The 109,801-nt window shown below is 35.0% G+C and overlaps 11 protein-coding genes, 2 non-coding genes and 1 pseudogene across 34 annotated transcripts; 8 read left to right on the top strand and 6 right to left on the bottom strand.

The window, feature by feature from the left end:
* Positions 1–7,367: 7,367 nt before the first annotated feature.
* Positions 7,368–9,087, bottom strand: LOC130981309 (uncharacterized; annotated as a pseudogene).
* A 297-nt stretch (positions 9,088–9,384) lies between these two features.
* LOC130981308 (glutathione S-transferase T3-like) lies at positions 9,385–10,362 on the bottom strand. The gene has a single exon (XM_057904906.1). It carries the CDS (start codon positions 10,360–10,362, stop codon positions 9,385–9,387), a length of 978 nt encoding a protein of 325 aa, XP_057760889.1.
* A 5,054-nt stretch (positions 10,363–15,416) lies between these two features.
* Positions 15,417–15,612, top strand: LOC130932253 (U2 spliceosomal RNA). The gene has a single exon (XR_009067411.1). It is a non-coding gene; the product is annotated as a U2 spliceosomal RNA (small nuclear RNA).
* A 15,130-nt stretch (positions 15,613–30,742) lies between these two features.
* On the top strand, positions 30,743–33,707 carry LOC130981307 (probable phosphopantothenoylcysteine decarboxylase). Its single transcript, XM_057904905.1, has 3 exons — positions 30,743–30,884; positions 32,545–32,918; positions 33,456–33,707. The coding sequence occupies exons 1-3, from the start codon at positions 30,743–30,745 to the stop codon at positions 33,705–33,707; spliced, it is 768 nt and encodes a 255-aa protein (XP_057760888.1).
* A 6,373-nt stretch (positions 33,708–40,080) lies between these two features.
* On the top strand, positions 40,081–44,150 carry LOC130979144 (probable protein phosphatase 2C 8). Of its 3 annotated transcripts, none has more exons than XR_009086525.1 (10): positions 40,081–40,432; positions 40,648–40,756; positions 41,547–41,583; positions 41,732–41,776; positions 42,108–42,160; positions 42,297–42,483; positions 43,005–43,088; positions 43,211–43,300; positions 43,398–43,445; positions 43,748–43,845. XR_009086525.1 is itself a non-coding variant. In XM_057902509.1 (10 exons), exons 1-10 carry the CDS (start codon positions 40,185–40,187, stop codon positions 43,856–43,858), a joined length of 987 nt encoding a protein of 328 aa, XP_057758492.1. In that variant the 5' UTR covers positions 40,081–40,184; the 3' UTR covers positions 43,859–44,150. The 3 variants fall into 3 exon arrangements, 2 of the variants coding, with proteins under 2 accessions (XP_057758492.1, XP_057758493.1); XM_057902509.1 differs by having other exon boundaries at positions 42,297–42,458; positions 43,748–44,150; XM_057902510.1 differs by having other exon boundaries at positions 40,299–40,432; positions 40,648–40,748; positions 42,297–42,458; positions 43,748–44,150.
* Positions 44,151–46,053: 1,903 nt separating this feature from the next.
* LOC130982882 (WAT1-related protein At3g18200-like) lies at positions 46,054–47,999 on the top strand. The gene is made up of 7 exons (XM_057907012.1): positions 46,054–46,244; positions 46,328–46,390; positions 46,503–46,619; positions 46,741–46,975; positions 47,059–47,217; positions 47,308–47,459; positions 47,702–47,999. The coding sequence occupies exons 1-7, from the start codon at positions 46,054–46,056 to the stop codon at positions 47,865–47,867; spliced, it is 1,083 nt and encodes a 360-aa protein (XP_057762995.1). The 3' UTR covers positions 47,868–47,999.
* Positions 48,000–48,161: 162 nt separating this feature from the next.
* LOC130932218 (U2 spliceosomal RNA) lies at positions 48,162–48,357 on the bottom strand. The gene has a single exon (XR_009067378.1). It is a non-coding gene; the product is annotated as a U2 spliceosomal RNA (small nuclear RNA).
* Positions 48,358–48,551: 194 nt separating this feature from the next.
* Positions 48,552–53,935, bottom strand: LOC130981306 (phosphopantothenoylcysteine decarboxylase-like). Its single transcript, XM_057904903.1, has 3 exons — positions 53,860–53,935; positions 49,264–49,634; positions 48,552–48,803 (listed from the first exon to the last, which is right to left on the bottom strand). The coding sequence occupies exons 1-3, from the start codon at positions 53,933–53,935 to the stop codon at positions 48,552–48,554; spliced, it is 699 nt and encodes a 232-aa protein (XP_057760886.1).
* A 5,160-nt stretch (positions 53,936–59,095) lies between these two features.
* Positions 59,096–62,520, top strand: LOC130982883 (pentatricopeptide repeat-containing protein At1g62910-like). 3 transcript variants are annotated; one of them, XR_009087209.1, is made up of 3 exons: positions 59,096–60,434; positions 61,851–61,911; positions 62,280–62,520. XR_009087209.1 is itself a non-coding variant. In XM_057907013.1 (2 exons), exon 1 carries the CDS (start codon positions 59,322–59,324, stop codon positions 60,426–60,428), a length of 1,107 nt encoding a protein of 368 aa, XP_057762996.1. In that variant the 5' UTR covers positions 59,096–59,321; the 3' UTR covers positions 60,429–60,434; positions 62,280–62,520. The 3 variants fall into 3 exon arrangements, 1 of the variants encoding a protein (XP_057762996.1); XR_009087210.1 differs by having other exon boundaries at positions 61,809–61,911; XM_057907013.1 differs by lacking the exon at positions 61,851–61,911.
* Positions 62,521–62,892: 372 nt separating this feature from the next.
* LOC130982784 (peptidyl-prolyl cis-trans isomerase FKBP62-like) lies at positions 62,893–66,047 on the bottom strand. Of its 3 annotated transcripts, none has more exons than XM_057906868.1 (6): positions 65,509–66,047; positions 65,301–65,448; positions 63,905–63,979; positions 63,733–63,813; positions 63,455–63,649; positions 62,893–63,363 (listed from the first exon to the last, which is right to left on the bottom strand). In XM_057906868.1, the coding sequence occupies exons 2-6, from the start codon at positions 65,335–65,337 to the stop codon at positions 63,131–63,133; spliced, it is 621 nt and encodes a 206-aa protein (XP_057762851.1). In that variant the 5' UTR covers positions 65,338–65,448; positions 65,509–66,047; the 3' UTR covers positions 62,893–63,130. The 3 variants fall into 3 exon arrangements, with proteins under 3 accessions (XP_057762851.1, XP_057762852.1, XP_057762850.1); XM_057906869.1 differs by having other exon boundaries at positions 65,301–65,437; XM_057906867.1 differs by having other exon boundaries at positions 65,301–65,437; positions 65,556–66,047.
* Positions 66,048–69,893: 3,846 nt separating this feature from the next.
* Positions 69,894–77,750, top strand: LOC130981384 (pentatricopeptide repeat-containing protein At1g62680, mitochondrial-like). 16 transcript variants are annotated; one of them, XM_057904980.1, is made up of 9 exons: positions 69,894–70,302; positions 70,890–72,939; positions 73,044–73,066; positions 76,082–76,230; positions 76,337–76,431; positions 76,547–76,658; positions 76,870–76,956; positions 77,062–77,301; positions 77,426–77,750. In XM_057904980.1, exons 2-4 carry the CDS (start codon positions 71,604–71,606, stop codon positions 76,118–76,120), a joined length of 1,398 nt encoding a protein of 465 aa, XP_057760963.1. In that variant the 5' UTR covers positions 69,894–70,302; positions 70,890–71,603; the 3' UTR covers positions 76,121–76,230; positions 76,337–76,431; positions 76,547–76,658; positions 76,870–76,956; positions 77,062–77,301; positions 77,426–77,750. The 16 variants fall into 16 exon arrangements, 15 of the variants coding, with proteins under 15 accessions (XP_057760963.1, XP_057760964.1, XP_057760969.1 ...); XM_057904981.1 differs by having other exon boundaries at positions 76,337–76,435; XM_057904986.1 differs by lacking the exons at positions 73,044–73,066; positions 76,082–76,230 and having other exon boundaries at positions 70,890–71,647; positions 71,727–72,939.
* Positions 77,751–85,847: 8,097 nt separating this feature from the next.
* On the top strand, positions 85,848–87,298 carry LOC130979231 (F-box/kelch-repeat protein At3g23880-like). Its single transcript, XM_057902615.1, has one exon. It carries the CDS (start codon positions 85,912–85,914, stop codon positions 87,100–87,102), a length of 1,191 nt encoding a protein of 396 aa, XP_057758598.1. The 5' UTR covers positions 85,848–85,911; the 3' UTR covers positions 87,103–87,298.
* A 12,223-nt stretch (positions 87,299–99,521) lies between these two features.
* LOC130981305 (uncharacterized) lies at positions 99,522–101,069 on the top strand. The gene is made up of 4 exons (XM_057904902.1): positions 99,522–99,710; positions 99,791–99,948; positions 100,662–100,843; positions 100,987–101,069. Exons 1-4 carry the CDS (start codon positions 99,561–99,563, stop codon positions 101,067–101,069), a joined length of 573 nt encoding a protein of 190 aa, XP_057760885.1. The 5' UTR covers positions 99,522–99,560.
* Positions 101,070–101,077: 8 nt separating this feature from the next.
* LOC130981304 (uncharacterized) lies at positions 101,078–103,752 on the bottom strand. Its single transcript, XM_057904901.1, has 4 exons — positions 103,398–103,752; positions 102,319–103,322; positions 101,160–102,086; positions 101,078–101,083 (listed from the first exon to the last, which is right to left on the bottom strand). The coding sequence occupies exons 1-4, from the start codon at positions 103,750–103,752 to the stop codon at positions 101,078–101,080; spliced, it is 2,292 nt and encodes a 763-aa protein (XP_057760884.1).
* Positions 103,753–109,801: the final 6,049 nt, after the last annotated feature.

Raw genomic sequence — 109,801 nt, 5'->3', positions numbered from 1 at the left:
CAATTGCTATTCGTTTACTTGAGTGTCCTGATTCATGATTATGTATACCGTGGTAAGTAACCACGTTTTACAATTTAGACATAAACCGTGAAAGGTTGGCACGGTTTATGAGTGAGAAACAATGAGCGTAAACCGCGGTAGGTAACCACGGATTATGCATAAAAAACGTGGGTTGAAACAATGCTAGGTTACCACGGTTTATGAATAAACTGTGTGATCATAAAACCCTGTTGGTTACCACGGTTTATGCTTAGAGTAATATAAATACATAATCCGCGTTAAGCCATGATGGATTTCATATGTGTTAAACCAAAATTTTTGAATCTGGGAGGTTGAGAGAGAATATGGAAAAGGCTTTGGTGTTTTGAAGCATTTGGATAGTGGAGTCATGGAAGACGAAATTAGCATGTACCAATTAAATGGCGTTGCGCACGTGGCTGAAAACATCGACGAACATGTTAGTTATACTACCTTATTATTGTTGTTGTTGTTGTTGTTGTTGTTGTTGTTGTTATTGTCGTCGTTGTTATTATTATTATTATTATTATTATTATTATTATTATTATTATTAGAGATAATAGAAAACCAGTATGAGAAATAAAGAGGAATGCTAGGGGGCCAGCATTTTTTGTGTTTTTTAACCATCAAGTAGCCATCAAGAGTGTTTTTAATAGTGTGAGATTAAATCCAATGGTGTAGGATCATTCAATTTTCTCTTGATGGTTAAATGCTGGCCAAGTTTTCAAAAAACTGCTGGCCCCAAGACTTTCCCATAAAAAATGTCGTGTTTCAGTTATGGATAAAGAGTATAAATGCTCAAGTTGTGATTGTATATTAATTTTTTTAAATTATATTTACTGTTATTAATATTGCAAGTATGCTGAGAATTTTCTTATCCACATGTTGTAGTTTATTAGGGTTATTACTTGTGTCAGGAGATAACAGAATATGCCTTTACACGAATGGATTATACCGTATTATTGTGTATGTGGATTGGCACCTGTGTCATCATCGCTGTCCCCAATGATATCTACAAGCTCCTGGTAAGAGTCATCGTCCCGCATTACATTCTCTACTCAATCAGGTTCCCCGAACTCTTGAACATCGTGAATCATGCCACCACCTGCTGCCAGACCCCACGATTCTCGACTCGATCTAAATTAGCCGCAAAAGAAGGGGATGCAACCTGCGGAACAGTTGGTCTGGTCGCAAGCATCGAACTAGACGCTCCACCCACGGCAGTCGAGCTATGAACTGGAGCTGATGCCCCATAACTATCGACACCAACCTCCAACTTCGCATACAGCTCGTGTATTCTGACCTCTGGAAAACTCCTAACACAATGAAACAGAACCCAAATATCTTCATCGGCCGCTGTCACGAATGTATCATACGTAACACCGGTCGACACAACTGCGATGGGAATCTTGTAAAATAGCTTCTTCACCCACTTGCTCCCAAATACCCCAAACTTCTGCAAGATGCTATTCTTTACATCTGACAAAGTGCTTGATGAACTGATAAATACACTCAACAGTTCTCTGTCAGTGAATTTCACACCATATTTTTTGCTTCTTAGAATTTTTCCAGAGCAATGCACTAAGACAAGAAAACTCTCTTCTTCACTTGGCATTATGATAATGCTCCTCTTCAACCGCTTGAATCTTACTCATATATATAGAATTCTTCTCTTCATAAACCGTGGCAGATAATAAGAGTTTTTGCATTTACCTATCCCTTCATAAATCGTGGCAGATTACAGGGTTTTATGATCAAATTTGTCCCTTCATAAACCGTGGTTACCTACTGCGGTTTATGCTCATTGTTCTCAGTCATAAACCGTTCCAACCTCCCACGGTTTATGTCTAAATTGTAAACCGTGGTTACCTACCACAGTTTACATAATAATGAATTAGGACACGCTGGTAAGGAAATTGCAATTGTTGCATTTCAGTAAACGTTTCTCTCTTTTATTTTATTTAAGTAAATTGCCCGCAAAACAATTTTAAAAAAATGACTTAAGAGATGTTAGTAGTATAAAAGACTTAGGTAAGTACACTTTTTTGGACAAAGTAAATAAAATATTTAATTGCGAGACTTTTTTTAAATTAATATTTATTTATTAAATTAAAAATAACATATAAAATAACATATTTTAGTATTTTTTTTTAAGTACTCTTAATAATAAGATTATTATATATGAATTGTTGACTATTTTTGGACAAAATAAATAAAAAATTAATCACATAATAATAATAATAATAATAATAATAATAATAATAATAATAATAATAAGAGTATTTAAAAAGAGTACTAAAAGAATATGTTGAGTGACTACGTCGTTAATAAATATATAATTTGTTTAAAATTTTTTTTTTAAAACAAAAAGTTCAACACAACAAGGTGGAGTATCAACGAAAATGTACTAAAAAGATAAAATAAACTAATTTCTAATTATTATTGACAAAAGCCATTAACAACTCAAAAGATCAAATATCACTCCACTCGTTGTAACTCCTAATAAACTACTCCTGCCACACCTATTTCTTGATTATTCTTGAAGATTCTGACATTTCTTTTCAACCAAATACTCCAGATGATAACAATAAAACCGAACTCACCAACATTCTATCAATTCGACTGCACGACCCATGAACCACGTAAACTTACGGTAATTCAGCTCTATATCCACCAGTTTCATATTGCTGTTAACACACTAGTGCCTTTCCTTTCTTCTAACTGCACGACCGCATTGAAGACATCCATGTAGAAAAGAAGAACTTGACATATTTTCGATAAAAAAACTCAACTATTCCCACCAGCAAGTTTTTCTTCCCTTGTATGCACACCGTACACCAAGCAAACCGCACAAATGAAAATTATCATTTGTCAATTCTCCTTGTATACACAACCATCTCTACTCTTTATAACAATTACTCAACTTAAACATCATATCATCCCACATTATTAATAAACCTTCAAAAATTCCTTCCGATCCCACAAATTTCAAACCCACCGCATCATTATCCCAAAATTACACTACATCAAACTTAGTAATCACTTTCTTCTTTGTCTCTATCAATCTTAACATATTTACATTATTTTAAGCTTAAATTTTTTACCATTTTCATTTTTCAACACCCTCTAAATCCCTCATATTCCACTAACTAAAATCATTTAAAAACTTTATTATGCACCAAAGGATTCCGATTGTTTAAGATCCCATAGATTCCGCACTCACCATAACTGTCGGATACACCAAAGGATTATCCATTCGCGTTTTCAAAAAATCCTCATGCCACTCATCCAAATCTTCAACGACAAATAGCTTTCTATCCATGTCATGCTCTCCCTCCAGTAGCCCTTGTGGCAACATTACCACCGCATCCCATCCCAACTTTAAAGGTTCCCTCTGAGCTTCTAATTCTTCACTTATATGGTGTTTCAAGACAATTATCCCTTTCTCGTCAATATCTTTTTCTTTAATTTTTTTTTGTTTTGCATCAGGAGACACTCTGGCATGTGATTTTTTTTCGGACATCAATCCTCCTATACTTAGCCTCACCCACAAATAATTTTTTCCTAGACATCAATCCTCCTATACTTAGTTTCACCCATAAAGATATCTTTATTCCTTAATCGCATTCCATTCATCTTCTTGATGGCCTTTAATGCCCCTCCTTTTATAGTATATCTGATAAAAACAAACAGATGGATCCGACTATACTTCTCCTTACGTGCCAAATAGATCTCATTTATCCTTCTGTCCACTTGAACATACGAAACAATTCATTCTTTGAAACATTGCCTGCAAAAATCGCGAATGATTCACTCTCCAATCGGAGATACGCTTTTCAATTCCAAATCCGTAAATCTTTCTCAACATGGTACTGTCTGACTTTATCCCACCTTACATTAATCATAATTTGTTCTAATTAAAATAAAAAAAATTTAATATAACTTTATATATTAATAACATATAAATTTATTTAAAAGTTATATTTATATTTATTATAATATTTTAAAATCAAAAAATTATTTATTAAATATAATTATTATTAGTTATGCTTATTGAAAATAGGGCTGGCAATGGGTAGGGTAGGGTAGGGTTTTGGATCCTACCTTAACCCTACTCGCGAGTTAAAAATTTTATTAAAATTCTACCTTATCCTACGTGCGGGTTGAAAATCTCTCAACCCTAACTCTACCCGCACCCTAAAGTTTTAAATCCTATCCTACCCTACTTTACCCGCAGAAATATCAAAATTTGTTAAAGTAAATATAAAATTCAATCATTTTGAATTTTATACATATTAATAAAATAAAAAATAAAAAGCTAATGCTCTAAATTACTAAATTAACTAATTAGTTTAGTTGTTGTTTATTTATTGTAAGTCGTTACATGAGATATTCAAGTAGTCTTTTTTGTTTTGGAAAATTTGGGTAATTTAGGAAGCCAATTGGTTTATTATAATAATTTACCGTTAATTTTTTGTTTTGTATAATAATAATAATAATAATAATAATAGTTTTTTATATTTATAATCTTAATTAATCAATTAATTTTTATACGTCTAATTAGTGGATTTATAGTAACAATATTTTCTTTAAAATAACTTTATCCTCAAAATTAATAAAAAATAAAAATAAATAATTAAAATTTTAATTATATTTATAAAAAAATAATTATTCAAATCGATCATTAAAATTTTTAAAATCGAATGCTATAATTTCTTAGTTTTAAAATACACAAAAAATTTTAAATATTTATTTCTATTGGACAATATAGTCTTTATCTATTAATCATTAACGATAATTACTAACATAAAACATTAATTCATATACATAATTGATAAATATTCATGTGTGTGAGTTGGACAAATCAATTCCAAGTAAAATATAAAACTGTACTAAAAAAATTTATAAAATTTCAAAACAGTTTCTTAAAAATTTAAAATATATTCAAAAAGGTCCATTATAATATGTTTAATTTTTTTCAAATGTCAAACGCTTATAATATTTTTATTAATCAAATTAATAAAATATTATTAAAAAATATATAATAAATAAAAAATATAAAAAAATAAAATATATACTACAAAATAATTTTATTTATTAACACTAAAATATCATAAGAAATAATATTATTTAATCATTAATCTATAATACCTACATTGAAATGATGTAGAAACCATAATAATAACAACTAAATTTAAGAGGTCATTGCATTATAAAGGACATTATATACCTAAACTCCTAAGATATTGACACCAAATAAATTTAAAAAAAATATTTCTAAAATAAAAAAAAATCTTTTTTTTTTACATAATTGTTGATTATGGTACCACTATCACAAACAACTTAACTACAAGACTATTTTGTGCAATATTACAACCAGTGAATCCAAAATTTTTTTAAAATATATTAATAGAACACTTAAATTTGTTAAGACATTTATTCTTTATGTGTTACGAAATATTAGGAGTTTCGTATTAAAATTTTGTAAATGATCTACATTGACTTTGTGGTTGACTAAAATTTACAAATTTAATTTTATAGATGACTTGTTTTACATTGTATGCAAGTTTTAAAGTGTTGTCTTTATAAGTATTTATAAAAATATTCTCAATTATTTATGTAAAAAATTTTATGTTAACTGAGAGCTTTTTTATCTCTTGAAATAACATTAACTTATTCTCTTCTTCATTATTAAAGAATGACAATATCAGACAATAGAATATGATACCTACAAATTAAATTAAATTAAACTAGTATCTTGCATAGTCAAAAATAAATACAGGTTCATTTGTTTTAATTTTTTTTTTGAAAAATAGTGCCTTTTCAAAATTAATTTATAATTTATTTTGAAATTACATAAAAAAAATTTGTATATATAAATAATCAAATTTGAGATAAATAGAACAAAAGTTTTGAGAAATTAAAATTTATTATTTTAAAAATAATTATATATAAAATTCTAAAAAGATTATTTTAGAATTTTAAAAAATTTTTAGAGACTGTTTTGTACTTCATCATAGATACTGATTTGTCTAACTCGTATATATGGACACTTAACTACACGTGTGCGAGTTAACATTCCATATCAATAGTCATTACTAGTGACTAACGGAAAGAAATATATTGTCTACCAGAAGTAAATGTTAAAAATTATTTTATATATTTTTAAATTTAAAGGACATAATGTCCAATTTTAAAAATTTTAAAAACTAATTTAAATAATTACCTTTATTAAATTTTTAGAATATAAATGAGACTACTAAGTAATCTATTTTAAAACATTTTTTTACTAAAATCTCATTAATAAGGTTTTTTTGTGATAGGCAGGGCCTGGAGACTCGACTCGACCCGACCCGGGAATAGACTCAGGATCACCCACAAAATTCAAACAAAAAAGCCAAAACCAACTCCCTCCCAAAAATCCCAACCACGCCTAATCATATTCATCGCGCACGAAGAACTTCTACCCATACCACTTGCTGTAGCTGCCATTCTGGCGAGGACAGAGACGCTAAGGGTTGCCGGAGTTGATGCTAGCCTTCATGACCACTTCGATGGTGACTTGTCTCATATGATTCTCCTCGAACGATTTTCTACCGGGAAAGGGGAGTGGCTGACTGACGCTTCTGAGCACTCCTTTCCATTGTCGGCGACCAATCCTGGCCTTCCCTAGGTGCTGACCAATCCTTCTGAATTTTGACTATATTAAAAATAATTTATAAATAAGTTTTGAAATAACGACAATACGAAATCTACCATTAAAAAAATTTTTTGAAATCAATGACAATACCGAATCTTAAGGTAACTCTTGCATATGCAAAATGTAATTCTTTCATATACGAAATGTAATTCTATATCATAATTTGAGTGCAAATGTGCAGCTTTATTATTTAGGGTCCTTAGACCATCTCCAATAGGGAACTCATCCCAGTTCTTGTTTATGGCCCACCTGTCATAAAAAGTAACTCCACATCAGCTTTGCGTCATAAACAGTAAATAGGAACTCAAAACATCTCTTTCTTCTCCATTAGGAGGAACTAACTTTAGTCCCTATTGTGGTCACACTTAATTAATTAATTAAAATACTTGAAATTAATGTAATTAATTTTTTTCAATAATGTAATTTAAATTTATAAATTTAAAAATAATTCACTATTAAAAGATATTAATATTAAATAAATTCATATATAATAATAATACACAATATATAATTCGGGGTTACACTAATTTGTAAAATTACTTAATACAAAGAAAAACATAATTAAGCTTTATAGTTGACGACAAGCATTGTGAAATTGCCATATGTGTTCAATCAAGTCATCTTTCAATTGTCTATGCTGCTGCCTATTTCAAAGTTGGGCATTTCTTTGGAGAAATTGATGGTATGGTGCGAAATCTTCTTCTCGCAGCTGAGGTTGTGATAAGCCATTTTCGACATCATCATACTCTAAGCCCTGAGCAAAATTTCCTGCATAAGTGTCTCTTTCATCCTCAACAATCATATTATGCAATATAATACAAGCTCTCATTATGTTGGCAAGCTTCTTCTTTTCCCAAAAACGAGCTGGACCACGTATAATTGCAAAGCGTGCTTGCAACACTCCGAATGCTCGCTCCACATCTTTTCTTTGCCCTTCTTAGTATTGTGCAAATAACTTGCGTTTCTCCCCTTGTGGCTTTGAGATTGATTTGACAAATGTGGCACATTCAGGATAAATACCATCTGTTAAATAGTATCCCATAGTATAATTATTACCATCAATAGTGTAATTTACCTCCGGAGCACGGTCGTTTAGAATATCATCGAACACTGGAGAACGATCTAACACGTTGATATCGTTATTTGAACCAGAAACTCTAAAGAACGTATGCCATATCCAAAGGTCTGAAGATGCTACAACCTCAAGTACTATGGTTGTAACCCCACGATAACCACTCATGTACATACCTTTCCACGCCTTTGGACAAATTTTCCATTGCCAATGCATGCAGTCAATGCTACCCAACATGCCAGGGAAGCCACGACCCTCCGCCATTTGTAGCAGGCGTTGTACGTCATTTGGTTTGGATTTTCGCAAGTATTCATCCTCGAACACCGAAATGACACCTTCAACAAATTTTTCCAAGCATTCAATTGTAGTGCTCTCCTATGCGCACATAATCATCAACAGCATCAGCTCCTACGCCATATGCTAACATGCATATCGCAGCGGTACATTTCTGGAGTGATGACAAGCCTCTTCTTCCAGTTGCATCAACCCTCTGTTGGAAATACGGATAGACATTTGAGAGAGTGTCTACTATCCGAAGGAACACATGTCTTCTCATTCGAAATCTCCGTCGGAAAATGTCAGCATTATACACCGGTTCATCTGCAAAGTAATCTTGAAAAAGGCGATCATGTCCTGCTTCTCGATCTCTGTTGATCCATCTACGAGTAATTGTGATAGAGCTTCTATCATCTTCTTCATCTGAATCTTGGAGTAAACACTCATCGATCTAATTATCTATGACTGTGTTATCTTGCCGTCTTCTTTTGCCATACAAAGCCTCATTAAACATATCATCAAAATTTCTAGCCATATTTAGAAATGTAATTTTTAGTTCTCTTTCGAGGTGAGAAACAAGAATTGAAGTGGAGTTGCAGAGTCCTGGATAGTTGATATTTATAAGTGTGTCTGCAATAAGTACCTTAACGGCTAGTTTTGCAACTGCTAGTTTTGCAACGGCTAGTTTTGCAATGGCTAATTTTGCAACGGTCACTTTTATGAACAATAAGGGCACAATAATATTGACTAATTTAAAAACTTACATCAAAAATAAATAAAACAAACTACATCATAAACCAGTAATACGCAATAAAAATAAGAACATACTACATAACTCTACGAATACAAGGAACCATTAAGTAAATCACTTGGCGATTATTTTCTCACATACAATCTCATGAAGAGCTCGTCGTTTTTCACTCATTGTAGACGTGTCAGCATTAAGTATTTGCATATCCATTTCCCTTTTCCTTTCCTTGGCTATCCTTTCCATTTCCCTTTCTTTTGCTTTTATCTCCATTTCTTTAATATACCTCTGAGTTTGTAATACTTTTTATTTCATTGCTGCTTGAGCTTGTAATTCTTGTTCTTTCATTACCGCTTGAATTTGTAACTCCTTCTCTTTGATTGTCATAATCTTTGCTCTATGTTCCTTCTCCTCTTCTCTTTCTTTTTCCCTATCCATTAGTTCCTTTTCTCTAACATTCTTAATATCTTCCATGAGAGATAATTTTTTGACAACCGATTATTTTCTTTCGCTAAAATCTTCAGACATCTGTGCTTTTCCCTTACCTTTTTGCTTGCTCTTCTTTGATCCTTATGGGCGAACGGGAGAGTCCACATCGGGTTCGTCAGCCAACGGTGTTTCTGGGTTTGATGAGGATGAGTATGCTCCAGTTGCACTAACCTTGATTCTCTTTGAGCCGCCACTCTGTGTAGGTAGTTGGCTTCTCCATTTTTGCTCCAACCGAAGCATGTTCCAATGCCTCTCAAAAGTGAACTTTTGACCATAATTTGTGGAATAAAGTTTATAAGCCAACTCCTTTATATCATCAGCGTTTGAACCACTCCTTATGTTTCGACTAGCTTGATCGTAGCAACCAGCAAATTGTGCAACAGCCTTGTTGATCTTATACCATCGCTTCTTACATGCAACTACCCCCCTTGTCATGTCGGAGCAAAATTCTACACAGTAGCTATGAATTTGACTCCAAAATGTTTCCTCCTTTTGATCGGTACCAACTACAGGGTCAGTTGAAACATTTAACCATCCACTGATCAGCATCTCATCGTCTTTCCAATGCCAATGTTGAATACTATCTTGCCTCCGATCTTCAATATCATCATCATTAAGGTCGATAGCATCTAATCCATGAGGGTTGGCAAAATCTGCATATTGCAAATTTAGACTACATTGTATAGGAGTCTGAGAGGATGGGTTAGAAGAGCCACCAACACCAGATGAGTTATGTCTTGATGCACTGAATTGAGTTGGAAACGGCAAGGAATTAGTTGGAGTAACATTTCCGATAGAGGAGTTAAATATGGACGAAAATGAAAAATGGGGTGTTTGTGAATTTTGATTTTGCGGTTGGAATATAGGAAACTGATTATTATAAGGAGCTTGAAAATTGAAATTAGAAAGATTTTGTGGATTTGGATTTTGAAATGAATTTGGTAGTGTGAAGTTTTGATTTGGAACTTGAGAGTTTGAGGTTTGAGATTGTTGGGTATTTGGAATTTGAGGAAAATTTTGTAAGTAATTGAAGAAAGAGTTGAGTTGATTTGGATCCATTTTTTCGAACAAAAAATAATAGTAGCAGAACTTTGATTTTGTAAACTTGGAAGAAGATAAAGAAGAGTAGTAGATAGTGTGAGAATAGAAATGTATCTAAGTGGTATATATAAAGTAACAAAATATTAATTTATTAATAATAACGGTAACATAATAACGGCTAGTTTCTAACGGCTAATTTTACAACGGCTAGTTTTACAACGGCTAATTTAATATAATAATATAAATATAAATAATATTTAATATTAATTATGATATAAATAATTAATATAAATTATTAATTAAATAAAATTTTAATTATTTAATCTAATTAATTATTATAATTATTAATAAATTAATTATAATTTAATTATTTAATTAATTATTATTTAAATAATTAATAAAATTATAATTATATAAAATTATAATTATTTAATTTAATTAATTATTATAATTATTATTAAATTGAATATTATTTAATTATTTAATATAATTATTTATTATAATTTAATTATTTAATATAATTATTTATTTAATTATAATTTCATATATATTTATTTAAAAGGTAACTTGCCATGTGACAAGTCACCATTGGTTGTTCTTGAGTCCTTCTGAGCAGGAACTCTTCTACCTTGAACTCGGTGAGAGAATTTGTTTCTCTGCTTCTCCAACGGTAAGTTTTTCAAAGTGTCAGAAAAAAAATTAAATGGAAATCAGCCATTGAAAGTGGTCTTATATTGTACAGATGTAAATTTATACATATTTACAAAAATTTTATTTTAACCATATTTTTTATATATGTCCATCTTTTGTCTTGTAAATGAAAAGTTGGCTCATGGCTTAGCTTTGAAGTCTGAAAATGAAACAATCCTATTTATTTAAAAATTTGTGTATGGTTCACCTACAAATGCATTGAATTTTATACAAGTGTCTCAATAATTAATAGCATTATTTATTTTATTTTGTTAATCCAAATAATCCAATAAATTTTTTCTTAGTATTATATAATAATTTTGATCTCACATTTAAATATACATTTGACATTTTTTTACAGGCATATTAATAAATTCAAAATTTATAATGTTAGAATAAATAAAATTATGATATAACATAATATTTATTATTATAAATACTGATTTGGTAAAAATTATTTTAAATTATAATTTATATTATAGAAAGTATTGGAATACACTAAACTATAGATTTTACATTTATAAATCTAAATGAATATAGTAAAAAAAATTAAAAAATATTAGGTGAATAAATTACTTTTATAATCAAATTCAACAAGGTTTTTTTTTCCACTTTTTTATGTGTCTCCTCCTTATTAAATTTCATATGATAAATTGATAGAAGGAGATAATGTGTCCATTGTTTATTATCATAGAGAATCAAATTGGTACTTTATTTTTTAAGGGCTAATTAATTCGAAGTTGAAAACCTCAAGGACCTAATTGTCACTTTATTCAACCTTTTACTATTTTTTATTTATGTAAGACCGGTTTTACTAATTCAATCAGTAATTTATCGGTTAAACCAATAAATTAATGAACCAATAATTTGACCGGTTCAGTTCTGACAACTATGGCTTCAGCAACTCGTAAGGTGTTGTATTTTCCTATTTTTGACGGCTTCGCTCAAACCACAAAGAAGAAATAGAGTGAAACAGTGAAGGTCAGGTGACACATGTAACACCCTAATATTCAAATCCTTATACTCGAGTCATAAGTCAAAGATATTCGGTGGTACGACTCTGAGATGGATTATAATACATAATTATAATTAAAATTGAAAGGAAGTATTAAATGAGAAACCTGAAATTGATATGTATCATAAATAATTAGCCATTAGTCGCGATCCGCGAAGTTTAGGCCGGTTAGGATGTAGTATAAAAGTAGATGACAACAGTACCTCCTAATCTCTCCCAAAAGAAACATAAGAGCCTCTATAGGTAAGTTCAAAAGAGTTCAATACATAATATAAGCTTTTCAAAATAAAGATGGAGAGATTCTAAGCAAAATATAAAGTAGAAAATATAAAGATCTTCGCCGTCTCTCAAATGAACTACAGCTCACTTCTGAGCACCTGAACCTGTATCTGAAAAACAAAAGATATATACGGAATGAGAACCCTGACCCATGGGTTACCAGTACGGTAAAAGTGCCAAATAAATACAATGCATTGTAATAAAAACTCACTAAGCATCCTAGACTTCCTTTCACTAAACATTCACCCTATGTTCTCACTAATCCATAAATAGGCAACTGTCACAAGGGAATGCTAAAGCTAATTCATCTTCCTCATGCTTCTCAACTTCCCAACTCTCCCACGAATCATAATTAGAATCATAAACAAAACCATCACCAGTTATTCTGTTTCAACCATTCTATATCATTACTTCATATCCTCATCTGAAGCAAGTGAAATCACTTCATTGCGTCTACTTAGGGAGTTCAAATTATCTCATTCAATAATATTAACAAAAATATGATATTAAATTATAATATTATCGTTAAATTTGTTATAATTTTTTTTTATATTTTTTTTTAGTATATTTTTTTATATTATATAATATTTTTTTAGTATTCTATTTTAATATGCTATAATTTTTTACTATTATAATAAAAATTAATATTTATTTATTTATTAACTTAAAAATAACATATAAAAATTGATAAGTTAAGTACTCTTTTTTATAATAAAAATTAATATTTATATAAGTTAATTTCACATTAAATTTAATAGTCAAAATTCGATTTATAGATAGAATTCAATTTGCTAGTAAATCGAATTGGACTTTATCGATTTATCATGGACGATCAAATTCAATAATTCGAAGCAACCTAATTCGAATTACTAGTTGCCACAAACCATGTATAAGACATCATGCATGTATAAATCGAATGAGGCCAATTCGATTTATACAAAAAAATAATATTTTCATGTAATTCGAAATTTACCAATTTGATTTATTACTATATTGCGTAAATAGAATTTAACCAATTCGATTTATATAGAAATATGATTTTGAGATCAACCTAACATTTTTTTATTTAGGTAAATCACCTAATATTAGAATAGCTTTGGTTTATTTATATGTTTTGCCCTAATTTATATCATACTATTTTTTATTCAAAATTATGTTTTTGACTAATATTTTATAAAGTAGTGTTAACAGTTTACTAACTTAAAATATAAATAAAAATAATTCACTTTTTTGTAACTATTAGAATGTATATATATTTTATTAATTTTTTTATCTAAATTATTTAATTTTGTTATTAATAAAGTAAATCATCTTATTCTTATTTTTATGCTCGAGATTTTATGAATTAACAAATTTAAGATAGAACATCGATAAATAATGACAATAAAATTTTTTTTTTCCAAAAATATATTTTACTATGAGGAGCGGAAAGTAATATATGCACAAATCCAAAGTAGTAATGCACACTAATGCTAGCATCATTAGTGATTTATTATATCCAGTTCGAAATTCTTCAAAAAAAAAAAAATATCAAACGGAGCCTTCCACCGTTCCAGCTTCAGCAGTTCGGCTCCGTGATGGCTTCCGTACACACCCTTCTGCACAGACCTCCAAACTGCTCCTAGCCGCATCTCTTAGGTAGCGTTTGGTGGAGAGACAGATACTGAAAGATTAAGACTGAGAGACAGAGACTGAAATAAGTTTTAGTATTCTGTTTAGTGCCAAGTGAGAGACAAAAATTGAAATAAGAATAAAACTCTAATTTAATTTGCACAAAAGATAAAATTGGAATTAATTAATTAAAATGAAAGTATTTTAGGTATAAAATGTTATTAAAGTTTCAGTCTCTATTTCTAAAATTATCAGTCCCCTGTGTCCCTACATTTTAGAGGCACTGAAATATTGAAATTTTGAGGACAGAGATAGAAATTTTAGTACCAGTCTTTAAGCCAACAAACATGATACTGTGTCTCAGTCTCTTAGTTAGTGTTTGATGGAGAGACAGATACTGAAAGACTGAGACTAAGAGACAGAGACTGAAATAAGTTTTAGTATTCTATTTGGTGCCAAGTGAGAGACAAAAATTGAAACAAGAATAAAACTCTAATTTAATTTGCACAAAGGATAAAATTAGAATTAATTAATTTAAATGAGAGTATTTTAGGTATAAAATGTTATTAAAGTTTCAGTCTCTGTTTCTAAAAATATCAGTCCCCTGTGTCTCTACATTTTGGAGGCACTGAAATACTGAAATTTTGGAGACAGAAATAGAAATTTTAGAATCAGTCTCTGAGCCAACAAACATGATACTGTGTCTCAGTCTCTCAGTCTCTGTCCTAGCAAAACAAACGCTACCTTAGTCTCTGTCACAGTACTGCAAAACAAACGCTACCTTATGGACACATGTCACTTTTGGCTTCTTCCAATCCAAACATCTATAGATCTTTATAGAATGGAATCTGTACATTATAATTTTCCTATTATTTAACTTTGTAAGCATAATTTAATTTGTTTTAGTGACCAATTTATTTTTGAAAATGAATATATATTTATGTTGTCCATGAAAGTACACTTCTTGTTATAATTTTGTTTGCTCAATCCATATATAGGGAGTTTATTCGTGAAACTTTACTCACATTTCATTTCGGTAAACATGAAGGAAAAGTTTGGTTTAGTTTAGTTTACCCTTTCGCCTCCCATTATGACCAAAACATAAGAAAAAAGTAACTGCATCACGTTTAAGAGCCACGGGGTCTATAAATATTAATTTAGTGTTCTTGGATATAAAGTTCTATCACTTCTATCTTCATGGATAATTTCTTCTTCCTCAGATCGATCAAGGCTTCATAATGAGGTGTTTTTAGTTACAAGTGCCTTACCAAATATCTTGATTTTCTTCATTGCATAAATTTCAGATCCAAAAGAATGAACGATGTTGTAGATTCTTCTTCGGTTCACACATATGTATGTCTATATGAATGAAATAAGCTTTGAAGTTAGTTTAATGATAGAGTCTCACATCGATAGGTCAAGGAAGCAGTGTTGCGCAAACTGAATATAAAATGCTAAGTAAGCAACGTTAATAAGCATACCTTTCTCGGCCTTTTGGCTAAGATCAAGTGTAGTATCTGTTCTTATCAGTTTAATATCTGATATGTGGGCCATTGGCCCACACGATATTAAATTTATTTTTTGAGGGGGATGGGCCATTACAGTAGCTTGCTACTGGGCCTGTGAAGCGTCGCCCAAGCCTTACACTGCTGCATGGGCTTGGCGCACCCCACCAAAGAAAGTCTAAAATATTTAAATTATTTATTAAAAAATTTTTAAAGTATGTGTGTGTATAGTTTACGCGTATCTTAACGAAATAATTTTTAGGGTAATTTATCATAATATTACTAATAACGGATACCAAAATGCGCTGTCCCTACAAGGCTATGTAGCTTGAGTTACGCTTTGTCGCAACACACTCTTATAATTGTAATTGTATGCGCATACTTTAATAGGGTAAAAAACCATAATAAGCCAACTGGCTCAAGAAATTACGTAAATACGCCAAAGCAAAAATTGTTTCAGCAATAAGCCAGATCGCATTTTTATATAATTCGAACCAGGTTGGTTCGAACTTTATTTGTTAGTAAATCGAACCAGGTGAGTTTGAATTAGGGTTTTTTGTTGGTAATAAATCGAACCAGCCTGGTTCGAATTAAGAATGAAGGTAATTCGAACCAGGTTGGTTCGAATTATAGAGAGAGAAGGTTCCCGTGTAATTCGAACCGGGTTGGTTCGAATTACACCAATCATAGTTCGAACCAGGCCGGTTCGAATAAGTGTGAGACTCAGCTAGCTGTATATCTATGGACGAGGCAGATCCGAATCGGCCAAAGAGATGCGGCCTATGTCGCCAACCCGGACACAATTTAATAAGAAAAAATAAACACTAAACTGTTTCAAGATTCATTGATCATACAAAATGAATGTCCCAGAACACAAATAAAAAAAAACATAGGTAAACAGACTATAACATAACAAAAAAAGTACAAACCACTATCAAACATGATTGAACTTTAAAGAAAAAAATACATAATTAAAGAAGCCATATTCATTACTACTCGCAACAATCAAACTAAAAGTCATGTGCACTAATGTAAATAATACTGAGACTAACAACATGGAAAATAATCTAAATAACTCTAAGACTAGCAAGATGCGCACTAATGTAGATAATGCTAACACTAACAACATGCATACTAATGGTGTCCTGTCTGAGACGAGCCTGCAACCTGTGGGCAACTACGTCGTGTGTGTCCGGGTTGGCGACATAGGCCGCACCTCTTTGGCCGATTCGGATCCGCCTGGTCCATATTCGTCCGTATCCTAGTGGATCTAGGACGACCCTCTCTGGCACGCCTCTTGTCAGGGTCTGGAATCACCGTGGGCCCGTCGTAAGGTGGCCAGAAGCCCTCCGGGATCGGAGGTGTGAATCCCATCCGATACACATTGAACACCGAGCTAATCTGGTAGACGCTGTGAACGTAAGAGGTCCAGGTGACCCGTGAGTATGCACAGCATGCAAGTGCGTGCTGACACGGGAAATGAAGAGCCTGGAAGTAGCCGCAGTCACATGTCCGAGAGACAAGTGATACTCTGTAAGTACCCAAGGAGAAAGAACCAGTCGGAGTGGTCTCTGCTACAGTGAACTCGGAGTTATCCCGGTCATACAGCGTCACCGTGAAGCACCTGGCCGTCTTCATGTTGGCCTCAATACACTTCACCAAATGCTGACTGAATTGTTGTCCTGTTCCCATCTGGGCCTCAGCCTCTCTCCCCTTGCGAACAAACAGTTCCGCAAGCCTACAATATGTTGCCTTCACCAGGGATGCTACAGGGAGATTTCTGACCCCCTTCAGGATAGAGTTCACACACTCGGAGATGTTCGTCGTCTTGTGATCGAATCTCCGCCCCTCATCACGGTGCTGAGTCCACAACGAGTAATCAATCCGGTTCGCCCACTCACACATCGCCGGATCTTCAGATCGCAGGATATCAAACCAGTAATCAAATTCAACCTCAGTCTTCGCATACGCCGCGTTCACTAGTAGCCTCCTAGCGTCTTTGCCCTTGAAGGTTAGGGCAAAATTAGCCGCTACGTGTCGTATGCAGAATGCACAGTACGCAGATGGCGGTAGCCAACCGCCGTCAGGGGCCTCAAGCGCAGCCTTAATGCCGTTGTGCCTGTCCGATATAACCAGTAGACCGGGCTGCGGAGTCACGTGCTGTCGAAGGTGCGAGAGAAAGAATGTCCAGGATTCCGCATTCTCACCCTCTACTAGGGCGAATGCGACAGGTAGAATGTTCGAGTTCCCGTCCTGTGCAATCGCGATGAGCAACGTCCCCCCATACTTCCCATACAGATGTGTGCCGTCAATGCTCACTAGCGGCTTGCAATGACGGAATGCCTCGATGCACGGCGGGAAAGTCCAGAAAAGCCTCTGAAAGTACGCTTGAGACTCGTCCACTTGTCCTCCAACTCGAACCGGGGTCGTCTTAAGGACGACAACACTACCAGGCATCGTCAACTGCACACCCAACACCCACCTAGGCAGGTCGTTGTAGGACTCATCCCAGTCACCGTATATGATGGCAATAGATTTCTGCTTCGCCATCCAAACCCTCCGGTAAGTCGGCTTAAAACCGAAGTGCGCTGCCGTGGCGTTCAGGAGCACCTTGATGCTCACGGATGCATCGGCCCTAACCATTGGCATAATGAACGCCGAAATCACATGATAATCCAAACTCCTGTGGTCACTCGAGATGGATGTGGCCAGGCAAGTGTGAGGTCCATTGTACCGTTTGACCTCCCAAATGCCCTTGCGCTTCCGGAGACTCATTCGAATCAACCATGTGCACCCATTCCCAAACTCGGAACACTTGCCCACATACCGGCGGTGATCGGACTCCACCACCTTGTACTGTACCCCTCGCCGGATGCTGTAAGTCTTCACACTTAAAAGGGCCTCATCTTTATCCTGGAATTGCTGACCAACCTGGAACTCTATCAGACCAGTACTCCCTTCCGCATCTCTAGCTCCGAATCCAACAGCATGCCCTAAAACCCCCTCATGTCTCATGGCGTCCAAGTCCAACGAGGAAAAATGTGGTGGATACTGCTGTGTGCCAGAGCTAGAACCACCTACCTCCAATGCAGGCCCAGTCGCTCCAATATCATCAGCGCTATCATCGTCAATCATATCCGGCTCGACGTCATCCTCCTCTTCATCGTCCAAAAAACCGTCTCCTACGCCAACAGGTGCAACTCCCACTAAAGCGTTCGGCAAATTTTCCCTTTCCACTACCTCGTCGCCTTCGGTGCCATTGAGGTCAACAGCGAAAGATGGGGAGGCGACATGTTGGACCACTGGTTCGTACACAGGGACGGACGAGGAAGCAACGGCAGGCCGGGAACTAGAACCTGCTGCATTCGCTATAGTGTTCGTATTCCTGTTCGAACCGCCGGAGCTGGATACAACATCAACCAGCCGTGCCAACAACTCCGGTGTCCTCACCTCCGGAAACTGCCGCCGACAAAGAAACATTACTTGCAAGTCCACATCATTATTAATCGTGAAGCAATCATACTTCACCGTATTCTGTAGTACCGTGACTGGAATGCGATAGAAAAACTTCTTTACCCGCTTCGCACCCTCCAGACCGAGCTTCATTAGTACAGCGCTAACAAGGTCATCATAACTCGTCGTAGATGTTATGACAATACATAGCGGATTCTTATCTGTGAACTTTACTCCGGAACGAGTTTTTCTATTAACAGATCCTCTGTGGTGCACCAAAACCACAAAACTCTCCTCACTAGCCATCCTACTCCCTCTAATGAGACTAATTCACGTTTGGAACCATATATGTACAGCTAGCTGAGTCTCACACTAATTCGAACCGGCCTGGTTCGAACTATGATTGGTGTAATTCGAACCAACCCGGTTCGAATTACACGGGAACCTTCTCTCTCTATAATTCGAACCAACCTGGTTCGAATTACCTTCATTCTTAATTCGAACCAGGCTGGTTCGATTTATTACCAACAAAAAACCCTAATTCGAACTCACCTGGTTCGATTTACTAACAAATAGAGTTCAAACCAACCTGGTTCGAATTATATAAAAATGCGATCTGGCTTATTGCTGAAACGATTTTTGCTTTGGCGTATTTACGTAATTTCTTGAGCCAGTTGGCTTATTATGGTTTTTTACCCTACTTTAATAGTTTAATAGTGCGATTATATCAGCAACTCCACGTTCTTCTAAAAGTCTCAAATTTTCTCGTTATGATATAGCATTTTCTTTTTGTGTAAAATTTTTTCGTTATGATTTAGCATTTTTTTATGTGTACTTGATTTGCTGCAAATATAATTGGTTATTTTATATTATTTTAAAAAAATTTAAATTTAAATCTAAATTCTTATGTTATCTTGCAAATATAATTGGTTATTTTATATTATTTTAAAAAAATTAAATTTAAATTTTTATGTTATCTGAAAGAGTTATATTTTATATTAAATTTTTAATATTAAAAATTCTGATATTAGAGGCTAATGAATTTAGAAGATGATGGTTAATAAATTTTTAGAAATTGTTTATTATTTTGTTTTAAATTCAAGATCAAAAGATGATTTCTGAAATTTTTAGAAATGGTTTATTGGGCTCAAAAATTTTGTTATAGAGTAAAAGATGGTGTTTTGGTTAGAAATCGGTGTAGGGAGTGTATTTACACTTTGGTGGACGCGTCAGATGACAGGGGGCGTGCTATATACATCACGCAGGGGACGTGGAGCACACGTGGCAAGGGCTGGTTGGCTGAAGCTAGTAGCACGTGAAAGGCGTGCTGAGTCAACACGCACCTGCGTGTTGACACATGGCGAGACCTGGTTGGTTGAACCATGCAGCACGTGGGGGGCGTGCTGACCCGTGGCGACACCTGGTTGGTTGAAGCTGGCAGCACGTGGGGGCGTGTTGAATGCTCACCTCTATATAAGGCAAAACTCGATACCATTTTCATTCCAAAAAAGAGTGTGCTTTGAGTGGTCTTTGAGTGTTGGTAGTGTAATGAAGGGTACCGCAAATTTGGTAGTGTATCTAAACGGTGAGATAATACGGAATACTCATGATGTAGTGAGGTTTGTGAGCTAGAATCTGTTTTCGATTGTGGTTCCATGCACCATGATAATAGAGTTTCAGAACGGTCTCTGTCAAAACATGGAGAACGGTATGTTAATGAGAGTGAGCAGAATTCTGTACCGAAATTCTATTGTAGTTTTTGGTAGTCTAATACAGTTTGATATCATGCCGATCACTAACGAAGCCAGTATGCAGAATATGTTCCAAATTCACTAGCAGACTCAGATGCGACAACCACAGATTGAGCTGTATGTTGAGTTTGAAAACGTAGAGGCAGAAGGGATTCAAAATGATTTAGATATAGATAATGATAGAGCTGTAGTGTACGAAAGAATGAATAGTGACAGCGAAGAGGACTTCGAAGCCATTTATGAAGCCGGCGACGAAGACGAGGATGGTGATATGGGAGTTGAAGTAGAAACGGAGAATGTAGTGGTTCATCCCCCGAGCAGTAAACCGATGAAAGTTCCATCATTTATACGTGACTTGGATCTCGACGCCATGCATGCACCGGAGTTTCCCGAATATGCAAACATAGGTATGTGATGACTGAATAATACGTTTTTGTTAATTTATACTTTGGATTGATTAATGAACAACAATTTTTTCTTTATGTAGGCGTTGCTGATCCTGAGGACGGAGAGTTTCGAATTGGAATGGAATACAGTTCTAGAAAGTCGGTCGTCACAGCAATTAGAAGTTACACTATCTCTAGAGGAGTTGAGTATAATGTGTATGAGTCTGAGCCACAGATGTTTTATGCAAAATGCAAGAAGTATGGGCGTGGGTGCGATTGGCTTATCCGAGCCAGCTTGATACGGAAAAAAAGTTGTTAAGAGATTCGCGGTAGGCATACGTGCACAATGAAAACGATTTCACAGGATCATTCCAAGTTTGACTCAGATACAGTTGCTGAGTGTAAGAGCTGCGACTAATTAACCGCTTACTTAAATAATTAAATTGCCCAAATTAGGTTCCGAAAATTTAAAATAAGAATTGAAGGATTTAAATATGATTTTTGAACTTAGTAGATTTTTCTGAGCCAAAAAATGTATTTTTTGCTAAAAATCGAGTAAAATCGCGAACCGACAGCTGAACCGGTCGAACCGGTTTAAGTTTGTCCGGTACTGCGCGAGAATAATTAAAAACAGTAGAAAACTTTAGGAAAATATTAGAAATTGAAAACTGGGCATTAATTTTAAAGGTTTGGCCCAAAGTTAGGTCATACGGGCTAAAAATGCTAACGGGTTGGACCAGGCCCAAGTTGGACCCAAGCCCAACACATAAAATCCTCCATTAATGAACCCATCATCACTTAACACACTCAAACACAACACACACCAGCTGAAAGAAAAGAGGGAGAAGGGAGAAGAAGCACTATTCATCATCATTTTCCCTAGCTCATAACTTGAGCTATGGAGCTTCGATCGTTACACCATTTGCGACCACGCGATCCTCGCGAAGAGCTCTACAAAAACCACCCAAGAAACTGGTAAGAAAATCACGAAATCCCTCTCAATTTTTTCTTCCAAAATTTCAAATTTGTAGGATTTTGTGTTCAGTGAAAATTTGTGATTTTAGTTGTTTAGGTACACTCTAGCACTTGATTACTATTGGATTTTACCCCAATCATCATTGGGTAAGGTGAGCAATTCAAATCTCTTGTGATTTTGTGGATTTGATGAATCCTAGGTTGATTTGGTTATGAAATTATGTGTACATATAGTTTGAAGTTGTGATTATTGGCATTTACTTGGAGCTTGGAGTTGAATTGATGGCTTGATTGAGTTTGAGAACTTGTGGAAGCTTGGTTGAGGTCAACTTGGTGATTTAGTGCATATAGGGAATCAGCCAAGGTATTGTTTCGGTTTTCTCTATGTAATATATAATATTTATGGACACTTAGGCTATTGATCCATATGATATGATTGAATTAAATTGGTTATTGGAATTGTTGTATGATGATGTATGATGATTTGATGATTTGGGCTGTTGATGAATTGAAATGTTGATGTTGATAGTATGGTATTGGAAGATTGAGATTGAAATTGATTATGATGATTGTTGGTAATGGTGGAATGATATTTGATTAATGTGTTGGTTGAGAAATGAATGAATTGTTATGTATTTGATAATGGGGATTGATGATTACATAAGGTGGAGTGGTGAATTGAGGTATAAAAAGTGTGAATTTTGATGTGTTTTGGGAGTTGATGAGATGGTGGTTTAGTTTGGGTTGTGAAATTAGAAAATTGAGAATTTATGAAATTTTGGTAAAAACAGATTTTTGGTGAACTTTGACGGATCATAACTTGAGCCTCAGTTTTCAAAATATATTGAAATTTATTTTAAATTAAAGTACATTGAAAAATCTTTAAATGGATTTAAATTTTGTGGGAAACGGATTTTTGTAGGGGAAGTTATGATCATTCAAAGTTTGGTGTCAAAATCTGAATTCTGTGAATGCTGCAGAATTTGTGATTTCTGGTTTGTGTGCACACGCACACCCCGTGGATTTTTGAACCTGTGCGCACTCACACACGGGGACATGGCTACTGATGGGAGCGCGCACGCTCTATTTGGCAATCTGTACGCACGCACATGTTGGAAGGTGCATTCTGTCAAGGGCGTTCGCACGCCTTGTACGAGCGAACAGAATTGGAAAATTTTACACTTGTGCGTACGCACACATTTTGAAAATCCTCTTGGGCGTACGCACGCACACCCCTGTGCGTATGCACATGCCCTGTTTTTCAACTAAAATCTTGTTTTTAATTGTTTCACCTTCCCAACAAGCTTGTAAACTTCTGTGACACCTATCTAGGACTCTTTGGCTTATTTTCGGGTATCAAAACACAGAAAAGGTCTTAGGAGATTTAATTTGGTATTACTTTGAAAAGTTAGAGAACGGAGGCTTAGGTTTCTGGTGTCTGAGGATGGGTTTCGTGGAGAGAGAAGGAAGAATAGTATATGAATTGAGAAACTGATGATCTAATGGGTTCAGAATGGAAATTATGAATTGACAGTGGTTGAGATGAGTCGAGTACTCAGAGTTGCAATGATGAATCATACTGAAATAATGAATTTTTGAAAAACCATTGCTGTAACATTTTTAAATTGAGATTGTTGAGACGCTATGCGCCAGGCAGGGACGGTGGTTGGATCCCGCCTATCGAGGTAGCGGCTACGGCGTAAGGGCGGTGGTTCGTCCTGCTTGCGTTGAGATGTGAGGTCCGTGGCAAGAGTATCCTGCTCGCATCCCTTCGGATCACTAGAGTGTGCAGGCATAAAATCTTGGTCGGTGTTCCGAGCATCATATCTCGGGGGTTCCCAATTATGATTCGGAAGGGCGACGTCTCCATGGAGATGTGTCAGGTTGGCAATTGAACTGACAATGTGATATCACAGCCAGTAGAACAGGCATTCATGATATGCATCTTCTATCTATTTGTTAGCTTTGCCGTCTTGTAATTGCTTGCCGACTTGTATAACATGCCTAATTGCCTACTTGAATTACTTGCCATATATGCCTATACTTGTGTTTTACTTGCATTGATATTATCTGTATTTTCTACTGGGATTGAGGAGGTTTAGAAGGCGGTGGCGATGGGATCGCATGGAGGATAGGTTGGTGAAGGCTGTGGGATAGTGGAGAATTGTTAGTTTAGAAAGCCACTAAGATATACTATCCCTTTTACTATGTTATGGTTAGAATTATGATTTAATGTTTTAGTTATGCTTTAAGATGAATCTTGTGATGGATATGAAATTCTAAGATTGCCTCTAGCATCCCGGGGTCTTATACCTTACATCACTAGGCACTGTTACCATACTGAGAACCTCCGATTCTCATACCATATTCTGTTGTTATTTTTCGGATGCAGGTCACAACCCACCTCGGTGAGTTGCTTTGGTGGTGACAGAGCAGAGGATCCTGGATATATTTTGAAGTCTTTTGATTATTTTGCTTAGTTCTCTCATCTTTTGTATTTACTTTTGCCTAGAGGCTTACTTTGAGAGAAAAACTTGTATAAGCGGTTTTAAGTTTCAGATTTCTGTATTGTCTGTATATAGCTAGCCAGCTTAAACTCCGCGAGCCGTTGCTAGATCTTTATACTATTCTACTAAGATATTTTGTTATATTATATCTATATCTTGTGCATTAAGTTTGTAGTTTCATGGGTACGTTTTGCGCTTTTCAGATCCTGTTTTTGAGCTGTATCTTTCACCGGGCTTCTAGAATATATTACTTTTTTCTATATATAATATGTATAAGCTTTAGAATTGTCATAACCTTTGATTAACCTTTGCTTTATGATGCGAGGTAAGGCTTAGGATAATTAGGGTGTTACACTGAGGTTATAAGGCCATTGGTCGAGACTGACCCATCCATCAAGGTGAAAATCTATAATAGCGGAATCCAACACAAGGTTCAACTATACCATCACCAAAAGGCTTGGTTGGCAAAGAAGAAGTCCGTAGCCAAAGTTTTCGGTGGTTGGGAGGATTCTTACCAAGCTTTGGCATGGTGGCTCTCGGTCATGGTTCAGAAGATGCCCGGTTCAATTGTCTAAATAGAAACACGACCACTATACAACGGGAATGAGGAGGTGCACAGTGTAAAAATACTTCATCGTGTATTTTGGAGTTTCAATCCATTCATTAGGGCGTTCAGGCATTGTAAGCCCCTAGTTCAGGTTGACAGCACACACCTATACGGAAAATACAAAGATACACTTCTGGTTGCTGTTGCACAAGATGAAAATCAGAACATTGTGCCTATCACTTTTGGCTTAGCGAAAGGGGAGGACAGCTGATGCGTGGCACTTCTTTCTCAAGAATCTGTGAATGCATGTTATTAAAAAGGATGGTGTGGGTATGATCTCAGATCGACATGAGTCAATCCGAGCAGCAGTAAATCGTTCCGGAGGTGATTGGCAACCTCCAAGAGTATGGTGGATGTTTTGTATAAGGCACATCGGCAGCAACTTTCTAAGGGCATTCAAAGTCCCTCACTTGCAAAAACTTCTTGTCAATATAGGGCATTCAAGAATGGTGGAAGAGTACAACATCAACTATAAGAGGTTGGAAGAGCGAGGCGAGGCATATGACAGGTGGTGCGATGCCATTAAACTCAGACATTAGGTATTGGCATTCGACGAGGGACATCGATGAGGCCATATGACGATGAACCTTATCGAGTACATTAACTCAGTGTTGAAGGGTGCCCGTAATCTACCTGTGTTGGAGCTGGTTCGAGCAACATATTATCGGTTAAATGTACTTTTTACGCGAAAAAGTGTCGAGACTCACGAACGCAAGCGTGTTGGATTTACTTACTCCGTATTTGCACAGTAGCGGATCGAAGAAAATGTGTAACATGCTGGGAATATAGTTGTGCACCAGTTTGATAGACGAAATGAGGTGTTTGAGGTACGTGAAATGACTAGCGAAAAAGTGTTAGTTGTTGATCTTGCGCGACGAACGTGTGACTGTGGACACTTTCAGGTGGAACGACTACCATGTCGCCATGTTATTGCCTGATGTGCTAACCAGCGTCTCGATTGGCAGTTGTATGTGCATAATGTGTACAAGATGACAGAGGTTCGTAAGGTATATAGATTTGAGTTCATACCATTAAGTGATCCTGAGACCTGACCTGCTTATAAGGGACCCACATTGGTCGCTAATCCCGCCTAGAGGCGAACGTCGAAAGGTCGCCCCAAATTGACCCGATACTTGAATGAAATGGAATCACGCGACATGCGTGGTCCTCGGATATGCCGTCTTTGTGATGGCTATCATGACTGTGGTCCGGTGGCTGTGGTATATAATAAGGAAACGACTCAAATACTACATGCTGAGGTGGACCCTGAGGTGCAGGTTGCTGCGGATGCTGAGGAACATACTCTGACAACCTCAGCATATGTCCGTACAAGCCCACGTACCAATCCTAGTAATCCACCATCGGTGTAAAGTCCCAGGTCAGAAGGGGGTGCAGATCCCGCAACTAAGTGTTTCGCCTGTTGCCCCACTCCGCTATCCATGCCCTATGTAAAACTGTCCAGTCATGAAGCTGCACCCCGTGAAGAGCGATGCAATATTGGTCCACTGGAATTTCCCTTGCTTCTCGCGTGGGAGGTTGTGCATACCCAAACCGACGCATCACTCTGTCCACAGGGTGCCATTCGATACACTCGAACGACAACAATGGAGCAACGATGTCACACACCTCAAGATGTCCATGTAACTCGTTGGGTATGATCAATCTGTCGTTCGGCCGCCACTCAAACTGCCACATATTATTGGTATATTAGAACCCTAACATTAACGTTTGGAAATAGGAATCACAAGAACCATAAATATTTACCTCTTCCATGTAGTATATATCATGCCTAAATCTCGCTACGGTCTTCGATAACCACGCTGTGGTCCGTTCCGAATGACTTTACCTGAAAGATGATACATTGAAAAATTTACATAAGTAACCGTAAATCAAACATGCATAGTGAATATAACGCGGGACTAAAATAAGAATTATTACCTCATGGCAATTGGTATTTTAGCCAGTGGGTGGGTATATCTCGGTACGGGCGCAATACATGACATTCACTCCCATGCCCAAACAAACAACATATTAAGAGGGCCATCCATCTCCTTTGTATCATATTGTGATGAACGGCATAGTGCTCTGTAAAGATGTGCAAGACATGCTGACCCCCAACTATAAGTATGGATCCGCTCAAAATCGCGAAGCAACGGTAGATACTTCGCGTGGGTGTATGTGGTTGACTTATCCGCGAATAGGGTCGACCCTAACAAACAGAAAATCTGACATCTGACATATCTCCTAATGGACTCTTCAGTGTCCAACGGCTCCGCGTCTCTGATACATCGAACTTAACCCAGCTTTATATAGGATTTCCAAGAATGAGTGACTTCTGGTTCATGACCGAATATCGCAATGCTCTGGCTCTGTAGGAAGTCGCTATTACTATTAGTCCATCCACTCACAGGCTCTCCATCAATGGGTAGGCCAATATATGAGCGACATCTTCCAATGTCACTGTAACCTCACCTACCAAAAACCAACAACAATTTTTCTTTTACTAACACAATCTAATGCTCTAATGCATATACTGGGGGTGGGGAGGCTCTCTTTTTATAGAGCCATGAGCAACCTTCTGCTGTTTACTGGGGTGGAGGAGCTGTCCCCTGCATGCAGACAGCCTCCAACACGCCCACCCCGTGTTATTGCAGCACATTGGAAATCTGCAAAGCATGCTCCACCACGCCCCCCAGCGTGCTGCCAGGGAGCTGCATGCGCGCCGCGTCACCACGCCCCCGGCGTGTTGTTGGGGTGCTGACACGCTTCTGGCGAACTGCGGTACCACGCCCCCTGCATGTTGATCGTGACCTCCACAAACCGGCAAAACACCCGACTCTCCAATATTCAGCCAAAACACCAACAAACTCTCCATATGAAAAATAATTTATGTCTTTTATTGTCTCGTTTTAAATTTGTTTGATTTTTTGAAATTTGAACTAATTTTTTTATATTTTATTTGATTCCAAATAGGGTTTTTACTTTATTAACATTTATGTTTTAAAGTTAATATAGAATAAATAAATAATTAAGGACAATTAACTTAAATAAAATATTTGTGGGAGAAGAATATTACTCAAATACAACTTTTTAAATGTCAGTACCAAAATATAATTTTTCATATTATTACCCGTAGCGGTTTAGAAGAGCACGTAAACCGCTACTGGCAGCCGCGGTTTACGTGAAAGATGGCAATATATAGAAACCATTAGAGGCAGTAGTGATTTATATGTTGTGATGCGTGAACGTAAACCGCTAGAGGTAGTAGCGATTTACGTTGAATGTGTATAAAAATCGTGGAAGCCAGCCACGGATTCCTCATTTGGTGTGGAGTTGTAATTTTGTTAGAGAGAGAAAATTCTAGAGAGAGAGAGGAGCACTTTGAGAGTGGATTCAGATTTTCTTAGTGCTGACCTTCAATTGGACATCATCGCAGACAAACAAAGCTTGTACCGACTGAACGGTGTTGTCCATATTGCCGGTGTCATTGTCGACGGGGTTAGCTTTGTTTTATTTTTCTGAGTAATAGAATTTGTTAAATAGAATATAGTATGGAAGGTATACTAGAATTTATAATTTAATCTTTATAGTTGATTATTAGACTTTGGAATTTAGGATGTAGAATGTAGTACGGGTGTACATCCAAAAATCAAAATATCATTAATCGGTTAAAATATCAAAACCACATTTTGGTTAACTAATTCAACAAAACAAATTTAAGACCGTATCTATGTTTTTCAAAATCGGTTAACCAAAATCAAATTTAAAAAAATCGGTTTTTAATCGAATAAACAAACCAGAACCAAATTTTAAAAAAATTTGATTTCAAATTTTGATTTTAAATATTCGATTTTTAAAAAAGACTTTTTATAAGAAACTGGTTTTTTAGTCTAGAAACCGGTTTTTGTCCAAAACGAATTTATTTTTTATAACAGATTAAAAATTGATTTTTAAATTTTATCACCGGTTGATAAGTCGTTTTAAATTTAACAATTTGATTTCTTAATTAAATAATAATTAAATTGTTTAATTGTTTCATTGTTTAGTTATGGTATTATTTTTTTATTTGGTGTAATTAGTTAAGGTTTTTCCATGTATCAAGTAGAATTTAATTGTTTTGTGTATATCTTTTTTGCATGGTGTAGTTAAGTAGGTGTATTTATAGCGTTCGACAGCAACAAAATATGCCTATGCTTGAACGGATCATACCTTATTTAAAGAGGGTTGGTTTATACCACTTGGCCAAGCTGAACAATCGTTGGTTCTAGTTGGATGAGTCTATGGTCAGTGAGTTCATTGAGAGGTGACGTCCCGAGATGCACATTTTTCACATGCCTTTTGGAATGTGCACGGTGACGCTACAAGATGTGACGTTTCAGCTTAGGTTGCCTATCGATGGAAAGACCGTGAGTGGGAGCCTAGCAGAGTTTGAAAAATTCATGGAGGATGGCCAACCAGCTTGGGAATGGCTTTAGGAGTTATTCGCCATAAGACTCCTTCCAATCGCCATAGATCTGTGCTATTGCCTTCTTCTTGCCCATCCAGACCTTCCTGTAGCTAGGTCTGAAACCATAGGTTGCCTCAGTTGCTACCTGCAACACATTAATCGTAACCGATGCATCGGCTCTGACCAATGAAAAAATCCTCATACATATGACATGATAATCAAGCAGAATAAGTAGTAAATTGAATCAAGATTATTCAATTTACTATATATATGCTGCAGAAATAGTAAATCGAATAAACTTGATTCGATTTACATGTAAATAACATAATATAGAGATGTTTTAGGACATGCGTGTAACAAAAATTGATTTTAGACATTTGCGTAATTTTGAACCTCATTCAGTTTATTAATGTAAATGACCCTAGTAAATATAAGAGGTAAATACCAAATCAGTATTCGAAAGATACTGGCACTAACAAAATAGTACCTAACTTTTGTTATTGACAAAATAATCTCTGAATAATTTTAAAATTTGACAAGCATGTCCCTGAACTCGCCAGAGTACATCTCTGACGAGAATGCTGTTGAGCTAGCCACTGTATTTTTTTGAGATAGCAACCTTGTTAATATATATACTTGAATGAAAATTTTAATTAAACATCCTAATCCAACCTGAAAAATCAAAACACCAAAATCCCCTTGTTTTTGGAACCCTAATCTCCTCCATCCGCAACGCGCTCTCTATGAGTTGCCCCAAACCTGAAAAATCCAGCGAAGGATTCCCCTCTCCAACACACTAAGTTTACCTTAATTTTTTCAAATCTCCCTCCCAATGCACTCTTTCATAACCATAAACCATACTGATAAACACAAACATAACAATATAAAAATTCATATTCCAATCAAGTCATCAATCTTATATCAAAATCACAACATTAAATAAAAAAAGTAGAGAAATAGAATGAAAAATAGAGAAAGATAGATTGATTCTTTAAGAGAATGAAAATCATAGAAAGACGGAATGAAAATAGATAATGAAAATTTACGAATTGGACACCACAATAGAGCTCCGAGAAGAGGATGGTAGAAATGCTCGCTAGACAAAGGTAGCGAAGCCCGAGAAAAAGACAAATTTATTCAGTGAGAGAAACAGTCACGGAAATAATTCGACAATGCCAGAGAGACAGGCCCACAAAGATGAACGCAAGGCGGAAGAGAAGCGGCACGTAGAAGCAGAGGCGGAGACAGAGAAGGCGAGTCACGTCGGAGCCAAGACGACAACTTTAACATTGGCAGAGGAGGCGCGGAGACGTGGTGCAGGGATGGCGCTAAGAAGACATTAGTGAAGATGCAGGAATGACGCGACGCAGACAGAGGCAATAGATGACGCAGGAGCTGGTGGACGCAGAAAACCCGGCGATGAGACAGCGACCGTGCAGTGTCGGCGACAGGGAGTAAGAAGGTTGAGGCGCCATTTCAAAGTGAGAGAGCGAGAGAGTACGTTGGGGAGGGAGGGAATTAGGGTTCAGAAAAGGGGGTCGGTGTTTCAATTTTTTCAGGGTGCAATTTTTAATTAATTACCTAGGTATTTCACATTAACAAGGTTGCCATATTATTAAAATATGATGGCCACCTCAGCATCGTTCTCGTCGGAGATGGACTCCGGCGAGCTCAGGGGTACACTAGTTAAATTTTAAAATCATTTAAAACTATTTTGTTAATAACAAAAATCAGATACTATTTCATCAGCGCTATAATCTTTCGAATACAAATTTGGTATTTTCCTCCAAATATAAAGTTGAAGCTTTTAATTATTCTTTTAAAATTTGATCGAGTTAAAACTCAACATTCTTTTGTGCAAGCCCATAACTTTTTTTTTTTTTGTGTGGATTGATCTTGTTATCATTAACAAAAATTCTCCACTAAAAAATCAGCACCCACAAAGACATTGATTTCTAATCAAAAAATAATTTAGCTTTAGCATATGCAGCACCACAAACTTCCTTGATTCACATCACCGTAGCAAAGTCTTCTTTTGGTTTTTTATTGTAATTTTCTTTTAAAATCTAAGCAAGGTACAAACCTGTAAAGTAATCATACGACAAAACAAATTTAGAATTTAAATAAGGGAATATAAACATTTTTTAACAAGGTAAAATTGATACCCGAAATGGAGTATCCTTTTGGGATTAAAACTTCTTTTTTGTGATTAAAATTTCTTTTTAAGGTTAATTGAATTTAGTTTTGTAAAAAAAAACGTTTCTTATTGTTTAATAAAATAAGGACCATAGTTAAATTTTTGTTGTGAATTCAGCAAGCAAAGAACCCTCTATATAAACCCAACTAACTCACCATCATTTCTAATTTCTCTGTTAGGAGAAAAAAAATTCATGAAGCTTATGCTGGCGGGTTTTCAATTCTCTGTTCTGTGTTGTGTTGCTTCTGATATTCAATCACCATTCCCCAACGAGAAAGCTCGGAAGGTGATGCAACTAATTCTATTATTCCTTTCTTAGTTTCATTGTTTTGAAAACTTCTTTCTTTTTCCCCCGTTTTTCTTCCGTTTGATTTTTGCATCATTTGGTGATGAATTCTCAGAGCACCCCATCAACAATGAAGCCTAAAGTTTGAGTCTTTTTATGTGAATTTTCAATCTTTTTTGTATCTTGAATCGTAGGTCATCCATTTCTTGCAACGTTTGAGAGAATAAGTGCCTTCTGTTTCAAGATTCAGTTATCTTTCTATTCTTCTTGTGAAGTGATCCTGAAACAGTTCAACACTTCTTTTAGCTCTGAAGTGAAGCAATTACTATTGTGTAACTGAATTTGCCTTGATTCCTTCTTATGCAAATCGAACTCTGACTTCAAATAATTTTCATTCGAAATATTCCATTTGATTATCATAAGGCCGTGCTCATGAACTTGTTACAAGAATCAATAAAATCTGATATTGGAAAAGATATTGTGCCTTGCAGAACAAGACTCAGATAGTGTGATGGCCTCATCATATATTGTGAGGGGAAAAACATATGCAGATGCGGTGTTACTGCCTCCAGTGGCACCGCCAAAGAAGAAGCAAATCCTACTTGCGTTTTGTGGATGCGAGAGTGCTGCGAATTTCAGACAACTGATCCAAGCTTTCTTGAGATGGGCCGAGGTAAAAGTCATTGTCACAAAATCAGCAAAGAAATTTGTTAAACCACCATTCCCAGACGAGGTGCCCGTGTATATGGACAATGATCAGTGGATCTTGTGGGAGAAAAAAGTGGCTGTATGCCTTCATGCTGAGCTTTATATGTGGGCTGATGCCATGGTCATTGCTCCATTATCTGTACATGCCCTTGCAAAGGTATCAATAAGCTGCTCAATTTTTCAGATTTTATATGTAATTTAGATGAATGTGGATGTGCTATATGTGTTCTCCTAGTGTTTTGGTTGGATTTTGGTTTCGAATTCACCAGGAATGTCGACCAATCTTGTATCAAGATCTCGATTCGGATTCGGAGACACGCTTCATGCTGTCCCCTAGTTGCTAGCATTCTAATTTGCTTTGACTATCTGTCTTTGGTCGAAATAATTTTCACCTCTACACCTAGTTACTAAGAATCATGTAATGTTAAGTTGGTATATACGTTTGCGTGTAAAGTGATCGTCATGTGTAGTTGATAGTTGAAAACTATTAGATGATAATTTAGTCAAACATATCAAATTATCCAACATTCTCACGAATCTTTACCATTAGTTATTTGCATGTTCTATCTTTATTACTTGTATAAAGTTGAGTTGTTATGTTATGTATGCATCTTACAAAGAGTTATTTGCATAATTGCATGTTTCATTTTTAACTTTTATACATAAAAGATGTGTGATATTGCTGTTGTTGTAGATTGCGGGAGGGTTTTGTGACACTTTGCTAACAAGTGTTGTGAGAGCATGGAACTGCGTAAGAAAGCCATTGTTTGTAGTACCATCCATGGACCCTTTGTGGAAGGAAAATTATACCACATTGAGAAACTATATTTCCCTTCATGAACTTGGGATCCTTATAATCACACTGTTAATTCAGAAGAAAGATGGGAAACTGCCTGAACCTGATGAGATTTCCAAATTTGTGAGAGATAATATATGGTGCATTTGAAGAATGTGAGAGTCAAATTTCAGATATGTGTACTTAGAGACAAATTTAATGGATTTAGATTTGAAAACTGTAAAATGTGATATGCATGTAAGCAAGGTAGCTGAATTCAATTGTTTGATGCATGGTGGATAACACATTGTTTGGGAAAGTTTTTCAACTTTCTAGATTTTACTTTGTTAATACTTCCTAGAACACATGTTTTGAACTTCCTAATCGATGTTTTTATTTCTTTGGTTGAAATCGATTCTTTTCTTATTCATTAGTGACAAGGGGATTTAAATCTAGAATTTTGCACATGTTGCCCAAAATTTTTATGACCAAATTACTTTTTAGAGGACACGTTGAACTTTTTTCTTAAAAAGAGTTTCAAATAAGGACAATAACAATAATATATTGTCTATCAACCATGCAATTAATTACTATAATTCTACCAAATTTTTAGGTAGATTATATATTTGGAGATTTATAATTAAATTCTTGGTTTTGATAAAAAAAATTTAATGAAATCCTTATTAAAAATATTTATCTAGTATAAGAATTCAATTATAAAATTTTAAATAATAAAATCTAATTAAAAATTTGATAAAATTATAATAAAATCTTATTTTTTGTATTTTATTTTTTTAACAAAAAAATAGAGAATTTTAAAAATTAGGAGGTACCTTTAGACATTAGAAAATGGATTCTCTTCAATTTTTCTCTCCATCATTATTATAAAGTATGATCCTTTATTATTTATTTCTTAAGTAAAACTAAAAAAATATATAAAAAATATTAAATGACAAAAAAAATCACATTTAATAAAATAATTAAAAAAATTGAGATATCCATTTTCAAATGTTATAATTTTTTTAGGATAATTCTCTAAAGGTTGTAGAAGGCTTAGAGAAGAAGGGGTTGAATTTATGACCTTTTACTTTAATGAAATAACTCTTTTAAAACAAACTTGCAATCTGAATCTGTTTGAACTAAGCAGCGAAAAATTTATGAGACAATTTCATTTTGTCTCATGAATATCAGAGAATAGAACAAAGCAGGAAAGATAGAAGCTGACAACATCATGTATCCTAATTCGGTTGCCTTGGGCAATGCAACTTATGTAAAACCCGGTTAATTAGCGGCTAATTAACCCATAAATGAGAATTTATTCTAGAAAGCCTAAAATGTGATTTTTATGGCTAAATGTGATAGAGGAGACTGAGACGAGAATTTCGGTACCAATTTTATAGAATTCGGACCAAGATTGGACCGAACGGGCCAAACCGGGCCAACCGGACCCAAAGTGGGCCCTTGGCCCAACATAACTAAACCAAAACCCTAGTTTTCAGCACTCTCTCTCCTCACAACACACTTAAACACGCCGAAATTAGAGAGAAAGGGAGGAAGAACACTCTCTCAAGTTCTCTCCCTTGGTTGATCTTCAAACCACCATAACTTTTGATCTAGAGCTCCGATTGCCGCTCCGTTTGCGGCCACGCGTTCACCGCGGAGAGCTCTACAAAACCTATACAATTAATCTTGAGGTAAGCCACAAGTTTCTGTTCGAAATTCCAGCCCTTATTTTCGAGTTTCATGGGTAAAATGTTGAGATTTTGGGTTCTTTGATGTTATAGGACCCAACTCTCTTGAAGGAGAAGGTTAATCTTGTCTCCTTGGACCTTGGGTGTGGTAAGATTCTCAACCCTAGTATATTTTGTTGTTTTATGATGTTTGGGTTTTGAGATGTTGTGTATGGGTATGATGGTTGTGGCTTAGGTTGTGTATATGTGAATATTGGAGCTTAATTGGTGACTTTGAAAAGCTTGGAAAGGGCTTGGTGGTGAAAAATCTATTCTTGGAGGTGTTGAGGCCTTGAGAGCTTGTGGATAAGTAGTTTGGAAGTGCTCCGGTGGAGCTTGGGAAAATCGGCTAAGGTATGGTTTCGGTTTCCCGTATCTAATATGTAATGTGGTAGGAAATACTTAGGCTAGAGGCCCTAAGATAGGCATTGAATTGTTGATGTTGTTGAATGATTGAGATATATGATGTGGTCATATATGTGATGATGAGCATTGATGCCTTAATGGTATGATGTATGAGAAATATGCATGTTGTGATATATGCTTGATGATTGGTTATGGTTGAATTGTGGATTGAACCATGTTGATGGTGAGTATGATGTTGATTGTGTACAATAATGATTTATTGGAATTGGTGTTGTTGAGAATTGGCATGAGGAATAGTATATGATATGTCAATGTGTTTGAGTTTGAGCCACTTGGGTGAAGTGGGATAAAGTGATGAGATAGTGATTTTGGTAAATTGTGGTAATGTGTCAATGTGTGAGTTGAGGAGGCTTGATGTTGAGTTTGATACATTTGATTGATTTCAAAGAAAAGGGATGAAATTGGCATGTTTTGATTGATTTTTAAAGGAGTTGAAAATGGTTTGTTTTGAAAATGGCATATTGTGGTTTTGTATAAAAATATGGTTTTTGGGCATACTTTGACGGGACATAACTTGGACTACGGATCTCCGTTTTGTACCAAATCTGTTTAGAAATAAAATTGGATCCGGGATGTCCATGCCGTTCGAAGAACGGGTGAAAAACGATTTAAAATAAGGAAGTTATGTCCGTTGGAAGATCGGGGTTTAAATCTGTGAATTCTGCAGCTTTTACTTAGAAAATTTTTAGCAGAATGACCCCTTGCGCGTGGGCGCACTTGGCGCGTACGCGCCGATTTTCCAAAAAACGCCATCCACGCGTGCGCGTGATGTGCGCGGGCGCGCCGATTGTGCTGCACCCAATGCCAAGCCATTTTCCAGAGAGTTATGCCAGAACTGTGCTAGTGTTGTGCTTGGGGCACGAGAACACCCACGCGTACGCGTGGTTGACGCGTGCGCGTCGATTGACGAATTTTGAATCCACGCGTTAGCGTGCATGACGCTTGCGCGTCGATAAGTTTTTGAGGCCATCCACGCGTGCGCGTGGAGTGCGCGTACGCGCGGCCCTGTTTTCATCCCAAAGTTGATTTTTGAGTTTTAAAAGCCAAATCTCATACTTCTAAGCCTCCGATCTCACCATTTATGTCTTAAATCATTATGACATGCCTAGCTATTAAAAAGGGGCTAGTGAATGAGGTAACTTGCGAGTGAAGCAAGGGAAAAATGAATGATCAATGAGGATCAAGATGATTATGTGAGATGCGGAGGATGGTGGTGGAAGTGCTTGTTATGCCATGGGCCGAAAGGCTGTAATTGTTAATGAAATGGCTGGTTATGGATTTAACCGTGAGCCGGAATAGCTGTGTATGCTATGAATATTGGCTGGTTATGGATTTAACCGTGAGCCGGAATAGCTGTGTATGCTATGAATATTGGCTGGTTCTGGACTGAACCGTGAGCCGGATGGCTGATATGGATGTTGATCCATGGATGAGGATTCATGCATGTTTATGCTGAATTATTGAAAATTGTGATTTGCACTTCCACTATCTGAGATACGAGTTTCCCTGGGTAGTAGCAGTGGCTAGCCACTACGTGCTCCAGGTTGAGACTTGATACTCTGGTGACCCTATGTCGTAAGTGTGGCCGGGCACTGTGAAAGACCCGGATGAGCTCGCCCCCGAAACATTCACCAGTGAGGGTGATGGATATGGATCATGTTTATGATCAAGTTTATAACGAGTATAACTCGAGTTGGGGATGCGCGACAGAGGGACAGTCCAATGGTTAGCGACCAGGACTTGTCGGGTTGGCTCTATAACCGACAAGATGATATCATCAGCCACTAGGGACAGGCATTCATCATATGCATACTATGTGAATTGTTTGAGATTTCCTATTTGACTGCATATTACTTGCTAATTGTCTAAATGTCTTAACTGCTCCTATTTGTATATTCTTTGTCTGATATAATTGTGTTTGCTATAATGTACTCCTGCTGGTGGTTGGGAGGTTTGAAGGAATTGGAAAGGGAAGTATTAGTTAGACTGAAGAATCTTTAGTCAGATGCCCTTATATGGTTTAGCTTGTTTATAAGCTTTGATATTATCTGGAGGAAGTACTAGGATTGCCTTTGGCTTTCCTCTATTATTATGTATTATATATGTGGAAGCTGTTACCATGCTGGGGACCTCTAGTTCTCACCCATGCGGATTTTGTGGTTTTCAGATGCAGGACGTACGGTTTCCCGCTGAGGCATGCTGGAGACTTCTAGATTTGCGAAGATTCCTTGTTCTTGGGGACTCTGTTTAGTTTATATGTTTTGTTTAGGTACCTTTATCTCCACTAAATAATACAAACTGTGATGACTCTTCCTATGGGAGATTTTGGAGAATAGGTTTTATGTATTTGTGTCCCTTTGGGTTTCCTTTGGGGTTTTCATTATTTTATCATATGTATATATTGCTATGCTCGGACCGGTTATCTTCGCAGCCGGATCTTGAGTCTTGATATTCCTGTTTTTGACACTCCTTTGTATATATACAATCTCGCGTTGGTTTATCCTTGTTCGTTACGTTATCGATCGGAGTGATGCGCTTTTGAGTTGCGGTTTTTGTTTACCCCTTTTTCTACAAAGGCTCCTAGTTATAATCAATTATTCATACTACTATACGTACTAAATTTTTATTTTAGAGGTCGTAATACCTTGCCATCTCTGAATTATGACTTAAGCATAAGACTCTGTATGGTAGGGTGTTACAACTTACGTCCAGTCTCCACCACAACAGTGGTGAAATTTTCACTATAGTTAAAGTATTACATACACCAACTTCACAGGATTGACACAATCCTTTCACTCTCAAGTTCTAACCTAACTTGATTTGGTTATGCTAATACCTACTCTTTACTCTTAGTGCTAATCCAACTAAGAAAGGAGCACCTCATAAGTACAAGATACAAGACACATGCTTAACCTAAAGAAATCTGAAATAACTCTAGGCTTTTCACTCATGTATATTTCTTTGTCTTTTTTTTCTCTCTTAGGCTCTTTCAATGGCTCTCTCATTCAGCGTTTTACCTCAAGAAATTACAAAAAGATAAATATTGAAAAGTAAATTACAATCTGTAAAACATGAAGGAGATTAATGCTTCAACAGCCTCTTTGCTATGTGATAAACCAAATTTGCTAGCCTCTTATTTAGTTCTTCATTCTGGCGGAATGCTCCTTTGACTAGGAAGCACTGTCCAAGTAGATGAATTTTTTCAAAGAGCTCTTCTCAGAACATACACCTCAATAACACTAGTTTTCTCTCCTTTGCTTTTGAATAGTGAGCCAACTTCTTTTGTATCTCCTTGCATGTTACTGAGTTGCTCTCTCCTAAGTCAACTCTTGAGCTGTGTGCTTCACCAACTCACCATATCACCTTTTTCAGTTAATCCTCAAATTAGGAACTTTGGTTCTAACCTTCTTTGTTGACCGAAAACCACAAAATCAGCAAAAACAAATATTTTCAATGGTAAACCCAAATCTTAGCCATTAAAACACTACTTAGTCTCCAAGACACACTTATGATCATAGATGCAAAGCAGTGTAGAACAGAGATCATCTTCCCCATGTATCCCAATTCGAACTGGCAGAGAGTTGTGGAAGAGGAGAAAAAAGTAATATGCATGCAAGAGGAAATGTGTTACCTTTGACCTCTGCCTTTACTTGATTTGGTTTATTTTGTTGATTAGACCTCAACCTTTCTTACTTAACTTTCTCTTTCTTTCTTCTTCTGTGAATATCTTAGGAACTAAGCTCTCTCTCACTTCTCTGATTTCTGACCAGGAGGAAAAAGGTGAACGTTGCTTTTGGTGAAAGCAAAATATGGAGGAATTTGCTTGCTATCGGGCTTGGATCGATTCTATTCATATTCAGCCTGATTGCTTTATATTTATCACCTTTAGGCTTTTATTGGTTTAGTGGCCCACTTAAATAGATTCAGCTTGCTTTGTGTTGGGCTGCTGCAACAATAACTTTTAGCCTGCAACAGTTAATCACAAATAATTAACATTAATTAGATAATTTATCCAACAAAATAATGTTTGTCATTATTAATTAATTTAGTTAATTTTTTAACTCAACATCTTTAAATATTATGGAGACATTCAAACAAAAAAAATCTAATAAAAGCATTTAAATTTTTAGGAAAAAAATAATATTTTCTAATTAAGTTCTAAATTATTTTTAATATCAAAATGCTTCATTCAATAAAATCTTAGAGGCTAGACTCTTTTTAGTCATTATTTTAGAATAGAAATATAAAAAAATTGAAAGACAAAAACAAAATTTTAGAAGAAATAAATTATAAATGCAGTCGTAGATAGATAAATATTATTTAGAATTAAATAAATTTTAGTATTTATTTATTAATTATTACTACTGTAGACTATAGGTGAGCAGGAGAGATTGGAGATCATTGTAGTAGGCTTAGGGTTTTCAGTTTTCACTTTTCAACGATTTTAACCTTCAACCCTTTGTTGTCGTGATTGGAATTTGTAAGAGCGAAAATGGACGAAACCACAGAGGGCAAAACCGTCACCGTGGAAGTTGAACCCAAAAAGCGCGAAGCTGATTCGGAAAGCGACGATCTTGTTGATGTTCCCTCCAAGAAGCCAAAGACGGAAGATTCTTCGGTTGTCGAAGCTTCTTTCGAAATTGATGCTGATGCAGCTGAGGATAAGGGTTCTAGGCACACAATGGAAGATGCTTGGGTTGTTCTCTTAGACGCAACTTTAGATTACCCTGGAAAATTAAGGTTATTATTATTATTATTATTATTATTATTATTATTATTATTATCACTTTGATTTATCACTAGTATTTGTTCCTCTTTTATTTGTTAACAAATAAATGGTGTGATTTGTGGAAATAGGGTTGTGGATAATTTGTTGCCTGTTCCTGAAATCAAATTCGTTTCTTGATTTTTTGCATGCTGTTCTCTACTAATGATTATGAGAGCTTGGTTTTCAGGTGTGCACATTTTGCAATTTATGATGGGCATGGAGGACGGTTGGCTGCAGAATATGCACAGAAGCATTTGCATGGGAATGTTATCTCAGCTGGATTACCACGTGAGTTGGTGTGTTTTGCTTGGTCTAATTTTATGCATACTGTAGCAAAATAATAGTTGTTCTGTATTTGCTTTTTAGACAGCTAAATTAGTTACTATATGTACAGATACTAGAATCTATTAGACTATTAGTTCACTTAGTTAGACTCAGTTGCTTAGATAGAGTTAACACTTAACACTACATTACACACAGGGTAACTCAAACTCTTCTATTCATTTATTACAAACTTCTATGATCCTCGTCAGGCCTCTGTTCTTTCTTGATTGTCATATGAGATACAGTTGAAGTTAACTACAGTTGAGGGAAACTATGCAACTACAACCATTCTTATTGTTGGTTGACTGAATCATCAAGGAAGATGGTTATGAAGTAGCAAAAATATCAGTATCATTTTGCAAAGTTTTGTTGAAAGCTTTGAACCGTAGGGTGTGTACCCTTGTTCTAACTGAGATTTTATTTTGAAAACATGAGGGGGCACGAGAGGAATCCATATATTGTCTGTTAGGCCTTTTACAGCAGATTTGTATAGTTGAGTTGATGAGATGAGTCTCCATAGTCAATAAAACAATTAATGGAAACATGAAAGCCAGTTTTCTTGATCATAAGCTCATAAGTAAAATGGAAGTTTCTATCAAAATGAATTCTTCTGGTCTCCTTGGGAGATTTCTTTTTCTTCTTTTTCAAAATAAAAAAATATATTCCTTTCAAATTCCGTAGTCTTTGATATCTTTTCCCTCTATTGCTCTCAGTTTTATATATTTTTGCCTCTAATATCTTGGTTGCTTTGCTTTGTTTCAGTTGGATGTAAAGGCAGCTAAAAGAGCTATACTTGATGGTAAGCATTCAAGTTTATGATTTTCGTTATTCAATCCCCCATTGTATATTGCGAAACTGAATTGTGGATGAATACTTATATTCATCTATTTTTTTATTTTTTTTTTGGTTACAGAATGTTCTCATTTGATGTTTTTATTCTGATTTAGGTTTTCGTAAAACTGATGAGTCTCTTCTTCAAGAAAGTTCTGAAGGTACAGTTTGATTGCCTCGATTTGTTAATCTCTTGTTATAGGTGGCTAAATTGTGCTTAAATTTTGATGTTAATAAAGTTTTTACTGGGGTTTTAAAGTTTATTGGTTTGAAGTTCATGTGATTTTTTGTTTTATAATTGGTTAACAGTACAATGTACTTTTTTCCCCCTTGGTATTAAAAAAGGGAAATGTATCACACTATGCTGCAGGCCACTTGCCTAGGTTTTTGAATTATAGATTTCGATACAAGTTAATTAATAATAATTAATATAATCTTTAAAGATTTCTTTCATGTTATTTATATCTTTATGAGTCTATGTACTGCTACCAGGGGGATGGCAGGACGGTGCCACAGCTGTCTGTGTCTGGGTATTGGGACAAAAAGTAAGCTTGTGTTTACTTATTCTCTATTTGCCATCCAAATAGGGTCTGCTCGTGGTTTCTCAGTATTCTGCCAATTCATTCATAACCTGTTTTTCCCCAATTTAATTTTTTAACACTGTTTGACGACTGTTTTTAGGTTTTCGTTGCAAACATAGGAGATGCCAAAGCAGTTTTGGCTCGGTCAACTATAAGTGATGGATCCCAAGATAATTCTGATGGAGCCCATGCACTAAAGGCCATTGTTTTGACGAGAGAGCACAAACCTATCTTCCCACAGGAACGTGCACGCATTCAGAAGGTTCAAAATGCTTCAAGATTGATTGGTTAGATCTTTGGATTTATATATACCTGTTACTTGACAGTTCTCAGGACGTGCAGTTGTTCTATAACTTTTGGCTCTATGCAAAAAAACTTCAGTTACCATTTCCATCTCTTTATATAGAACTTTCCACACTCATCCAACTAATGTACCTTTTCACACATAATTGGACACAGCAACATTCTGGTATAAAGTTAAGCATCCATAATAAGAATTTTGATGTGGCATTCAGTCTTATGTTGCCAGAAGCTTTAATAACTCATTATTCACAATCTTATTAGGACCAGCTTATCTAGTAAGGTGTCAAATTCAAACTAGTTCAGAAATTGAATTAATGAGAAGCCCATGACTGTACGTCTATGTGTCTGTGTATAGCTGTGCTTTGAAGAACTTTCATTAGTCCCTTGAAGCATTCATTATCTGTGATGCATTACATTTAGAATTGTTGGTTACGTTACTTATCTATGTAGGCCTGGTGTTGAGTTTCATCAATTGGTTCTCTATTCTGATCACTTCAATTTGCAGGCTGGTGGTGTTGTAAGCTCAAATGGGCGATTGCAAGGGCGTCTAGAAATTTCTAGGGGTTTTGGAGACCGGCAGTTCAAAAAGGTTTGCTGCTAACTTAGAAAGGCTTCCTTGTTCTCTTTGTCAGTTAGGCAATAAAATTTATCCATACCATGAAATAGGCCTAAAACAGGATTTTAACGTTAAAGAAAAAATACCATTTGCAGGTGGGTTGTAGTGCAACCCCAGATATCCATTCTTTTGATCTTACTGAGAGAGAGCATTTCATCATTCTTGGCTGTGATGGCTTGTGGGGGGTATGTTTTCTAGGATCCATCATTGTCCTATTTAGTTGTTTTGCTGGTTTGATTAACTGTTATGAAATGAAATGAAATGAGATTTTCCGGATGTCAGGTATTTGGTCCCAGTGATGCTGTTGATTTTGTTCAGAAGTTATTGAATGTAAGGAGTTTCTTGTTTGTTCTGACAACTTGCAATCTTGTACTAGTTATAACTTATACGTTTACATTTTAAATGGTCAAACTATTTCCATTAATATATGTGCCTTGCTGTATACCTGATTCTTAACATAGAGGTGTTTTAATTTTAACGTTTATCCCGGTGGTGCTTGTCTAATGTCTAATACACACAACACAAATAAGCTGGGTCACAATCTTTAGTTTCCACAATGTTCTTATTGCTGCTTTTATATTTGATAAGGATTTTGTCTTACCTGAGGGAAACATTGAATTGAGCCTTTGTAGGAGGGGCTTAGTGCTGCAGCTGTGAGCCGCCGTCTTGTAAGGGAAGCTGTACGTGAGCGTCGCTGCAAAGATAACTGCACCGCAATTGTTATTGTATTCAAGCGCAGTTAACTTACTGATGACCCCATCTCCATGTGTTACAATAGCTGAGGCTCAAATGGAATCGCGGTTTGTTTAGCTAATAGCTACAGCTTGAGAGTGTAGAATGTGTGAATTGCCTACCACAATGCATAAGTGGTGGCTCACAAGGCATAAGTGTGCAATGTTTTTAGCTTATGCTTATGAAACTGATGCATGATTGTTGTAGTTGTGGTCATGTTTGAAGCAATGGATAATTGTGATATACATGGTTGAGTAATGGTAGTTAGTTTCTTTGTTGAACATCATTTTGTTTTGGACTCAAATGAAGATCTTCAAATAGATATATAAATATTTAATATAATAAATTATTATAACTATTAATAAATTAATTATAATTTAATTATTCAATATATATTTAATATATTTTTTATTTTTTTTATTAACTTACCACATGGCATGATTTTTTTGGTTGTTGCAAGTCCCTGTTTAGAGGAACTCTCAACCTTGATCCACGTGAAGAGTCTTTCTTTCCTTTTCACTCTAATGGTACTTGAGTCCCCATATGTCAGAAGAGGAACTTTATTTCTTAGCATTGGAGTTGCTCTTAAGACTCGTGAAATAATCTAAGGTTCATGCATATGCACGTTGAGTCAATAATTTTCCTGTCACTGAGGCACTAAGATATTCCTTTCATGTTTTTTAGGTGAGCTAAGATATTCCTTTGGATGAATGTAAGATATAAATTATAATTAATATATAGTACACATGTTAAGGTTTATAATTCAAGATTAGCTTAATGATTTACTATCAAATTTACAAAGTAACATTTTGGCTCTTGAATTTGAAGTTATATGTTATTGAGCTATATTATCGGTTATTGATGAGCATTTATTAAGTGGCATTTGAAGGGTTGAGACCTTGAGGGGGGAAAAAGAAAAGAAAAAGAACACATTTCTCTTTCTGAATCGGTCAAAACAAAAAAATAACTAGATTTAAAAAAAAAACTCACTTGCAAATAAATGGCAATAACTTTTTTTTTATGGCAATCACTTTGCATGTGCTATACGCCATTTTCACTTCTAGAGCATACCCGATTTCTTTATGAATCATAAAATATGCAAAAATTATAAAGTCTTGCCTGTTTGATTCATGTTTTTATTGAATGCATTCAAAATAATTATTTGAGTCTGAAGCAGACACTGTCATTATATTATCATAAATATGTGGATTAGATTTGTGGAAAAGTAATAAAATATTCTTCTATAATGATTATTATGTACAGAGACTGAAAATTGTGACAACGGTCTCATTAGACATAAAGTCAGAAGTGAGACAAAGGGATAATGGGAACATGGTCATACAAATGATGAGGGTTGGTCACTCTCTAACTGCCTGGCTAACATGATCTACCTATAATTTGTCTCCCTAAATTATTCACTCTAAGGTCAACAAGAAAAATATGAAAAATAAAAAATTGTATGTATGACAAAGTAAATATCAATAATTTAGGACATAAGTTTTTCTATAATTTTTTTATTAAAATAATGTTCACACAATTCTGTGTGTATCTTGTACATATTTTTTTTATGGTTCAAAAGATAAATTTTCATGGTATAAAATAGAAAATATATATAAAAAAAAAGGTGTGTAAAAAAGTAATGCATATAACGTTTCTCATTTTTAAAAAAAAACTTTGTAAATTGCTTTTAGGCAAGTTTAGTTAGGAAAATAGAATAAAAATATAGAGATACACAAAGAGTTTGTTAAGTGTTAGAGATATGAGAAAATCCATAAAATAATAAAATAGATGTTAATCACTCTTGAATTGTAAGCTTCACTATCTTAATTCAATGATAATTAGATATTTATTTTTTTGTTTTATCAATTTTTTCACTTTAAAAAATTTGATCGGACAAGGTGCATTTTGGGACAAATTATATTTATATGTACAAATTTATGAAATGTGGATAAAATACTAAAAGATTATTGTATTGTTTTTTCGTTTCTTTTTGTTTATTTATTTATTTATTTTGTCTTATCTAAAAGGTCTAATTTAAACACAATCTTACTGATTGCTATTCTAATCATCAAATAACGTGCCTAACTACTTGCACTAAAAACTTAAAACAAAAAACTATATAATTTTAATAATCCTTCAAGATTTCAATCTATATAAACAACTGCTCTATATTGTTGCCCCCATAACAAGTCTAAAACAGAGAAAAATGGGAAGCAATATTGTAAGAGAGAAAGTGAAGCTTCTTGTGGCATTACTTGCACTGCAATTCTGCTTTGCAGGATTTCACATTGTATCAAGACTTGCACTAAACATTGGTGTTAGCAAAGTTGTTTACCCTGTATATAGAAATCTAATTGCTTTGATTTTGTTGACCCCATTTGCCTATCTATTAGAGAAGTGAGTTTCTTCCAATTTTCCTGCCATAATATTCTTTATGTTAATCATTTTTCTGACTCTTGTTACATATGTTTTGTAATTAGGAATCAAAGACCATCTCTTACACTATCTTTATTGGTTCAGTTCTTCCTATTAGCATTATTGGGGTAAGCATGTCTAGATATAAGATTATATATATATATATATAGTCATGATTGTTGAATTCCTATTAGTTCTAATAGTTCCTTCTGTTCTGTGATTTTTCATTGGATGTTGTAGGATCACTGCAAACCAAGGCTTTTACTTGTTGGGATTATATTATGCTTCTCCAACTTTTGCTTCTGCAATGCAAAACTCAGTTCCTGCTATCACTTTTATCTTGGCCTTAACTTTAAGGTAATCAAATCAAATCATTTCATCACATTTTGTCAATGTAAGCGTGACGAATCAAGAGGATGCGGTGTGTAAGATCAGCTAAGCTTCTCAAAACCTTTATAGCTGTTAATTTCTTTGCCAGGCTTGAGAAAGTGAACATGGCAAGGAGAAATGGATTAGCAAAAGTTATAGGAACCATTGCAAGTGTTGGTGGTGCTACTATTATTACTCTATACAAAGGTCCTCCTCTTCTTCACTTACAAAGCCATCAAACACTTGGAGATCATAATTCTGAAGAAATGCAACAAAATTGGAGATGGGGTTGCATATACTTGCTTGGACATTGTTTTTCATGGGCTGGTTGGATGGTTTTTCAGGTCAGATCATAATGATCATGGTTTTTTCTTGGTTGGACATTTGTTTTATATGTCTCATAACTGCAATAAGAATTTCTGTGCAGGCTCCTGTGGTGAAGAAGTATCCAGCGAAACTTTCGCTCACGGCGTTCACATGCTTCTTCGGATTGATCCAATTCTTGATCATAGCAGCCTTTGTAGAAACTGACTTGAGAAATTGGAAGATAGTATCATTACAAGAGCTTTTCCTCATTCTATATTCTGTAATCAATATTCCTTAACTTCCAACTCTCAAATATTAAGTACTTCTATCTATAAAATGTGAAAAGTTCATTTCAATTTTGATTACTTAGGGAATTGTATCATCTGCAATTGTCATCTTTCTTCAAACATGGTGTATCCAAAAGGGTGGCCCTGTGTTTGTTGCTGCCTTTCAGCCGTTGCAAACAGTCCTAGTAGCTCTCATGGCAGCAATAATTCTTGGTGATCAGTTATACTCTGGAGGGTATGAACAAAATTTAACTTGTTGCACCAAATTTTACTTTATATGAAGGAAAAAAAAGCTACATAAAATCTAGCTCTAATTCTAACATATTTAATTGAGTTTATGAAAAATTTACAATCGAATAATACTTATGAAAAGGAGTGATGTGAATATTTTGAGAGTACCCATTAAATGTGTTCTAAGATTATATAAATGTTTCTGTTGAAAAGGAATGATTCATTCAAGTTTTTATTTGATTACAGGGTTATTGGTGCAATCCTCATTGTGCTTGGTCTCTACTTAGTCCTATGGGGAAAAACCAGTGAAAAGAACATTACTGAGCCACCATCATCATTAACAAAGCCCTTGTTGCTCAATGAAGAGGAAGAGATTAAAGTTGATGATGCAGCTTCAAAAGACATACCATGAGAATGAGAGAGCGCGGTATCTGAACCACCAAATCAATGGTTATTTGGTTAACAACTTAGCATCAACAATATTGTTATCACATAATTATATCTTATCACATGTTGGCTGGCTAAGCTGGAATATTAATACTTCACTTGTATATATGATGTATGAGCTTTATATATGTAAAGCAAATTTCCTACTTTATTTCTTCATGTTTTGATACTATAAAATATAAACAAAAGAAATCTCTATAGAATATTAAAAATCGTTACATAAATAAAAACGATTAAAAAGATTTTTGACTTAATTTGGTGGGGGTGCGCCAGGCCCATGCAGCAGTGTAAGGCTTGGGCGACGCTTGACAGGCCCAGTAGCAAGCTACTGTGATGGCCCATCCCCCTCAAAAAATAAATTTAATATCGTGTGGGCCAATGGCCCACATATCAGATATTAAACTGATAAGAACAGATACTACACTTGATCTTAGCCAAAAGGCCGAGAAAGGTATGCTTGTTAACGAGGCTTACTTGGCCTTTTATATTGATTCACAGAACATCACTTTTCACTCTCCAACGATGTGATACTCTTCTTATACAACAAACAGCACAATATCAGTCACTCTTTTTTCTTGTTGATTCACCAAACAAAATGAACTCAGCTTACTGCATACCACAATTATAGACGCGTAATCTTTCATTCTTCTCAGTCTTTCACTCTGATATTTATTTTCACAAATACAGAAATGATTTCAGGATCAGGCATATGCTTTTGAGCGTTGTCTTCAGCTAGTATGATTACATAGGGACCAAGTGCACGAAGGGAACGAAACTGTCTCTCTGTTAAAGGATTTGCCCACATCAAAGGGTCCATCGATGGCGCGAAATAGAGCGTCTTTTCGTAGTCCCATACTCTTATGATAGTTGTTAGCAAATTGTCGCACAACCCTCCAACAATCTGCAACCATAAACATGCAAATGAAATAACTCTTATGTGAGATGCAACTTAGTAACAGAACATTACATTTCTTAGCAATAAGTAGGAATATAAACTAAATAGCATGATGTAGATTTATTTGAATTATTACAAAAACATCCTTAAAATTGAGTTGTTTAGTAAACAAACAAAAGGGGCATTGTTGTAAGCAAGATACGAGTTTTTGTACACATTAGTTTTGATCATAAAAGCAGCATATGATTGTTTTATACACAAGTCAGGTTCCAATCATGCGAGTAATGCAAAAGTAGAACATGTAAATCACTCTAAATAAGATGCAAACATACCAATCGAAACATTACATGATTTTTAGGAAGCAGGAAAAGACATATATAGTACATAAAAACTCTGATAAGCAGGATCTAATTCTTCTTAGTAGAAAGTAATGTTTCTAATCCTATCATGTGAGTTTCTTGATTACCTTTGCAATGGTATTTGCAGAAATTGGAGCAACGACCATGACATCAGCCCATTTAGAAAGAGCATCAGGTAAAGGCGAACCGAGTAGAGGACCTGATTCTGACCAAACCCTCCCTTGATCTATATCGGAAAACATTTGCACATTATGTGGAAATGATGATCTTTCAAGAAAAACCCGTGCATTTTCTGTGACCACAGTATTTATATCTGCCCATGTCAAGAAACATTGGCAAATCTGTCCGAATTTCGCAGCCGATAGGCATCCACAAGCAGCGAGGAGAACGCGAGGCTTCCTTGGAGGAGGACAAGGCTTCGGCCATGTAAAATTTTGCCCTACACTTTCCTCAGGTGATAATGAAGCCATCACAGTCTCTGTAAATATCAGAATTGCTATTAGACTTAATAAACAAAATGCATAATAGGAAAGAGGATTATTGATTCCTATAAAAATATCATAAGCACAGCCTCATAAATATGAAAAAGAATGATCAAATGGAAGTGGGAATGGGAATTACTTCAAGTCAAAGTTCAATATCACATTTCCAGCACCAAAAGAAGAAGAGAAAGAAGCTTGAAAAGAGACATATATCAGAAATTGTAGAATAAGCCTGTTTCTAGTTTCAAATCTTCATGCAAGAAAGAAGAAAAAAGACACAAATAAATGCACGATGAGAGAGAGAGAGAGAGAGAGAGACGTTGATAGCATAATGAAGCTAAAAGAAACAAAAAAACAAACCAAATTTCGTTACACAATGCTACGTTATAGTAGTTGCTTCCATTCAGAGCAGAAAGAAGTGATGAACCGTTTCATGATGACTCAACAAGAAGAAGAAGAGAATAACTGAATCTTGAATCAGAACGCGCTATTCTCTCAAACATTGCAAGAAACGCATGACCAATGATTGAACATACAATCAAAAATGAAAATTCCCACAATAATAGTAATCAGAGAAATCATCACCAAAGCAAAGGGAAGAAAGCAGAAAGAAGAAGCAAAGAAAAGAATGAATTTAGAAGGAACAGTTGTATCACCTTCTGAGATTTTTTTCTCTGGTGAATGAATATACAGTGAGTAGAAAACCCGCCGGAATAAGCTTTTTGAGTTTTGGCAATGGTGATGGCTGATGGGTTTACACTTTACACATGAGTTGGTTTTATATGGTAGTGGGGTTCAAGCTTTTCATGATGAATATGAAGCTTGAAACAATAACCTTTTAATTTGGAAAATTGGATTACATTCAAAGTGAAACTAACTGAATCTTATATTTATTACCTTTTACCGGATCGTCATTTTCACCGTGTCAAAAGTTTTACATTATTAACTTAAAAAAGCATTTTAATTAAAAAAGAATAATCCATTTTCATTGATCAATTTTAGCTATTTGCACAGGGGAAAAAACTTGTAGAATTTAATCATACTCACTACATAATCATTCTATTAAAATTTTACTTTTGTCACCCTTACAAATTTATTTTGTCATTTTGAGAATTTCATCAAGCTCATAAGATAATTGTAAAATGGTAAATATAGAAAAAACAAATAGATATTGATCTTTTAATTCAAAAATAAATAAATTTTAGAGTAATTAAAATATAAAAACGTCTCTCATCTTTTAAAATGTTAAATATCTAAATTTTTATGTCCAAAATATTATATATATATATATATATATATATATATATATATATAAGGATAAATAGATTTTTAGAGAGATTTAAATATCTCACGTTTTTAAATTTGAATAATAATTTTATATTTTTAATTAATCAAATATTTATTTATCTTCGAATTAAAAAATTATACACCTAAAATATCTTTAGTATTTTTCTATATTTTCAATTTTATCTTTTTTGTACAGAATTTCGTTTTTCTAGTTTTCTTTAGACTTTTAGTGACGCTTTCACCACTAGTATTATTACTTCACCATTTTATCATCATATTTTTCCTAAAAGACCTTCTTACCAATCATTAAATTAATTAGTAATTTTTTAGTTTGATTTTATGCCTAAAATTACTAATATGTCCTTAAGTACTCTAATTTATCGTTTAACCTGATTTAGCATCAAAATGTTACCGGATTAATCATAATATTTTTTTATGACCAAATTATCCATAATACTTTTAATTAATGTCAATTCTACCCATAGGGACCTAAAAGATCATTTCTCACCTTTTATTAATTTATTTACTTATTCCAATTACTAGTTTTTACCGTTTTATTTTTAATTTTTACTAAAACTTTTATTTAGTTCCGAAATTTTATTGTAATTATAATTTTGACTCGATTAATTTATATAATTACTAATTTATCCTTGAGAATACTAAGTTCAAAATTTTACTTATCTTTCTATTAAATTATATTTTTAACCATCTTTTTACCCAAAAATGACAATAACACCCTTCTTACTTTTATATCTTTGTTCCATAAGATTAAAAATAAGTTTTCTAACCTCTTTTTAACCCTTATACACGTGACTTTCATGATCATTTAGTGGCTGAATTTTCAGGGGTGCAGTTTTTTATTTTTATCCACTTTTAGTGACTTTTAAGGATTGAAACTTAAACCCCAAGTGCTCCATTAATTTTTGATAGTCCTATACATTTTTTAGAGGCAAATAAGCTTCAAATATTACTCAAATAATAGTCCAAAAACAGCAAAGCATCACTAAATTTTCAGAATTAAAAATCAAGCACAAAATCACCACAAAGTGGCTCATATGAACACCGAAAACAAGCACAAACATATTCTAACTAATCCTAACCCTTACCTCTTATGTAATTCAGTTAGTAAACATTTTTTACACTAGAAAATATGCATACAAGGGCAGAAACACAGATGGTGATGGTGCAGTTTCGTTTTTGGGCCTAAAGTGTCGCAAAACATCAAAATTCAACCACGGTGAGCTCGAAACTCCTTAACTCATTAGGCGTGCTCCATGGGTGCTTCAAGAGGATTTCTATAAATAGAGGAGAGTAAGGATTTCTCATGGTTACTTTTTGTATTTTTAAAAGAAAAATAAAAGGAGAAAGAATAAGAGTTTTCCTAGCCGAATTCAGTATAAACGCAAATATTGGCAAAAAGAGACAAGAGTTTATGCTTGTATGGTTTGAGTCCTTGAAAAACACTTGAAGAATAGTATATGAATCGTGAGATAAGAGGCTGAAAATGCAGGTAGTGTGTGCAGAATTTTCTCTTTCTCTCTCAAGAATTTAGTCAAAAGTGTGTAAAAATATGTAAAGTGTTTTGTGAATTTTGTGGTAAATGCTTCCTTAAATAAAAAATCAAAGTCTTAGTGAATTTATGATGGTAAAAGGGGCTTGAATTTTCGTGGTCAAGGGCTGAGCTTTAATGAATAAGGGGTGTAAAAACGAGGAAGCTTGGTTAGCGCTTACGTGTCGAGCTTATCCACAGTTAACCGCAGTTAGTTACTCGAGGTTAAAAAAACAGCAGAGAGGAATGAAAGGCTGAGATAGTCTCGTCTCAGAGGCTAAGAAGGAGATACAAGTTACTTGGATGCCAAGTAAGAAGCTTTGGGGTCTCTAGGATTTGTTTACGGAATATTAGTCAGAAATTCGGTTCGGTTAACTTTTACCGTGTGGTAAAATAATTAATGGCTAAGATTTATTCTTAAAGAAATAAATCATGAATGAATGACTAATATTAATCTTGAGACACAATTATCAAGGTATAAATTATCTTTACCACTAGTTTCGAAGTTTTTGGTTATAAGAGATTTTATCGGCGCACGCAAAACAGTCATTAAAAGTGAATTTCCGACTCAAAAGTCTCTACTGAGAAAATAAACTAATGGTAATCTAATATCTATTATTTACTAGTCAAACTTGACTTAGGGAGAATTAATTACCCTCATAAAGTCAATTTTGACCTTATTAATGGCCTTTTTCTTTTTAATTTTTAATTTTTAATTTTTTTCTTTCTTTTTTTTATTTTCATTTTTTATACCATTGGGTCAGCCTCACTATTTCTTATTGGTCCATGATTCTAGATTTTGCGAAATAAATTTTAAAATAGTCAGAAAAGTTTATTTACCGAAAACCGGGTTCTTACATAAGTTATTTAGTTGGTGTAACTAGATAGGATTTTTCGTTGTAGAAAATAGAATTTAATTGCTTTGTGTATATCTTTCATGTTGGGTGAAATCAAGTAGGTGTATCTACAGTGTGAGGCGGCAACAAAATATGCCTATGCATGACAGGATCGTCTCTTATTTAGAGAGGGCTAGACTCCATCACCCTATACTCAACTCCACGCCGGATGCTGGAATCTTTTACACTCAGCACAACTTCCTCCTTACTCTAGAAAGATTGGCCAATTTGATATTCCGTCAAAGCAGTCACATCATGTAGACCCTGGCCCGGGAAGGTTGCCTCTACATTCCACTGTTGGCCGACGACTTCCAAGTTCAAGGTTGACAAGTGTGGAGGATATTGTTGTGTGCCGGAACCAGAAGCTCTGTGGGGTGTAGGTGTACTGCTCGGAATATTTTAATCACTGTCCCTACCAATGTCGACCGGCTCATCGTCCGAATCATCGTCCTGCACTGCATTCTCAACTCGAAGGCACACCATCAGTACCAGCCGCAACACGTGAAGGATCAGGGATCGGACCTGACACTGCTACCACAGGCATCGACATCGAGGCACCACCCATCATCGTCAACTGAGGATTCGAGCCGATGCCCCAGAGCTATCGATACCATCTTCCAACTTCGCAAGCAGCTCGAGTATTCTAACCTCTGGAAAACTCCGCCAACAATAAAATAAGACATGCATGTCTTCATTGGACCCTATCACAAAGGTCTCATACTTCACACCAGCTGACACAACGGCAATGAGAATCTTGTAGAATAATTTTTTTTACCCACTTTGTCCCACACATACCCAACTTCTGTAATATGCTGTGTTTTATCTTTGCCAACGTACTCGACGACCGAATAAAAACCCTGAATAGCTCTCTATTCGTAAATTTCATACCGTACCTTTTGCTTTTTTGAATTTTTCCGGAGCAATGCACTAGAGCCACAAAACTCTCCTCACCATCCATTTGTGAGAAATGACACTCTTCTTCCATCTCAATGCCTTTAAGGGGGTATATATAGCCAACCATGGCGCGCACACACTCAATGTAAACCGCTACTGCCTCTAGCGGTTTACGTACACGCCTCCAAACACATAAACCACTACTGCTTGTAGTGGTTTATGCACATGCCACTCTCAACAGAAATCGCTGCTGCCTATAGCGGTTTCTGTGTAAAACTCTAACCCATGTAAATTGTGGCTACCAGTAGTGGTTTATATTTTTCAATAAACTGCTACTACCAGCAGCGATTTCTATAGAGATATGAAAAATTGCATTTGTGTATTCCCATTTTAAAAGTTGTATATGGGTAAAATTTGTTTTTAAATAATTTATTTAAGTAAATTGCTCCTGTTTTAAATTTTGAAGGTATTTTAAAACTTATATTAGACTATAATTATATTTTAAGATGTTTATTTATAATTTATTTATTATTATATTTTAAAACGATTTGTTGGATTGAATTATAATTAGACTGGTTGAACTAATAAACCAATAAACCAGTGACTAAAATAATTTAATGACTAATCTATTCTCAGAATCTTGCTATAGACTAACATACAGAAAAGTGATAGAAGAGCCCAATAGGAACGAGGAACAAAAAGTGGGTCTTGCAGTGTAAAGACCATACGGAAAAATGAGAGTGAGAACACAATAGGAATGAGGAATGAGGAACGAAGAAACGGGATGGGTGTTGCAATGTAATTCTCATTCACAATAATCATTTCTCTGTCTCATGCCTTCTTCAATTTCTCTAATTCTCAATGCATTAATTCTTAATTATGTGTTTGTGAATTCATCTCTTAATTGCAAGAATGCTGTCATTGTTCTCATTTTCACTCTCACGAATCATGTTAAGGTACTCTCCTTATTCTGTTCTCCACTCCGCTTTCCGACTTTGCTTCCCTTCAACTTCATTCCTACACTCTCACTCTCAGTCCCAATCACTTGATTAATATGTTGATTTCTTCACGAGATAAGCCTCAAAGTGGTCCCTGAAGTTGCACTCGAGTCTCATAGTAGTCACTGAACTTAAAAGTTACCCATATTCGTCCCTAAAGTTGCACTCCGAGACTCAGATTCGTCCCTGAAGTTACACTCTGGGACTCAGATTCGTCCTTCCAGCATATTCCGTCCACCTGACACCACCGAAAAGCTGATTTGGACTCTTTTGTGACACGCTGGCCAGGTAACGGCTAGCTGACATGGATTAGTAAACTTTTATGGTGCAATTTGGTCCCTAAATCAAAATTAAAAATTTTAATCCCCAAATTTAATCACCATTTCCTTCTCTACAGTCATCCCTCTTTTCTCTACAGGCATAGATCTTCATATCCCAAATTCACAAGATTTTTTTTTTGTTTATTTTTAGTTGAAGTATCTTATAACAATAACAACAACTAGAGTTTTCTTAACAACTATTATTTGAACATGTTTAAACTAATATTTATTGCATTTTTTTTTTGCTCTAATAAAGAAATTATGGTTTTAGCTATTAATATTTCTGCACAAATTAGCAGTATTCCTATATTAAATGGTTCAAATTTTGAAATTTAGAATACCATAAAAATTATCTTCGGTGGAAAAGTAAGAGAAATTCAATCGAATGAGCATCATGATCATAAAATCAAGAGTAACTATTGTTGTGAAATGATTTTATATGCAGAGCATGACTTTACAAAAGCTACCATGATTGTCACAACTCCTTTTGGAGAAAAGAAACAACAATTGCATTTAAATACTGAAAAGTGAAAAGCAAGGACAGAATTATCTAGATTGATTAAATCTAGAGACAAAGTGGATAGATGTTGTGTCCAATATTTTTAAAAGGTATTTGTTTTGGTACGATAATAAACTCATACGTATTAGGGGTATTCACAGTGTGGTTTAGATCGGTTTTGAGTCAAAAATGTATTTAATTCGAACACTAATTTTATTTGTGGTGCGATGTGGTTTGAATTGGTTTATGCACATGCCACTCTCAATAGAAACCGCTGCTGGCTATAGCGATTTTTGTGTAAAATCCTGACCTACATAAACAGCGGCTATCAATCGCTACTATCAGTAGTGATTTCTATAGAGATATAAAAAATTATATTTACGTATTTTCATTTCAAAAGTTGTATTTGGGTAAAATTTGTTTTTAAATAATTTATTTAAGTAAATTGTCCCTATTTTAAATTTCGAAAATATTTTAAAATTTATATTAGATTATAATTATATTTTAAGATATTTATTTATTATTCTATTGTAAAACGATTTGTTCGATTGAATTATGAATTAGACTAATCTATTCTTAATATATAAAAGTAGGTACATAAGTTTACCCACATTACTTCTAAGATATTTCTCTTCTTTTACTAATATCATGTCAGCACTATTGCTTACTTAGGCAAAATTTTAGAATCCACCACTCAAATCTTACTAAATCAACTTTTATTTAAAAAAAATCACAAAAAACAACTAAAAAACACAATAAAAACCAACAACTTAACTTTTTTCAAACCAATCCTTATTTCTAAAACAACAAAAACACAAATTAACATTTACCCCAAAAAAAGCTCTGAAAACCAAAGAGCTTATTACTTTTCTCATACTTCTCGAAACCCTCTTCCTCTTGTCGCTTCTCCGTACCAAGATCCTATTTCTTCCATCCTCTTCCAGTCCCATGAGCCATTGTTTTTTCCTCAAAACAAATTGTCCATCACGATGTCCATCTCTGGCGGAGCCGCATTGCATAAATTGCAGAAACCAGGGCAAACTCCATTCCTCCTGTTGCGGTTTTCATGTCGGAGCTCGATTCTGGGTCTCAGACCAACGTCACCATTCGGCGTCGCCAACATAGAAAATGCGTCCCAGGTATCTTTCTAAAGATTTTCAACTTTACCGTTTACTCAAATCTTACCAAATCAACTTTTATTTTCAAATAAAAAAAACACAAAAAACAACTAAAAAACATAATAAAAATCAACAACTTAACTTTTTTCAAACCAATCCTTATTTCTAAAACAATAAAAACACAAATTAACATTTACCCCCAAAAAAAAGCTCTGAAAACCAAAGAGATTATTACCATTCTCATACTTCTCGAAACCCTCTTCCTCTTGGCACCTCTCCGTACCAAGATCCTATTTTCCCCATCCTCTTTCGATCCCATGAGCCATTGTTTTTTTTTTTCAAAACAAATTGTCCATCACGGTGTTCATCTCTGACGGAGCCGCATTGCATAAATTGCAGAAACCAGGGCAAACTCCATTCCTCCTGTTGAGGTTTTCGGCAAACTCCATTCCTCCTGTCGGAGGTCGATTCTGGGTCTCAGACCAACGTCACAATTCGGTGTCGCCAACGTAGGAAATTCGTCCCAAGTATCTTCTTAAGGATTTTCAACTTTGCCGTTTACTCTTCTCATTCTGTTGTTCAATATCATTTTCAATAGCCATATTTATTTGTTATCAATAATAACATTTTAATTGTGAACTCATTGCAAGTAACACAAGTTTATGTATTCCTCTTTTTTAAACGGTTCTGTCCAACAGTCATAACCAAAATTAGGTTTACCCACATTACTTCTAAGTTATTTCTCTTCTTCTACTAACGTCATGTTAACAATATCGCTTACTTGGCAAAATTTTAGAATCCACCACTCAAATCTTGCCAAATCTATCTATCTATCTATCTATTTATAATATATAAAAGCTGATACTAACTTTCTCCACAATGAGTTTAAGCCATATTTTCTTTACTAATGATGCCACATCAACAATTCTAATGACTTGGTAAAAGATGAAAATCAACCAATTACTATTTAGTAAAATATTTTAAAAAATTAAAACAAAAAGCTCTTATCTATTATTATTCAAGTACTAATTAAATGCAATAAACATACATTAAAAGTGTCATAATAATAATTATTATAAAAAAATTTCAGTTATAAATATTCAAATTCAACAACTTATACATATTAAGACTCTTACTACTTTTCATTTTTTAATCTCTCATACTAATTGTCAAAAATTTCTTAAATTTAATTTAACATTTTTATAATATATAAAAGCTAATACTAACTTTCTCTACAATGAGTTTAAGCCATCTTTTTTTTGCTAATAATGTCACATAAGCAATTCTAATGACTTGACAAAAGATGAAAATAAATCAATTACTATTTAGTAAAATGTTTTAAAAAAATTAAAACACAAAACTCTTATCTATTATTATTCAATTGAAATATCAAGTACTAATTAAATACAATAAACATACATTAAAAGTGTCATAATAATAATTATTATAAAAAATTTCAGTTACAAATATTCAAATTCTACAACTTATATATATTAAGACTTTTACTACTCTTTATTTTTTAATCTCTCATACAAATTGTTAAAAATTTCTTAAATTTAATTTAACATTTTTATATATTTTTCATTCTCATTTATTCATTTTATTAATTATTTACAAACAAAAGAAAACGTAAAAAAGACAGTGTAGCAATTAATGCAAATCAAAAAATAAAAAAAATAAAAATATAATTTTATATAACTCTAATATAAATAATATATGTCTTTTTAAAAAAATAAATTTAAAATTTATTTTAATATATTCTCTAAAATATTTTTAATATATTTATTAAAATTTATTTATAAACCAATGAATCATTCTGGAGTAATTTAATGAGCGGCCCGATTCTTAGAATCTTTGCTAAAGACTAACATATGGAAAAGTGAGAGAAGAACCCAACAGGATCGAGGAACGAAGAGTGGGTGTGCACTGTAAAGACCATATGGGAAAGTGAGAGTGAGAACACGTACAATAGAAATGAGGAACGAAGAAACGGGGTGGATGTTGCAGTGTAATTCTCATTCACAATAATCATTTCTCTGTCTCATGCCTTCTTCAATTTCTCTAATTCTCACTGCATTAATTCTTAATTCTGTGTTTGTGAATTCATCTCTTGATTGCAAGAATGTTGTCATTGTTCTCATTCTCACGAATCATGTTAAGGTACTCTCCTTGTTCTGTTCCCCACTCCGCTTTCCGTCTTTGCTTCCCTTCAACTTCATTCCTACACTCTCAGTCCCAATCACGTGATAAATATGTTGATATCTTCACTCGCTTGCTCTCTATGCGTCCTCCTCCATCCATCAACTCCTTTAACATGATTTTGGGGGTTCTTGCCAAGAGGAACGATTTTCCCACCGCCCTACCCCATGTTCAGCTGTTGGAAGCCCGGGGATTTCAGTTTAATGAAGTCACTTATGTGACCTTGATTCAGGGACTCTGTAAGACCAGACACATATCAGCTGCTGTTCAAGTGTTGAGAAAGATCCCAATGCATGGGATTGTTCCTAATGTCGTCATGTACAGCGCAATTATTGATAGCCTCTGCAAGGAAGGACTTGTGAATCTTGCTTTTCGTTTCTTCTCTGAAATGCTTGCTAAGGGAATCTCTCCTGATGTTCAAAGTTACAATATCATGATTAATGGCTTCTGCAAAAGTAAAATGCTCGATAAAGCCTTGATTCTCTTTGAAGAAATGCTTCGTAAGGACTTGGTTCCAAACACGGTAACTTACACCGCTCTTATTGATAGCTTGTGCAAATCAAAGAGAATCTCTTGTGCTTTGGAGCTTTTCGACAAGATGCATGATAGAGGTCAACCTGCTAACGTAGTCACTTACAATTCCTTGTTGAATGGGATGTTCAAAAACAAACAACTTGAAAAGGCACTTATGTTATTCAATCAAATGAAAAAGAGTGGCATTGATCCAAATATAAACACATACAGAGTACTTATTGATGGCCTATACAATGCAAAAGAGATTTTTCAAGATTTTTGCGTTATAGGCTGTCCTCCAAATGTGAGGGCCTACAATATTAAGATCGATGGGCTCTGCAAAAAGGGCTTATTTGAAGAAGCATTGACCCAGCTGTCGGAAATGGAACACAATGGTTGCTTACCAAATGCTGTGACTTTTGTAACTGTTATTCATGCTTTGTTTGAAAGAGATGAGAATGACATGGCGGAGAAACTTCTTCGGGAAATGATTGCTAGAGGCTTATTGAATTTATAAAAGAAGGTAAGATACATCAACTGAAATTGAAATTACATCTCAGTGTTGCTGAATATTATCATAGTTCTGTAAATTCTGTGTCTGTTGGGTCAGAGGACTTTGGCAATGCCATAACATCAATTAATTTTGCACTTTCGATTTTTGCAATTGCTATCATCCTTTTTAATTCCACTCCTTTGTTGATTCTTTAGATGATATTCCTAGTTATAGCTTACAGGTTTAGTGTTTAAGATCTCTTTTTAGCAATTGAATGCTCTTTATTGTTATTCTATGAGATGATATATTTATCATGCCAAGCAAAACTAAAAAGATTAAATTTTTTTTTTGTTTGTTCTCTGTTATTCTGCTATGCAACTTATTTTTCCTTATATATATATCAACTAATTCCTCTGACTGTTTTATCATAAGCAACCATGAACTACTGTTTATTTGATTGAATCCTCCAGGAATTGTTGTAAAAGGAAATTTAAGTAGGTATTGAGGATTTATTCTTAGGCTATATGGTTTTCACTTCCATCTTAAAAATAAACCCGCCTTCTAAAATGCGTGTCCCCTCTTTTCATCAGCCTTGGCAAAATCGAGTTAAGGTTATTTCAGTTATCTCAAAATTTTTGGCCATTTTCTTAATTAATGCTACTCAATTGTATTGCTTGGAGATTGCTCCTGCTGAAAATATGTACATTATCAAATACTTTTTCGGAGACATTATTCCATTGTCTCTAAGTCCATGTTTATAAGCATTTTCAAAAAACTCGTACTGGCTTGGAGTTTTGTTGTGTGGTGTTGTGATGGGGATGTTAAAAATGAAACGATACAGAACTCTTTGGAATTGCATTTGATTTTATTTGGTGAATTTCTTTGCATAATTATTGTATTTGTTTATTTATTTTCAATCAGATGTTGGACTATGATATAGCTTCACTGTTCATATTTATGAAAATGATTTTGATCTTGTATTGGTGGTTAACTTAGATTGAGGCTTGACATGGCTTTCATCCTTGTTATGTATGGTAAATATCAATCTACCATGTTACATGTATAAATTTAACTGGCTGCACATTAATCCAAACAATGTTAAAGCTCTCTAGTGTGAATTTTCCTTTATACTTTGATTTGTGTTTGGCCCCTTCGGAATCAAATTTAATACTAATGCTTTACTTTAAAATTTTTTGTTTGGTAACTTTTTATTTCAAATGTCATTACATTATTTTTTGTCAATATGACTTATTCAGCCATCATAACCTATATGTATAATAGATATGTTATGCAATTTTTGTCATTATAGTAGAAATTCTATGTTATTATTTTTATCGTATTTGTTATGTAAATAAGGGCATTTAAGTAAACTCTCCTTCGTTGGAATTTCACATGTTCCCGTAGAGCGGATACCTTAATCCCCGTCTCCCTTCCCCATTTATTCAGGGAGCAGGTGGCAGATTCCCGTTAGTCCTCTGTTGCAGATAACCCCGGCAAGTATCTACAGGTGCAATTGAATGGAATTAAAGTTATTAGAACATATTTGAATTGAATAAAAGTTAGCAGAACAATCTGTCTTATTTCATGCAATGTTTTTCAACTTCATATGTTTGGCTGGAGTGAATATTTGAATGGAATTAAAGTTTTTCAGAACCAAAAATTACTAAGAAGTTTGGTTGGAGTGAAGGGTTAAATGGAATTAGAGTTACTAGAACAGATTTGTGTTGAATGGTAGTATACTAAATAGATTTTGATAATCAAGGGTGTGCTAGGACTAGTTGAGAAGTGGTTAGCCATTAAACAGTTTGCATTTGGATAAACCTATTTATATTACTCTTTCTTGAATGCTATTTTGAGTTTTGCCTATTCTCACAGGTACAGCAGCCTATTTAACAATGGCATCTAGAAATAGAAGATTGACAAGTGGTTCCTATGGCAGCGGCAGTTCTAATGTCATGGGGGAATGTTTTTGCGATTGTGAATGAACCTGATGTAAAACTAGAGAATGAAATACTATTAGCCTATTACTGAAATGGTTAGATTGTTTTCTTATTTTTAGTTTTGTAGTTTGTATGTTTCTCATCATAGTCTTGTTTTTTAAACTCTAATAATTGCTTTGGATTGTATTAAGCATATGAACATTATTGTAAAAGCTAGATTCTTCAATAAGATGACTGTTCTTACATATTATGGCTATGTTGAATAACTATTTTGTGGGCTGGATATTGCTCAAGAGAAGATAGAGTAGTGATGGTACATATTTGAAATAATATGAGTGTGCCCATGCTTGAGGGTTACTGAATTAGTTGAACATCATAGCTAATCTGATAGCAGGAAGTCAGAGACTATTTTAAGTATAAATTCTTACACATAATTCCATACAGATTCCATACAAATTATTATTACATCAAGAAGTCAGAGGAATTATGTGCATAAGTTTAGAAAGCATTATCAGATGGCTGCAATAACTTGCTAATAGCATAAATGGTAGGAAGCTATGAATTTGGCATGTTGAATTCATCAATATAAATTTACAAAGCATTAATAATTGGTTTCATATCATAGTCTAATAATAACTTGTGCATACTTAACAAGCATTAAGAAGTTTCACCTAATAAGTACTTGGATTTTGTGCATATTTAAATCATCCTAAGTTCCTAAACAAAATCTTAGACCACATATTCAAATACACGTGACTTCACAACTCGAGACAATCACCACTCATTCTACTTGAGAATGGATTGCACTAATGTACTCTTCTGAGTTGACCCAGATGAGCCAAAAGCGTATTCAGGATGTATGGTCACCAATGCAACTTCCGCTTTCTTCATGTTCATTACAGCCTTATCAAGTCCATCAATCACTTGCTCCTCGTCAATTTTGAACTCAAATGGCTGCTCATCATCATGACCCTTCTTCAGGAAAACAGTCCCATCTTGCACCTTACCAATAAGTTTCACTGCAACAATGAAAATAATGAATTCAACAACCACAACCAATAAGATAGTAAATCGAATAAAAAGAATCATAATGCTGACCAAAAGCTTTACCTTGAACCACAGCTCCATCATTGGGACATTCATATCCCTCTCCCTCCTTCAGGGTCTTCTTGAGAACCTTCTTATCCTTGGTTATGTCAGATACAGCCTTCCAAGATACCAACTCGAGATCAATTTGCAGAGAAGCATTCCAAGGCACGGCACCTTCATCACCTGATGCTGGCCTTCCATTCTCACCAAACGCATCTGCAAAACTAACATGTCAATGAACTTGCACAAGCAAAATATGTCATGTACGTTGATTCTGTTAACAAGTCAATCTAACTCACATTCTGGCTTCGCAGTTAGGATGACTTTCTCTCCCTTCTTCATTGTCTTCACAGCCTTGGCCAATGCAGGACAGAAATAGCCTGCACAACAAGAAAAAGCCACATATTATTAGTACATGCAAAATAAATCAGACTTAAGAGTTTTAACTTGAGCACAAACTCGATGACTGACCTTCTTCCACGGTGAACTCCACCCCATCAGATTTCAAAACAACCGTCCCATCTTCAAGCTTAGCCACGTATTTAACTGCAGAGAACAAAAGAAGGAACAAAAATTTAAGACAACAATGAACAAAAATGTTCCCAAACAGGTGAATGAATAACATGGATGACAATACAACATCAATAACAAATAACATGCCATTGAGTCCCATTCCGCCCCTCCTCCCCAAACTATGTTCAAACTAAGATGATGTTGTATGGCTCAGAAAATCATATTTCAACTCTCACAACTAAAACCCAAGAGTTATTATTTAAAGTGTCAATTGTCAAAAATAAAATGACTCTTGATGAAATAAAAAAAAAAAAAATCAGTTCACTGATTCCTTAAAATATGACATTGATGCTTTTAAAATAAAATACAATGAAAATTCAACTGAAAAGGAATGTAATATAGCATGGGTAGCAAGCATTGGACATATTATTCCTAGCAGCAGCAAAGCACATCACATATTATTCCTAGCAAATTTGTCCTGTATCAACAAAATGATAGTAAAAATGATAACAAAAACTTGACCAAGCAAAAACTCCATATAACACCTCCAGAGAAGACAAGCAAAAACTTGAACAGAGTTGACAAGTAACTAAACAAAATGATAGTAAAAATTCATATAACACCTCCAAAGAAGACCATAAAAAACTTGAACAGAGCAACACAACTCTTCAAATAAAAATTCATATAACTCCATATAACTTCATATAAAACTGCAATAAAAACAAACACAGCCAGAGAAGACAAGCTGCGACAGAGAAGAGAAGAGAAGAGAAGACAACACAAACACTAACATGGAGGAGAAGAAAAGAGAAACAGAGGTTGAGGAGGATAACACGAACTGAAAAACGTGCTTACAAAGATGGTGCGACGGCAACTATTTTTGTAAAAATACTGAAAAGACTGAAATTTTATGTCCTAAACTGAAATTTCAGTTCTAATTCCAGGCCAACAAACATGATATTGAGTTTCAGTCTCCGTGTCAATAGAAATATGCAATAATGGAATAGAAAGCATGGAAATGCTGTCCTTCTATGCCCTTGGACAAGAGCGGCTTGGTTTGGAGCCGAATGTCAACTTAATCCCGCAAAGAACAATGTCACATCCTTTGGAGATTGGTTATTGGAAAGATTAAGTTAAATGCATATTCAGACCAGGAACTTATGGTTGGGAAAATAGTTTTTCTTTCCCGGAAAATTTGAAAGAATAGGAATAAGGCCATATTTTAGAGACAAGAAGTTGATTCTAGGAGAGTCATTATTAGAGCAGAAATCCTTGAGATGGCATTCAGGCAAACATTATAGGATATGCATATTACAGAGAAAAATAACAAAAAGAGCGAGGGAAGAACTGTTACCTGGAATCCTCCACCTGAGTCTTGGGTGAAAGCACATATTGATGTAGCATATCGAGTTACGGTAGTGGTGGTCAGGGATGCAATCGGAAGAATGATGGCAGGGTCGACATCCAAAATCTCAGCAAATTCCAGTTTAGCTGCAGAAATGCTATTATTCTAATTAAAAATCTGGGGATATAGAAAGCTATAAGTGAATTTGATCATTTACCCATTTGACAAGCTTTGAAAACGAAAAAGAGAGTTGTGGAGATAGACCCAATCATTAAGGACATTCTGGATATGAAAGGCAAAGAGGGCAGAATTGGCTTCATTTGGGTTCCGAGAGGAAGTCTGCCACCGGAAGTTATTGAGGAGATGAGGAATGATCTTCTTAGCGTCTGCAGGAATAGAGCCCAGTCGTGATGGTCATAACACGGAGGAGATTCTTGTCGAAATTGGAGGACAGGGGGAAGGAATTCAATGTGGGTGTCTTGGGTACCTCAACAACCACTCCAATAAAGGTCGTGGTGGCGAATTGTACATGGATTTTACATCACCGGCGAAGTGGTTTCGGACAATAGTGTCAAGACCATCATCAGCTGGTAGAGTAGAAAGGTCTTGGAACAACAAGAGAGCAACACGCAGAATACATGGCCTCAGGAGCACCGAAACAGTGTAACACAGCGGTGAGGGACCCTAGTCGGAATCTATGGGAGTCGTCGGACTTGTGGGCGGAGTGCAGATAAAATTTCCACCCAAGAAATTATGTTATATTTTTTAAATAGTATAATTTAAAGAAAGGAGTGTACTTTTAATTTTGTCATTTATCACTCAAAATTTAAATTACAAAAAGTGGAAGTAAATGTGGGGAATAAAAATTATAAAATGGTTCCATGGAATAGAATTAAAAGGTTTTGAAAACCGGTTTGGACTGGTCGGTTGAATCGTAAACCGCTGAAAAAAGCGGTTCGAATATATGCCAAAACCGTGAATTTCAGAAATCACAATTAAACTGGTGAATCGGTCGGTCGAACCAAACCGTGACCCGATCGATTTTTTGAATGGCCAACCAAACGTCGCCGTTTCACTCACTGAGGCAATTAGCAAACCCTAACTACATCCTCCCGTGCCAGATCTAGCATTCCAGACTCCAGAGCGCCGTTTCAATCTCATCGAGCTCCGGAGCGCCCCTCACCTCCGTCCAGCCACCGCCTCGTGCCACCGCCGTCGTTCCTTCGAACAGCCACCGTCTGCTCGCTCACTTCCCTTCCATCTCGCAGCAGCCATCGCAACCCTCGAAGCCTCCGTCGCGCAACCTTCGAAGCCTCCATCGCGTAGCAGCCATCGCAACCTTCGAAGCCACCGTCTGCTCCACCACTCTTGCATGCTCTGTCTCCCTCGGTGTCTCTCGGTGTCTCTGTCTCCCTTGGTCACTCGGTGTCTCTGTCCCTCTCCGCAACCACAGTCTCTTGCATGTTCTCTAGGTTATTTTTTTTATTAACTATGAATTTATGATTGAACTCTGATATAGTAAAGCTCTGTGAACTCTGATATAATGAAGCTCTGTCAACTCTGAATTTATGATTTACTGAAATAGTGAAGCTCTGTGAACTCTGATTCAAGTCATTCAACTATGAACTGATATGGTGATATAGTGATTGAATAATTGTTTTTCTGTGAACTGTGAAATGTGAACTGATATAGTGATATAGTGATTGAATAATGATTGAATAATTGTTTGCCGGTTTCAACTGAACTAAGTTACTGATTCAGAACTGTGAACTTTGTATTGTTATTGGATTGGATTGTATTGTTATTGGAATGGATTGTTATTGCCTGTTTGCCTGTTTCAATTGAATAATTGGATTGGATTGTATTGTTATTGGATTGCTGGTAATATTTAGGTATGTATTGTTATTGTATTGTTATTGGATTGCTGGTAATGTTTAGGTATGGATGAATAATTATTGTTAGTTAAGCTGTGAACTTTGTTGTTGTTACTTCACTTGTTACCATCGCCGGCTCCAGCTCTGTTTCACCGGTCAGTGCTGTTCCCTCTCTTGCTCAGGATCTGCTCTGCCCTGTTCTAGGCTTCTAGATTTCTTTGTTATTGGAATTTGATTTTATTTCTGGTTAGGATTGGTGAGCTGAATCTTTTATTTGAAAATTATTTTTTGGTTCTTTGATTTTCAAGTTGCTTGTTGCTTCAATTTGAGGGGATTGTGAATTTTGGTTTAAACTGTGATTGAAGGTTCTTTGGTTTGGGTATTCTTCACTTTCTTGGAAGCTTAGCTTTTAATTCGTTGAGATCAAATTATTGTTTTCAAGCTTGGTGATTTTTAGATATTCTTTTTGGTTGCTTTCTTTTTAAATGTTTCAATTGGTGTTATTGTGTTGTTGCTGTGATTTAAATGTTCTTTTTGATTCTTTCTTTTTCTCGATTGCCCAGTCAATGTTTGATTGATTGGCTTTGCTCACTGATTGATAAATTTTAGATTTATAACTCTATTACTACTCTATTGTCTGTTTGTATAGTTAAATTTTATTAAAGTTTCTTGAATTTGCACTGACTATGTTACTGATTCAAAGTTTTTTGAGTTTTGTTCATTGTTTGGTTGCACCGTCCCTGCTCTCGATCTCTGCCGACTTGCTGCCCCTCCTGTGTTTGATTTTTTTTTGTTTCAGCTGTTGTGTTTTTGTTTCAGGTCCTGTTGTGTTTGTTGTGCAATATTTTCTATCTTTAACTTGTGTATTGTATATTTATATTAGACTATAATTATGTTTTAATGTGTTTATTTATATTTTATTTATTATTTTATTATAAAACGGTTTTTTCGATTCAACTGCGGTCAAACCGGTTGAACTTATGAATCAATGAACCAATAACTAGAGCGATTTGATGACCGGTTCAGTTTTCAGAACAATTAATGATTATTTGCAGAAGAATAAATTCCTCATCTAAGTAAATATATATACTTGTGAGTGTTAAGAAAGCAAATGCTGCTAAGTGCTATCATAATTTTGGATGCAATGGTAACCAGTAAAAATTTATAATGTGACAGTGAATTAGGTAATTACATGATAAAAATATTTTTTTTAATTTTTAAATTATTATTGATTATGTAGAGTATTTTATTTAAAATTTGAATACATGCATGTATTAACCTAAGTTATTGGGATATTATAAATTTTTATAGTACTCCTACTATCTTTTAAGCTATTTTTTAAAATTATTTTGTATAGAATAAAATATTTTTTTGTGACATAATTTAAATAAATTTATTTAAAAAATTAATAATTTAAAAATTAAAAAATATATTTTTTATTCCATGCATTAAAAAAATAGCTAACACAATATTTAATTAAGAGACTTTTCAAAATATTCATGAGCTATAAAGAATGGGCAAAAGAGTATTATATGAAATTTGAATTGATAAGTCATAAATATTTTGAAAAAATCTCATCATTAAATATTTTGTTAGCTTTATTTTTAATGTATGGATTAAATTTTTAATTTTTAAATAATTAATTTTTTTAATAAATTTATTTAAATTAGGTCACTCTAATTCAAACAACCTTAACACTCATGTATGTATAATTCGAATCAAGCTGATTTGAACTATCTTAAGACCACATGCATGCATAATTGGTCAAATTCGAATTATAAACATCACTATTAATTCGAATTGATCTAATTTAAATTACTGTTAGTTTTCCTAATTCGAATGAACTTTCGAATGTAGTTCATTCGAATTACATAAGAAGATGGTTTTAAATGATTCAGATAACATTTTTGAATTTGGTAGAATCATATAATTTTGTCCTCCATTTAGTTTAATGGTGCATTTTGCCCTTACTTTTATTATCAAAATTTTTTATAATTAAATTATAATTCTATAAAAAAAAGGATAAAATACATAAAAAATTAATTATAAGTAACAATAAAATTATAAATAACGAAATGATGTTTAAGGGTGGAGAGGGAAAATTTGGAAAGTAAAAAATCGTAGAATTACAAACTTATAAAAAAAATAGAGGGTTTAATTTGAAATGTTGTTACTTATTACTAAAATTCGTGGTCTAAGATAAGATAATAAAATTAGAAACAATTAAACAAAGCAAATAACCTCGAATAAGCTTGATACTACTTTTAGGTTTAGTTTGGTAAAATTTTTTTATCTTCTCATTTTGTGTTCGGTAAATCAAGAATGTTGACATTGTTCTCATTCTCACGAATCATGTTAAGGCATGCTCTTCAAACCCCAAAGCTCTCTCCTCATTCTGTTCCTCACTCCGCTCTTCGTCTTTGCTTCCCTTCAACTTCGTCCCTACCAGTGTTGTCAGAACCGGACCGACCCGGCCGGTCGGACCGGGAAACCGGCGAACCGGTGTTATAACCGATCCGGGTGAGTCAGCGAACCGAAGAAGGAATTGAACTGGCAAGACCCGTATTGAACCGGCCGGGTTTTATTTGAACCGGCGAACCGGCAGGTTTTGTTTAACCCGGACCGGTTCGGAATTAAATTTTTTTTTTATTCGATGGAAAACGACGTCGTTTCTTTAAAAAAAAAAAACAAAACAAAATCGCAGAGCTGCTGCGTTTCATGATGTAACCCTAGCCTCCATCAGTCCATCCCCTTCCCCTGTTCTGTTTCCCACTTTCCCTTCGCAAGTTCCCTCCCATACGGCCATACCCAAACGGTTTGAGGAGAGAGACCACCACCATCAGTCCATCACCATCACCATGGCGCCATGACTCCATCCCGGAATCCCCTGCTACTCGCCTACTCTGCTTCAGCTTCAGGCTTTCAGCCACTTCGTCGCCCCGTCGGCCCGTCAGCTTCAAGCCTTCAACCACGCGGCACTCACCTCACCACCGCATCCAGAGCAGTGCGCCACTCACCCCGTCCATCAAAGATTGAACATTGAAGTCGCCTCCTCGTCGCTCCTCGCTCCAAGTCTCCCTCTTCTCTGCTCGACGCTCGTCGCTCCTCGCTCCAGGTCCAGCCGTGCAGCCGTGCAGGTTAGTATTTTTAATTTTTTAATTTTTTGAAGTTAATTGATTAATGATTATGGTATGCGGGCAGATGAGATTATGAGAACATGTTTGATAGTTTACATATATGTTTGAACTTTGAAGTTAATTTTTTAATTGGTGGTTCACATATGTTTGAATGTTTGAATATAGTTTGATTTCTGTTTGATTTTGGTATGTGGGCAGATGAGAATTGTTGTTTGGTATGTTTGGTATGTTTGATTTCTGTTTTATTTCTGTTCAGTACTTCAGTAGTTCAGTTTGTTGATTGTGAATTGTTAGTTGCTGTTATTTCTTAGTAGTTAGTGGATTGTTGTTGTGTATTGTTAGTCATTTAGTCCTGGACCCTGGTTGATTATGAATTTAGGATGGCTTTGGTATGTTTGGTATGTTTGGTATGGATTGTATGTTTCGTATGTTTGGTATGTTTGATTTCTGTTTTATTTCTGTTCAGTACTTCAGTAGTTCAGTTTGTTGATTGTGAATTGTTAGTTGCTGTTATTTCTTAGTAGTTAGTGGATTGTTGTTGTGTATTGTTAGTCATTTATAATACTTCTGTGGAAAATGCAAATCAGAATGAAACCAATCAGGATGTAGCTCCAGATTTGTCAGATGAAGAAAGATTTCCAGACTTTGAAGTTACTCCTTGGATATAATCCATGAATTGTTGTTTTCATTATGTTAAACTGAGTTGTTCATGTAATAGACTAATAGTACTAAATTTTATGTTTATTCTCGTATTACTACTTATTTTTAGGATTTGAGATTTAATGTTTATTAAAATATTATTGGAGATATGTTTTTTAACTTTTAATTTTTAAGTTTTTAGCTATTTTATACATTTTACTTATGTGGGACCGGGTTAACCGGTTCAACCAGTGACCCACTGGTTGAACCAGTGACCCAGTGACCCAATGACCTGACCGGTTTGATCACCGGTTCGGTTCTGACAACTATGGTCCCTACACTCTCACTCTCATGATGAAGCTTTTGATTCCTTCACTTGCATGCTCTCTATGCGTCCTCCTGCAGGGATTATTCACCTTCTGAATTGTGATGTTACGGGGAGCCTTCTTCCACGAAGGATTTATGATGTAGTGTAGGTTTCTCTTTGTTTTGGGCCCATGGCCCCGTAGTTAACCAGAAAAAAAAAGAAAGCTGGTGGGTGTTGCAATGTAATTCTCATGCACAATAATCATTTCCCTGTTTCATACCTTCTTCAATTTCTCTAATTCTCACTGCATTAATTCTGAATTCTGTGTTTGTGAATTCATCTCTTGATTGCAAGAATGTTGTCATTGTTCTCATTCTCACTCTCTCGAATCATGTTAAGGTACTCTCCTTATTCTGTTTCCCACTCCGCTTTCCGTCTTTGCTTCCCTTTAACTTCATCCCTACACTCTCACTCTCAGTCTCAATCACATGATAAAGATGTTGATTTCTTCACTCGCTTGCTCTCTATCTCTATGCGTCCTTCTCCATCCATCAACTCCTTTAACATGATTTTGGGGGCTTTTGCCAAGAGGAACGATTTCCCCACCGCCATTCTCCTTGTTCAGAAATTGCAAGCCAGGGGAATCGCTCCCGACTTGTTTACTTTGAACATCTTAATCAATTGTTGTTCCAGCATGGGTCGTATGAAGCTTGCTTTCTCTGGGTTGGCCAAGATTCTCACGATGGGTTATCAACCTGATACGGTAACATTAACAACAATCCTGAAAGGTCTCTGTCTCTCTGGTAATGTTGAGAAAGCACTACACTTTCATGATAGAGTCCTGGCTCTAGGATTTCAGTTTAATAAAGTTACTTATGGGACCTTGATTAAGGTACTCTGTAACACTGGATACAGATCAGCTGCTATTCAAGTGTTGAGAAAGACCCTACCACTGCTTGGGATTATTCCTAATGTCGTCATGTACAGCACAATTATTGATAGCCTGTGCACGGAAAACCTTGTAACTGATGCTTTTCATTTATTCTCTGAAATGCTTGCTGAGGGAATTTCTCCGGATGTTCAAAGTTACAATATCATGATTAATGGCTTCTGCAAAAGTAAAATGCTAGATGAAGCCTTGAGTCTCTTTCAAGAAATGCTTCGTAAGGACTTGGTTCCAAACACGGTAACTTACACCACTCTTATTGATAGCTTGTGCAAATCAAAGAGAATCTCTTGTGCTTTGGAGCTTTTGGACAAGATGCATGATAGAGGTCAACCTGCTAATGTAGTCGCTTACAATTCCTTGTTGGATGGGATGTTCAAAAACCAACAACTTGACAAGGCACTTATGTTATTCAATCAAATGAAAAAGAGTGGCATTGATCCAAATATACGCACTTACAGTATACTTATTGATGGCCTATGCAAAGGTGGAAGACTTTCAGATGCAAGAGCGATTTTCCAAGATCTTTCTGTTAAAGGCTGTCCTCCAAATGTGACGACATACAATATTATGATCAATGGGCTCTGCAAAGAGGGACTGTGTGAAGAAGCATTGAACCTGTTGTCGGAAATGGAACACAATGGTTGCTTACCAAATGATGTGACTTCTGCAACTATCATTCATGCTTTCAGACAGATGAGTATGACATGGCGGGGAATGTTCTTCGGGAAGTTGATAAAAGAAGGTAAGATACATCAACTCAAATTGAAATTACATTTCTGTTCTTGCTGAATATTATCATAGTTCTGTAAATTCTGCTGTGCGACTTATTTTTCCTTATCTTTGTAGGTATTGACTTGAAGCTCTCTAATGTGAGTTTATCTGATCTTATTTCTCTTTGATTTGTGTTTGGCCCCTTCGGAATCAATTGTGAGACACTAGAATTCTTCTCAACTTATTTGGTTTCTAGTTGAACCCATACTCACTGGATTTTATGCTTCAAAACAATATTGGTTGGGTTCTCCTATATGCACTTAGATATTTTACATATGCATGTTGCACATTTAATTTAAGAATCTACGATTGCTCATCATTTCTATGTTAGCCTGTTAGCACACTTTCTTAATCTATGATTTTTCATAATCATCCTGAACATTCATACACCAAAGTTCATAAAATCCACACAGACTTTTATATTTCACATACAAATTTGAACAAACAGCCTACTTAGTAAAGAAGAGATCAACAATTCTGGCATGTGAGTCAAGTATCAGAAAATTCCTTGTTTGCTATGAGAACTTGAAATAGATCTCAACAAAAATATACAAAAACCATGACAAGTAACATGGCTAAACAGATGCCATTAGGCTCTCTCTAAATATCTGTTAAAACAATCTCCAGTAGCATTTTTTTAATGGTTTCTTTCATAGTTATCTCATGAATTTTCACCGCCCCTTTTAACAAAGCATCCAAAGTTATACATTCCATTATGCAGAATGCCATGTTAGGTCTTCTTTGCGTTGTCTTTTCTTTTTCTATTTTTTTCCAACTTTTTTCCATTTCCAAGATTTTGCAAATATGGGATTTCTTTTTTTTTTTCTCTATTTACGCCTCTTTCTTTGAAAATTATGAAAATTGAACACTAAAAATAAAATAGAAAACGGTCTTGCAAACCAAACAAAAATTGAAAAACCCAAGCAATACATGTCGCAATTAAGAGCTTATGAATTTGATTGCATGACAATTATAACAACTAATCATTACAACCTTAATCACCAATCAATATTAATAGCATAAAAGTTTATTGCAAGACTAGTGAACTGCTATGATTGAGGTTAACACAAAACTACTAATTGTGACAACAGAATTAGTATATAAATAAAAATCATATAATTGAGACCAAACTTTGATATTGAGTGAGAGAGATTATCTTCTAAATACTTAAGGAGTAAGGACTACGATTTTAAAAGCTCTTAATTGGTATGTACCATGATTATCTGTTAGGAACTAATTTCCAAGTCAAGGTTAAAGTACACATGGTATGGAGAAAATGTCATGGAGGTGAACTCCAATTATCCTAAACAAAATTCAAGTTAAATAAATAATAGAAGAAAGGTACCTATTCAAACCTAGATAAAAGTTCTAAATGTCAACAATAGATTTTTTACTGATAACTGTAAAGCAAGAGATCCATGTCATCCTTAATATATTGTCTATGAGTAGACCTTGAAAGCTACCTTTCTTTTCAAGGCATTCATATCTCCACCACTTTTAACATGAGAACCACTTTCTTCATTTCCAAATAAGACTCTTCCAAGTTACTACTTTACAAAATCAGAATATAATGTTTGATCTGTCAAATTAAAGGAGGGTAAGTAAAATATATCCTCTCTTAATACTATTAATTCATTGTCTATATAAAGTCTTGAACAGTGAATTCTTGATAATAATAGAAGGTTCTCCAGCTTTTTTAAATTGGAGCCAGTTTTCCTTTAAAAGATTACTAAATATAAAGAGTACTAATCAAGTTATTTAAAGCATTAGGTAAAGTTATTTAGTGCTTGACTAAGCATTTAGATAAGCTGAGTTCTAATTTGATTGGTACATTGGGTTGTTGGAGCCTCATGGATCCAATTTTCAGAGCTAAGATGATAAATCGGATAATAATTTTGCTGTGCTTGTTTCTTGTTATAGTCTTATAGACCTGGATGCAAGGAGGCTAAGGGTTCCAACAATGAGCTATTGAGTGCCATCAAGAATATCCCAAATGAGTTTTCTTCTAGTAAGATTTACTTCAATATTAACTGTGAAACAAACATGAAAGGTAGGCATTAGACAATGTGGTTTAACTAACTAAATTAAAAAGGTGATTCAATAAACCCTTTGTAAACATATCCAAATATTGAAGTAAAATGTATTTCTTACTTCACTCCATAGGCAATGTGGTTTAATTAACTAAATTAAAAGGGTGACAATATGGTTGACAGCACCATGTAAATGTCATGTCAATTGTATTTCTTGTTTTATTGTTAATGGAATCTAATAGCCAAAAAGACAAAAAAAAAAAATAAAAGATGAAACTAATAGCAATGAATTAGTATGACTCCCATACCATTTGGAAATTATGATAAGATTATAAGAACAACTATGCTAAACTGAAAGTATGCAGCAAGATAGGTCAACAAATTTAGGCTTGATGTTTGTGTTGAGTTTTACGATTCTGAAGCTCATACTCCACATTCAGTTGGTTTATTGTGTAGTAAATAGAACCTTTTTTCTATTTATGGATTAGTGTAGTATGCATGTTATTTCTATTTATCCGCCTATAATCACTTACAGAAATGCAAGAAAACCCTTAGTTTTATGTACAATGTGGCATTTATTTGCGTGTGGTTGTTAAGGACTTTATCCCCTGCATCTAATCAGGATAGAAAAGTATGTTGTTCGTATATTTTTAGTTTTATTTGAGGTTCTAAGATCTGTTAAACTTTTGATTGTATCTTCTAATATTATTCATAAGTTACAAAAAAAAAAAAGATTTAATGGTTATAGGCTACTCCCAATGGGGTTGTGACTCTACCAGGTTGAGTACATTTTAATGATAAACACATGTTCACTTTTCACTAACTCACATGTTCAGTACGGTAGTTTCATTTTTAGACAAGTTTCACGGTCTCCTTATAGCAAGCATTCTCAGCGCAGGCATTCTCCCTACTCTTCTCTTGATAATTCCACGTTTGTTGCCATATTAGTTTTTATATGAAAACACTAAAATTTTCAATATCCTTTGTATTAAACAACTGTAGAAGCAAATTAAATGGAAGTTTTTAATAATTAAGAAGAAGCTAAGAAATTACAAGTTTCCATTTTGGCCGAAATATGTGCAGGAGTGCGTGGATAGCTTCTTGAAAAACATATATATGTAGAATTGGGTGACTAAGTAGAGGTCAAAGAATGATTCATTCTCAAAATTTGGATTAGTAGAGCAAATAAATATCACTGCTGATAAGAGTGACTATTTGTGGTACTCATTAAGGTATATAGGCCTCTCAATGGTTGAAAAAGCTTTCTTCTATCTGATTTGAAATCTATGCATGATCCATTATGATCCTTTTTTTGTTTTTTTTTGTTTTTATTTGAAGCATTGATTTTGAAGATGATGTTAGTGCTCAAACTGTTCTTCACATCGAATCCTTTGGACATTCCCTTCATGCTTTCATAAATGGGAAGCTTGCAGGTGAGTTGTATCAGTGACTGATTTTACAGCTTGAACCTGATCACGTGAAGACAACTCAACCGTTTCTCCAAGGCTTCCGTTCTTTCAAATAATACTAGTGAAAGTATAATTTCAGGGAGTGAAAAATGGAAACAGTGGCAATGCTAAAGTCAACGTGGATATCCTCATCACACTTGTAGCTGGGAAGAACACAATTTGATCTCTTGAGTTTAACCGTGGGTCTTCAAGTAATTCCTCTTTTTCTTCTTCTTTTTTGAATATATATACTATATAAGCATAGTTAATAGAGGAAATTTTGTTTCTTTGAAGCATTGGCCTTGTTATCTTTTCTCCTATGTGATTTAGAAACTAGAAGTCAAAATATTTCCATGCTATATATATATAAGCTGATGTGATTCTTATACAAATCAGAACTATGGATCTTTCTTTGACACATAGGGTGCTAGGATCACTGGGCCAGTGACATTGAAAGGGTTGAAGAATGGAACTACTATTGATCTCTCCTCCCAGCAACGATCATATCAGGTTACACTCCGTTTGCTTTTATCTGTCACTGTTGATTCTTGGTTGTATCTAGCTAGCTAGATACATTGTTAGAAGGATACACAATCTATATCTTTGTGAATGCAGATTGGTCTTCAAGGTGAAGACTTAGGTCAATCTAGTGGCAGTGTTGGACAGTAGAACCCACAGTCAAACTTACCCTCAGAATCAGGAAGATCAGGGCCAGTTTTGTCACTAGTGTGTCCTAATCCTAAGCAGATCATCTTTTCTATTAAATTCTCCAGTTTTGGCACGCCGAGTGGGACTTGTGGAAACTTCAACCATGGTAGCTGCAGCAGCAACAAGGCTCTATACATTGTTAAGAAGGTAATACACACAGAGCTTCTTTAAATAACATTTTCTTAGGTACCTTTGTTAGTTATTTTTCATTTCACCTTGTATCGAATCGTACGCTGAATCAACTCATAGTTTTCTTTGATTATATACACAGGCCTGCATTGGATTAAGCAGCTGTAAAAATTAATGTATCAATTGATACATTTGGAGATCCATGTAGAAGAGTAACTAAAAGTCTTGCTGTTGAAGCTTCTTGTACATAGACATTGTTGCTTCATGAAGTACCTACCCTTCTTCATAGCTTGGACATGAAGGATCTTAGATTTTTTTTAGTTGAAAAATCATGATTACTGCTGATTGATTAGCCAAATATAAAAATGGTGAATGAAATATTCTAAATAAAATAGTATATTAAATGTAAATCCATTAGTTCATACCTTATCTTAAAGTTTATATTATTATTATATTATATTTATAAATAGCATGGTTATGTCTTATCTTTTGTTTTTCATGAAGTAAAGACTATGCATGCAAAGACATTTTAACGTTTTATACACGTGACAAAAGTGCAATGCCATAGAATAAATCATAGCAAGCATTTAAAAGCTTGTTTTATATATGTGCTAATTAAAAATTCAAAGATAAGATAACAAGAAAAGCTGAGATTTTTATTCTTGAAGTCAATTTTGTCATTTTCTTCAACTTTTTATATTTGTAAGCATCTTTTTCTTTATGTTTATTTATATACCAATAGGCTAAGCACATAGCAGTAGTCCATTATTGTTGGGATTGGTGTGTTCTTTCAGTTACCGGAAACAACACTAAAATGATAGCAGCAATGAGTGTAAAGAAGGTTGATCGGTCCATATGTCTATGCTGAATGGAACTATGGGTACAAATTATTGGATCCTTTAATTAATTATATAATTTCCTTTGTTATAAGCTAAGCAAGTTTGATGCATAATTTGGTTTTACTTGTGACCGGGGTTTTTCTATTTGGGTGCATTTTATTCCAGGATTAAGTTTCGAATCAATAATGAACCATTTAAGGTTAGTTCTTTTATATATATATATATATACTTGATTATGGATAATCAGTTTTAACTTTGTTCTTTAGGTTGAGAATCTAAAAGTATGCAATATATAAAAGTACGAAAAGAACCTTTTGTCCATTATAAAATTCACAATATAGAAAAATTTCAAGGCATCTTAGTATTCAAAACAAGAAGAAAAATAGATATTTATGAATAGATTACAAATTAAGAAGCATGTTGCATACATCCTAAAAAAATTCAAAATTATCTAGCATAGTTCAATCACGCAGATTTAAATGTAATAAGCAAGTTAATTCTCCATTCCTTCAGGAGGGAGTACTTGGTAGAATGTCTTGCACAATGCTATCTGATTGACCCTCTACAATAACCCGATTAAAATTTAGTGATTACTATAAGCGTTTCTTTTTTTTCATACTATATGCTAGAAATCTGGTCTTAATGGTTTTAAGAAAAATTCAAGTTTTGGAACTCACCAACGGTGACTTTTTTAAGTCCAGGAAGATCAACCATTGTTAGAATAAAAGCTGCCAAAATCACCAAATTAAATGGATGAAACGAATCTTTTAAACTTGAAAATATATGAAAGATGCATGATAATGTTACTGCTGAAAAGAAAATGATTGCTACTAAGTATGTTCTATAAATCTTGTCTTACCATGAGGGGAATAGATACTAAGATGGATAGGAACAGAAGAAATGCCCTTAGAGTGACTAGTTTCTCTGTCAATTTCATCAGAAATCTCTTGCCAAACGGCAGCTAAAGAAAAGGAAAATTAGTATCCACTAAAGAGTGTACTCTTGAATGAATCTATGAAACTAATCTTCTAAATTTGTAGGACTGTACAGGTTAACAAGAGAGTTTGAGAACTCTTGGTTGTTATTATTATTAGAACAGGTTATCACTTAGTTATTACAAAATGATTGTAAGCAACATTTATCAGATTAAGTACAATACATACATGACAGGGGAAATGAGAAATAAAAGACTGATTATTGAAAAGGAAAAAATAGTTTATGTTGCAGAATTACCAAACTCAATAAACTTTCTTGGAAAATGCATAAACTTTGCATGCTCCCTCCCTTTATCAATCTTATGGAACTGAAAAGTGGTCACTAGGTAAGCTAGTTCTCCAATTACAATAACAACATACAAAAGACAAAAATATTAAGGAAACCACTATAAATTATTAAACATGATTGAGATAAATACATGTCACTGTGACATGATAAAATTAGTCCAGCATACCATCCAGGCCAGTTTTCGGCCCAAATTTTTTGCCTATTTAGAGAATAGGTATAAATTGGTCATAATAAAACGAGTTATAGGTATCTATCTGCAAAATAATTGTGAAACAGTCAGTGTATCACTTAAATATGATTAGCATTATAGAAATACAAAATGAAAAGAAAACTTGTTTTCATATAAATAATAAAAATCTAAAAATTATGCAGTACAAAAAAGCTGAATTAGTACTTTTCCTAACTTATTTATTGTTTGCTATGTCTAAAGCAAAAGAAAGAAAGAAATAATGAACCAAAAGGTAAAACAACATGCTACCTCCTTTGAACAAAGGCATTGACATTTCTATCGTCGCTGCTATCTCTTCGAGATGAAATTTCATTTGCCACATGCAATAAGGAGAAAACAACAGCTTGGATGAATTAAAGCAATTTTGTGAGACGTCCCCAATGACAAATTTCTCTGGGTAGTTCTTTAAAAATCTCCAGTCATGAGGTCTTGTGGACTTAGAGGCAGATTCAGTCATTGATGGATTCAAGGAACATGGGTTTTCAGAATTTTCGCCAGTTTCATGAGACAAAATAGAATTGTCTCCTGCAGAATTTTCTGCAACAACAATTTCTGATACAGCTGGCCCAAAACTTTCTTTCTCTTGATTTTGGGTTTCTTCTTCTTCGTCTTGCACTTGATTTCCTGCATCACAATCTTTCAAAATACTTTGAACCAAGTTAGTGTCACAAAAGATAACATGTATGGACTCCTCTATAATTCTAACATCTTGATGATAAACTCTATAGCCTTTACTAGTTATGGAATATCCTACAAATAAACATTCATATGTCTTTGGATCAAATTTACCCAAGTTTTCTTTATTATTTAAGACAAAACACTTGCATCCAAAGATATGTAAATAGTTCAAGTTTAGTGGGTGACCTTTCCAAAGTTCATAAGGAGTTTTCTTTAAAAATTTTCTTATGATTGTTCTATTCAAAATATGACAAGCTGTGTTAACAGTTTTAGCCCAAAGAATTTTGGAACATTGCTTTCACAAAGCATAGCTCTTGCCATTTCTTGAATACCCCTGTTTCTTCTTTCAATAACACCATTTTGTTGTGGTGTTTTTGGATAAAAGAAATTTTGTGATATTCCAAATTTCTCACAAAAGGATTCAAAAGATTGATTTTGAAATTCGGTTCCATGGTCACTTATTGAAGCTATCTTTAAATTCTTTTCATTTTAAATTTTCTTGCTAAATATTTCAAAAGCCAAAAAATGCTTCATTTTTGTGTGAAAGAAATAAAATCCAACCAAACCTTGTGCAGTCATCCATAATCACTAACCCATAATGTTTACCACCTAAGTTTTGAGTTCTTGTTGGACCAAATAAATCAATATGTAGCAATTCAAGTGATCTTTTAGTAAATATGTCTTCCTTTGATTTAAATGAACTCTTTGTTTATTTTTTCATTTGACAAGTATCACAGTGATGCCTTTGTCAAATTTTATCAAATGAAGACCTCTTACTAATCCTTTCTTGACAAGCTTGTTTATTTGAAACATACTAGCATGACCTAATCTCTTGTGCCATATCCACTTTTCAGATTCTTTAGAGTAAAAACAAGCTATATTTTGATCTTTTAGTTCATCTAGTGTAAGTCCATACACATTATCACAACGCTTAGTTATAAACAATACATCGTTGGTCTTTTCATTCACAACATAGCATTTCAATCTTTTAAAAATCACCAAATAATCCAAATCACACAATTGACTTATGTTCAAAAGATTATGCCTTAAACCATTAACAAAAAAGACATCATCAATGAAAGTAGAGTGATTGTTACCTACTTTTCTAATAGCAACAATTTTACTTTTTTCATCATCTCCAAATGTCACAAAACCTCCATCATACTTGTTTAGTTTGATGAAGAAAGTTGACATTCTAGTCATGTGCCTAGAACACCCACTATCCAAGTACCACATATCTTTCTTTTTCTTAGATGCTAGGCAAATCTGCATAAGATTTCAATCAATCTTAGGTATCCAAATTAATTTAGATCATTTGAAGTTAATTCACCTTAGTTGTCCAAGTGCATTAAAGTCATACAAACAACATTGTAAGTTTGGTTTCCTACTTTTCTTTTTTCAATGAAGCATTGTAAGTAAGAATGACCTGTTTTCTTACAATTAAGGCAATCATTTTTTGATGCATGTTGCTGAAAGTGATTTAAATTTTTATGCTGGAAATGATTAAAAGGTTGAGGTTTTCTTATTTTTGAAGAATGGTTGTTTCTCTTGACAAATATATTTTTGTTGACTTTGTTTCTTTTTGCAAGATCATTCGAATCAGAATTTTTGAAAGCATATGGGCTTCTTCAAAAAGAGGTTCTTTTGTGAAACTGTGGAGTTTTGAAAACAACCTCATTTTTTGATACATAGCCCAGACCCGACTTGTTTGATGTAGGTTCGGTCCTTGAAGATGATATAGTTTCATCAAAACAATATTTTTCAAATTCCTCTTCATAGGTGGGAACATGTCCCAGGCCAGATTTATTTATGATGGATTTTGTTTTTGAAGAAGAGGCTATAAATTTTGTTGAAGAATTATCAAAAACTACATTATCTTTTGTCACATATCCTAACCCAGATTTTTCAAACAATGGTCTTTGATTTGCAAGTAATTTATCTAAGTTGTTAGAACTTTGAGCAAATTTTGCTAAATCACTATTCAATATTTTAACCATTTTATTTAATCTTTCATTTTCAGCAATAAGCTCTTTAGAAGGATCCATAATGTGCTTTCCTTTTAGTTTTTCAAGTTCAGATTTCAGAAATCTATTTTCTTCAATAATATCCAAAGCACATTCGATTTTCTTCACTTTTCTCTCAAAAAATTATTTTCAACTTTCAACATTTCTTTTTCAGACTTGCAATTGTTATATTTGTTCAGTAATTTTTCAGAATTGAGGGTGAGATCATCTATGATAACATGTAAATCATCTATAGATAAGTCATAATAATTTACCTCATCAAGTTGATCCTTACCAGCCATGAAGCAGATTTGAGCTTCGCATTTGGAGTCTTCTTCCTCATCCGAATCGTTCTCAAGATCTTCCCAAAATGTCATGAGAACTCTCTTCTTTTTTTTATTTCCTTTATACTCCTTTTTGAGTTTCGAACAGTTGTACTTGAGATGCCCAACCTCCTTGCAGTTGTGACAAATCACTTTGATAATGTCCTTCTTGTACTCCTTTGAACTTGAGTCCTTGTGCTTATCTTTTTTTCTCATTAGCCTTCTAAGTCTCCTAGCAAAAAACACAAGTTCATCATCTGAAAAATTATTACTAGAATCACTTTCTTTTGATTCAATTTTTTATTTAAAGGCTATTTCCTTTTTCTTTGAGTCTTGGCTAGTGTGTGTGGTTTCTTTTGATTCAATTTTTTATTTAAGACAGTGACTTTTGTTTCTCATTCCTTTGTGAGATTTCTAAGAACTTTTCTCACTAGGTTTTGTTCTGTGTGAGTTAAACCCATAGCATAAATGGGTCTAGAATGTGAGAAATATGCAGAATCAACCTACTGCTTTTGCAAGAGAAAAAAACAAACGGGTGAAGCCTAGACCTTTTAAGCCCAGGTACTACGAGTCTCAGTTATGGAACATGAATCATGCACAAGACGGAGGTGGTATATATATTCCAAAAAATGTGCCTATTCTCTCAAAGCCAATTTATTCTTGTTATAATCCTAACATGCAGCAGGTTCCTAATTATTCTCCTTGGCCAAATTGTCAAAATATTCCAAAATATTCTCCTTTTACAACTTTTGAGCAAAAAGAGAATATACTTGACTATGTTCCTTTGAATCCATATAAGGGACACGGGGTAGATTTTCCTCCTTTGCCAACCATGGCCAAGTCTGCAGAAACAGATAATTCTTCTAATCACCCTAAATGCAATAAAAATATAAAGAAGAATCTTGCTGGGAAGAAGGTAACGGTTGAAAATAGGGAGAAAAAGATGAAGATTTAATTACTGATAATTTTGACACTGGTTTTGATGACAGCTTAGAAGCAATATTTGGTGTTAAGCAACCTATAGTTGTGGTGTCAATATTGCCTGAGAAGTATAGTCAAGTCCAGGAAGTAGAGTCATTAGAAGATGATTGTTATGATGTATTTCCTGGAAGGGAATGCTTATTGCTAGATAACAATATGTGTGGTGGAGGATTATTTGAGAAGCCTACTGAAAAGATAAGGAACACTTGCGTCCACTGCATATCAAGGCTCGTGTTGATGGAATGATAGTCAATAAGATTTTGGTTGACGGGAGAGCTGCTGTTAATCTCATGCCTGAAAGAACGATGGGAAGGCTTGAAAAAATTGAAAAAGATCTGATTAAAAGTAGCATTGGGGTAACAGATTTTAATAGAAGGACTTCTTCTGTTAGAGGTGTGGTTCTGCTGTCAATTGAGGTTGATTCTGTCAATAGGCCGACTCTATTTGTTGTGGTTCCTTCAAAGGCTGATTTTAACTTGCTTTTGGGACGTGACTGGATTCATGAAATGGGTGCTATTCCATCCACTTTACATCAAAAATTGATTTTCTGGAATGAAGATGGAGGAGTGGAAGAAGTTCTTGCCCAAAATATTAGAAGAATTAAGTATAATCAAATCTTTGTGAACAGAGAAAGCCCACCATAGTAGATGAAATTGGGGAGAGTGAGAGGCACAGAGTTAAAGAAGAAGCTTAACACTAACGTATTCTCTCTCTCACATGTATTACAAGAAGATAAGAGTACTGAGTTATTTTACTTTTGTTTAGCCAATTTAAAAATAAATAAATAAATAAACATCCGTTTGTATATACTTCTTTTATTATTATAAACAACAAAATTTTTCACTTTCAATCATTGTATGACTTCAAGTGAAAAAATTTTGGGAGGCATTATGTTAGACAAAATATAATTTTTATAAGAAAATTATTAAAAAAAATAATTAGTTACTTGGTAATGTTTCTATATATAATATTTATATCTATATGCGTATATATATATAAAAAAAACAATTACTTTTTTCTTGTATTTAATTTCGAAAGAGAATTTGAGGTTGATTAAACGTGAAAAGAAAATTGCATTTGTGTAAGGAAGTTCATCACCACATTATAAAATTAACTTCCGCTAAGAAATTAACTAAAAAGGTAGTAAATTAGAGCTAATTAATTTAAAAATAATTTTTTTATAAAAAAAATTAATTATTCTATTAATCTTTATAGTTTTATAAAATTTTTAATTAAGTTCTTATATTTTTTTTTAATTAAGTTCTTACACTAATTTATTTTTTAAATTAGGTTCTTATATTTTTTTTATTTGAGTTTCTGCACTAATTTTATTTTTTTAGTTAAATTCTTATATAATTAAGTCAATTACTGTCAGGAGAGACCTAATTAAAAAAAAATTGGTACAAAAACCCAATTAAAAGGAAAAAAAAGTATAAGGACCTAATTAAAAATTTTACAAAACTATAGAGATTAACAAAATAATTAAACCTAAAAAAATTCACTACTTTAATTTTTTCAAATTTTAATTTTAAAAAAATGACAAATCGATCTTTAACTTTTTGTTCTCCAGTTCAAAAGATTTAAAAATACATTTAAATTCCTGATCTTTTCAAAATCTAGACACATCAATCCTTGAATCTAATTTTAAAAACTCTCTCATATCTGCATCTGTATCAACCAGGCAACAACAAGAATCACGTTTAATTTTTTCGTTGAATTTGGGCTTGTTTGGGTGAGCTTCTAAGAAAAGATTTTTTAAAAGATTTTATAGAGAAGTAAAAGTAATTTTATGTTTGGATATCTCATGTAAAAAGGTCTTTTTATCTATCAATTATGTTTGGGTATAACAATATAAAAGTACTTTTTTGTTTATTTATTACATGAAAAACATCTTTTTTTTAAGAAAAAAAGATCTTTTAAAAAAAGATGTAAATTACAGCTTCTCAAAAAAGATCTTTTTTTTATTTTACTAGTGCTTTTACTTTTACTATTAGAAATTTGTCAAACACGTTAAAAAATAAAAAAAGATCTTTTTTTTTTTTTAACAAAATAATGGCGCCCAAACATGCACTTAATAAACCTAAGTAAACATGAAAGATTAATATATCTAAATTTAAAAAAAAAATAAAAATTAAATTTTCAAAGATTTAAATATTCATATATCAAAAAATTAATCACCTATTTATCCTTTTTTTCTAAAATTAAAAATAAAAAGAGGTTGGCTCGACCTCTCCTTATCGCGTTTTTCTCATTTCGAGCGAGAGAAGTAGGGTTTTGCGGCGGAGGGATTGATGAGCCCTCCTCGTGATCGAGTTGTTGAGGGGTGCAACCTGGTCGGAAGCACGGCCAAGGACCGCAATCCCCTTTGTCCAACTCTGCCGGTGCTGCCAGACGACATCCTGGTCGAAATCCTGCTGATGCTTCCTGTGAGGGCCCTTCTTCAATTCAAGTGTGTGTGTAAGTCTTGGAGAACCCTAATCTCTAGCCCCCAATTCGCCATGGACAACTTTCGTCAACGCTCATCGGCGGACCGGGATCTAACGTCGCGTTTGGTATATTACAATCGCCTCTACCACCACTGCCGAGTTGGATTCTTGCCCCTGCAACCGCTGTTCAATAGCCCATCAGCCACTACCAAGGTCGTTAGCTTCGATATGGGCTGTCGTGTTGGTGCGCTCGTTGTTAGAGGCTCCTGCAATGGTTTGGTGTGCTTGCATCATCTTCAGAGTTGTTGTCTCCGCCTGTGGAACCCTTGCACTGGATCCGCATCCCAATGGTTTCGAATTGAGTTTAACTGTTTCACTTATTATGGTTTTGGCTATGATCACGTGCATGACAAATACAAGCTTGTAACAGTGGAAGGACAAGATTTGACCGTAATTTGTACATTTGGTGCAAATTCTTCGACTATCGGTCCCAAATTCCCTTCTCCTGCCGTTGGTTTGTCAGGGTCCATTGGGAAATTCGTGAGTGGCACCGGCACTCTCAATTGGATGGCAAAGCTGACTGGTTCTGCTGCTAATGAGAGGAAGTGGGTAATTCTTTCCTTTGACTTGGCAAATGAAACTTTTGGCCAAGTGCCGTTGCCTCGTCTGAGTGGCGGCGGCGACAATACTTGTGATCCAGAGCTGCAAGTCTTAAGGAACTGCCTTTGTTTTACTATAGATCATAATAATACTGTCTTCGACGTGTGGATGATGAAGGATTATGGAGTAACGGAATCCTGGATGATGATCTCGCGCGTGAAACTCTGGCGTCACAAGTACAATAATCCTTTAACACCCTTCTCCATCTCGGAACATGATGTCCTTTTGCTAATGCTTCCTGATAGAAGATTGGTTCTGCATAAATCTGATTCTGGCCTGTTATATTTTCCTCTGATCGATAGCTCAAGTGACGCCCATCACTTTCCTATATGCTCCAAAACAAATTTTCGGATCTTTTTTCTTTACCATGACAGCTTAGTTTTGCCACCACAATAACTTCCTTGATCGGAGAGTTGATTGAACTAGGCCATGATTGCTTAAGAGATTATTATTATCTTTGTTACATTTTTTTACTGTATTTATCTTATGTATTCCTATGTTTTGGTTGTTAAATTGGAACCGTAGCTGTATGAGAATTCAGTTAAGTTTCTTGGTATTCTAGCTTTAGTCAAACTAGTTATTATTCACTTTAGAGTTTAGACTACCATTTTAATTTTTAAAGCCTCAAGTCTTTGCTACATTACAATTTTACATGTTTGTTTTGCCTGAAATGACCTAATTCTATGCAAACATGGTGATTATTAAGTTACGGATGTTTATGGTATAGTGATGCACGGTTGAAGCAATTTTGTTCATTTCATAATCATGAGAATATAATAAATGAAATACTATGGTTGAAATGAGAAGAGTTGATCCATTTATTTAGTTTTTATAATTTTATCCCCCGAGTGTTGGTGGTGCGCATGATTTTGGGAGGAACCACACAAGGAACGGTGGCATATTGTTTTTGGTTTGCTTAGGAAATGAGATGTTTTCTTGTTTACCGTTGAAAGGTCGGTTGTCTTCTTGTGTGGTGCTGTGGTGGAGAATTGTTGGATTTTGTTTCTTTGTTCAGAATGCCAACAGCAGAACTGCTATTTGCCCGTAAGTTTAGGACTAACTGGTTCATTCTTGAGTTACCTAACTCATGTTAATTTCGTAAACCTTAAAAAGGGCATTAAATTGAGTCAATTTCACACCAGATGAATGGCAGGAGAATGGGGTCTCGGTAAATGATTTTTGCCTTGTCTATATTTTGCAAGTTGATAGGATCAGGTTTGGATAGCTGGATTTGGACTTTTTATGAGTAAAGGGGATATCTATTGCTGGTAATTTCCAATACATTTTGTCCTATAAGAATGTATCAATAATAGGGAAAGCTTGGTCTTCATGCAATAAAATGTGCTTAGTCCCTCTGATGAAATGGGATGAATCATGAATGCACGTTTAAAGTTGTAGGACCAAAGGGTAGTATTTTTTATAGCAAAAGCATTAAATGCTTCAAGGAGAGTCCTTTAAGAAGGCCTTGACTGAAAAGCCTATTCAAGTTGGTTCTAAGCAGCTATCGTCACTTGAAATTTTTTGCTTTTATTTCTGTTTAATTATGTGTGTGCATCTAATCCTTCAATTGTTTTTGCCCTTTTACTCTTTATAGAGCTCACTGTGCATATAGCAAACAACTTCTAGGTTCTAACCCTTACTAAAATTAACACCACTTTAATGACACTATCTCTCCTTTAAGAATATTTACTGGTACATGTTAAATTAAAAAAATTGTTCTAAACAGTTCTTATGAACAGGCAAATGGATCAAGTATTGGACTAAGTGTACCCAACTTGGATATAGATACAAGTTCCACCAATGTAAAAATATTAACTGAGATGGCTGAGGAGATGTTGAAGCAAAAGAATGTAGAGTCAGTGCTCCTTGGAGGAAAGAGAATATCAGAGCAGAGTAATTCCGAGAAAAATTAACCAAAGTAAATTAACAAGAAAAATTTTCTATTGATACGACTATCTTTTTCCCTAACTTGTTTTTCTTGATTATTAGTTTTAAAGATATTAGTGGGCTATGATCCCTTAATCTTGTCTTGTTTATTAGGGCTATCAATCTATTTTGTAGATAAATGTCTCACAACCCACTATAGATCTTTAGTTTGTATTAGTATTAAGTAGCTTTGTTTGTTATTGCCAACAAAGGCACAAACACCACATTTCTCATCCTTTCGATATAAATCACTGTTTTGATCTTCATCAATGGATGTATATATATGGCCAAAGAGGAGTGTTATGGACTAACAGATTTTGTAATTTGTAGACATTAAGTAATTATTATTAATATTTTTAATGGTGTGAAATTACATCTAATGGTATAAAATTACTCAATTTTCTTTTGCTGGTTAAGTGCTGGCCAGATTCTAATAAAAGTGCCGGTCCGTAGACTTTTTCTATGACCAAACTATATATATATTAGAGCGAGACTTGCAGATAGATAAATTAATTATACTATATATTGTATTTTAATAAATATTATATTATTTAAATATTGATGAGAAAATATATAAACTAATATTAAATTTGAATTATTTTACATTAAAAATATTTTACAGAATATTTATTTGATAATTTGTATATAATTCTATATAATTATTCAACTTAAATATAATATAAATTAAAATATAATTTATTATTTTAAAAATTTAAGTTTATTTATTTTAGAAAAAGACATAGACCTTTTATATTAGAGTTATACAAAAATATATCTTTATTTGTTGTTTTTATTTTTATATTTGCTTTAGTTGTCATACTTTGTCTTTTTACATGGTGTTCTTTGGATTGCAAATAATTAAATGAAAAAATTTAAAAAGATGAATGAGAATGAGAAACACCAAAAATATAAATTAATTTGATAATCATGATATAGAGTATATTTAATAAGGAGATGTGCTAAATTTGAACTTACTTGGGTTTAAAATAATAAATGAGAATAAAAAAAATACAAAAAATATAAATATAAAATTATAAATTAATTTTATAATTATGTTATATTTGAATGTATTTAGTAAGAAAATGTGGTAAATTTAAACTTGCTTAAAAGAATTTTCATTAATTGGTATGAGAGATTAAAAAATAAAGAGTAGTAGAATCTTATGTAGTATGCGTAAGTAAACCAAATAATATAGTAGTAAGAGTATTAAACTATTAATATATATAAGTCTTAGAATTTTAATATTTGTAACTGAAAATTATTATTATTATTATTATTATTATTATTATTATTATTAATAATAATAATAATAATAATAATAATATATATTTATTGTATTTAATTAGTATTTTATAGTTTAATTGAATAATAATATATAAGAATTTTTTAAATTTTTTACTAAAAAATAATTAGTTAATTTTTAAATTTTTCAAGTAAGCAAAATTGTTAACATCACATCGTTAGAAAAAAAAAGGGTTTAAACACAATATAAAATAATTTAGATATTAATTTTTATATAATAAAAATATATTGTTGTATAATGTTGCAAGACTACACTTTTTGTCAATATGATCATTTTTCACTACAAATTCACTGTATCCCATGATCCAAAGTCGAACTGATAATCTCTTTCAATTCCTTGATTCTTTATAGTATAGTTCTTGTCTCAATCAACAAAACATAATTAAACATCATGCCTAGACTATATTTGTTTTGCCATTTCATATTTTCATGATAGTTACCTGGACTTAAATCATCACAAGTTGCCTATGTATACTCTAAGGTAGACCCATTTGGAAATAAAGTCTTATCAAATATATACACTATATAACTATCAAAAAATATATATATATACACTATATTGTTTCTGCCTCCTGTACAATTTGTCAATTTCGCTTCATTCGGAAACTATAAGGTATGAAAATAAATAACTATATTGTTTCTATATATGCTATCTTCTACTTGGTTTAAAGATTTTGTCCCATCTAACTATCCCATTACAATATAGACAATCTTTTCTTACTATTCCATGTACTTCCAGTAACTGGCATAAAAGAATTTATTACTGTTTGCTTGATTTTAGTCCTATTTGGACATAAGTATCGATTCAAGTATCGATAATCTCAATTCGAAAAGGAGATACGATTCTTCTAAAAAAAAGTAAATTCGATCAGGAACTTAATTGACTTGCCAAATAATGTACTAATAGAATTCTTGAATTAATGATAATATAAGTATATATAAACAAAGACTAAACAAGAACGATAATTAAAATGAGATCAAACAGATTTAAACAATGTCACTAAAAAATCTAAAATAAGAAATTGTTTAAACATGCACGAAATAACAAAAAATAATACAAATACAAAAAATAAACTAGAAAAAAAATAGGCAAAAGAAATAATAACAATAGAAAAGAATTGACTTCAAACATTCACTTGTACTGAAATGATCTTTCACTTGAAATTTTGCAGAAATTTAAAGTATTGTGGAATATTTGATAATTTATATAAGGTAGTATAATTGTGCACGAAAATATAAATATGGGAGTTGTTACGAGGATAACCTGAGATAGATGGATTGGGCTTGGAACGTGAGGCCCAAGCGCTCGATCAGTGGGGTGGTCTCCGACTTGATATGCGTCAAGGAGTCGCTGTCCGAGTTGTGTGTTCCAAGAGATGGGGGTGGTACCTGCAAAGACACTCCGATGCCTAAGTTAGCAATAGGGTAAGCAGGTTTAGAATGTATTTGACTTAGCTTTACCTGAGTGTGTCAGTGTATTTATAGGTGATGATCCAATAACCACTGTTGAAGTAATTCCACTTCTGAAGGTGGATAAACGTCCCTTTATCTTAGGGTTGTTGGGATATCCTCACTAGAAGTGGATGAGAGATTTTAGAGGGCAGTTACTTATTTGAATAGGTGTTATCTGCCAGCTCAATCTGAGTCCGACCTCTTTGGGGAGGGGCTTATGCCGAACCCGACCTCTTCAGGTAAAGGCCAACCTTCAAATTGGGCCTTTTTGGCTTACTTGGGCCTGGACCAAAATATTGGGCTAGGGCATGAACAGTGCCCCTACTCGAGTCCGATCTCTTAGCTGTGAGTTGGATTCGAGTATTAATTGAACTCGGGTTCGTTCAAGTCGGAAAACGAAGCGATTTTAGTTTAAAACCGACTTGATTTGAATTTCTAAGGCGTCGCGTCTAATCAAACTTCGCGTCCGTTTGGGATTTTGCATTTACTCGTGGGGGCAGTTACATTGGTAACGGCGCGTTTTTTTAATGATTGCGTCGTTTTACTGTTGTGCCCCTAGTCTGTTATAAATACTTTTCCCTCTTCTTTCTTTGTTTTCTTTCGTCTTCTCTTCGAAGTTTCTTTCCTTGATCTTTTGCTTTTTCACTCAAAAACTCCCTTCGGTCTTCTGTTCTCAGATGCTTCGTTGCTTCTTTCGTCGTGACTGCTTCTCTTTGATTCTACAAAAAAGGTTAGTTCTTCTTTATCTTTCCTTGTCATTTGTGTAGTGCTTTTTTTATTTCTGCTTGGTGCACTTGCGTGTTTGAGGGAATTTTTATGCCTTTTTCGTTCCTCTGCAAAGCTTTAAAATTTTTGCATGTCTATTTTACAAAAATCGTCTCTTTTGTTGCCTGGTGATTGTTTCCTTGTTTGCCTTCGAAAAAACTTTCTTTTTTTTAGGGGCCTATTTGTTGATGATTTTTATTTTTCTTTGTAGGTTTTATTACTTTTATATACACTCCCTCATTGTTGAAAAAATGTCTTCCTGTATTCCTGAGACCCTCTTGAGATGGGTAGATGATTCCGTACTTATTGAGAAACCTCTAGTAGATACTGACTCTATAACCGAGCTTCGTACCCATCATAGGATTTGTAGTCTTAAGGCTGACGAGTCCACGTATGAACTAATGGCCCCCGGTTTTGAGGATCCGGTTTGTTGTGTGAGGATTACTGACTCCGATTCTCATTTTTTCTTCATGTACGACTGCCTTTTCACCCGTTTGGGGGGTTTCCCTTCCCTTTTCTGATTTTGAAATGGAGGTTTTGTCTCATTGTCGAGTTGCTCCTACCCAACTTCATCCCAATTCTTGGGGTTTTATGAGGATCTACTAACTTGTCAACCACGAACTTGATTTCCCAACCTCTTTAAAAATCTTTTTCTATCTCTTCCACTTGACTAAACCTTTCAGTGCTTCCAATAAACAAAACAAACAGCAGTGGGTGTCTTTCTGGGATATTCAAGGTCGGAAAGTTTTTTCCATCTTTGATGATTCTTTTCACGACTTCAAAAACTTTTTCTTCAAGGTCCAGGCCGTAAAAGGCCATCATCCTTTTTTCTTGAATGAGAATGGGCAGCTCCGATTTCCTTTGTACTGGTCAGAGGCTTCCCCTGCTGAGAAATATAGCTTGGATGATTTGGATGAGTTAGAGGAAGCCATTGTTGGATTTTTTCAAGAGGCCTGGGGCGAGCTCCAAACCTGGATACTAAAAAATTCCTTCTTAGCTCTCCGAGTTTCGTCCAAACCGAGCTAGGTAGTTTTTGTTTCTTTGTGGCTGTTTTTAATGAGTTCCAACTTAAAATGTGCTTTTCTCCGATTTGTAAGCTGATTGACTTTTATTCTTTCTTTCAGAAATGGTGAAAAGTGGATCGAGTGCTGCTTATCAAGAGGTGCAAGAGGCGAAGAGGAAGGCTCACGCCCGAGTTGATGCTGCAAGGGTCGGAGCTTCTGGCACTCCTCCTATCCGAGATTCAGGTTTGGGAACCTCTTCCTCTCATTCTATTCTGGTAAACCCTATTCATACTTCTTCTCTTCCTCCTTCTGCTCCTGTTCCACCCGTTCAGCCCTTTGCCGAGCCTAAGAAGAAGAAGTGGAAGACCTCGGAGATTGGTTCTTCCACTGCTGGGGAGGCCAACTTTGATGTTCCAAAGTTTGCAGGAAGCACATCCTTCCTTTTAGTCAAATTTCCATGGATGATTGATGAGCGGATAATTTATATGCTTTTTGGCATTGTTTTTACATAGTTTTTAGTATGTTTTAGTTACTTTTTGTTATATTTTTATTAGTTTTTATGCAAAAATCACATTTCTGGACTTTACTATGAGTATGTGTGTTTTTCTATAATTTTAGGTATTTTCTGGCTGAAATTGAGGGACTTGAGCAAAAATCTGATTCAGAGGCTGAGAAAGGACTGCAGATGTTGTTGGATTCTGACCCTCCTACACTCGAAATAGACTTTCTGGAGCTACAGAAGCCCAATTGGCGCGCTCTCAATTGCATTGGAAAGTAGACATCTTGGGCTTTCCACCAATTTATAATAGTCCATACTTTGCCCGAGATTTGATGGTCAAAATTGGCATTAAAACGCCCACCAGAGACCCTTTTCTAGCGTAAAATGCCAGAACTGGCACCAAAACTGGAGTTAAACGCCCAAACTGACACCAAAGCTGGCGTTTAACTCCAAAGATGGCCTATGCATGTGAAACTTGGAAGCTCAGCCCAAACACTCACCAAGTGGGACACAGAAGTGGATTTCTGCACTATCTGCACTTAGTTACTCATTTTCTGTAAACCTAGTTTTCTAGTTGAGTATAAAAACTACTTTTAGAGATTCATTTTGGAACTTATGACATTTTTACATTTCATATTGTATCTTTGACGGCATGAGTCTCTAAACCCCATAGGTGGGGTGAGGAGCTCTGCTGTGTTTCGATGGATTAATGCAATTACTACTATTTTCTATTCAATCACGCTTGTTTCTGTTCTAAGATACTCATTCGTACTTCAATATGGGGAATGTGATGATTCATGACACTCATCATCATTCTCAAGCTTATGAACGCGTACCTAACAACCACTTTCGTTCTATCTAAGCTCAACGTAGTCATTGGGCGACAGCTTGAGTGCGTATCTCTTGGGTCTCTGATCTACGGATTTGACTTGCCTCTCCTGACAACAGAGCATTCGAATTCATGAGATCAGAATCTTCGTGGTAGAGGCTAGAAACAATTGGTAGCATTCCTGAGATCTGGAAAGTCTAAACCTTGTCTGTGGTATTCCGAGTAGGATCTGGGAAGGGATGACTGTGACGAGCTTTAAACTCGCGACTGTTGGGCACAGTGACAGTGTACAAAAGGATCAACCATTCCGACACAAGTGAGAACCGACAGATGATTAACCATGTGCAGAAACTGTACATGGACCATTTTCACTGAGAGGACGGATGGTAGCCATTGACAACGGTGATCCACCAATATAAAGCTTGCCATAGAAAGAGCCATGTGCGGTTGAAGAAGAAGGCAATAGGAAAGCAGAAATTCAGAGGGCAAAGCATCTCCGAAACCTTAACCTATTCTCCATTACTGAATAACAAGTATCATTCATTTTATATTATTTTACTTTTGCAAACAAAACTCTTTTTATTATTAATATCCTGACTAAGAGCTACAGGATAACTATAGCTTGCTTCAAGCCGGCAATCTCCGTGGGATCGACCCTTACTCACGTAAGGTATTACTTGGACGACCCAGTGCACTTGTTGGTTAGTTGTACGAGTTGTGAAAAGTGTGATTTTCAATTTTGTGCACCAAGTTTTTGGCGCCATTGCCAGGGATTGTTCGAGTTTGGACAACTGACGGTTTATCCTGTTACTTAGATTAGGAAAAATTTATCTTTTTGGTTTAGAGTCACTAGAATTGCATCTTCTATTTTCCTTTCAAAAATATTATTTTTCTTTATTAATCTTTAATTTTTCTTTGAGTCTTCTGTTTCAGTTTAGTTTCATATTTTAAGTTTGGTGTCAATTGCATGTTTTTATTTTCCTTCAAATTTTTGAATTACATGTTCTTATTTTTCTTCATATTTTTCATTACATGTTCTTGTTTATTTTCTTTGTTTGATCTTTAGTTTTTCTTGTTTTATGTCTTTCCTTGTTTTTCTTGTGCATTTTCAAATTATTAGTGTCCAAAGTATAAAAATTTTTAAGTTTGGTGTTTCTTGTGTCTTTCTTTTCTTAAAAATTTTCAAAATTTGTTCTTGGTGTTTATCTTGACCTTCAAGGTGTTCTTGGTGTTCATCTTGACATTCAAGGTTTTCCTCTTTGTTTTCTTTGTTTTAATCTAAAAATTCTAAGTTTGGTGTCATTTTATTATTTTTCTCTTTCCTCATTAAATTTAAAAATAAAAAAATATCTTTTCTCTTAGTTACTCATAATTTTTGAATTCCTTAGGTTGATTTAGTCAAAATTTTTAAAATTTGGTAGTTTCTTGTTAGTCAAATCAAAATTTCAATTTTAAAAATCTATCTTTTTAAATCCTTTTCAAACAATTTCTTTTTTAATTTTCTTTTTATTTTTATTTTTTGAAAATATCTTTTGAAAATTTTCAAAATCTTTTTCTTTTTTTTTATTTTTCGAATTACTTATCTTAAATTATTAATTTGATTGAAAAATTTTAAGTTTAGTGTTTTCTTATTAGGAAAGTTTCAATCTTTAAAATTTTACAATCATATCTTTTTCAAATCTTTTTAATTAATTAATTATTTCAGTTTTCAATTTTCTTTTATTTATTTATTTTTTCTAATTTTCAAACCACATTCAATTTCTCATTTATTTTACTTTATTTTATTTTAATTTCGGTATCTTAAAAAAAAAGAGAATAAAGTTTTTATTTACAATTCACATCATCTCCCTTTTTCCATCATGGACCTAAATGGAAATGAACAATTCAAAAGGACTCTGGGGTCATATGCTAACCCCACTACTGCTTCATATAGGAGTAGTATCTGTATACCCTCCATCAGAGCCAGTAGTTTTGAGTTAAATCCTCAGCTCATTATCATGGTACAACAAAATTACCAGTATTCCGGTCTTCCACAGGAAGAACCTACTGAGTTTCTGGCACAGTTCTTACAAATTGCTGACACAGTACGTGATAAGGAAGTAGATCAGGATGTCTACATATTATTACTATTTCCATTTACTGTAAAAGACCAAGCTAGGAGGTGGTTAAACAACCAACCCAAAGCTAGCATAAGAACATGAAAACAGTTGTCAGACAAATTCCTAAATCAATATTTTCCTCCAAAAAGGATGATACAGTTAAGGCTGGACATCCAAGGCTTTAAACAAGAGGATAATGAATCTCTTTATGATGCCTGGGAGAGGTACAGAGAGATACTAAGGAAATGCCCCTCTGAAATATTTTCAGAATGGGTGCAGTTAGACATCTTCTATTACGGACTTACAGAAAAGGCCCATATATCTTTAGACTACTCAGCTGGTGGATCTATACACATGAGAAAGACAACTGAAGAGGCTCAAGAGCTCATAGATACAGTTGCTAGAAATCAGCATCTGTACTTAGGTAATGAGTCCTCCATGAAAGAAGAGGATAAAGCAGTATCCACTAAACTTAGTCCTTCAGAACAAGTTGCTAAACTCAATCAGCAAATACATCTTCCAACAAAACAGTTAGTAGAATTCAAAGAAATGTTACAAGATACTAAAAATGCTAACAAAAATATGGAAGCACAATTGGATCAGACAAGACATCAGTTATCTAAACAAATAACAGAAGAGTGCTAAACTGTTCATTTAAGGAGTGGAAAGACATTGAATGTCTCAACTCAAAGCATCAAAAAGCCAAGAAAGGAACAACTGGCAAAGGATGACCAATCCACTGCCTAAAATCCATCTGAGGATAGTAAGAGCACAAAGAGGAATGATCCTGACGTTCAAACGCCAGAAAAGGGTCAGAAGTTGGCGTTAAACGTCCATTATAATATTATTAGGAGAAAAAAAATAACTTAAATCTAATGTATAAAGATTTTAATATTAATTTTTATATAATAAAAATAGATAAATAAATAAATTGATAAAATTATAATGGCTCAAAGCTCAATATCTTTACTGTTGCCATTTGCTTTACATCAATAAGCTATGAACTGACTATCCGCTTTTAGATAAAACTCTCTTTTTTTGACATTTCTCTTCTTTAAATATGGTTAATTTAAATCATTTTCCATTCAATAAACGATAAATCCAAACTGGATAAGTTTTCGTACAAATAAACTTTATGTTCTATTTTTTGCCAGATAATTTTTCCATTCTAAATTATAGAGATAAGACTTCCACAGTAAAAAAAATAATATTAAAATAAAATAATGAACAACAAAAAAAATTAATATAAAACTTGATTTGAAGCTTCAGCACATCACTCTGTTACTGTATAATTCTTGTTCTTCAACTACGCAGTCTACCTATTTTCTTTTTTAATGGCACACGCTACTAAATCTCTCTCAAGATTCAAGAACGTAGAGAAAGATTGAACCAAGGAAGGAAGAAATTAAGAAGTTTTAGGTTTTGAATTTTGATTTATTTTATTTTTAAATTTAAATTTTGATTTGTTTTTATTTTAAAAATTAAAAGAATGGAAAAAATTGGATCGGACTCGCTTGAATTCATAACTGATTTACGGAAGCTCTGGAGACCAAAAGGACACATCCCCGATTCGCTGTCGTATCCATTGCATGTCGGTATTGGATCCATGTCCAGCAATCTTGGCGAATCCGTGTTTCATAACACGTGAGACTAATTTTAAAAAGAGGGAGTATAGGCAATCAATGGGATTGTATAATGGAATTTTGGGATGTTCGATTGAGTAGAATATCATATGTTAATTATCTGCCGTATTTAGATGGTTATTTTGGATAGTATTGATGTATTGTATTTGAAAAATTAATAATATTTTATTCTGAATGTTTATTTTTTAACTCATATTAGATCAAATAAATAGTCTATTATACACATATACGAATATTCCATTTACTCCCTAATCAGATTCTTTTAAAAATAATTTTCAAATTTTGTAATATTATCGTTGGGAAAAAGTTTGGGAATCAAACTTACCAATACAAAAGGTGAAAACTCAGTAGTCGACTTCACGTGAAGTTGATAATTAAAAGTCGTTAGATAATTTGACTGATTTGACCAAATTTTTATCTAACTATTCTTAACTATCAACTTCATGTGAAATCGACTGCACATGAGTTTTAACAATCCAAAATCACCAAAATCTTTTATTTTTAATTTTATTTAATGAGATAAACAAAATTTAATTATTATCTTTTCATTCGTCTATTTTTTTTATTGTAATATTTATTGTATATAAAAACGCATATATTAAATAGCATATTATAAGCATATACATTTATTATTTATATTCTTATTAAATGAATACACATCCAGAACCAAGATTGCTATTTAATATTCTTATTATAATATGCTTCTAGATGTTTCTAGAACCTAACTTGCTCCGATCTGGGCACACTATAGAACCGCGATACATTTATGATCCAAGGTTGAAAGATAATACACTTGCAAGCATTTGACAAGGCAAAGCGCTTTTTCCGATCATAAAAATTCTACCAGATTGGATAAAAGCCGAAGAATTTCGCGAGACATGCAAGACGACGGCTGTGTTTAGAAGAAGGTTGTTCCAAGAGCCAGATCACTTAGATTTGAGAGTATTTGTAATCTAGTTGTTCCAACCTGGTGTGCGATTTCAAAACTGGGACGAAGAAAACCAAGTATATTTTAGGGGTTAAGTACTGAAATCGTCCCTAAAGTATAGGGCGAAAATTAAAATCGTCTCCCACCTTTTTTTGTTATTAAAATCATCCCTAACATGCATAAACACTTTAAAATCATCCTTCGCTGCTTAAAACCAATTTTTTGACAGTTCTGCCTTTGTAGCCGTTAGTGTCTGTTGTAGCTTTTAATGAATAAAATAAATTTATTTGTTTATTTATATATTTATATTAAATTGTGGTTTGGGGAGGGTTGGGATTAAATCAGAACTGTAAGTCCTAACCAACGAAGCAAAGCAGGAGATAGGGCTTGCGGAGGTGAATGTAGCCATGGCTACCGAGAGCTCACGGTCGTGTCAGAGTAGGTCGTCTGCGCAGAAAAGGGAGCTTGTGTGTCGGCATGGGGAGAGACCCGTGCTTAGAGTTTCTGGAACGAGGAACAACCCTGGGCGACGATTTTGGGGGTGTGTCTATTATGAGGTAAGTGATTTAAGTTTCTGTAGGTGAGTGATGGCAATGTGTTGTTTGTTCTAGGCACTGACTCTAGTGGGTTGCTGCAGATCCAAGAGGAGTGTGATATCTTCCGATGGGTAGACCCAGAAACAGACAGTGACGATCCTCATGTTGCAAGGATGAAAAGGAAAGTTGCGGCCATGAAAGCAAAAGTGAGGGACAATGAGTGGAAGTTCAAGGTTGCTGCAGTGTTAGGGATTTTTGGGTGGGTAGTCCTATTTTGCATCTTCTGGCAGATTTGGTTTAATCAGAGGCAGGGGGTAGCATGTGTGATGCCATTGAAGTATAGTTAATGAAATTAAGGGAGAATTTAGGGTGTAGTTAGGATTTGTTTGATTGGGTCTGAGTTATGTAAATTGAGTTGTACTGGGTTGATGAATAAACATGTGGGTTTAGTTTAGGGTTTTGGTGATTAAATATGTCAGTGAAATGATGTCGTTGTAAATTGACAATCAATTGGAGAAAAAAAATTTTATGTTAGCCTGAAAACTGTGACTGATGAGTTGTGTTAATCAACTTTACAGCATATCAATCTAAAGGTGGAAATTGATTAAACAGAAGCAGAATAATATTAGCCAGAACACAATTGATCTGTAATCGATTAATAAGCATAGCAATATAACACCAAAAGGTGGAAACTTCGGTCACCATGATTTCCATTACATAGATACAGAACAAAATATAGTCTGTAGGCTAAGGAAACAACAACAAAAGCTGAATTTCTATGATATCCAGAAACCTATAGCAACACTGTTGCTCACTAAAAAAGTTGAATCACAAACCATGTTCTGTAAGTTTCAAACAAACCAAAACAAGTGTCACACACATTGAGTTCACTCAATCAAAAGTACATTAATAACAGCACAAATCTCAAATTTTGACAATAATCTAAAGTTTTCCCCAAATTCTTGGAGGAAGTTTTGCCATGAGCCTCAGCTTTCTTGGAGAAACAGGAAGTGGAATTTTGTGGCTGAAGGAGACAGTCCTGGCTGGTGGGTATAGCTGGCTGCACCCATCTCCTTTGGTGCTGGTGGTTGCTGTGTGTTGCTTCTGGTGGGCTTTGGCTTGGGCCTTCGGTGGAGAGTACCTGCTGGTGGACTGTTGGGCCTAGTTGAGGATGATGTGGGCTTGGACCTGAATTGGGATGAGTTGGGCTTAGATATTTTGGTGCCTGGCGGGGGCTGAGATGATGATCTAGACCTGGTGGACCTCCTCAAACCTCCACTCCCATATTGTGTAACAGGCTGTGATGAAGCCTTAGAACTGGTCATGGGTCTGCTGGATGAAGGCTTCCTCCCACCTCTGGTCCTCTTCCTAGCAGATTGACTAAGATTTTAGTCCTGAAACACATTAAAGAATGCAGTTGATGAATAAATGATAATGTAACCCTAACATACATGAAATACACACACTTACATCCATGGATGGCTTCTTGCATCCTCCCCTCTTGTGTCCAGATTCACCACAGTTTGAGCATCTCTGGATTTGTCCCCTCCTAGACAAGTGTGTCTGGCTGCTGTCCGGAGCTTCATCCGGTCCTCTCTTCCTCTTCTTGACTGGTCTGTGGCTAGGCCTTCGATAGGGTGGGGGCATGACATTATCAAAGCTGGTTTTCTCCCATAAATCTGGGCCATTTAAAGGATTGATGACTGAATCATAGCACTTGACATATGCAGCCTTCTTGTAGCAGTTATCAACAAATGCATCTATGTCAAGACCCTTAAAATTGATGCAGCTTATAGCATGTGTGCAGAGAATACCACTAAGCTGCCACTTCCTACAGGAGCACTCATGAGCAGAAAGATCAACAGCAAATTTATTCAGTCCATTAACAACCTCATATGTTTGTGCAGCAGACCAGTAAGGCCTCCACTCACCAGCAGATCTGCCTCTCCTCTCTAGTTTCATCCTAATGCGAGGTAGAAGTGTACCATTAAAGTTTTTTATTCTTTCTCTGTTAACAGCCCATCTAGTCATTAAATAAACCCTGATATCCTCCAACATTGTCACTATAGGTTTCTCCCTAGACTCTACTATAACACCATTAAAGCTCTCACACATGTTGTTTACAAGAGTGTCACATTTAGAATGAAAATTAAACCTGGACCTGCTCCAAAATCTTGGAGGAATAGCATTCAAATGTCTGTGTGCATCCACATTGATTTGCCTGATGATTAGCATCTCTTTCTCCCATTCCTTCCAATGAGTAGCCTTTGCACACCTCCACATCAGTTGTTTCAACTGTAGTCTAGGAAATTTCTTCCTGAAATTGCTGTAAAGATGGCGGACACAGAACCTATGGTCTACTCCAGGGATGACTTCATCAAATGCAGACAAAAGTCCCTAACAGTGTAGGTAAATCCCATTTATCAAACAATATAATTATACTTCAATGCTTTTAGTAACCATTGTTTTTATCAACCAATCTACTCAATCAAGCAATTTATTTATCAAACAACAGATTTATCAATCAACTTATTTATCAAGCAACAGATTTATCAATCAATTTATCTATCAAACAATTTATTTATCAATCAATATATTTATCTAGCAACGGATTTGTCAAGCAATTTACCTTCTGCTGATCAGACATGAAGGTTGTTTTCCCAATGATCTCGACTCCAAAATCATCAATTAGCAACCGGAGAAACCACTTCCAGGTGTCTTTTGTCTCTGCCTCCACAACAGCGTACGCAATTGGAAGCATTTGATCATTCGGATCCCACCCAACGGCTGTCAACAACTGCCCTCCTTGAGGTGTCTTTAGAAAACACCCATCCAATCCCACAAACCTTCTACACTGCAGGAAGCTCTTCTTACAAGCAGCTAGACACACATATACCCTTTGAAAGATGCAATAGTTGTTTAACCCCTGGTGCTGGTCCTCAACCTCGAAATCAGGGGACCTCTGGACCTTGAGTGTGACTGATGACCCTGGATTAGCCCGTAGCAGCTCCGAGCAGTAGTCAGCAATCCTTTTATACTGCTTTCGGTAAGCTCCCTGAATCTCCTCCAATGCAGCTTGTCTAGACCTAGCTGCCATCGAAGTTATCACTGTCAAATTCCATTTCCTTTGTGCCTTGTTGATCAGGTCCTTTATCTTTACCTTTGGATTACCTTCCACTTTCTTCCTAAAAACCCTACTCAGCCAACCAGTATGCAGTATCCCTACCCTGTGTGACTGGCCACAGGTATGCTTAAGGTTCATTGACCTGAGCTGCCAAGTCTCTTCCTCACTCATTTTTGCTGCGTATAACCAAAACGGACAGCCCTCTTGACAAACAGCCCTCACTCTCACCAAGTCAAGCTTGGCATACCTAAGTCTCCTTCTTGTTTGGACTGCATAAGCTGTAACAATGTCCTTGAATTCCTCCCTTGAAGCATATACGGTACCAACTTCCCATTTGTAAGTTGTCATGTCTTTCACATCTCTATGTATTGGATATCGACTAGCCTCATGGTTATCATCATCCTCACTGTCCTCTTTCTCTGAACCACCTCCAACTTCATATTCCACATCAACTTCATCACTATTGAACCCTTCCTCATCATTGAAATCACTAACAGCTAACCCATTTCCTTTATCAACCCGATTACCATCAGGCCCACCTCGTACTTCATCAAATCAGCTCTCATCATCGTACTCCTCTTCACTGTCAGTAAACACAACATCATCTGCACTGTCAACCTCATCAGCAGATGGAATGAAATCCTTATCATTGCTATCATCGTCACTGTTCGATTTGCCCTGCTCCTCCGGGTTCAATTTATCTCCCACATCAACCTTCTCCACATTGTCCCTTTTCCCCTCCTGACCCAGTTCACCCTGAAATATCACCAACTGCTGCTCATTATTTACCTCTTCATCATTGGCCCTCTCCGCCTGCTGATTCTGTTCACTCTGGCCTCCAACATCAAGAAACCCTACTTCGGGAAAATCTTCAGCATCCTCAACCTTATGGACTATATAAAGCTCAACGTGACCCTTCTCCCCCGCTATTTTACACATCTCAAGGGCATCTCTGTCTCCCTCAAATAACTTTAGATCCTTCTCTAACCATTCAGAACTTGGGCCTTTATACCAAAAACCTGAAATATTTTCCTTTGTTTACCCAAACTGTCCCACCTCAGCATATGCCTCAAAAACAGACCAGCAATCTATATCGATATCTTCGATCACTGTCCTTTCTCCACCTATATACTCCAATGTACCATTGTCATATCCAAATCTACCACCATGGTAAATACTCAGGTTAAAGGTTCCCATCACCTAAACCCTACAAACAGAAATCACACCCAAATCCCATTTGTAAACTAACGAATACCCATGAGTGATTATGTAGTCCAAGCTCGAAAAAACCAAAACAAATGCAGCACACTTACCTGATTCGAGATGACTGACACGAGATTGAGCTCCTCTGCCACTCCTTACCACGCAATGCAATTACAGTGACGCTACTACTTCAGGCGAGGTATCACTCTGTTAGGGCATCATTGAAGGTGAAGGATCAGCTTTCCTTGGGGTAACGTTACTCAGAGGTGGAACCTCTTTCGCGGGAATATAACACCAAGCGTCAATGGGATCCAGGGGCAAAATTGGAATTAAAATTTTCTTAATGCACTTGAGGATGATTTTAAAGTGTTTATGAATGTTCGGGATGATTTTAATAGCAAAAAAATATTGGGGACGATTTTGATTTTCGACCCTTACCTTAGGGACGATTTCAGTACTTAACCTTATATTTTAATTGATGAAATGGTGAATTGACTCAATTTCTCAATAGCATACGCATACAATAATGTTTGGATGAAGACGGAACAGTCCACTATACTGTCGGGGCCAGGCCGATGGGCCTTTCCATTTGATCAGAACTGCCTGAAAGCTCTCGGATGGGGGTACGGAATCAACAAGCTTAGCTTTCTCTGTAATGATTATTGTAGTCTTCGAAATGTAAGTTCATCGAGAGGCGCAATGTAACCTATACTACCATCCAAGGTACCAAACAAGAATTCAAATCGATTGGTTTTATTGGACCCAGAACCACTTCGATCAGAACTTAGTCACAATCTCCACCTTGATTGAAATAGTCACACATCTTCAGCTTCCATTGTCAACACCGACAATTCTTTGTTGCCATTGTCTATACCGACAATCATAGTTCAGAGAACTATCATACTCCACCATGAAAGTATACTCACTTGGAATTAGACCACTCCAAGCATTTAGCCTTGGTACAGATCGAAACCTTGCTGAAAATTCATGGTGCAACTTCCAAATTGGCTTTTTCTGGAAGTTCTTCAGCCATCGACATAACTCCGCCACACACCTTGCATCTCAACGCCAACCAATGCCCGTGTGCAATTGTGGACCCGATTGCCACAACTTATCCTTATCCATGGCAGTGCGACAATACCATGAGGATACTTCTTATCTTCTAGAAAAAATCATCTTCTCTCATAGAGAGAGCAATATTGCAAGTATCAGATTGAGAGCCTTTTTCTGAAACCGTATTACCTGGACAATTTCTCTTTACATGCCCAGGCTTTCCACATTTCCAGCATGTTACACTCCTTCCACGATTTCCTTTTCCATAATTGTCACTTCTAGCCACAATCGCCAAATCTGATGAAGTGCTATCCTCATTTTTCATTCTTCTTTCTTCAGCAATGATCTTACTGGCAACTTCTTCAAAATTCAGAGTTTCCTTCCCATACATCAAAACAGGTTTGATATACTCATAGGAAGAAGGAAGAGACAATATGAGTCTCAGTGCTTTATCTTCATCATCAATTTTCACTCCAATTGCCTCTAATTCAGAGACAATACCATTGATAGCACTAAGATGGTCGGAAATTTTCACATTGTGATCTATGCGTAGATTATGGAACTGCTCCTTCAATAACAACCGATTTGAGATGCCCTTTGCCTGATACAACCCTTCGAGTTTATCCCAAAGTTCCTTGGCTGTTTTCATTCCTTGCACATTTGCAAGAACATTCTTAGCCAAACAGAGGCGAATAGCACTTGCAGCTCTCAAATCTAGTTCCTCCCATTCTTCAGCCTTCATACCAGAGATCTTCTCCTTCAACGCCTTGTGCAAACCTGATTGTATCAACACATCCTTGACTTGTATTTGCCACAAGCCAAAATTGATTCTTCCATCAAATTTCTCTATTTCAAGCTTCACAGCACTTGAATAACTTGACATTGTTGCAACCGTATACTGGAATAGTAACCTTTCCAAACTGCACTCTTACGGTGTCACACTGCCTTACAGCAACAACAACAGCAACCAAAAATCAACCTCAAGCCACAGAACAAAATTCTTTTCTGATGTGGAAGGTCAGACTAGGCTGCAACCACAGAGCATACTAAGAATAAATCCCACCAAACCGAAGCTCTGATACCACTTGTTGGGAATAAGTCACCATTCCCCCTTGAGAAAACACCTTTGACAGAGAAATAAAATAGACACAATCACAACACAAGAATTTAATATGGAAACTCCAAGAAACTGGAGAAAAACTACGGCCGTTGTCAAATGACAACCAGAGATTATCACTATGTGAAAATTGTTACAACACATAGACTTCTTTCTCTCTAACACCGGCACCCCAGTACACCCACACTCTCTCAAAGCAAATATTTAACTACACCTCACAACACTCTCTAATCAAAGAGTATAGAGGAAAAAAGAAAAGTCAGATACAAGCTTTAAGTGTTTCCGACTGGTGCAAAAAATATGGAGAACTTAGCCTCATATTTATAGCCTAGGCCACCCACTCCATTTGCTATCCTAAGCAATGTGGGACTAATTCAACCAAATCCTAACAACATGGGCACCGACATGAAATTTGGCTCTTGAAAGAAGCTTCTATCCTTTCCAACTCTCGGACATCTTCGGTGCATAGTAGAAGATCTTCTCGCAAACATTACAAAAGTTATATGCATTAATGAAGAAAAATGAAACAAAGATGTCACACAACCTTCAGAGCAAGAAGCAGCATTGTTCTTATTTTTTGGAAAAAGGAATGTATTAATAGAAAGAAGAAAGAAAAATATGTATGGAGCATAAGAAATTGTGCTATAAATTCATTAGACATAAGTATACACAACAATCAAGCCTTTTTCGAATAGATGGAGTTGGCTTTATGGATGAAATATTAGAGAAATAAAAAATAAAAGTATATGACATGAATGCAACTTGCCAGAACTTCATGCTTTTCCCAAGTTATAATATGAAAAACAAAAAAGCCGTAAATGCACATAAAAACAAATAAAACAAAACACAATAGTATACAGCCTTGAGACCAACCTGGATGTTCTTTTGATCATCTGAAACCATGAGATTCAGAGTACTCCCATCAATCAGAAATTTCGTTGCAAAGCAATCAAGATTACCGAAATCTTTGGCCAATAAGCTAAGTTGAGCACCCTGCTCTTTCCAACTAAGGAAGTATATACTTTTATGGATGTCACCAATGAGGATGAAGTTTTTTACCTGAGAAAATGTTAACAGATATTACCTAAAAGAGGTAGAAGAAATTAATTCAATAACATCCATTTATCTGATTCTCATTTTCTGTTTTTCTTTTCACTTCCCTGGCACTTGTTCAATATATTTAAGCTAAGCATTCAAAGCTTATTTCACTCAGAAAATTACAGGGAACAGATGATTTCAAAATTCTTTTAATTTTTAATTTAGTAAAACTTGTGTAAATATTAAATACAGATGCAAATAAATAAACTTTGCATCCCATTTTCCCATTGACTACTATATATAAACTTGGTCGCTATTGTTTGATAAAAGATTTAAGGAAATCTCACTTACTATATTTAAGCTCACAACATGTAATGGTGGTGCATAAAAAAACGCAATCCCATTCAACTCAGTGCCAGTCCACTTGTGCAAAATAATTTTTGGACTAGATGCTATCAACAGATGGCCTTGAAGAGAGGCCAAGGCAGATATAGTTCTTTTTAATTCCTTTGTGTACACCTCTGAAACCTGTGAAAATGAACATTTAATAACTATCCAGAAAAAAGGCATCACTCAAAGTTTAGCCAAGTGACAAAAATTCAGCCAAATTTTGAGAAAGCAACCCCGAAAATGCCAGAATTTGAGGATTATCGGTATTTTTTCTAAAGAGAACAGCAGGATACGTCCTCTAGCAGCCACGTCTTCTCCTTGCACATAAGCAGTGCCAACATCCAAAAGTGTTTCATTTTCTTTGGAGGATGTATTCTACGAAAAAAGACAAATCACAAAATGGAATTAGTGAGGCAAAGCAGCTAAAAACATTTTCTATTCTGTTATCATATTCAGCACTCAGAAGAAAAATACAATTACCAGCAGTGTAACCATTCTCACAGTAAGGGCATTTTCAGAAGTTTGCATAGGAATTGTTGCCTTTGTTTGCCAAGGGCCACCAGACTTATCTGGCTCCATAATATGAACCTCAAATTCATCAACAGAATAAAAACGGTTTTGTTCATCAGGATTTAGATTCTGGCTCTCACTCTAAATTTATAATTTTATATATTTGTTCAGGCATTGGCCCAATGTCCAGGCCCAGATCCAAGTAATATAAAAAGGGCCCAATTCAAGAGGTTGGTCTTCCCCCGCAACCGACCTCCTCACAAGAGGTTGGCTTCTACGCAAGGAAGTCGGTAAAGAGGATTAGCTGGCAGATAATACTCATTCAAATAAGTAACTGCCCCTAAAATCTCTCAACCCACTTTCCGGAGTCAAATCTCAACCTCCCTTAGATAAAGAGACAGTTATCCTCCTTGAAAGGTGGAACCACTCCAACGGTGGTTATGGGTTCACCACTATAAGTACACTGATAACCCTCAGGTAACTCAAAGTTTCCATACACTCTAAACTTGCTTAGACCTTTGCTTACTTAGGCATCGGGGTGTCTTTGCAGGTACCACCCTCTCTCCTTCACTCCTATGCAAGTCGGACGAAGGCTCCTAGTACGGAACCAGGACAGGAGGCCTTCTTCCTCAAGCGATTGGGCCAGCCTTATGAGTCCAGCCCATTCATCTCTGGGTACCCATCGTAACATTGGCGTTGTTGCCGGGGAGCCGAGAGATCGACCTTCAATGGCGGACAATTCACCTAAAGATGGCCACGCCACAACCGATTCAGAACAAGAAAATCTGAACACCGGACATAATGACGCGGACATGACCTTCCACCAAGAAGCGAACGACCAGCATAGAGAAGGTACCACTGGGTTAAAAAACCCAAAGGTAAACTCTTCGGAGGGACGCGAATCAAGGAAAGAAGGACCACCCCACACAGCCGAGCTAATGGGATTGGTCTACGGCCACCAGGGGCGTTTGAAGCAATTAGAATAGGAGTTAGAACGACAACGAGAGGCAGAGAAGAACTTAAAGGAGGAAATAGAGCGACAAAAAGAGTTAGAGAAAAAACTCTTGAAACTAGAATCTTCCCTTAAAGGTCGGAGCTCTCTCCACGACCGAGAAAATTCGCGCTTGGGAGGAGAGGATCCGTTCAGCGAGGATATAATGAGAGCAAAGGTTCCAAGGAACTTCAAAAGTCCTGACATGGACCTCTATGATGGGACAACGGACCCAAAACATCATTTGAGCAACTTTAAAAGTCGGATGTATTTAGCCGACGATTCTGATGCTACTCGCTGCAAACCTTTTCCGACTACTTTGACGAAAGCAGCGATGAAGTGGTTCGATGGTCTCCCCCCAAGGTCGGTGACAAGCTTCGACGACCTCTCACGTAAATTTCTAATGTGATTCTCCATACAGAAGGACAAGGTAAAACACGCACCAAGCCTCCTGGGCGTGAAACAGGAGGTAGGAGAACCTTTGAGGGACTACATGGAAAGGTTCAACAAAGCATGTTTGGAAATCCAGTACCTACCCACAGAAGCAGTAATAATGGGCCTAGTAAATGGACTCAGGGAAGGATCTTTCTCCCAGTCCATATCAAAAAGGCACCCGACCTCCTTAAGTGATGTACAGGAAAGAGTTGAAAAGTACATCAATATGGAGGAAAATGCTAGACTATGAG

This window comes from Arachis stenosperma, chromosome 5, assembly GCF_014773155.1.
Source record: "Arachis stenosperma cultivar V10309 chromosome 5, arast.V10309.gnm1.PFL2, whole genome shotgun sequence".
NCBI lineage: Eukaryota > Viridiplantae > Streptophyta > Magnoliopsida > Fabales > Fabaceae > Arachis > Arachis stenosperma.
This window is presented reverse-complemented; position numbering and strand designations above follow the sequence as displayed.

Coding starts and splice junctions, on each gene's coding strand:
- LOC130981305 (XM_057904902.1), top strand. CDS start 99,561: ATGGCTACCGAGAGCTCACGGTCGTGTCAGAGTAGGTCGTCTGCGCAG. Junction 99,711..99,790: donor GGGGGTGTGTCTATTATGAG/GTAAGTGATTTA, acceptor GGGTTGCTGCAG/ATCCAAGAGGAGTGTGATAT. Junction 99,949..100,661: donor GCAGTGTTAGGGATTTTTGG/GTGGGTAGTCCT, acceptor TCTTGGAGGAAG/TTTTGCCATGAGCCTCAGCT.
- LOC130979231 (XM_057902615.1), top strand. CDS start 85,912: ATGAGCCCTCCTCGTGATCGAGTTGTTGAGGGGTGCAACCTGGTCGGA.
- LOC130981384 (XM_057904976.1), top strand. CDS start 71,604: ATGTTGTCATTGTTCTCATTCTCACTCTCTCGAATCATGTTAAGGTAC. Junction 72,940..76,336: donor CGGGAAGTTGATAAAAGAAG/GTAAGATACATC, acceptor TTTTATTTGAAG/CATTGATTTTGAAGATGATG.
- LOC130981304 (XM_057904901.1), bottom strand. CDS start 103,752: ATGTGTAAAATAGCGGGGGAGAAGGGTCACGTTGAGCTTTATATAGTC. Junction 103,323..103,397: donor TGATGTTGTGTTTACTGACA/GTGAAGAGGAGT, acceptor GGGTTGATAAAG/GAAATGGGTTAGCTGTTAGT. Junction 102,087..102,318: donor TCATGTCTGATCAGCAGAAG/GTAAATTGCTTG, acceptor CTACACTGTTAG/GGACTTTTGTCTGCATTTGA.
- LOC130982784 (XM_057906868.1), bottom strand. CDS start 65,337: ATGTGCTTTCACCCAAGACTCAGGTGGAGGATTCCAG. Junction 63,650..63,732: donor CCTAACTGCGAAGCCAGAAT/GTGAGTTAGATT, acceptor TTAGTTTTGCAG/ATGCGTTTGGTGAGAATGGA. Junction 63,364..63,454: donor TGATGGAGCTGTGGTTCAAG/GTAAAGCTTTTG, acceptor TCATTGTTGCAG/TGAAACTTATTGGTAAGGTG.
- LOC130981308 (XM_057904906.1), bottom strand. CDS start 10,362: ATGGATCCAAATCAACTCAACTCTTTCTTCAATTACTTACAAAATTTT.
- LOC130979144 (XM_057902509.1), top strand. CDS start 40,185: ATGGACGAAACCACAGAGGGCAAAACCGTCACCGTGGAAGTTGAACCC. Junction 42,161..42,296: donor TCTGGGTATTGGGACAAAAA/GTAAGCTTGTGT, acceptor GACTGTTTTTAG/GTTTTCGTTGCAAACATAGG. Junction 43,446..43,747: donor TTGTTCAGAAGTTATTGAAT/GTAAGGAGTTTC, acceptor GAGCCTTTGTAG/GAGGGGCTTAGTGCTGCAGC.
- LOC130981306 (XM_057904903.1), bottom strand. CDS start 53,935: ATGGGTGGTGCCTCGATGTCGATGCCTGTGGTAGCAGTGTCAGGTCCG. Junction 49,635..53,859: donor TCCTTCACGTGTTGCGGCTG/GTACTGATGGTG, acceptor TGATATTTACAG/AGACTGTGATGGCTTCATTA. Junction 48,804..49,263: donor CTGCAAATACCATTGCAAAG/GTAATCAAGAAA, acceptor TTATGGTTGCAG/ATTGTTGGAGGGTTGTGCGA.
- LOC130982883 (XM_057907013.1), top strand. CDS start 59,322: ATGTTGTCATTGTTCTCATTCTCACGAATCATGTTAAGGTACTCTCCT.
- LOC130982882 (XM_057907012.1), top strand. CDS start 46,054: ATGGGAAGCAATATTGTAAGAGAGAAAGTGAAGCTTCTTGTGGCATTA. Junction 46,245..46,327: donor TTTGCCTATCTATTAGAGAA/GTGAGTTTCTTC, acceptor TTTTGTAATTAG/GAATCAAAGACCATCTCTTA. Junction 47,460..47,701: donor GATCAGTTATACTCTGGAGG/GTATGAACAAAA, acceptor ATTTGATTACAG/GGTTATTGGTGCAATCCTCA.
- LOC130981307 (XM_057904905.1), top strand. CDS start 30,743: ATGCCAGAGAGACAGGCCCACAAAGATGAACGCAAGGCGGAAGAGAAG. Junction 30,885..32,544: donor AGAGGAGGCGCGGAGACGTG/GTGCAGGGATGG, acceptor TGTGCCTTGCAG/AACAAGACTCAGATAGTGTG. Junction 32,919..33,455: donor CTGTACATGCCCTTGCAAAG/GTATCAATAAGC, acceptor CTGTTGTTGTAG/ATTGCGGGAGGGTTTTGTGA.